At 41.0% G+C, this 144,179-nt stretch overlaps 4 protein-coding genes and 1 gene segment (V, D, J or C); 3 read left to right on the top strand and 2 right to left on the bottom strand.

The window, feature by feature from the left end:
• Nucleotides 1–8,647, top strand: part of LOC122488421 (probable inactive serine protease 58) — a 10,499-nt gene extending 1,852 nt beyond the window's left edge. Inside the window, exons 3-5 of the mRNA XM_043589751.1 lie at nt 5,255–5,505; nt 7,836–7,972; nt 8,364–8,647. Of these exons, the coding sequence (XP_043445686.1) occupies nt 5,255–5,505; nt 7,836–7,972; nt 8,364–8,513 (538 nt within the window). The 3' untranslated portion in view covers nt 8,514–8,647. The remainder of the gene's footprint in view (nt 1–5,254; nt 5,506–7,835; nt 7,973–8,363) is intronic.
• A 5,232-nt stretch (nt 8,648–13,879) lies between these two features.
• LOC122486494 (probable inactive serine protease 58) lies at nt 13,880–19,587 on the top strand. 2 transcript variants are annotated; one of them, XM_043585865.1, is made up of 6 exons: nt 13,880–14,169; nt 14,418–14,504; nt 16,125–16,263; nt 16,488–16,744; nt 19,089–19,228; nt 19,330–19,587. In XM_043585865.1, the coding sequence occupies exons 2-6, from the start codon at nt 14,465–14,467 to the stop codon at nt 19,477–19,479; spliced, it is 726 nt and encodes a 241-aa protein (XP_043441800.1). In that variant the 5' UTR covers nt 13,880–14,169; nt 14,418–14,464; the 3' UTR covers nt 19,480–19,587. The 2 variants fall into 2 exon arrangements, with proteins under 2 accessions (XP_043441800.1, XP_043441801.1); XM_043585866.1 differs by lacking the exon at nt 13,880–14,169 and having other exon boundaries at nt 14,179–14,504.
• An 8,415-nt stretch (nt 19,588–28,002) lies between these two features.
• Nucleotides 28,003–30,301, bottom strand: LOC122486493. The segment is given in 2 exon segments: nt 28,003–29,822; nt 30,098–30,301. Coding segments are annotated over 2 exon segments (462 nt in total).
• Nucleotides 30,302–34,478: 4,177 nt separating this feature from the next.
• Nucleotides 34,479–42,756, top strand: LOC122488346 (putative DBH-like monooxygenase protein 2). The gene is made up of 13 exons (XM_043589646.1): nt 34,479–34,766; nt 35,875–36,021; nt 36,538–36,699; nt 36,913–36,996; nt 37,772–37,939; nt 38,129–38,231; nt 38,420–38,586; nt 38,922–39,013; nt 39,243–39,339; nt 39,500–39,559; nt 41,091–41,221; nt 41,967–42,081; nt 42,396–42,756. The coding sequence occupies exons 1-13, from the start codon at nt 34,479–34,481 to the stop codon at nt 42,636–42,638; spliced, it is 1,857 nt and encodes a 618-aa protein (XP_043445581.1). The 3' UTR covers nt 42,639–42,756.
• Nucleotides 42,757–53,832: 11,076 nt separating this feature from the next.
• LOC122488345 (probable maltase-glucoamylase 2) lies at nt 53,833–135,776 on the bottom strand. The gene is made up of 49 exons (XM_043589645.1): nt 135,671–135,776; nt 131,197–131,276; nt 123,129–123,249; nt 122,908–123,017; nt 122,205–122,359; nt 121,182–121,353; nt 118,842–118,941; nt 117,969–118,081; nt 116,371–116,496; nt 114,156–114,287; nt 113,968–114,066; nt 111,472–111,585; nt 110,038–110,122; nt 107,042–107,159; nt 103,604–103,775; nt 102,724–102,840; nt 101,856–102,010; nt 101,644–101,728; nt 100,465–100,521; nt 99,524–99,648; nt 98,573–98,661; nt 97,737–97,774; nt 95,406–95,573; nt 94,071–94,226; nt 92,708–92,929; nt 90,487–90,641; nt 88,855–89,023; nt 88,224–88,320; nt 87,670–87,782; nt 87,142–87,267; nt 85,470–85,598; nt 83,686–83,793; nt 81,881–81,943; nt 80,935–81,069; nt 79,292–79,376; nt 78,105–78,243; nt 76,014–76,147; nt 75,700–75,734; nt 75,483–75,599; nt 74,773–74,921; nt 74,575–74,659; nt 73,847–73,903; nt 73,299–73,423; nt 71,131–71,219; nt 62,013–62,062; nt 58,547–58,720; nt 57,006–57,216; nt 56,423–56,906; nt 53,833–56,314 (listed from the first exon to the last, which is right to left on the bottom strand). The coding sequence occupies exons 1-49, from the start codon at nt 135,774–135,776 to the stop codon at nt 53,902–53,904; spliced, it is 8,457 nt and encodes a 2,818-aa protein (XP_043445580.1). The 3' UTR covers nt 53,833–53,901.
• Nucleotides 135,777–144,179: the final 8,403 nt, after the last annotated feature.

Raw genomic sequence — 144,179 nt, 5'->3', positions numbered from 1 at the left:
ACAATGGCTTTGAATGACACTGGGCTAGATGTACTTAACAGATATATTCAAAACATTTCATCCTAAAGCAGAAGAATACAGATTCTTCTCAAGTACAAATGGAACATTCTCCAGAATAGAACACATACTGGGTCACAAATCAACCTTCAACAGGTACAAAAAGACTGAGATCATACCATGTGTATTTTCAGATAACAATGCTGTAACACTTAAAATCAACCACAGAAAAAATTTGGAAAGCCCCCAAATACATGGAGGCTAAAGAACATCCTACTAAAGAATGAATGGGTTAATCAGGAAATCAATGAAAGAATTAAAAAGTACATGGGAGCAAAAGAAAATGAAAACATGACAGCCCAAAGCCTTTGGGATGCCACAAAGGCAGCCCTAAGAGGATTACAATTGCATTCAGTACATTGCAATTCAGACCTATCTCAAGAAGCAAGAAAGGTCCCAAATACACAACCTAACCTTACATCTAAAAGGTGCTAGAAAAGGAGCAGCAAATAAAACCTAAAGCCAGAAGAAGAAGGAAAAAAAATAAAGATTAGAACAGAAATAAATGATACAGAAACAAACAAACAAACAAACAAACAAAAAACCCCAGTAGAACAGATCAATGAAACTAAATGCTGGTTCTTTGAAAGAATAAAATTGATAAACCCCTAGCCAGATGTATCACAAAGAAAAGAGAGAGGACCCAAATAAAATAAATCATGATAAAATCATGAATGAAGGAGGAGAGATCACAACCAACACATCAAATACAAACAATTATAAGAGAATACTCTGAAAAATTATATGCCAACAAACTGGACAGTCTGGAAGAAATGGAAAAATTCCTGGAAACTCATGCACAACCAAAACTGAAACAGGAAGAAATATAAAACTTAAAAAAAAATTTTAATGTTTATTTATTTTTGAGAGTGAGAGACAGAGTGTGAGAGGGGGAGGGGCGGAGAGAGAGGGAGACAGAATCTGAAGCAGGCTCTAGGCTCTGAGCTGTCAGCACAGAGCCCGATGCGGGCTTTGAACTCACAGACCGTGAGATCATGACCTGAGCTGAAGATGGACGCTTAACTGACTGAGCTACCCAGGTGCCCCAGAAATATAAAATTTAAACAGACCCATAACCAGCAAAGAAATTGAATCAGTAATCAAAAATCTCCCAACAAACAAGAGTCCTGGGCCAGATGGCTTCCCAGGGGAATTCTACCAGACCTTTAAAGAAGAGTTAATACCTATTCTTCTTATTGTTCCAAAAAATAGAAATGGAAGGAAAGCTTCCAAACTCATTCTATGAAGCTATAATTACACTGATTCCAAAATCAAAGACCCCACTAAAAATGAGAATTACAGTCAATATCCCTGAGGAAGCTGGATGAAAAAATTCTCAACAAGATACTAGCAAATTGAATTCAACAGTATGTTAAAAGAATTATTCACCATGATCAAGTAGGATTTATTCCTGGGCAGCAGGGCTGGCTCAGTATTCACAAATCAATGTGATTCATCACCTTAATTAAAGAAAGGATAAGAACCATATGATCCTCTTAATAGATGCAGAAAAAGCATTTGACAAAATACAGCATCCTTTCTTGATAAAAACCCTCAAGAAAGTAGGGATAGAAGGAACATACCTCAACATCGTAAAGGGCATATACAAAGACCCACAGCTAATATCATCCTCAATACAGAAAAACTGAGAGCTTTTTCCCCAAGGTCAAGAACACGACAGAGATGTCCACTCCCAGCACTGTTCTTCAACATCTGGAAGTCCTAGCTTCAGTAATCAGACAATAAAAGGCATACAAATTGGCAAGGAAGAAGTCAAACTTTTACTCTTCGCAGATGACATGATACTCTTTGTGGAAAACTCAAAGGACTCGACCAAATAATTTCTAGAACTGATACATGAATTCAGCAAAGTCACAAGATATATAATCAACATACAGTGGGGTGCTTGGGTGGCTCAGTTCATTAAGCATCTGATTCCCAATTTTGGCGAAAGTCATGATCTCATGGTTCATAAGTTCAAGCCCCATCTGGGGCTCTGTGCTGAGTGAGGAGCCTGCTTGGGATTCTCTATCTCCCTCTTTCTCTCAAAATAAATAAATATGTTAAAAAAAATAAAATGAAATCAACATACAGAAATCAGTTGCATTTCCATACACCAATAATGCAGTAGCAGGAGAGGAAATCAAGGAATTGATCCCATTTACAACCGCACCAAAACCATAAGATACCCAGGAATAAACCTAAACAAAGAGGAAAGAGATCTGTATACTGAAAACTATAGAAATCTTATGAAAGAAATTGAAGAAGATACCAAGAAATGGAAAAACAGTCTATGCTCATAGATAGGAAAACAAATATTATTAAAATGTCTGTACTACCCAAAGCAATCTACACATTCAATACAATCCCTGTCAAAATAACACCAGCATTCTTTGCAGAGCTAGAACAAATAATTCTAAAATTTGTGTAGAAAAGATCCCAAATAAGCGAAGTAATGTTGAAAAAGAAAACCAAAGTTGGAGACACCACAATTCTGGACTTCAAGCTGTATTATTAAAGTTGTAATCATTAAGACAGTATGGTACTGGCACAAAAACAGACACACAGATCAATAGAACAGAATAGAGAACCCACAAATCTATGGCCAACTAATCTTCAACAAAACAGGAAAGAATGTCGAAGGAAAAAAGACAGTCTCTTCAGCAAATGGTGCTGGGAGAACTGGACAGCAACATGCAGAAGAATAAAACTGGACCACTTTCTTATACTATACACAAAAATAAATTCAAAATGGATTAAAGACCTAAATATGAGACAGGAAAGCATCAAAATTCTAAAGGAGAAAACAGGCAGCAACCTCTTTGATCCTGGCCGCAGCAACTTCTTACTAAACACTCTCCAAAGGCAAGGGAAACGAAAGCAAAAATGAACTATTGGGACCTCATCAAGATAAAACCTTCTGCACAGCAAAGGAAACAATCAGCAGAACGAAAAGGCAACCGACAGAATGGGAGAAGATATTTGTAAATGACATATCAGATAAAGGATTAGTATCCAAAATGTACAAAGAACTTATCAAACTCAACACCTAAAAAACAAATAATCCAGTGATGAAATGGGCAAAAGACATGAACACTTTTCCAAAGAAGACATCCAGATGGCTAATAGACACATGAAAAGATGCTCAATATCACTCATCATCAGAGAAATACAGATCAAAACCACAGTGAGGTACCAACTCACACCTGTCAGAACAGCTAAAATTAACAACTCAGGAAACAACAGATGTTGGCAAGGATGCAGGGAAAGGGGAACTCTTTTCCACTGTTGGTGGGAATGCAAACTGGTGCAGCCACTCAGAAAACACAGTATGGAGGTTACTCAAAAAATTAAAAACAGAGCTACCCTACGAACTAGCAATTTCACTACTAGGTATTTATCCAAAGGATACAAAAATGCTGATTTGAAGGCAAATGCACCCCAATATTTATAATGGCATTATCAACAATAACCAAATTATGGAAAGAGCTCAAATGTCCATGACTGATGAACGGATAAAGAAGATGTGATATATATAGATATATGGAATATATAGATATATGGAATATATAGATATATGGAATATATAGATATGGAATATATATAGATATGTAATATATATAGATATGGAACATATAGATATGGAATATATATAGACATGGAATATATAGATATGGAATATATATAGATATGGAATATAGATATATATGGAATATATATTTGGAATATAGATATATGGAATATATATAATGGAATATATATATATATGTATGGAATATATATATATATATAATGGAATGTTACTTGGCAATCAAAAAGAATGAAATTTTTCCATTTGCAACAACATGGATGGAACTAGAGTGTATTATGCTAAGTGAAATAAGTCGGTCAGAGAAAGATAAATATGTGATTTCACTCCTATGTGGAATTAAAGAAACAAAAGATGAACATAGGGGAAAGGAAGGAAAAATAAAATAAGATAAAAACAGGAAGACAAACCATATCTTAAATATAGAGAACAAATGGAGTTGCTGGAGGGGGGATGGGCTAAATGGGTGATGGGCATTATTGAGGGCACATGTTGGGATGAGCACTGGGTGTTGTATGTAAGCGATGAATCACTGAATTCTACTCCTGAAACCAAATACTATAGTATATGTTAACTACCTTGACTTTAAATTTTTTTTTCTTTTTTCAACGTTTATTTTTATTTTTGGGACAGAGAGAGACAGAGCATGAACGGGGGAGGGGCAGAGAGAGAGGGAGACACAGAATCGGAAACAGGTTCCAGGCTCTGAGCCATCAGCCCAGAGCCCGACGCGGGGCTCGAACTCCCGGACCGCGAGATCGTGACCTGGCTGAAGTCGGACGCTCAACCGACTGCGCCACCCAGGCGCCCCATGTTAACTACCTTGACTTTAAATAAAAAGATAAAGTTTTGAAAAAAAACACAAAACATAAAACAAACAAAAACCCCAAACACAGATGGGATCTCTGCTCTGCACATCATAAGAAATATGAAGTAAAGACAGTTCATCCCCTCCCAAGAACTGGAGTTGGAAAACTTGATGTTCTTCTCTCAGCCAGATCTAATGCATGAATGGTTTTTGTAGGAAATGGCTCTTGTATCCGTAGCATGATTGGACTCCTGGTGTAGAAGCGCGTATGTTGGAATGTGTCCAGGGAATATAATGGAAAATGATAAGTGGGCATCCTGATAGATTAAGAGCCTTGGGAATCAGTGATAAAAGTAGGCAGCACATCATAAATATAATGACATGGGGGCTATAGAGGGGCTGGGAGATACCTAAGAATATCCAGAAGTGAAGGGTTCAATACACTTGCTCAAGAGCTGCTTGGGACAATGGAGTGCGGGCACATCTCTATCACCTGCCTATGCATGTTTTCCAAATCTTAATAATAATAATAATAATAATAATAATAAACAATACTAGACTGTACCAAGTGCACTCGAGGTGGCAGATACACCCCAGGTTTTATATACACACTGACTCTAGACTCTACAACCCCATAAACTATTAGTAGTCTTTCACAAACCAAAGCAGGTCACTTCAGTTTTCAAGTCTGAGAGACAAAATTAAGATGATTGGGGGGGGGGGTCAGTTCTGGCATTTTTGTGGTTCTGACATTCTTTGACCCTGCTCTTCTCTATCTCCTTGACCTTTTTCTTCCAAAGTGTTAAAATCCGACTGGGAGTTTATCAACCCAGCGTCAAAAATAAGAAAGAGCAGATACGGAATTACTCACTGATTGTGCCCTCCCCTGAATTCAAAGCACAATCTCTGGAGAATGACCTGATGCTGATAAAATTGTCCAAGGCTGCTGCGCTCAACTCCCACGTGGGAACCATAGCCATATCTATGGAACACTTAGCATTTAACGATTCCTGCTTTATCCCAACCTGGACTTGGAATGGATACAAAAACCGTAAGTGTTCGACTCTGTTCTTCATCCTGAGGAGGTTTTGGAGTTGGGGAAAATGTGGAGGGATTTACATGAAGGGAATGGCAGCTATGAGGTAATGTTCCTGACCCTCGTGATTACTGCCAGGACTTTATCCTGCCGAGAGATAAAATCCGAAGAGGCTGATACAGGGCAGCCAATCTGATACCAATGAGTAGAGCCACAGGAACTGTGGTATCTCTAGAACATTCAAGACCAGAGTCTGGGGAACTGAATTCAAATAATGGTTGGGGGAACCAGGAGTCCTCACTCTAAAGACAGTATCAAAGCATCTTGTGGGAGGGTAGCTCACTGTCTTCTTGATGGCTGCTGACAGTCCAGCAAGCAATTCATCAAGCAGCAGTGGGAAAACAAAAACAGAGCATGTGGGGAGCTGGCAGAAGATACTCCCCATCCCCCGCCGCAGACAACCACACCTATATCGATACGATTCACTCAGGTGGACCCGGAGAGGTGGGGGTGGCTGAGGGAGCTGCTCCTATACACAGAAGGCAACTTTTATACCTGCTGCTTCATCCAACAGTCCCCCCTTAGAAGTGGACACCAGGGCATGCACAGGGGACTTGATTATGACATACTGTTGGTGTCTCTCTGGCCCGACCTACCAGTGGGAAAAACTGCCACAGCCTCTGCTTCAGGCACACATGTCTCCAGCCTCTCAGCTCTCATTGGCATGGGCAGAGGGGACCTGGTCTCTGCAGAAGCATGTCTCACCACGGGCACTTGAGGAAGAGAGTTGCTTTCTTACGCATCTGTTGACTGTTGGTGGCCTTTACTTCATGTGGCTGCTAGTAACCCATCGGGCTCTCTGTATTGTCAAAGGATGATGGGGGCACCACTCAATATCTGAAATGAAGTGATAAAGCTAAATTTATTGCTGATCACAGTGAGGAAGAACAATGCTGAGCAGACAAAGTCTCCCTGAGCAGAGCAGAGTACTGGGACTATATGCGGTTTGGGAGAAGTTTTTTGAACAGGGATTACAAGACTTTAAGAAGCTTAAGGGGGTTGATGTCTATAGAGGCATGGTTGTTGTGTGAGATTGTTGTTCACTGCTTGGCACTTTGAGGCATGTTTATTGCAGGTGGTCTGATTGGCTGACTTTAAAAAGTGACACTGATTGATCAGCTCGATGAAACTGTGTTCACTGAGGCAAATGTCATGATATTAATCAAGTTTAAACCCTGGGCTGATAGCCACAGAACACTCCTATCTTTCCTGTAAAACAAAACAAAAACAAAAACAAATAAACAAAAAAAACAAATAAAAAGTGAGAACTTTGATATTCTCAGTATTTGGCAATTTCATTTTTAATTCAGAAGCAACATTCCTGGGAATCTAAATGAATATTTTTTTTCTAAGCAAATTGAAGTTTACAGTTTTTATCCTTGACTTTACAAGCCTTATTCAAAGTAATCAAAAAATAATTTATTACATATCATTTGAAAACAAAATAAAATCAAATGAAGGTTTTATCACATAGGTTCTTCATGTCAGAATCACAGTGACAAAATAATTCTGTAAGCTCTTTGGTGCAAGGCTTCAAATATTTGTTAGGAATTCATTATTTCAAGTACTTGGTTACTTTCACCTAGCTTATTCTATTCATTTCAATTCAATTCCCATAAAAACTTAAAACTGAACATAACTCCCCTCTTTCTTGTCTGACCTGACACTTTGTGTTTTAGGACATTAGGTTGGATACACTATGAGAAAAATTCTGCTCCATAAGCGACACTAGGCTTAGTTTGAGCAATCTCTAATCAGTTTTGTTGTTTCCTTCCTCCTTGTCACTCTCCACCAGAGATTAGAATTCTTTAATACTGTGGTCAGAATCCTTGCATCCTAAGGTTAACAGCTGAGTAACAATCACTATGAGGAAGATGAGCACCATAACTTCATACACTTACAAATAATCCACTTTTAAACAATCTATTTCATTAAAAAACAGCTTCAGACACATTAAAAATAGTTTTTTTCCCTTTATGATTAAATGTAAAAAATTCGATGCCAAAAATAAAGGTTTCTTAGGGACAATGGCTTTGTGTCTGACTGCTTTTATGTCATTTATAATCTTTTCATGGGTTTTGAAAGGTTTCTAAATTAGGCAAGTAGAGAGGGAACTACAGATCTGATTTCTGATGTGAGGGGGACATCATGTTCTGAATCTACTGATTTGACACAGATATTGAATGAGAAACCCTAAGAAGGATTTCTCAAAATAGGAGCCGATTACAAGAGTATGTGTGATAAGCAGAGTGACTAGATGTTATTTGTCTTCCTTTTCCCCACAGTCAGCGACCCTGACATCCTGACTTGGATAAACCAATATTCTCTCCCCCTCAATGACTGCCAGAACATGGTGGGACAAATAATGGCAGCACGCATCATGTGTGTGGGACAACCTTTAAACATCTTATCTAGAACTAAGGTAACTTTCTTCAGACAGAAAGATAGCAAGGGGACTTTGAAGGTAGTTGAGGAAAATCACATGGCACTCATCCAAAAGGCCTGGAGTCCCTCTCCTCTCTCCCCCGAGATTTTGGGTTTGTCATTAGTTCCCCTTCCCTCATTTTACAATGGGAAAGACTCTGGGTGGAATCATTTGTCCCTTCTCCTCTTTCTTCCATTCAGTTTGGGCTTGAGCTTGAACCAAGAGAGGTGAGATCTAGGTGGACGTGAAGAGACGGTTGTTACCTTTCAAAAACAAATGAGTCCCGTCCTTTAGATGCCTCTGCAACTATAATATACCACCTCTTTGGATTTATTCTTGTCCCATGAGGACAAAGCAACATTGACCTCCTATTCCTTCTCTCTGGCAGGAAGTTTCAGCTGCCCCGGCCATCTGTGATGGGAGGTTGCATGGAATCTTGTCCTGGGCCAAAGGAAGTATCACCCTGGGAAGTGAAGGGTTCTTCACAGAAGTTTATCACCATGCAAGATGGATCTTGAAAGTCATAAATAACTACTGAGGCTCTTCCATTCCCCTGTCTTCAGTGCAACATCTTCATAATTTCTACACTGAATTCACAGCTCTTGATCTTTCTTGTTCTTGAACAGAGTTCAAACAGAAAACATTCAGTGAACAAAAAAAATGAACTAAGAACTCATGCTGTGATCACTGATCTCTTGATATATAAACTGTAAGCATGATGAGAAATGTAACAACACCCCACCATTTGTTCATTCAATCAAAAATTATTGCGTTATCAGCAATTTAGTAGGCACCGCATATGAAAGGGATAAAAGAGTGACTCTCATCTCCATCAAACAGCCGATTATTCTACCTGATGACTATTATTACAATGGAGATAAGACGTTTCATGAGAGCACAGAGAAAGCCATTCTGGGTGTCAGAGCCAGGGAAGGTTTCACCAAATAGACAACTTAGGGAAGACTTTTATAAAGCTGAGGGGATAGTTAAGTAGAAGTCAGAAAAGCACAAGAATGTGGCATGTTCTGGATAATATAGGTATATAAGTAATACTGGAGGGTAGAAAATAAATTGTAGAGGAGGAGACCAGGTGTGAAAAATGATTCTTATGTAGAGGTGAGCAAGGGTTAGATAGTGAAAGGCTTGACCTCTTTGGGGAAGGAATTTAGATTTTTATCTTGTTGGAATCAGAGGGGGTGTCACTAAAACCTCCATGGTAGAGAGAGCATCATCAAATTTCTGAATTTGGACTAAAGAAGCAGAGTCTCTACAGTTTACATGTATTGACTGTGAGTAGAAAGAGAAAGGGAAGTGTCTGGAATAATTTACAGGTTTCTGACTTGGGCAACTGGTTAGGTGGCGGTTCACAAAGATAACAGGAAGAGAATCAATGTTTTCATGTGTAAAGAATCAGGAGCATGGTCATGAGTAGGACCCTGAAGGACAAGTTATATTTGAGATCCCTGAAGGACATGGAGATGGTCATTTCTAGCAGACAGCTGGAGACAAAGATCTGGATCTCAGATGTCTAAGCAAAAACAACAGGGAGTTGTCTGTTTATGGGTGGTAGCCGCAGACTTCAGCAGAGCTCTGTGCCCCTGGGAAGAGCTCTGACAGATGCTCAGCCCTCTTCTCACCCTGGCATATAGTGGGGAGAGGTATAGCATCCTAGACCTCTTGACCAAGACACTTAAAAATAGAGAATTGAGAGGATTCCAAGTGACCCAAAAGTAGGGTCTAGAGTGAGAGGCCATGGCGTTACATAGAGGGGAGAGGCAGTGCGATATGAGGTCATCTGCTAAAAAAGGTAATAGGAAGAGGAACAGAGAGGGTCGGTGAGATGAGAGAGAGAATAATGCCACAAAAGGAAAAGGCTGCAGAGAGAGGAGTATGGTGTTCCATCCCACGAGAGAGGTGGCAAATCCATACATCTGTAGAGATGGCAAAGGAAGGTTGGTTCTATGCTTTTCATCCCTCACCAAGGTAAAAAAGTGGAAAAAAAGGCAATAAAAGCTGGGTCACAAGTAAGACCATAGATTATCCTGACACATAAACAAAAATCAAATTCTCAAATTTGGATACTGAGGCCATTTAATTAAACGATGCTTCTTTTCCTTGTAATCCTTGGTCATTCAAACTGCAAGCCCTTCTGTTTGCCTGTCTTCTCCAGTAGCCTCATTCCTAGTTTCTCACTGCTTCCCATCTCTGAGTCACTGCCCAACACCCCCTGTCCCTTTTATTGAATCACATTTATACTGTTCCAGAGTTTTTAATAAAACGCTCATCTGAGTATTTAAGTAACTCTTAAATTATGTCTTCAACACATACTGGCAATCCTGCATTTCCCATGTCACTGTCTGTACAATTCTCCATAATGGCCACCTCAAGCATTTGCCTCTCTGCTCCTGTCTTCAGTGCTTCATCTTCATTGGGTGACCTCTGGCATGGGAGTACAGGGAGGTTGAAGCCATCAGCGATAACTTCACTCAACCTCCCACCTTCTACCCTGCAAACATACTTAGTGCTTTTCTTCCTCGTTCTTTTCCATCCTTCCTGGAAGTGACACCCTATTATCTACAACTTCTATGTCCACCTGTGATATGGATCACATCTCCCCTGACTTCCTCATGGGTGTGCTGTATTGATTATCTCTACTTCTTTATATTTTTCCATTTCCCCTATCTATTGACTTCTTTCTGTCACCATGGAAGCAAGATAAAGCCTATTCCATCCAAAATATGGAGCCTAAGGATGGGCTCCCTTGATCTGCTCTCTGGTTGCCTCCTGGGTCTTCTTTGCAGGCAGTGCCTACTTGACAATTCTTGAAGGGCCCATTCTGTGGGATTCTTCTGGGTCTCTCTTCACACTCTTCTGTACATGCTCTTCTCTTTTGAGTCCTCGTCTATATCTCCAGAGACTTTTCCCCCATCTCTTCATTTGCTTAACTTCTACTCATCCTTTAAGCACCAAACATCTCTTCCTCAAGGAAGTCTTCTTCTAACCTTTACATTAGGGTCCCTGCTATGTGTTTTTCTACATCCCTTTCTTTCCCCCATTGGGACATCCATGGTGGCAAATCTTGTTATATCCGTCTCCCCTATGGGTCTTCATCATCTGTGAGGGCAAGATTCCCATTTCCCTTACCACTAAATCAATAATATCTAATAAAGTGCCAGCACACCGTATACTTTGTATTGGTTTTCCACTGCTGCATAAAAACATTGCCACAAACTGAACAGCTTAAGACAACATGTATTTTCTCACAGTTTCTGCAAATCAAAAGTCCAAGTATGACTTAGCTGGGTCCTCTCCTCACAGTCTAGTAAGGCTCTGAAGTAAGAATTTGATTTCTAAGCTTTCTCAAGTTGTTGGTAGAATTCATTTCCTTCTGGTTGTGCGACACAGGATCCTCACCTTTTGCGGGCTGTCGGCTGAAAGCTGCCCTCAGGTCCTTGAGGCAATCCTTTGCGCAGAGAGGGCATCCGTACATAGTTCTTTGACACTTAATCTTCCTCAGTGTAGCTGCTTACATCCCCAAGCCAGTGGGAAAAATCTCTCTTGTGCATGCTAGTCAGGTAGATGTGTGTGTACACACACACACACACACACACACACACACACACACACAATGTTAGTGTTATGTATTAACATAATTATCAGAATGACATCCCAGAATTTTTGCCATATTCTATTAGTTGGAAGCAATTCACACATCCCACATCTAAGAAGAGGATATTAGGGATTATGCAAGGCATGAACAGTGGGCTTAAAGTCTGTCCAAAATATTCAATAGAATTTCATCAAGTAATAAATTTATTGGATCCTTATCTCCCACACAATCAAGACTTACACAAGTCTTATATATGCAGAGCTTATACACTAAGGCTTTCCGTTATAGAATTCCTGCTTATCTCTCGACCTAGTTCTTAACACTTTCACTGTAATACATAGCTGCTGTTCCTCAAACACACCACATTGTTACATATATTCACGCTTTAACAGAAGGCTTTCCCTCTTTTTGAACTACTTTTTCTCTCCTTTTTATGTGAGACAAGTTCCTTCCCTCCTCTAAGACCCAGGTAGAGTGTGAATTTTTGGATACTCCTTCTTTATAACAATGGAGGCTGAAGAAGTAAGTATCTAACTTGTGTTCTAAGGCAATACCTCAACCTCCATTAAGAAACAAAACAAAAGAGCATAGGAAAAAAAGGAAAGAGAGCAAGGGAAACCAAGAAACAGACTCTTTAGAGAACAAACTGATGATTACCAGAGGGGAGGTGGGCAGGGGGATGGGTGAAATAGATGATTGGGATTAAGGAGGCCACTTGTGATGAGCGCCAGGTGTATGGAAGTGTTGGATCACTACATTGAACACCTGGAACTAATATTACACTGTATGTTAACTAAGTGGAATTTAAGTAAAAATTTAAAAATCTCCTACATGTTATTATGAAGATTGTTAAACATGCAACAAAGCTGAAAGAATTTCACAGTGTATACCTGTATACCCATTACCTGGATTCTACCATTGAGCAATCTATTAACATCTGGCATTGGTGTGGTATATTTGTTACAGCTGATGAACCAATATTGACACATCATTAGTAACTAAAGTCCATGGTTTATATTAGGGCTTGCTCTTATGTTATATAGTACTAGGGCTTTGGACAAACCCGTAATGGCATGTATCCACAATTAGAGTATCATATAGAATAATTTCACTGGCCCGAAAATGCCCTGTGCTCTACCTGTTCATCCTTGCCCCCTTCTCCTCAAATTATGACAACCACTCATCTTTTTAATGTCTATATAGATGGACTTTTTCAAAATATATAATAATTTTACACTGGCTTCTATCACTTAGTAATAAGCATTTAAGGATTCCCCATGTATTTTATCACTCGATAACTCATTTTTTTAAATCACCAAATAATATTCCAGGGAGGACGTACCACACTTTGCTTACCCATTTACTTATTTAAGGACATCGTGGTTGGTTCCAAGGTTTGGCAAGTGTGACTACAGCTGCTCTAATTATTCATGTGTAAGATTTTGTAGACATAAGTTTTCATTCAGGTAATCCTGAAGAGTGTGATGGCTGGATCATGTGGTAAGATTATGTTGAGCTTTGTACAAAACCACCAAACTGTCTCCCAAAGTGGCTGTACATTTTGTATTCCACCAGCAATAAATAAACATTCTTGTTGTTTCACATCCTTGCCAACATTTGGTGTTCTGTTTTAAACTGTAGCCATTCTCTGAGGTGTGTAGTTGTTGCTTTAGTTCGTAATTCCCTAATGTATGTTGAGAATCTTTCCATATGCTATTTGCCATCTGTGTATCTTCTTTGTTGATATGGACTGAACTGTGTCCTCCAAAATTCATCTATTGAAGCCCTAAACCCCAAAGTGACTGTATTTGGAGGTAGGTCCCATGAGAAGGTGGCTATCTACAAGCCAGGAATGAATTTTCTGGCACTTTGATCATGGACTTCCAGCCTCCAGAACTGTGGGAAAATACATGTCTGTTTATTAAGCCACCCAGTCTGTGGTGTTTTATCATGGCGGTCTGAGCAGACTAATGCATTTGGTAAGGTATCTGTTCAGATATTTGGCCCACTTTTTTATTGAGCGGTCTGTTTTCTTGTTGAGTTTAGAATTTCCTTACATACTTTGGATACAAATCATTTAACAGATCATGTGCTTTGCGAATATTTCCATGTAGATAGTGGTACAGGTAGTGCTTGAGCTCTGAATACTTTATTTTGTAATTGCCTATGTACCCATTACTCCCACCAGTGTATAAGCTCTTTGCAGGCAGAGCAGTGTTTTCACATTTAAGCAGCCTCTACAGTGAGCACAGAGCCTTGCACAAGTCAGACACCTAATATAAATTATTGACTGGCTGGGGGAGTAAATGAGTGGATGGACAGTGACATGAAAGAAAAGGCTGATATATCTCAAGGAGGAGTTCAGTGTCAGGCAGAGGGGTCAGGCCAGCACCAGAGGGCTGGGTTATGGCCACTGGAGACAAGTGTCTGTGTCACACAACCAGGAGTTAGCATCACACAGATGGGAGGAGTCACTGTCCTGAGTATAGTTTGGAGAGGGCCATGATTGCAGAGTCTCACAAACACCAGAGCACAGAGGAGGGGGCTGTGGAAACACTGTGAGCCCTGACATCTCTCAGATTAGGTATGTTTTCCCCTGAAAAGGAAAACAAAAATGCTACATTTCAGATCCATTCTCTACTGTGTCAGGGACCAAGACACCTGATCTCAGTTCTTATCTTTCTGATACCTGACACCATCCTGACTGGTGGCCACCTCTTCTGGAACTGAATCCTGCCACCGGAAGAATTCAGATGATACATTTGGATGATACACCCCTTCTTGCTGTATCTTCCTTAGCCCTTTTCTGTCCCTCTTCTCCATCCTTTCCAGAGACTCTGGGCTGAAACTCATCCTTTGAAAAGGCTTTTGACATCAATATGAAGTTTATCCTCTTCTGGGCTCTCTTGAACCTGACTGGTGAGTATATTCCACATTCTTCTCTTTATTTGCCAAAAAGAAATCCGGGAGGAATCACGAAAGATAGATAAAGACAGAAGGCGCTGCTCCAGGCTACAAGTGAAGAACGGATTCTCTCTCCCTCACCACCACTACCATCCCCACCAGCTTTCCAACTGTGCCACTGCCCATCTGCCTCATCTCAGCTGATTGCTTGTATGCTTTTGGGGGAGACGTGGACATTGACACCCCGATACCAGACCTGCTCCCAAGGAATACTGGCCCAACCCTGGGCCTGTCTAGAACAGGACCAATGTGCGCATGAGGGAATGAGAAGCAGAGTCAGGGGTTGAAAGCAGGACATAGCAGAGCATTAGAGGGTATTTGGTCTTGTCCTGGCAGGTTCCAGTTATTCAGGCAAAAACCTTGGAGGTATGCATAAAAGCTCTTTCTCTCACCCCACATCCAATCTATTTGGAATAATTTCGTTGGCTCTATCTTCTAAATATATCCTAAATCCAATCACATCTCATCACCTCCACTGTCCACGATGGCCAAGCCACCATCTCCTGCCTGGATTATCACATTATTCTCCAACAGACCTCTCTGCTTTCTACTCCTACACTTCACACTTTTCCATAAGCAAATGACTATCACTGCCTTACACAAAACCCGGATGTGGCCTAACATTCCTTCAGAAGAAAGTCCACATCCTAATGATATTCTATAAAACCCTACGTCACCATTGCAGTCTCTGTGCTTTCTTGCTCTTTTCCCCCTCACCTTCCATGCCAGCCACACCAGCCTCTGTGATGCTCCTTAAATGAGCCTTGGGACACTTGCTCCAGCTGTTTCCTCCACCTGGAACTCCAAAGATCCAGATATCTGATGATCTAACTCCCTCATCTTCATTCCATTGGTCATGACTCATGCTGTCCGCAGGTCTACCGACCCTGACCGCTATGTAGTATTGCAGAAGGCCCCACCACACGCATGCACATCCCAGTACTACCTTTCCCTCTTTCCCTGTTGTACTATTTTTTCCGCAGCACCAATCACCATCTAACACGCTGTATCATTCACTTATGTATTGTGTTTACTGTCATTGAATGTCTCCCCTCATCAGAACGTACGAGAGCAGGGATATTTATCTGCTTTGTTCCCCATGTTGCTCCCGCACCTAAAACAGAGCCTGGCGCCTACTAGATGCTCAGTACTTACTTGCTGAATGAATAAATTATCTCCCCCTCCTCAGATTCTCTTAGCAGTTGGTCCATTTTTTAAATGGCACTTGTAGTGTTTTGCCTTTCATTGTTGTAGGGAAAGGGATGAGATAGATAAAAGCATTCTCAAAAAAGGTAAAAACATAAAGTTCTCTATGAGTTGATTTAACATATGTTCACTGAATTGTAGAAAGTATTTAGAAAACTTGTATTTTAATTTGAAAAATATTTATTGACAACAAAAGGGGAAATACCCGTATCTTTTGAAAATTGATATGTTTGTATCCTTTTCTTCACGTTTTTAGATCAAAGTAAGCCAGTTTACAAATTCAGCTTACAGACAAATTAAGTAATTTTCCTTTGTTTTTCCCAGAGATCCCTGCAAAACTCTCAGAACTTCCTATGTTTCTCTCTCCAGTTGCCCTGGCTTTTGATCCAGATTACCTAACTGACATCACTCCTCCATACCTGGTCTACTTGAAATCTGATTACTTGCCCTGTGTTGGAGTTCTGGTTCACCCCTTATGGGTGATCACAGCTGCACACTGCAACTTACCGTAAGTAGTAAGCCCCCAACACCACTTTATGCTTTGGGGTTTCAGGTTGGGCACAGACCCAGAACCCTGCCTGGTGCCACTGCTCAATTAAGTGGAGTTAGGGAGGTCTTCTGGGGACGTCCAGTGGTAGAGAAAAAGGTCTGTGGGAAGGGGCCAATAAAGACCCAAAAGGATGGATAAATAATCTCTGTCGAGTCTTCTCTCAAACAATTACACTGTTCCAGAAAGCTTCAGGTTATACTGGGGATTACAAATCCATCAAACTATGATGAGAAAGATATACAAGTAGTTGGCTATGAGAAGATGATTCATCATCCACACTTCTCAGTCACTTCTATTGAATACGACCTGATGTTAATCAAGCTGAGAGAATACATTGAACTCAATGACTATGTGAAACTGGTCAGCCTGCCTGAGGAACCTGCCCCTGAAGAAGCCATGTGCATGGTCTCCACGTGGGCCTACAACCTATGTGATGCCTGTGAGTGACCTCAAGATAATACTGTTCTCTCAGAGTAGGAGACGCCTCTGTTCCCTCTCTATTCTTGGCTTCTGCAACTCTTCTCAGTGAGGCTTCCTTCTGACCTCTTAATTCATTTTTTCATCTCTTTTCCCTTTCCCTGTACCTTAGTGAGGGAGTCCTTTGAGCTTCCTCTCCCACTGTCTCCTGCTACCATCTATGCTTCCAGACATGATAGAAATGGTGTTAGTGGAAAGAAGACATTTGTATCCTAGTCTTAATTTGCTGTGTGACAGGTGGTCACTTTGCCTTTGGGGCATCAGTTTTGTGACCTCTAAAACGTGGCACAAACTGTAGCAGATGTTTTCAAACTATTTCAGGCAATACAGAAACTTAAAGCCTTGATATATCATGAAATAATATTAATGTATTCAACATAAGATAAATATGCAAACTGTGCCAACCCAGGCAGGGCTTCTGTATGCAAGACCGATGCAAGACTAGCTCATGAGTAAGTTTATTTATGTATTTAATATCCGTCATGTGATACACACACTATAGTATGGAAAGGAGATTGATGTTGGCCAAGCTTGTCAGCTTATACCCATCCATCTACCCCAATCCTCCTTTTACAGAAGTCAAGAGGCAGCTGTCCACGTATTCTAACAATGCTGCCATGGCTCCAACCTTTTTAAACTGCTCTTTGGTAAATACCTTCAGACCTTGAGGTACATTTACTTGAATATTCAAAAAAAAAAAAAAGTAAAAATTCTTTTTCCCCTAGCTTTATTGAGGTATAATTGAAAATTAAACATTGTATGATTTAAGGCGCATAGCGTCATATTTCGATATACATATACAATGTGAAATGATGGTCCCATCACCTCGCGTACTTACTTTACGTAAGTGTGTGGGGTGAGGATACTTAAGATCTACTCTCTCAGAAAGTTTTAAGTACACAGTACAGTGTTATTAACTATAGCTACCAGGCTGCACATTAAATCTCTAGCACTTCTTTGTGTAATAGCTAAAAGTTTGTACCCTTTGATCAACATACCCCTATATCTTCCACCCACCAGCCTCTGGCAACCGCCATTCTATTCTCTGTTTCTGTGAGCTTGGCTTCTTTTAGATTCCATGTAGAAGTGAGATTATACAGTACTTGTCTTTCTGTGTCTGGCTTATTTCACTTAGCATTATGTCCTCTACACAGGTAGAAATTCTTTGACCTCTGAGATTCATTCCATTTGAGTTTTGAAAATAGGCAAATGTCCCTCTGATGAGCAGTATGTTTGACTCATCCGGCTTATGCTACTTGGTCAAGAAGAGATATGACATAACCAAAAAAATGCAATACATTTTGATCTGGCTTATGAAATAATTTTTTTAGCAGATACTGACTTTTTCTGATCTGACAAATGAAAAACTAGGTGCTCTAAATTCCTTCAAACTCTAAAAAGAAGAGATGTTGTTTAAGGGTACATACTTGCAGCCAGTAGTTAAAGAAGTTCTGGAGACCCAAGACATAGCATATTGAATATAGACAGCAATATCATGATATGATCAAACTTGCTAAGAGACTAGATCTTAATTATTCCACCACAAAAAAGAAATGATTATGTGACATGATAGAGGTGCTAACTATGATGGCAATCTTATTACAATATATAGATGTATCAGGGCGCCTGAGTGGCTCAGCCAGTTAAGCTTTCGGCTCTTTGGCTCAGGTCGTGATCTCGCAGTTAGTGAGTTCAAGCCCCGCATCAGTCTCCACACTGACAGCGCAGAGCCTGCTTGGGATTCTCTCTCTCTTCTTCTCTCCCTGCCTCTCCCCTGCTCTCTCTTGCTCTCTCTCAAAATAAATAAACTTAAAAAAAAAACCCACAATACATAAATGTATCAAATCAACACATTATACACCTTAAATTTACACATTGTTACAAGTCAAATATATTTCAATAAAAAAAATTTAAAAAGGAGTCAGTGATGAATTTCAACTAAAAGACAAATAAACATAAAAGCTCAAAAAATAAATCAGAATTCCATATCAAAGGATATTCTTGAAACGTTTAAAGTTCTAGAAAATTTTAAAGTGATTTATTTCATTTCATTGCAGAAATGTCTCATATTTACATGTCACTTCCAAGAATTTAATCTCTTTTATAAAGAGATCGACACTTGTATCGTGAGAAATTGTTAATCTGATCATTTCCTGCTGTCCAAGTAGCCACATTTTGATTTCTCTCAGTGTTTGATCTCTTTTCCTTTCTGCCAGAAGGAATATGTTGAAAAAGAGGGCAAGGAAAAAAAGGAGGTTTGTTATCTACTGACTCTTACGGAAGCTCTGTGTCTTTCTGTCTTCTAGCCAAGGATCCTGACTCACTGCAGAATGTGAACATCTCCATAATCTCCAGGCGTGAGTGCCACAATGCCTATAAAACCTACAAGATCCAGGAAGGTATGCTGTGCTTAGGCATTGTGCCAGGAAGGAGGCTGTCCTGCAAGGTAGTATGTTCTTAATGTCTTAGTTTTCCCATTTTATTTCTTTTGTGTTTTTTGCCAGAAAGATAAGATAACCTAGTTTCCTTTTTTTTTTTTCCTGGCAGGAAGTCACAGCTGCCCCAGCAGTCTGCAATGGGGTCCTTCAAGGAATATTGGCTTTTGCAGATGGATGTGTTTTGAGAGCTGATGTTGGCATCTATACCAAAATCTTTAACTACATGTCCTGGATTAGAAACACAATCAAAAACAACTGAGCTCCCATGGCAGGAATTCTGGATCATGTGGCACAGCCTGTCCCTGTGTCCAGCCTCACAATTAAACCTTGAGTAGATGCCCTGGATTGCATCAGGCATGCCTGTCTCGCTTCTGCCCAACGGAGTGAGTGATTTGTACATCCCTAGACTATGACCTTACATGATAACCCTTTGTCTTCTCCATTTGATAAAGATGGCAAACTCATTACCCCTTAGGCAGTTGAAGTGTTATCAAGTGGGGATTGTGTTCTAACAAAGGGATCATTGACCTATTGAAAAAAAAAAGGCCAGCCCACCATTTTGGGTGATAAATCCCTACTACTTGCACTGAATTAATGTGCACTTTTGTTGAATTGCACATAACAAAACGAAGAAGGAAATATGACAAAGAGAGAGCTGATTAGACATACAGGTGAGGGAAAAGGCTCCTAAGAAGGAGACTATAGGAGGTATTGCACTCTGTTTCTCCTTGCCCACATGACTCTCTACACCAGGCATAGATCATGGTCATTCATTTTGCAGAATTCTGGATAGAGGCTGGAGTCATGGGAGGTTAATACAAAAGTGAAATGAGGCATATGACACAGCAGGTGTAACAGGGAATTGGGGCCAGATTTTGCCATATATGCTTGCCCCTTCTATTATGCCTGCTGCTGCAGGGACTCCATTCTCCATAACTGTTACTCTTGCATTTTTCTTCCTTACTCCCTGTGTTTTCATCTCACCCCTGCAGCGCCAGTTACCACCTGAGAGATTTAATGAATAGTTACTTAAGATCAAAAGCACAAAAACAAAAATGAATTTTAGAGAGTACTGCCTGTGGCCACCACAGGTAGGCTATGGGAAACTTACAGTCCAGCTAGGGGACAAGAGAACTCCTCTCAGGAAGCAAAGTGCCAGCAGGAAATCTTGTCCTCTCTAGGGTTCGAAAACCTCGAACTGAGTAAACCCCAGCTTGCAGTGTTGAAAAGCAACACTTTGTGTACAGGTTATTAAGGCAATTGTGAGAACTTTACCTTCAGATATGGTATTAACTGACATTTTAGCTATGGAAAAACAGATGGTTTTTGCAAGAGAGCACCTTACCCTCTGGAGATGTTTCCCACCTTAAAATGGTACTATGATTTCAGTAGTTTATTCTGTTATCTTATAAGGCTACTTGATTCTAGGTGATAATGCATACATCAAGGTCACTGCATTCCATGGGCATCAGCCTACTGTCTCACCATTGTCACTGTACACTGGCTTCCTTGGTTGGAAAATACATTCTGGGGCTCCTGGGTGACTCAGTTGGTTAAGCATCCAACTCCTGATTTTGGCTCAGGTCATGATCTCACATTTCATGAGATCAAGCCCCACAATGGGCTCTGCACTGACAGCATGGAGCCAGCTTGGGATTCTCTCTCTCTCCCTCTCTTTCTGCCCCTTCCCCATTCATTCTCTCTCCCTCCCTCCCTCCCTCCCTCCCTCCCTCCCTCTCTCTCTCTCTCAAAATAAATAAACCGTTTTAAAAAAGGAAAATGCATTCCTTTTTTTGTAGGATACGTAAGGCATTCAGTTAATTCAAGGATGATGGTGCTGGGAAGGTGGCAAGGAAAAGAAAGATCAAATACAGACTATGTCATTTTCAGTAAGGACAATAGCTACTCCCTCCACGATGAAAGGGGCTGCCAGGGGACCTGGGGTACAGCGCTACATCAGAACTACATCAGGGCTGAGATTGGTCACTGACGCTGGCACACTGAATCTGCAGCAGTGGTGGTAGGCAGGTGCATAAGCTCCATTTGGCCGCATCACTTTTTTATGGAGCCACTAAAAAGCACTCGGGAGAATGAAGAAGGACTTCAGAACAGACCCGCTTATCTACATGATTCTTAAATTCCTCAAAAGTGAGAGCATTTTGGTGAGAATTCTCATGGGATACAATATTCTCCTGCTCCAAACTGACCCTGAAAAATCCCACTACATTATTTTTCCCCAAACAGCTAATCCCCATTCCATCCATCTCCCTCCTTCTGAGTGTCTGTCAGGGCAGACCACTAGCCACTCTCAAGAAATTCACATATACCCTACCCCAGGTAAGAAAACTAGATGTGTTGATTGAACTTCTGTCTCCTGAGAAGAATCCCATTCTCCTCTTTCCCTCAGGGCATCCCTCTGAGGGGCTTTATTATCACATTAGTAGATGTGCAATCAGTATCAACCTGTCAACCAGTAAAGTCTTTCCATCCTCAGTGAACGGTTTATGAATAAATCTATTTGAGGTCATAATGTGGCTTAAGGAAAGATTTCCCAGGGCAATTGCTAGTGCAATTTATTTGGATTTTCAGGGCCTAATTTACCTCTGGCCCATTACACTAGAAGTTGGGGATGGAATGTTGTTGAGCATATATCCAAATCAATAACAGTTACCCACCTAGAGCAAGTTTCATGGCCAACTGGTGATCTGGAGTCAGGCATTGAGTCTCCACTAGACCCCAGTGGCAAACCAGAAGCTATTTCCCAAAAAAAGAAAAAGGAGCATGAATTTGCTACCATGTTTTGGGATCTCTATTTTGATTGTCTTATTAGGTTTTGACATGAGCTTCATTCAGTACACTAAAGATACTTCCAACACCATTGAATCAACAGAGTTTACAACTAACAAACAGCCAATTGTACTTCAACCTGTGCTGGCTGCAAAGTCTTCTCTGACTTACTCTCTTCCTAAACTAGCAACTTTATAGATCTCTCATTACATGGTTCAGAGCATGATATCCTAATGAGATGGATGTTGCTTATAAAAGTTAGAGATCTTCAGAGACCATTCTTCACAGTAGGGAGCACAAATATAAAACATGTTCAGTTCAGCAGAGGAATCCAACATATACCTGCCTGTAGTAGCAGGTGGCTGTATTTTACTGGTTGCATCACATGCCCACTATCACATATCTGCCTTTCCAAGACACCCAGGAAACTTGCTACTCCCTGTTATCTCATCCTACCAACATGGTATCATCAATACAATAGATCAGCCTGGTACCCTTTGAGATTGTCAAGTTCCTTAAAGACTATATTCAGTTTCAGGGGCAGAGCAATGGTGACTGCTTGAGCATGGAGGTAAAAAAATACTGTTGTCCCTGACAAATGAAAATGAATTGATTCTGAGCTTCTCAATTCAATGTACAAAAATACATTTTCCAGATGGATAGTTGCATACTGAGTGTGAAGGACTGAATTTATTTTCTCTAGTAAGGAGGCTACATATGGAACAGCAACTATAACTGGTGTTACCATGCGATAATCAAACACTATCATTCCCCACCACTCTTATGACATGGCCAACTGAAGAACTGAATGAGATTAAAATACAAATTATCACCCAGCATATTTCAAGTCTGTGTTGGTAGTACTGACCTCAACAATGTGCTGATGTTTTAGATTTACTAAGGGAAAGTCCCACCAACTTTCTCTTAGCCCCTTCTATGATAAAAGCCCTCACTTCACAGACCCAAGAGATATTGTAGAGATTCTACCAGTTGTAAAAAACAAATGCACCCCTTCCATTCTCACCAATGAACATAGGAAATATGGAAGTAAATTCTAGATGGTTTCAGAGCCCCATTGAATTACTCCAGGGATGACTTAGGTTAAAAAAAAATCCATTTATCCCTCAATTTTCAAAAGCCCCACACTGATCAGAGGACAGCACTGATTATAAGTCTTCCCTACCACCACACACACCACAAATTAGTATCAATTCAGAACCCAGAATCTCAAAAAATTTAGCTATGTTCTTGTCCCTAGAGCACAAGTTACCAACTAAATAGATCCAGGTCACCTTTGTATGGGCTAAAAGGGAGACTCTCAATGTTAGAACACGGTCCATTCTCTAGGGTACCAGGTGGGCACTGAACCAGTTTCTGTCACTAACAGGTTTGTGACCTAGGGAGGATCCCATCACATTTTAGGATGTTGACTCCCATTGGTCCACTATTACCAAATCTGTCAGGTGGTGTTTGTTTGTTTGTTTGTTTGTTTGTTTTGTGTGATATAAATCAAATAAGAACTTGAACTTCCTATCAGTTTCATTCCTGGGGATCCCATTTTTATGGAGAACCCTTGAAAGAATCCTCTTAAGGGCTCCAAAACATCACCACATAACATTGTTTGTTTCCATTTAAGAGTAAGAGAAGCAGATGAATTTAATAACTTAACACTTATCTGTTTTCCTGAAACACGTTAGACTAAAATCTAAGAGGCCCTTTAGTAGGAGACAAATGCCACTGAAAGGGGAGAACATCCGGCATCTATAAGTTTATTTGTTTATTTATTTGCACTTTATGTTTTTAGTAGAAAATATGGTAGAGTCCGCCACTGGTAGAAGATCCTGAATACATCTTTCTAATTTTAAGTTGCAGCCTTGGGAATCCCTTGTTGCCATGTGTATAAGCCATATTTTCCATCAGCTCTGTAAGTAACCTTGCCAGAAGTTTCCCTTCCCATCTGCCTTACCCCTTTGTCTCCCTCCATTTGTTAAGAAGTTATGTGGAGAAAATGGAGCAGGGGGAGGGTATTTATCAGTTTCCTCAAATCATAATAACATGTTAGGATTTTGGAGAGTATGCCGTTCCATTGAGTAAGGGGATATCCCCTGTAACCACTGTTCTCAAGGTTGAAAAGCTATGATCCCCAAAGCTAAATGTTAGTGAGTAGGCCAGGATCTCACAAAAACAAGGTGAAGATAAGGCTAGAGCCTATGCTTGTGCACAGAAATTAATGTTAGCTATTGTACTGATGAGACTTTCAAGACTTCTTACAATTTGCAAGTCTTCCTTTGTGTGTTTGTTTCAAGGACAGGAGGATTTCAGAAACCATAAAATGAGCTCTGTTCCACAGGGAATCAGGGTGGGAAAAAGCTTTGATTTGAAGTCATTGTCTATAACAATTGGAGTAGAATCAAGTTGCCCATTGGAAGCTAAAGATGGGGGTTGAGAAGCCAGTCCAGGGGCTGACACTGCCAAGGAACCCCAAGGTCATTGCTCCCAGGTCTGTTGAAAAGTCAGCAGTACTAGGTACCTTCATTATCTTACTTTGGGGTGTCTGGCAGCTACTTTGACTAAAATCAAACCAGTGCTCCTTGTTGCTCTATGATTTGTTGTTGTTGTTGTTGGTGGTGGTGGTGGTGGTGGTTTGTTTTTAAGAGATTATTAAATGTTAGTAAATCACAAGTGGGATTTGCTTCAACTATAAAATATGCATTCAAACTTGCTTTTGGCTGGCTCTCTATAGCCCATATCCCTACCTTGAGCCATTCAATTGGCATACCTATAATCTCTAGAACCCCATCTACAACAGCAGCCCAAGACATGGGGCCAATGCTATCCTTGGTTAAAAGAAGTTTAACTCATCACCAAGCCAAACTTGTCATTACCCTTTTCTACCGAATAGCCCAAATCTAGTAACTGGGACTCTGTTCTGTTCCTGCAGTGAAGCACCCCCACCCTACCTTTTAATCCCAGTTCCATTAATGCTGTCTTTGTCTTGACAACCTGTCTCATTCCCCAGCTCCTATAAGCCTGGGGCTCTGCCTTACTCTTCCTAGATGTTGCTGGAAGCCCATATGAGGCCAGCTTCTTGCTGTCACAACTTCCTGCTGCTGCCTACCTGCCATATAGTTGGTTCTCCTGGCTGCTGCCCCCTCGACTGGCCACCTGCCCGACTTCCCTTTGGCCTTCAATATGCTTTGCTGTCTGGATTCTGTCAGTTTAGCTGGCTCCCTGCTGTGACTGCTATCCCTCCACTCTTTGATTTCCAACATCTCCCCCTCCAATGTAAGTGTATCTCATTTCTAGATGCCCAAAAGTATGATCCCAGGCTTAGTGTGCCTGAAAGAGCATGGCTTTGGGATCCAATTTGGTATTTAATCCCAATTTCAACAGCTACTAACTCTGTGTCCTTAGGCAAGGAATTAAGTAATTTAACCTGTCTTGTTTGAATATATCTATAAAATGGGACCAGTAGTACATAAGATAACTTATGTAAGGCATGGAGCATAATATTCAGCACACAGTAGGCCCTCAATAAGTGATATCCCATTTTTAAGTCTTTGCCATTTTTAAGTCTTTGCCATTTTTAAGTCTTTGCCAAGGGATGACTGGTAATCTGTCATCATTCCTTTTTTCTTTTATAATTTTTAAGGTTTTTTTTTAAATTTATTTTGAGAGAGAGAGAGAGAGAGAGAGAGAGAGAGAGAGAGCATGGGAGGAGCAGAGAGCAAGGGAGAGAGAGAATCCCAAGCAGGCTCTGCATTGTCAGCGTGGAGTCCAATGAGGGACTCGGACTCATGAACTGTGAGATCATGACCTGAGCCAGCATCAAGCCAAATTTATTGAGGCTTAACTGGCTGAACCATTCAGGTCTCCTTGTCACCATTTCTTTACATCTGTGTTTGTCTTTCTTCAACTTGGATGGAAACTACTTTCATGTCCACACACACAGACAAAATAAATAAATAAGTAAATCAGGTTTTATCAGAGAGCCAGAGAACATTCTGATAGAATTTACCAATATATGTTCCCTTTCCTCAGGTGTCAGGCACCTGTCTTTCCCAGCCTGTATGGAAGAGGCTCTTAGGCATAAAATATAAAAAGGAAGTTTTACAACATTATTGTATTTATTTGGGTAGAGGTCAAAAACTATAACTGCAAGACAAGTACATTGTAATATCATTTAGATAGGCAACTGTCAGATAGAGTTGCTTTGTTTTTGAAGTGTTTCCCTGATTTCAGAAACCCTAAACACTCATTGTATATAACGAGGAGAACCCACAAAAGTAGAAAAATAAGTTTAAATTCACAACCCCAACTATTATACAATTTTGTAAAGTTTTCTAGTATTCTATACTTTCTCCTCAGCTTGGCTAACTGCTAATCTGTGTCAGGATTCATTGTCTACCAACCCAACTTTATTCCAGTTTATCCTTAATAAGCCCCACCAGGGTACTCATGGATGTGTGCCTACACTCAAGGGACTTGCATGGATCCTAAGCCCTAATAATTATTAGCCTGTTATCAACTCCCTCTTCCTAAGCCCACCTGTATCTAAGCCCCTGCCTTCACAGGAGACCCACGCTTGTTCTCCTGCTCAAAAGCCCTGAACTGATGGTGTAGGGACCATAAATATGGGCTATATTTCTGTTCAGGGCTCAGGAATCTGAATGATAACACAGAGGCCCCATCCTCCTTCCTCTGCCTCTCAGAGCTGCAAGTGCAACTTCGAGCTCATGTTTTCTGCTCTCCAAGGACCTTCCAAATGAAAGAATAAAGAAGAGAAGAGGAGTAAAATTTGGAGGAGGTAAAGAGGAAACATGCCTGATATTTCTTGAAAGTCACACCATATCTAGTAAAAGACTGAAAACGGAGTGGGTATTCTACGCACGTATTGATTAATTGAGAGGATGGCTGAGACAAAGGAGAACAAAGTCTTAAGTGACTGTATTTACCTGCCTGTCCTGGAATCCCATAAGTTTCAAACCAACCCAACCTATGGAGTTAACTACAGAGCAGAACCTAATTTACACCATCAAAATATATTACTTTCCCCTCAAAATAATTAGATTTAATATGTATAACTCTTTCTATTCCCATCTGGACCCACTGAATCCTAGGACAAGTCTGCAGGGTACTTAGGGTCTCTGCAGGACACTCACCTGACTTTCTGCCACATCGTGTGTGGTCTTCCCTGGGCTCTCTGACCATGTCTGCACCACAACAGGAGCCGCCTTTCTGGAAGGGGCAGAGATGCCTTCCAACTCACACCTGCCTTGTCCCGGTGGCAATGTATTCATTACGCAAAAAGGCAGCATCATGAGGTGTTGAGAGTCACAGATATGACTTAGAATTCCTCTACTTGAGTCCTAGCTGTATGCCGATTACCTGCGTGACATCACTGTTGAGGACCCATTTCCCTATTAAAATAAAAGCAAAAATAAAAAGCAACAAATGGTGGTACTTGCCTAAGAGGGCATTTGAAAGTATTGAATGAGAAAATGAAGCTAAATATACTTTGTAAAGACATGGACAAATCACTCTGACCAGCCTGTAGACAGGAGACGACATCACATAGATCAGTATTTCTTATCTGGATAACAACGGATAAATAAAATAATCTAATCAAAAAGCATCAATCAAATTTGATAATCTAATCAAAAAGTGTGAATCCCTACCATCTGCCAATCTAGGAGGGCTAGTTCAATCAGCTAGGAATCGAGGGGCTAGGAAGTGGTATTCAGGCGTAGTTCATGGTCCAAGTGAACAGATTTGCGTCTGGGAAGTCTCCAGGGAGCTCCCGCGAACTGGGGTTGAAGCGAACCCATCAACCAGAGCGACGGTGCCCTCTATCGCTCCAGCAGGAGGTGCTTGGCTGAGTTTCAAAAGCTGCCAGCAGAGGGCCTCAGCTTTCCTTAAGGGCAGGTGGCCCAGGCCTCTCTGCCCTGCCATTTCGGTATATAACAGCCTCTTGCTGGCCTCGGAGGAAGGATCTAAGCGGGGCGTTCTTAGAGGTACCCTTCTTGGAGGGATGAGAGGACAGATACCCAAATGTCCCCAGTGCCCTAGGCCAGGCTCTAGCCCTGCTCCCTATCACCGTTCTTGTCCTCTAGAGCCGCGCAGGTGTTCACCACACACTGGAGAGGGGGCCGAGAGAAGACTCACCTGTGACCCATGCCAGACTATGGGTCTGAGCCGATCATGGAGAACTACGGGCAGATGGCGCCCCCTAGTGGAAAAACTCCCTCTCCACAAGCACTGAGGAAAGGACACTTGCCAGCGGCCCAGCCTCGCAGCCACCCAGACCACCATCGGGACTGAGGTTCCTTTGAGATGTCTTCTCGTTCACTCCCACCTTGCACCCCAGTTACCTGCTGGTCTGGTCCACACCCTCTGGGATAGAGATGTTCTGAGCTCGCGGCAGAGTGGAGCAGCAGCCTCTCGGCCTACCGTCTCTGCAGGGCACCCAGGACCGGGGCCTCTCTCCAGGCCCTGCACCGGCCTGCTGGTTCTGGTCCATTTGCCTGGGACCCTAGGCTCCTTGTGTGGCCCTCACTCCTTGTATGACCTTGCTCAGTTTGCAAACCCAGTTCTGAGCCATGGTTTTTTAGTCAACGTTTGGCAAGCCCTCTGCTGTGGCTCCAGACCCTGGTCCTTCCCAGGTCAGGCCCTCTCTGGAGGATTTTACTTCAGAAGAGATCAACTTGAGATTGGGGTGTGAGATGTTTAGGTGGTGGTGAGTGCTGCATATGGGGATCTAATTGGAAAAGTGGGTGTTTATTCTAGGGGTGTGGATGAAGGGGCTACCTATTGAGATACGCATTCTTCCTCCTTTCTGAGCTCCCAGAATTTCTCCAGATTTCTTTCCAGCACTCCTCTGGTATTAAAATGCATTGGCTAGTTATGTAGGCATATTGTGAAGAATCGTGCCGTTTGATCCTCACAGCAAGCTCTGAGCTGGGCGGAGTTACTGTCTGTACTTTATAGGCACAGAAACCAAGTTTCTCCCAAAGCTCCCAAGTGGCAGAGTGGTCTGCAACGGAGCCCTTCGGAGCCTGTGGTCAAATCGCCGTGCTACTCAGGCGGAGTGTTCACCAAAAGGGCGGTGGGAAAGCAGCAGGAAGAGTCTATAGAGGGGCACAGTCGGTTGGCTGTGCGACTCCTGATTTCGGCCCAGGTCATGATCTCACGGTTTGCAAGATGGAGTCCCGGGTCCGGCTCTGCGTTGGCAGCTTGGAGCCTGCTTGGGATTCTCTCTCTGCCTCTCTCTCTTTCTCTTCCTCTCTCTACCCCTTTCCTGCTCCCCCTGGTGCACAGCCTTTTCTCACACATTCTCTCTCAAAAATAAATAAACTGGGGGAAAAAAAGAGCCCGTTTATAGAAAAGAGGCGACAAGGGAGGATCTGGGAGGAGAGGAAGCAGGCTTACGGGGGCTGTCGGGGCGGGGGAGGAGGTTGGGTCTGTGGTTGCCAATCCGGGATGGTTTTTATTCATTTGTCCAAGGAGGGTGTCTCACTGTGTCTTTGCTGCAGGTGCAGTACAGGGTTCTGCCCTGGGTCACGTTGGCCACGTGCAGCTCCAGCTCCGTGTTATCGACCCGTGTCACCTGGTAATCTGCTCCAGGATGGGATACGACCTCCTTATCCCCGGTATTCCGCAGGGTGGCCAGTAGCTGTAGTTGTCCCTGGAGATCCTGTTGGTACCAGCTCATCCAGGGGTACTGGGAATCCCTCAGGATGCACTGCAGGGTTTTAGCTTGTCCACGAGGTACCAGGACCCACCTGGGCCTTTGCTCCACCAAGCTTGCTGAGGCATCTGAAATACACAGTCAGGCCAGGCTAAAGGTACTGAGGGTAGCGATACCCGCCTCCCCTCCCCCAAATCAGCTGCCGCAAAATCTCAGAGGGGGGCCCATGAGCAATGGCAATTGGAGACAGAAGGGATGCTTCCTCGGGGGTTGGAGGTGGGAGGGTGCTATGGCTGGGAGAATCTTGGAAAGCCTGGGATGAGGGAACAAAACTTTCTGTGCCTACTGGTCCCTCTTTCCCTCCCTCAGCCCATGGAGTGGCTTTCTCAGCCTGGCATCTGACCTGTTGTCACGGTGGCCATGAGCACCCAGCCCCACAGAATGGGAAATGGTACCATTGCCTGGGCCCCACGGGCTTTCTCCAGCTCGGCAGCGGGACGGGCCCAGTCAGGCAGGAGAGCAGGGTCCCGGTCCATAAGGTGGCAATCAGTAACTGACACTCTGGGCCTGAAACTCAAAAGGGAGTGGCTTCTCCAGGAAACTCAATATTTTGTCTCATTTTCTCACTGCGGTTCAGACCCCACGGTTTCCTGTTTCCTGCATGCCAACAGCCCTCACATGGGCGTGCACACGCTCCCCACATTCACTGAGTGCCTTGGTGAGGGCGCTTAGTTTAGTCCTGCACCCTCTCAGAATCTCTGGGATTCTGGGACACAGACGACAGTGGTTCTGAATCTGTGCCTCAGATCTTCCCAAGGGATTAAAACATCTCAATGCAACCAAGCAGGCTGGTGGATTCAGCGAAGACCTCTCTCCCCCACGTGCAAGAGGCCACACTGGTCAGTACACAGTGGCCGCTCGTTTCTAATCACACGTGTTCTCCTCTGTAAGGGTAACTGCAAATTAAACATAAGAGGCTTCATTTTCCCTGTTGAAAATAAGGAAAGACACTTAACTCCTGTCCATTCCCTCAGAGCATTTACTTTAGAAAACTTGTAATTTTAAGTTCTTTCTCTGTTTCTTTGAAAAGTGTGTAAATCACCCAGAAATGTTTTTCGCAAGGTCCCGCCATCCTCTCTTTGAAATACAAGTATCAGGATGAGCCTAACTAAATTTAGAGTAGATGCCTCCCGTCAAGTTGCAAAACGATTTCCTGTCCTAAAGATATGGCAAGTTACTTTGCCTTTGGGTAAAGCAAATTAGCAAACCCAGATGGACACCCCCAGTCACCAAGTGACTGTAAGATGAATTGTGGGTTAACAAAAGTCCTGTCCCGGCCTCTTATTTGAGGTCTGGCTATAGTTTATCTCAAGAACATTTATGTAATGGGTTGTATCTGATTACCTATATAAAAGGCCGGGATTTCTGTCTGTCTTTGCAACCCCTTAACAAAATTCCTGGCATGTGTATCACATCGGTTTAATGCTTATTCAGTAATAAGACTGCTTTCTTTCTCTCCTACTTTTGGGGAGAGGTTTTTCTGAATTGGGAGGAGCTTTGATTTTCAGTTTCATCTCCCTGACAACTCACAGCACCGGCCCTACCTAGCAGGTGGCCTTGGGAGTGTTTCTCCCTCTGTAAGATGGAGATAATTATGAAGGTGACTTTATAGGAGTAAATAGATTAATACATGAAAAATTCTTGGAATAGAGTTTGGCACAGACTGAGCACTTAGAGTTGACTCCTGTCGCCGCCATGGTCAACTACCAATTCAATTCCAATTTCACAGAATTAATAGCAGCGTTTACGTCTCCTTCTCTCTCAGTCATCAGCTGAGATTAAGATCACAAGATCTTGTAACTTTTCAACAGTGGTAAGAGGCCTTGTTTTTTCAGAAAGTTTGGAAATCAGCGATCTGGGAAATCAGATGTAAAGGTCCATAGCTACCTTCTCTTCCCCCTCAGAATTTTATGGACAAAAGTAAGGGGACACATAGGAATCTAGCAACTGAACTTTACAATTTCAAGACCTGGGACTGCACCATATTCACGTCAGTGTTCCCAGTGAGGTGTCTGCGCTGTCACAGACACTTGATGAATGAAGAAGACAGCTGGAGCACAATAGGACCGCAGACCCACCACCCGGGAGACTGCACGTCGGGGAACAGCTGTGGCCTGGTGTCCTGGGGCTTTGCGCCTCCCACATTCACTAATTTTGCTAATCTGCTCAGGTGTAAATACTTACAACAATATGGTTCCCATGATTCTGGCAAAGGATAACGGTTACTGATGCCATGTGGTGACAGCATAATACAGTTTATAATTCAGTTGGCGCGATGACTTCAAAATTGTGTGGTTGTTCATTAAAAAAAAAACCCACATTTTCATTATGTACAATTTTGTGTATAAAACAAGTTCATTAATATTTTCTATATCTGACTATTTCAAATTTGCATCATCTAATCGTAAAGAAAATATCAATCGCCCTGCATTCTCAGTAACATGTGCTGGCCTCCTTTTGCCTTTCGCTGTCCTGCCTGTTCCCAACCTCATCTCTCCAGGGACGGAGAGGGATGAAGCTCTGGGAAGAACGCCCAAATCGCACATCTTGAATACCAGAAATATGTACGTGCCAGGACAGAGACGTCCTCACTTAGCAAGCCACGTGCACTGCATTCTGAGTTTATTCTGGGAGAGAGTTGCTCTGGGGATCAGAGGGTAGAAGGGAAGGGGGCTGGGAGAGGGAGAAAACCATAACTGGGGGAACAGGTGAACAGGGAGAGAAAAGGCCAGTGGGTGGCCAGAAGGAAACCAGGAACAGAAACCGTGAGCTGCAGGCACGGGCTCCCAGCTTTCTCCCTGAGGCAGGCTCTCTGGCCGGTAGACAGATTGCAGGATAAGGGATCCTGGCCCCATCTTGGTTTATAGGACGGGCTGCCTGTCTCCCTGCCACCCCCTCCCTTAGCCTTAATCCCCAAATGCGATTGGGATCAGAATGTCTCTGATACTCCTGTTATCTCCTCCCTGGATTCCTGCTCCTCAAGGTCATTGCGTCCCAAGGCTCCTCCTCTGGTCTTGGCCCTGCTCCCATCCTGGGCCAAGGTAAACCTCTTCCTTCCAGATGACTGCCAGCAATCTCCCCTCTCTCAGAAAAGGCATGGGAAATGGGTTTTCTTCTCCCACTGCACCCCAGTTCCAACTCAGGTGCTCACAGAGCCTGCCAACCACCCCAGCTGGGTCCATACCAGCTTTGATGAACTTAACTGATACTAAAAAGAATATGCATGTCCCAGAGGGAGGCGTAAATAGATGCCCCAGCTCCTACCCACTTCCGAGCTGACTTCCTGTGTGATGTGTGGTCTAACTTCTGTGCTGGCAGATGCCCCCTGGACGCATGTCCTTGTTAATTTTTCAGAGCCTCTCCATTGCCTGATGCAGGAAGGACACTGGGGGTCAGTGAGGTGATTTCTGGCTCAGGCCCAGCTGTGTCATAGCTTGGGCAGAAAGAACTCTGGAAATAGAGTGAGATGTGGGTCCCCTCCCTAAGAAGCAACCAGCAGATGATAACCCCTTCCACCAGGGCAGCCACGGTGGGGAAGGCATGGCAGGTGGCTGGGTGCCTTGTGGGTGTCTGTAACCTAAGCAAATAATGGAATGGGCACTGGCCTGGGGGCAGAGCCCCTGTGTTCTTGTGTTAGCTCTGCCTCTGACTGGATGGGGGGTCAGGCACTCCTCATGTTACCTCTTGGTATTTCCCTTTCCTCATTGAAAATTAAGTGGATTGCAATACTTGAAAAATTAAGTGGGTCTCAAGTTCCTTTTCACTAAAATTCCTTTTTCTAAAATTCATTGCCTGGCAGTAGTGTCTATTTCTCAGTAAATCTGGTGTCCTAATATTCTAACACTCCTTCTGTGTCTTTATTGCCTGAATACCAAAGCCCCCTAGTGGAGAGTCAACTAAATGTGACTTCTCTGGCAGGCAATTCATGGAAGGAAGGGTAAACACCAAACATCCCAAAGGCCAGTTTACATTTATCCCCCTATCTCTCCCTCTTCTTTCCTTCCTCTCCTCCTCCTCCCTGCTGCTCCCCAGGAATGTGCAGAAACTCAAGACTGCCTCAGACTCACCCATCTGGAAAGCTGATTATGGTTCCTTCACCTCTATGTGTCCTTCCAGGGATTAGTAGCAAAGACTCCTCCGGGAGATGGAAATCGTAGCCTTCCCCAAACACCCCCTCAAAAACTTCTCTCCTTCCTCTGCTGCATGTAATCAGTCCTGCCCCCACGCCCGGCTATGCACCAATTCCAGATATAGAAAAATGCCCATAAAAACTGGGTGGGGGACAGGCGCCAGAGGGCAGGGTACTCAGTAAGGACATCCAAGGATATAGGGATGGGGCAGAGGTGCAGAAAGGGAGAAAGAAAGGCGAGGGAGGAGAGACAGGGAGAAACCCAACCCCCTTGATTCTGTAGGGTCCCCACTGGCAGGACCCTCGCATGGGGTCGGGGTGGAAAAGTCTAAATGACCCACTCCTGAGAATTTCATGTCAGGTATCTGCTCCAGGGCAAGAGCAATGTGCTCTGTACCCTCTCTGACCACCTCACACCTCATAACCTCCAGGGTTATGTAAGTGGCACCACTTGGAATCCAGGGGATAATCAGATCAGAAGAGCCCCAGTCTGTCCCTCCCCTGTGGCACGGTGCCTAGCACAGGTAGAGGCACATATAAATCCATACTTCTTGAGTGTCCATCTGTAGGAGAGATGCTCCAGACCCCAGGAGCCATGACCTGTGCCCTTCTCTTCAGGCTTCTCCTACTTATGACTCTGGCAGCCCTCTTCCAAGGCAAACGCTTTGGCCCCACATCTCGCCTGCGTTATTCCAGGTTCCTAGATCCTTCCAATGTCATTTTCCTGCGCTGGGACTTTGACCTTGAGGCTGAGATCATCACGTTTGAGCTCCAGGTCCGGACAGCTGGCTGGGTGGGCTTGGGTGTCACAAATCGCTACACCAGAGTGGGGAGCGATCTGGTGGTTGGAGGAGTCCTGCCTGATGGCAATGTCTATTTCTCGGTAAGTCTGAGGGTGACTCCCTTCCAAGGATGAGGGTCTCTTGCTGGGTTGAGGATGACTCTGAGTCCAGGAAGGTTCCAGATTTTCCAAACTTATCCAGGCACACGCCCAGAACACCAGCTGACTTCTGACCTCTCCCTGTAGAAATGGTCCACTGGAGAGTTTCAAGCTAGGTCTTCCAGATTGCGTGTCCCTAAGGTGCTAAGGAGTGGAACCACTGTGCTGAGAGAGGGTCCTGCATGACTAAAAGCAGGACAATGAGGGAGAGTCAATGCTGTTTGAAGCAGTCTTCAGCCTTAGCTTCTATTAAGCTCAGTTGGGTGGACCACAACATAAAATAGTCTACTAAACACAGCAGCAGCTACCATAGTAATAGCTTAAAATTGTAATGTACTTTTGGGGCGCCTGGGTGGCTCAGTCGGTTGGACGTCCGACTTCGGCTCAGGTCATGATCTCACAGTCTGTGAGTTCAAGCCCCGCGTCGGGCTCTGTGCTGACAGCTCAGAGCCTGGAGCCTGTTTCAGATTCTGTGTCTCCCTCTCTCTCTGACCTTCCCCCGTTCATGCTCTATCTCAAAAATGAATAAATGTTAAAAAAATTTTAATGTACTTTTGATTAACCAGGCATTGTTCCACAATCTTTGCTTGTTAAACCTCACAGCCTCACTATGAGGTGGGTGATTATGACCCTATTTTACAGATGAAGAAGCAACTCACCCATCTCCCAACCTCACCCATCTGAACTGCATTTGTATGGGGAAGGGTCAATGTTATGAGCCACAAGAGAGGACAGATAGCATTGAGAGTCCAGAGGGTATGTGACTTTTCACGGGCTAGAGATGCAGGAACACTAGGATTTATGGACTTGCGATTTGGAACGGGAGAAGTAAATCAGGGTCAGCTGGCGAAATTCCATCAGAGTTTGTTCATCCCTCTGCCTGAGGATCCACTTTGATGCCATGCTCTGTCCCTGGAGCAAACTACAAAATGAAGAAGACCTGGGTTCTGCTAACTTAGTACCTTGGGGGAGCTAAAGGGTCACTAGCCGCTCCACAGTCATGACCACTGGAGTTTCCTGTTCTTACTCTTTGACCTTCACTGGACCCCAGGATCAGCACCTGGTGGATGAAGACACCCTGGAGGAGGACGGAAGCCAGGATGCTGAGCTGCAGGGGCTGACAGAAGACGCTGTCTACACCACCATGCGCTTCTCCAGGCCCTTCCGCTCCTGTGATGCCCATGACCAAGACATTACGGTAAAATAGGAAGGGGAGGGAAGCATTCGATTACAAGCAGCTTTTCCTTCTGGGTAGGCGGAGTCACTCCCCATCCGGAATGTGCCTGTATCTCAGGTGGCAGGCACAGTTCCCAGGGGTTCTGTCCCTCTGCGCCTTTTCAGGCACCTCCCCAGTCATGTCCCTCCCCAAATCCACAAGCCCTCTACAAGGGGATTGATTTCCCACTGATTCAGCATCCACCCCACCCTCCCCTGGCTTCCCCTATCCAAGAACCTTGCTTGATTTTACTGAACTTTAGTGTGTCACTTCTCAGATGTGGATACAAGCATTGAGAGGGAATGCGACTTGCTTTTATTTCCAGCAAGTTGGCCTCTGAGGTAGAACTAGAACCCGATGGTTTCGATCCCCCAGTCTGAAGCTCCTTCCATTCCACTGTGTAGATGTGAGCAAGTGGCTTGTGTCAGTCCTTGGGTGTGGGTATGTGCAAAGTGCTACTCACGGGCAGAAGCACCTCAATGCCAATCACACCCCCAGAGTGACACCATAAGGGTTCTGGCTGCCTATGGCCTGGATGACACTCTGAAGCTGGATTGGGACCGTACTTTTGTCAAGTCCATCTTCCTGCTACAAATAGTCCACCCTGACGACCTTGACGTCCCTGAGGACACCATCATCCATGACTTGGAACTCACTGATGTAAGAGCCCTCCACCCCACCCAGCCATCTCCCAGCCCCCTTCCCAGTCAATCATGACCCTCCTCTTGCACCCAATACTCAGTACATTCCTTGAATTGAGATTGTTATGACTTCCCCAGTCTGTTGAGGACTGCCAAGCTGGCCTGTCCCTTCCCCGGCTTCTCTGAGAGCCTCATTTCCCAACCAGCTCAGCCTCTGTGTGTCCTTCTCCAGTTCCTCATTCCAGAGGATGACACCACATATGCCTGCACCTTCCTCCCTCTCCCCATCGTCAGCAAGAAGCATCACATCTTCAAGGTAGGGCGAACCAGATGTTGCTAAGGCAGTTGAGCAGCGCCGTGAGCACAGCCAGATCTGGAAGGATGATGTTCAGAAAACTGTTGAGAGGAAGCTGGAGAGAAGTAGCTGGGAGCACAGGGAGGCCAGGCCAGATTTGGTGGAGGTGGTAGTTTCATGATTTCTTGAGTCCAACACTGTTCTATTTGAGTCCCACAATGCAGCAGAGATTTTGATGAAGGTAACAAATTAGTGTTTCCGAAGGGCAAAATACAAGCCCCACATTGGGCCTAGAATTGTGCTCATAGCCCAGGAGGAAGTTCAGGCTGGGGGTCATGGCCAAGGGCTGTCAGGTCCATGAAGTCTGGCTAGAGGGAACTTCAACTTGGTCACCTGATTTCATAGTTGAGTGACTTCAAGTTTTGATCTTACAATAACTAGAAAATGTGTGGGAGCCAATTTTTTTCTTTAAGAGGCGAATCCAATCAGGCATGTGTTCAGATATTGTAGACTAGTGAGATTACTAAGGGAAAGTCAGAAGTCATGAGGATATTCTCTGCTAGACTTGGCATGTTGTGCACTCAGGGAAGGACTTTAAAAGGGTGGAGGCTGAGAGAGAAATCAGACAGAGTCGGGGTAAGTGATGGGTTGGGGACAAAAAACCGGAGAGCAAAGAGAAAAGAAAGAGAAAGAGAAGTGGGAAATGGGTATAGTTTTCTTTGGGGCAAAGGGATGGGAGAAATAGGACTTGACATAGAAGATCTTGACTCTGATCTGCCTTCCTTCCCTCACCCAGTTTGAGCCCAAGCTGCTCAAGCACAACGAGACGATGGTGCATCACATCCTGGTTTATGCCTGTGGCAATGCCAGTGTTCTCCCCACAGGCATCAGTGACTGCTACGGGGCTGACCCTGCCTTCTCCCTCTGCTCGCAGGTCATCGTGGGCTGGGCTGTCGGGGGCACAGTGAGTCTTGTGATGAGGGAAATAGTTGGCTAAGTGTGTGCATGTTGTCAGGATACTGGGATTGCTGGACTGATGGAAGGCCAGGAGATGGGGGAGGTCTGGGATGAGGGCCATAAAACATGGGCAGGTGCTGGTCCCTGCACCTAGCACCAAGCCCTTCCCGCTGCCAAATCTTCCTCCATCCAACAGAGTTACCAGTTTCCAGATGATGTGGGTGTCTCTATTGGGACTCCCTTAGACCCCCAGTGGATCCGATTGGAGATTCATTACAGCAATTTTCACAACGTTCCGGGTGAGCATCTGGAACATTTATAGAAGAAGAACTGGTGTGCCTGGCTGATTCCTTGAGGTGTTGGGAAGGTGCTGCGGGATGCACGCTGGCTCCTTTTGGCCACAGCCCTGCCCTGTCTTTCCTGGGCCTCTTGCTCCCACATGGTGACCAGCTCTCTTACCTTCTGTGATCCTTCCATTCTGCACCAGGTGTGTACGACTCCTCAGGCATCCGATTATACTACACGGCAAAGCTGCGCAAATACGACATGGGAGTCCTCCAGCTGGGTTTCTTCACTTTCCCCATCCACTTCATACCCCCAGGCGCGGAGTCCTTCCTGTCCTATGGGCTGTGTAAGACGGAGAAGTTTGAGGAGGTGAAGCTGGGAGGCACATCCTCCCCAAGGCTCCTTGTTTCCCGTCACAGATCTGGGCTGGTCCATAAGCACACACAGCCTGAGCCCTGGACCGGGAGAATAGCTACCTATGTTCAGGAAAACCTATAATCTGGATCATGCAAGGGAAGGAAGGAGTCAGGGCTTTGGGGCTGGGGGGTGGGGCAGGAAGAGGGTCCAGGAGGGCCCAGTAAGAACTAAAGGGGCTCGTGTCAGTCATAGGAGGAAGATGTCAAATATTAACGGGGAAAAATCAAGGAACAGGGCAAGATGAGAGTTCTTAACAAATCAGATGTGTCTTCTCCTCCCTGCCACAGATGAATGGGGTCCCAGTGCCTGACATACAGGTATATGGCTACCTGCTCCACACCCACCTGGCTGGCCGTGCTCTGCAGGCCGTGCAATACAGGTAAGGGAAGACATGGACTTGAAGCTTTCCCATCTGCATGTGGGAACAAATGTGAGAATAGTTACTTATTCTGCAGCCTAAGGTTATGCTTGGTTGGGAGTAAGGAGGAGCTAGAACTACCCATAGAATAGAGGTGACCAGAATAAAGCTGTGGAAGGAAGAGATTTTTTGTTTTATGGTAAATCTTTGCCCACAGTATGAGCACATTACACTGCTTTGTTCCCTCTAGAAATGGAACACAACTCCGAATAATCTGCAAAGATGATTTCTACGACTTCAATCTGCAGGAGACTCGAGATTTACCTTATCGAATGGAGATTAAACAGGTGGGAGCCTGCAGGGAGGTGTGACTGGAGACAGGCTGGGGAGGCGGGATCAGAGCTCATCCCTGTCAGCCAAGGGGGTTCTCAGGCAGTAGCAGTCCTTCTGTGTCTTGAAAGACACAGAATGGGTCTGAAGGGGTCCTTCATGTTTCACTCTGAATAGGGAGATGAGTTGCTGGTGGAGTGTCATTACCAGACGCTGGACCGGGACTCCTTGACTTTTGTGAGTACCTCCCTCCCCACCATGGTCAAGGACAGTAGCCTCAGAATAGACCCCACCCCTGGCCTTGGCTGTTAAGTGACTGATCCAGCTGAAGCCCCTTTCTTCCTCCAATGATATTATTTACATGGGGCTTTTCATGCTCTCACATCACAGTGATTTTAAGATGGGTACAAGGATTCCCTATTATCTGGTGTCAATGACCCACTAAGACAATGGACATACAGCATGTTATAGCGACCAAGAGCTTGGTCTCTTTGCCTGGGTTTGAATGCCAACACAACTATTAGTAGTTTTCTAACCTTAGGCAAGTTATTCAATCTCTTTGTGCCTCAGTTTCTTAATTCATATAAGAACTAACAATACTATCTCATAATATTGTTGCGAGAGTTGATTAACATATGTAAAACAATGGGGCACCTGGGTGGCTCAGTCGGTTAAGTGTCCGACTTCGCCTTGGTCATGATTTCACAGTTCATGGGTTCGAGCCCCATGTCGGGCTTTGTGCTGACAGCTCAGAGCCTGGATCCTGCTTTGGATTCTGAGGCTCCCTCTCTCTCTGCTCCTCCCCACTCATACTCTGCCTCTCTCTGCCTCAAAATAAATAAAAATTAAAAAAATAAATAAAACATCTAGATCATTGCCTGACTTATAGTAGATGTTCAATTAGACTTAGCTATTATTCTTTTTTTCTTAAGGTTTTTAAAAATTTATTTATTGAGAGAAAGAGAGAGAGAGAAAGAGAGGAGGTGGAGGGGCACCGAGAGAGAGAAGGAGACAGAGAATCCCAAGCAGGCCCTGAGCTGTCAGCACAGAGCCCAACAGGGGTCTCGAACCCATGAACCGTGAGACCATGACCAGAGCCAAAATCAAGATCAGCTGCCTAACCAACTGAGCCACCCAGGCACCCTATGAGTTAGCTATTGTTCTTATGGTCACAAGGAAACCCAGCCATTTGTACATCAAAAGTAGTTTCAGTGTTTATAGGATTCCTAAGGGGTTGTGTGCTATTGAGGAAGAAACTATAGCCATATATACTATGATGCAAAGTAGAAAGTAATATATACTGTAAGAGACAGATGGGGAAAATGCACTAGGGGATTCACAGGGAAAAACCATAAGGTCCTACTACAGTGAACTGAACATGTGATATATTTGAATGGGTCTTGCTTTAGACACATAGAGATGGAGAGCTCAGAAGGGAGTGGCTTTTTTTGGGAAACTCAGTATCTTCTCTCATCTTCTCAACCAACTTTTCAAACCAGAGCAGTGGCTGTGGAAATGTAGTGGATAGGGTAGATATATGGCATATTTCTTTGAAAATAACATCAATGAATGCCCACCAATCATAAAAGGAAAGGGTAGCTAAGAAGTAGCAATTAACACTCAGTGAGCTCATTGCAGGCTAAGGGAAAAGGAAAACAGCATCATTGGTAGAATGACACATAACCTATTTTCAATGCCTGCCTTGTTCCCTTCTCTCTGCTTGCCTTTGTATCTTCTGTTCCATTTCTGGCTCTCTTTTCTTCTCCAGGGGGGTCCCAGCACCATTAATGAGATGTGCCTCATCTTCCTCTTCTACTATCCCCGAAACAACATCTCCAGCTGCATGGGGTACCCTGACATCATCCACGTGGCCCATGAGCTGGGGGAGGAGGTATCAGAGTGAGTCATCCTGGAAGATAAGACCTTCAATTGTGTGTGGGAGGGGTCTTGGGGAGGACGAGGAAGGAGGAAAAGGAAGACCACCTACTACCCCCTACACGAGTGAGTTAGGATTCCTCAGCAGGCTCCCTGGTTAGCCCCTGCCTTCTTAATGCCTGCTTCTGTCAGCGTCTGACTCTTGAAGCTCTGATGTAAGATAGGAGATTTTTCCATATTAGTGAGGTCATTCAGAAAAGCAGATAAGAACTGACCTCTAAAAGTTAGATCACTTATGTACAAATTCTTTGCCTTTTTCTCATGCACTACCTGACAGTCAAAGACTGTTTACTTTCAAGTAGTGACCCCTAATTATTTAGGGGTAAGGGTTGTCTCTGAGATTCTAATGAAAGTTCTGATCATCCTTTCCAAGGAAAATGCACATCTGTGCAGACACACACATTTCACATACTATTTCAGGGCATTTCTATGTTCCCTGAAGTCACTCCATCGACTTTCTTGAACTTCATGGCCTGCAGATTAAGAATCACTTTTTAAAGAGTCAAGAGTTTCTCTTTTTCACTTAAAAAATGCTCATCTCTGAGTTTTGATATTTGTCCTTCTGCCAAATTCGTCGTGGTCATATTAAATCGTGAGGCATTCTTTTTGGTTTATGCTGACCTAGAAATTATGCTAACAAAAGTGAGGCTATTTTGTCAAAGCTTTAAGTTGACCCAATCTTATTGTGTGTTCCCCTTGCCCATGGCAGTTCCATGGAGGGCATGATGGCCATGAACAATGTTGAATGGACCCCAGAGAACATTAAGAAGGCTGAGAAAGCCTGCAAGGAGGCCCAGCAGACAGTGATAATAAAGACCATTGATGTGAGTGTTCCAAGAGACACCACCCTCTCAGGGTTAGGGATGAAGGGGGGGGTGGAATGGTGTTGGAAAAAGCCAGGAAAAGAAAGAAGGAGGTAGGTGAATGGCAGTGGTAAGAACACTGGGTCAGGGAAGCAAGGGCTGGGGAGCAGAGAGATGGGCTGGTGCTGTTCTGGATTGTGGGGTTGTTGGAATATCCCAGTTGGTTTGTGAGGCTGCAAGGACGGGGGATCACTAAGTAAGTGCAGAAGAAAGGAAATGAGGGTGGGAGAAGCTTCTGCCCTTACCCATTTCCCCCCATTTTCCTTCTCCTACAGGAGGTAGTGGAAAACACAACAGGCTGGATTCCAGAAATTATCCGTGCTCCTCGGGGACCCTGCTTGGAGTCCTCTGGAGGCAAAGTGGAGCCCCAGGACAAAACCCCTGCAGGCTTCAGGGCTGCACCAATTGCCCTCTCGGGCTCCAGCACTGCTACCCTGAGGTGCCTCCCTCTGGCTGCCCTCTTGTTTGGGCAGGGTGCTCTTTCTTGGCTTCTTGCCACCCTGCAGGTTGGAGTCTGATACTATCTCCTTATGTCAAATACTCAGGTTCTTCTCTGCTCAGCCCTGCCCTTATTACCAAATACAGAAATTCTGCTCTGCTTGGGCTCTCCAAAGCCCCCCATCTGTTGCCCCTTCCCATGACCCAGGCCTGAGGACATCGTGGGCCTGGGGATTGCACTTATTCTATAAAGACTCTTCCATGCCTAGGGATACAATTCATCCTTTTGGGGACCAAAAAGGCCCATATTTGGGACCATATGTTTTCTGACAAAGTAAGGATTCAAGGCTGGGTGTGCACCACTCTCTGAGAAGTTTGATGCTCCAGCTTACCCAAGGGGATACCATTTGGGGAGGTGGGAGCTTGAATGCAGAGGGAGAGCCCTGTAAACCCTCCTCTACCCATGCTGACCCTAAAGGGGGCTCCTGTTTCTCTTTTCTTATGGCATTTTTTGCCTCACCTTCCCTATGAGTCAGAGGCAGGAAGCCACATGTATGATTGGTGGGAAAGGGAGAGGCTCTGTTTATAAGGGACAAAACTCAAGACATCAGATTAAATAGAACTGAACTTGCTTCCTGTTGCCATCTCCTTCCTTTGAGACTTTGGTCCAGGAGAGGCAGCTGGGAGGTCTCTTGAGTGGCTCAGTATAAAACACCTGGAGGACATTTAAGGACCTGGTTATCCCAAATGCAACATCTAATGCAGTCCTTGCTCTCCTCACTTGTGCCTCTATTATCAGTTGATCTTTATCCCACCAAATGTCACATTCTCAACACTCAGATTGCTAGGTGTCAAGAGCCTAACTAACCAGGAAGGCTGAATTGGGCTCTGAAAAGAGGTCAAGGCCAAGGAGGAGAGGAGTATTCCTTAGCTCTGAGCCCAGGGCATGTCAAAAAGGTTCACATGGACACAGAAGGGAGTAGGCACAAATGGTTTGTGGAGTCAGACTGCAATTTGGAACCACAGTTGACAAGAAAGGTTTATTGGTGGTGGCTGCTCTAAGCTTCTGGGGACATTTCTGTCTTCTAAGCTTAAGAATAATTTCTGTAGAACCGTGTCCTTTGAGATTTAAAGTCACCATGCTACAATAGGAATTGCCTTGTTCTTTGTTCATGTGCTCTGGAAGGGACCCCTACTCTGGCTATCCCAGTGTGTTTAGAGGGATCTTAATCCCTGAGAAACCAGGGATCTGGCCTGAGTAAATTGTTTACTACTGCTCGAGGAGCCAAGTCTTGATCTCACATCATAGCCCTGCTTCCTGGCACAGCAACCTCTGGGATTGGTGAAGTGTATGCACGATAACAAGCCCGTTACCTTTACTGTCACTTCTTCTGGAGAATTCTGGAGGCTCCATCCTAAGATTATGCAGAATATTCAGTGTTCACATTCTGTTCCTGCAATCTCAGTACTGGACATTTTCAATGCTTGGGGTCACTTCTGGGCCTCATGATGTGTGAGCAGAGGGAGTTGGTGTCCTTAAATCAAAAAGAATTGTCAAAGTTTATGATTATGGAAAAAACTAGGCTCACCAGAAGCAGAGGGCTGTGTGAGTTCACTGTTGAGTATCTCTGTGGTCCCACCATCCAAGGGAAATGAAGGATTTCCTTTTGATTCTAAAACATGGTTGATACCATTTGGTAGCTGTGTGAAGTACACAAATGACTTGCCACAGCATGAGGGAACACACAGATAAAGATGAGGTATAGATAAAAACACAGAACAACTAGGCCACTTTTCTCCTTGTTTTGTCAAATCTGACATTTGTATTCCAATCTGTATTACTCCAAGGCTCCCAAGCAAATTCTTTCAAACCCAATCTTCTAGGTTAAAATAAAAACCAAGCACCGCTTCTGGCTGGGTTTCTGAAGCCAACCCTCAGGTCTGCTTTGACAGGTTCAAGCCAGCTGGGCAACTACCCCAACGTTCTGAGCCAGAATCTCCCACACTGGCTCCCTTTGCCCAGCTCGTGGCCCAGTGCAGTTCCCAGGCACCTCTGCTTTCTTTTGTGCTTCTTTGAATTTCTTGTTCCTATTTAGCCTTCCTTCTTTTGTTTTACTTTTCTCCCCATCTCCTGACTTCAGCATTTTGTGATCATGCACATATTCCCTGAGCACCATCTGTGTGCTTGACATCAGGTTAGAACAGGAGCTACTGAAATGAATGGAAAATGGGAAAGACACCCTCTCTGCCCTTTTGGAGCTGTTCTTGAGTTTCTACAAGCATCTCAATGGCCATTTTCCCCGTGGGATCAACTATCCACCTCTGACCTTTCCCCAGTGCCACTGAGCATTCCTCCCCTGATGCCTGGAGACAGGAACTATATCTATATCAACCTACAGAGAATGATGTTTCTATAGTTAAAAGGGATGCATTCCATTATATATATTGTATATATTATAGTTAAATCTATAGTTATAGATTATATCTATAGTTATAGTTATAACTATATTATAACTATAGTTGTAATTATAACTATAGTTATATCTATAGTTAAAAGGGATGCATTTCATTATACATATTATATATAATATATATATTATATATTATATATTATATATTATATATATTATATATATTATATATATTATATATATATTCCATTATATATTAGAGCGCTCAGACCAATATTTCTGGAGAAATGTTTTTTTTTGTTTTTTGTTGTATTTTGTTTTTTGTTTTTTTTCCAATATATGAAATTTATTGTCAAATTGTTTCCATACAACACCCAGTGCTCATCCCAAAAGGTGCCCTCCTCAATACCCATCACACACCCTCCCCTCCCTCCCACCCCCCATCAACCCTCAGTTTGTTCTCAGTTTTTAAGAGTCTCTTATGCTTTGGCTCTCTCCCACTCTAACCTCTTTTTTTTTTTCTTCCTTCCCCTCCTCCATGGGTTTCTGTTAAGTTTCTCAGGATCCACATAAGAGTGAAACCATATGGTATCTGTCTTTCTCTGTATCGCTTATTTCACTTAGCATCACACTCTCCAGTTCCATCCACGTTGCTACAAAGGGCCATATTTCGTTCTTTCTCATTGCCATGTAGTATAGAGAAATGTTTTAAAACCTTCATACTTAGGGTGGGGGACTTGATTAGATACCTCAAGGCTTTTTTCCAATCCATGTGCTTTGTGACTGAAGTTTGTTGATGGTCTAATGGCACACTGTAGGAGGAAGATGCTCTGCACTGAGGTGGAAAGGGAAAGACCCCAACTTTCTCAACATTGCGTCACTTGGGCCTGTCATCCCTCATCCCTGAGGGGTCTCTAAGGTCAGGTCAGACCTCCTTTTCCACCTCACCTCCTCTACTCAAAACCCCATATTAAATGTGGAGGGTAAATAAGAATTTATTCCCTCATTATTTTTTTCTGTGGTTTTGTGAGGAGAGGAGGAACCATAGGTTAATGTTTACAGTGGCTCTGGTCTTTCTTGTTGAATATTTTGATACAATTTCTAATTAATACAAAAGTTGAAAGAATTCTCCTATATCTTTTACCTAGCATTATCCATTGCCTATATTTTGTCACATTCTTTTCTCCTTCCTTCTTCCCTTCTCTTCTCTCCTTTTCCCTCTTTCTCCTTCTTCCTCTTTCTCCTCCCTTCTTCTCTTTGTCCCTCTCTGTCTCTCTCTCTCCTTTGGGAAACTGATCACTGAGTTTCTTTTTCCTGTTGGCTAGAATTCTCATTCGTGTCCAAATTCCTGGTACTTCTGAGTCAGCTGAGACTGAACAGGAAAGCTCCCCCACCTCACTACTCCACTAACACAGTGGCTCCCAGTCTTGACTCCATATTAGAATTAACTGGGTGATGGGCATGGAGTCCAGGCATTAGTGAATTATGGAACTATCCAGGTGTTTCCAATATGGATCCAAGACAGAGGACCCCTGAACTAGTTAAACTGCCCTTGATTTGTCCATTTCTTGGACAGGCAGGAATCACGTTCCGGCTTTATACACTTAAGCCATTGCACAGGCACTCACTGATCAGGGTGGCCCCCGTAAAGAAGGGCACTGGAAGCCCCCTGATTTCTAGGAGTTAGAGTTTTCATTGCTGGATTGTTAGACTATGTGGGGATCTCAGAATAGGGGCACATTTAGCGGGGCTCTGGGAAGTGGCAATTTACCAAGAGTTACTCAAAAAATAAATAGTGAAGAAAGAAGAGCCTTTATAATACCAAGTGACAAATGTAGAAGGAACGTTAAAGAATATCACCATTTGAGGGGTGCCTGGGTGGCTCAGTCGGTTTAGAGTCCGACTCTTGATTTTGGCTCGGGTCACAATCTCACACTTTGTGGGATTGAGCCCCACATTGGGCTCTGAGCTGACAGCGCAGAGCCTGCTTGGGATTCTCTCTCTCTTTCTCTCTCTGCCCCTCCCCCACTCCCACTCTCTCTCTCAAAATAAACATTTATTTACTTTGTAATTTATTTTATTATCTCAAAATAAATAAACATTAAAAAAAAGGAACATCACCACTTGACAAACTCATAGTAGTAATTGATTCAGGCCAGACTCATCAACAGGTGGCCAAACATATAAAAGAGGAAGCAGATAGCCATATAGCCTCAAAGTATCTCCTTACAATATATTTATTATTTACTATGAGAAAAAAAAAGCAACTACTGTGGAGAAACCTGGCAGACACCACCTCAGCCAAAGTAACATTGCCAGTAATGGACAAATAGGCATCCCATACTTCCTGATGTGTGCACCAAGAGGGACACAGCATCACTTCTGTGTTATTTCTGCCTCAAATGTACAACATCATTGCAATCACACGAAATATTAGACAAACCTAAAATGAGGGATATTCTACAAAGAGCTGTTGTGTTATCTTTAAAATGTCAAAATCAAGAATGAAAAAGAGGGACTGAGGAATAGTTTCAGCATGGAGACACTTAAGCAGCAAACAAAAATCCAATGAAACAGGCCAATGCAACATGCAATATGCACTCCTGGGCCAAATTCTTTACTGTTGCTGTTGTCATCGTTGTTGTTTTGTGTTGTTCTTAAAAAGCATTATTGGGATGATTGGTGAAATTTTACTGGTGTCTGTGCATTAGGTGTTAGTATTACATGAACGTTAATTTCATGATTTGGCTGGTTGTATTGTGGTTATGTAAGGATATGTTCCTGTGTTTTAGGAAATACGCACTAAAGCATTTTGTTCCGATGAGACATGTTGTTTACAAACTCTCAAATTCTATACATGTGTGTGAGAAAGAGGGAAAGGAAGACAGAGAGAAAGTAGATATGGTAAATAATTCATAATCTAAGGATAATGTTTGGGAAATCTGGGTGAAGATTACACTGGAGTTATTCATATTGTTCTTGCATCTTTTCTCCAAATTCATTTCAAAATTAGGGAGTCAATTTAAAACAAGAAACCAGCCCAAGAACTATAGAGAGACAGCATGAAATATCAAGGAAATGTTACAAATGAACAAACAAACAAACAAACAGCACATAGACAGTAACCTGGAAAAAAAATCAATTTAGAAAAGTGTCAAGTTTTTTCTAAACAAGAGTTTTTGGCTACTCTGAGCAGAGAACTTCCAGCCTGCAAGCTATAGTATTTGTTTGGATTAATTACAGCTATTGTGCATAACACAACAAATAATAAGTGAGTAATAACACATGTTTCTTGGAGCTGCAAATCACTAGAATTTTATAGACAATTATTTAAATAGCCAGAAAAGGGTGGCATTTAAATAAAAATAAGCAGGACTTTTCATAAAACTACAGGTCATGAGAGTGATGTTTGAGAAATAAGGAGCTCTGATCTAGGTGATTAATAGGAAAATAGTAGCCACCATCAAAAAAAATGGAAGGTTATCGTAGACATGGTTTAGGATGTGAAATTAAAGCTCATGAAATCATCTCTGAGGAGCCAAAATTCATCTTTGTACCAGGAAAAATGTTTTAAAAATTAATACTGCCCAATAATTGAATGGGCAACCCTTCAAGAAAGTATTTAGTCAGATGCTCATGAAGACTGGAAAGATACGGTTTAGAGGAAATTTTAGGATGTAACAGTTTTAAACTACATAATCCCTAAAGTCTGTTCCAACTCAGGTGTGCTTTCATCTGGGCATATATTGGGAAATAAGCTTGTGTTACATCCATAACATAGCCTGTCATCTATATTATCAACTCTGTCTCTGACTAACCATCTATTTAAATAATCCAATAAAAGACTAAATTTTCCTCAAGCTGGAATTAGAAATATATATCTTCATAAAGGTCATAGGATATGTTATAATTATAAATTTTAATTTACCAGAAAGAAAAATATAATCTTGTCTAAATTGCAATAGCCAAAGTATGGAAAGAGCCCAAATGTCCACCGATGGATGAATGGATAAAGAAGATGTGGTGTATATATACAATGGAGTATCGCTCGGCAATCAAAAAGAATGAAATCTTGCCATTTGCAGCAACGTGGATGGAACTAGAGGGTATTGTGCTAAGTGAAATTAGTCAGTCAGAGAAAGACAAATATCATATGACTTCACTTATATCTGGAATTTAAAATACAAAGAAGATGAACATAGGGGAAGGGAAACAAAAATGATATAAAAACAGGGAGGGGGACAAAACATAAGAGACTCTCAAATACAGAGAACAAACTGAGGGTTGCTGGAGACACTGTGGGTGGAGGGATGGGCTAAATGGGCAAGGGGCATTAAGGAGGACACTTGTTTGGATGAGCACTGGGTGTTATACACAGGGGATGAATCACTGGAATCTACTCCTCATAATCATTATTTCACTATATGCTAACTAACTTGGATGCAAATTAAAAATAAATTTAAAAAATAAGAATACAGATGCTTTATAAAATGCAAAAAATAATCTTATCTAATTTGAAATTAGAATATTTTGTATTATTCTTGAAATTAACATATGATAACACTTCCAGCTGTGGGTAAAAGCAGTTTCCCAAAGATCTCTAAACATCTTGTGCCCAAATGAATCAGTGTCTGTCCGGTTTGAGATCACCTTCTCTGAGGTTTTTCCATCACCAGGTGCCATCAAAGTGCCTCCAGCTATGGAGAATTGTTTCTTCTCCTCCCAGCACGGTGCCAACCCCATCTCGCCTCACATCCCATTCACTGTGGTGTGACTGTAAAAATGTGTATGCTTTATTTCAATGAACAGCTCAACATTTATATCCTATTTAGACAAAACCTAAGTGAATAGAAGTATAAGCACATGCAGATAAGTTGAGAGACAACGATCACCCTGTCCACACCTCAGTGCAGAGACTAAACATAAGTCATTTTGGGGAAAACATCGTGCAACTCAATATCTCACTGCCAGAATAGGAGATAAACCAAAGCCTCTCCAAGCAATAGTGCTCACATTTATTCAGTGAATCACCATCAAATAACAGTGCTCTTTGAAGAGCATGAAGAAACACTGATATGTTAAAGTTCATTATACAAACCAGAGAAAATTTTACCAGCAGAAAATATGATGTTTGCTATGTAAGATAATGTGCATGAAAATACACGCACACGCACACACACACACACAAGATACACATACACACTGCACATGAACTCTACTGGCAATTTCAAAAGTTTTCTTGTCTGGTTTTTGTTCGTATATTTTGTTCTTTCTAGAGGGAAACATATGAATAGCAGCAAGTATAAAAAGTTTAAGAAAAATATAGAAAAATAACATAAAACTGGGAGAGTTGTATCTATTTATTTTATAAAGTGAGGAAAAGATGGACATTATTTAATTTAGCAGTGAAGCATTTGAAAACATTTGAAAAAAGAGACTCAGAATAGCCTTATTACAAAGTACCAGCTCAAAGGAAAAACTGCTATGTATCAGGAAGATACATAGGGGAAGAAGAACAGAAAAGTGTAAATAGACATAAGGACACTCAGTGGATTAACAATAAAATTTGTATGGCATTCTACGGACTGAAAATGCATTTCCATGTACATTGCAGTTCTGATGTTTCCTCCATCTTATAGATGAGGAAACTGAGGCAAGGGAAGACATGTCTACCTATAGCTATAGTCGCTGCAGCAACCTCATAGCAGGTGGTGTTCTTAGAGCTGGCCCAATGGGGTATATCATCCATGTTAGGGTCTGACAGAAGCACAGGGTCCAGCTAAGCTCAAGACCCAGAAGGAGGAAGCTGACACTTGCTTTTATCTCTTCTCTTTCCAGGTGTTCTCAACTTGGTTCCAGGATCATATCTTGTGCCTAGACTCTCAAGTTTCAGTTCTCAAGTTCCTTCAAACTTCTGAAGTCCAGGTTTCCTTTTTCCTGTTCTGTTTGTTGTTGTTGTTGTTGTTGTTGTTGTTCTTTTTTTCAGGAGTACTTAGCTTTACAAGATCCCAAATTTTCACTTATGGTTGATTTCTATACAAAGGGAATGAATTTTAGTAACTAAAGAAAAATGGTTGTTTCAACAAATTTATCCTCGGTTTTCCAAATCCCAAGTGTTTTAGGTGAAGCCTTTGGCCAACTAATCTGCTTCAGTGTGGTGGGTTGGCAGCAGGACTCCCATGTGTCTTAGGACACAGAGCACTTTGTCCCATATCAGGGTTTGTGGTGCCCACCAGATAAGTGCACTGAAGCTCCCTTGGTAAAGAAACAAGTGAGGGAGTCTATGACCAAGGCCATTAGTACAGTTTGGAATTATGAGTTTTGTTTTGTTTGGAGTTGAAAGGTCAAATTAAGAGGCATACATACCCTGGTAGAAGATCTATCAACTGTATTCAGAAGGCCACAGCTTGTGGGAAGACGTCAAAAGGCAAATGCAACTAACTGAGGAATCTGTGCCCCTCATGTGGAACTCTGTCAGGCCGGCCAGACAACAGTACAGGTGTGGTGCTAGGTCAGAAGGCTACACAGATATGTGTGAAGTAGGGGGTAGACATTCATGTGTGGTTAGAACCTCAAGTCGCAGATGCTGGAGTTTTTGAGTGCTGGGGAAGTTCAATGTATTTGACCTGGACCTGAGAGTGGATCCAGGCCATTGTGGCCCTATGGAAGTGATCCTCAAACTCTTTGGTCTCACATCCCCTTTATGTTCAAATTTAATGAAGACCTTATGCTTGGTTTAGGTGGCTTATATTTGCTAACATGTACTGCATTTGAAATTAAAATTGAGTCATTTGTAAAATACTTTGTGAAATATTTATTTTTTCATTCATCAAGAATACAATGTATCAATTACATGTTAACATAAATAATGCATTTTTATGAAAAACAGCTATATTTCAAAGCATAAAATAGTGAAAAGGATGATATTTTGTATTTTGTAAATCTGTTTAATGTCTATCTTAATCGAGACAGCTAGATTCTTGTGTCTGTTTCTATATTCATCTACTGTGACAGCACACAGCATAAAGTCTCTGGAAAATGCCACTGTATATTAACAGAGAATGAGAGTGAAAAAGGAAATTAATGGTGGAGTATTATGAAGATAGATTTGGCCTTGTGAACCCCAGAAAGAGTTCTGTGGCCTCCCATGGGCACCCAAACTACATTTTGAGAATACTGTCTAGGGTTAAGCCTTCAATAGCATTCAACTGGCCATATTCAGTTATGACTATGAGTCTCTTTATGGGGTCTGGCTAATCTAAGAAAGTAACAGACCAAGGGAAAAATAGTAAATTTGGATATGAAAGACCAAGAACATGCTGAAAGTCCCAACACAGAAGGAGAGTCTTCATGGTGGAATAATAATGGAAAAGCTGGTAGGTAAGAGAAAAAGTAAACAAGAACTCTGACCCCAGGGCAGAGACTATCTCTCCTATGCCATATCTTTAAGTATCCATCTCCATCTGCGTGATTTCTGGTCTACAGAAGAGTTAGAGACTTGTAAGTGAATCCAGCCATTCAGGGTAACATCAAGGGCCTAAAATGATCTCCTAAGAGGAACTGTAATTACCTGGAAGTACTTTTAATATCTGCACATAAAAGTACTTCTCAAATTTGTAGTAAGACTATCAGTAGCACTAACGGAAGTAGTGGTTGCAAAGTTTAGGAAGTTATGTTTTTAACATCTATAATCACAATTTTATTTCCTATAGTAGTAAAAGTAATCATATTTAAAAAATTTTTTTAACATTTATTTATTTTTGAGACAGAGAGAGACAGAGCATGAATGGGGGAGGGGCAGAGAGAGAGGGAGACAGAATCGGAAGCAGGCTCCAGGCTCTGAGCCATCAGCCCAGAGCCGGACGCAGGTCTTGAACTCACGGACCGTGAGATCGTGACCTGGGCTGAAGTCGGACGCTTAACCGACTGAGCCACCCAGGCGCCCCAAAAGTAATCATATTTTTAATGTAATTATTTTAGTTCCTGGAGATAAAGTATGTACAAGATCTATAATGATAGCACTTTCCATATCTATAGTTATAGCTAGGATGTAGGATTGCTTTAGAAACAATAATACTTTCAAGATGTGTAATAGTGAATTGCTATATTGGTAGCCATGGTATGTGGGAAAGTCCCTAAGAAAATAAAGCATTATTTTTTAACATTGCTAATTAAATAATCTACTATGATATTAATAACTGTTGCTTTATTGGCCATGTGAGTGCCCCATATCACCAGTGCTGTCAGTTATGGTATCATGTCTTGTAACCCAAGAATAAGTTAGGTTACTTCAATAACTACACCTAAAACAATAGTATTTACAGAGCCTAATATGGTATTATCTGAGCTACCAAAATTATCTATGAAATCTCTAGCAAAGATGTATAACATATCTACAGTTTAATTGCTGGGACTACAGGAGTTATAATTTTCAAAACAGGAGTATATATTCTGGCTGCAAAAGAAGTATCCATGCCTTCTTTAATTACACTTATAAAAGTAGTCATGGATACATCTTTAGACATATCTGCAAAGTTTACAGTGCTCAGAATAGCCATATATGTAAAAGCTAATGTTAACATTTGTGAAAACTTACATAGCATAAGATCATGTATCTGTTCATTCATTTTTTATATCTGTAATACTTGTTTTTTTCAAGTTTATGTATTTATTTGGAGAGAGTATGTGTGTGTGTGTGCACATGTAAGAGTTGGGGAGTGGCAGAGAGAAAGGGGGAGAGAGAGAGAATCCTAAGCAGGCTCCACACTGTCCGCGCAGAGCCCAGTGCAGGGCTTGATCTCATGAAATGTGAGATCATGACCTAAGCTGAAATCAAGAGTCAGACTCTTAGCCAGCTGAACCACCCAGGTGCCCCTGTAATAGTTTTTTTTTAAAGAGATGTCCATAGTAACTGTCCTGCTTCAAGTAGTAATCATGGAACTAGAGTAGCATTTATGGTGTTTGCAATGTAGGTAGATACAGGAGTAGAAGCATCCATTGTTGTTCTATCAAGAATGGTAGTGTTTAAAGCATATATGGTACTATTTGTACTATCTGTGGTAGCATTAGTTGCAACATTAGGTAAATAACTAACTGCAGAGTTCGCTGTTACCTGATTGTGAGCTGCTGTGTCTAGAAGAACAGTCATTAATGTGTCTGAGGCTATTGTAGCATTTGGAATAGAAACATGGGTAGTGTTATATGGAACACTGTTAGAGTTATCTGCATCAGTAATATTTACTGCATGCCCTGTACCGTTCACAGTGTTGGTGGTGGTATTAGCTATTACACTAGTGCTAGGAGAATAAATATCTGTAGAAGAAGGAGTAGATGTTGTAGGAATAGTAATGCTAGTGCTATTCCCACCGGATATCATAAGGGAAGGAGAACTGGTAATAGGAGTGTGGTTGCCAGCACTAGCAACATCAGTACTTGTAAAAGAAGTCGTTAGCATAGCAAGAGCAGTGTTTGTATCATAAGTACTTACAGAAAAAGGAGTCCTAATAGGAAAACTGTTGTTAGTAGTATTAGCACCCGCATTCATAGGAGAAGCAGTGGGTGTAATTAAAACACTATTATTAATGGTAGTGGTATCAGTACTTATTGGGGAAAGAGTAGCAGTAATAAGAACACTAGTATTGGTGCTAGCATCAGTAGTATTTGTTGGGAAGGGGGTGGTTGTGATAGGATGAATACTACTACTATTAGCAGTAGTACTGGTAGCAGATGGTATAGTAGTATCAGGAATAGTAGTACTAGTTGTAACTTCAATAGTACTTGTAGGGAAAAGAGCTGCTGCAATGGGAAGAGTAGTAGTAGCATTAGCCGTAGTTATAGGGGAAGGTGTAGTGGTATCAGGATGGGTAGTACTAGTGGTAACTTCAGTAGTACTTGTTGGGAAAGGAGTGGTTGTGACAGGAAGAGTACTAGTGTTAGCAGTAGAAATACTTGTAGAGGATGGTATAGTGACATGAGAATAGGTAGCATTAGCTGTAGCTTCAGTAATACTTGTTGGGAAAGGAGTGGGAGTGATAGGAAGAGGAGTAGTACTAGCAGTCATACTTGTAGGGGTGGGTGTCGTGGTATCAGGATATGTAGTACTGGTTGTAAATTCAATAGTACTTGCTGGGAAAGCAGTGGTTGTGATAAGAAGAGTACTAGTGCTAGCATTCATAGTTAGAGGGGCAGGTGTAGTGGTATCAGGTCCAGAAGTACTAGTTGTAGCTTCACTAGCACTTGTTGGGAAAGGAGTGGTTGTAATAGGAAGCGTAGTATTAGAAATAGTACTTGTAGGGGAAGGTGTAATGGTATTAGTAATAGTAGTACTAGTTGTAAGTTCAATAGTACTTGTTTGCAAAGGAGTGGTACTTTCAATAGTACTTGTTTGCAAAGGACTAGTACTAGTGCTAGCAGTAGGGGTACTTGTAGAGGATGGTGTAATGGCATCAGAACTGGTAGTACTTGTCACTTCAATAGTACTTGTTGCGAAAGGAGTGGTTGTGATAGGCAGAGTACTAGTACTAGTAGCAGGAGTACTTGTAGAGGATGGCGTAGTGGCATCAAAACTGGTAGTACTCGTTGTCACTTCAATAGTACTTGTTGAGAAAGGAGTGGTTGTGATCGGCAGAGTACTAGTAATACTACTAGTAGTAGTGCTTGTAGGGGCAGGTGTGGTGGTATCAGCACCAGCAGTACTAGTTGTCCCTTCAATAGTACTTGTTTCGAAAGGAGTGGTTGTGATCGGCAGAGCACCAGTACTACTACTGGTAGTAGTACGTGTATGGGCAGGTGTGGTGGTATCAGGACCAGCAGTACTAGTTGTCACTTCAATAGTACTTGTTGGGAAAGGAGTGGTTGTGACAGGAAGAGTACTAGTACTACTACTAGTAGTAGTACTTGTAACAGCAGGTGTAGTGGTATTAGGACCAGCAGTACTAGTTGTCATTTCAATAGTACTTGTTGGGAAAGGAGTGGTTGTGATCGGCAGAGTACTAGTACTACTAGTAGTAGTGCTTGTAGGGGCAGGTGTGGTGGTATCAGCACCAGCAGTACTAGTTGTCCCTTCAATAGTACTTGTTGCAAAAGGAGTGGTTGTGATCGGCAGAGTACTACTGCTAGCAGTAGGGGTACTTGTAGAGGATGGTGTAGTGCTATTAGTAATAGTAGTACTTGTTGTACCTTCCATAGTATTTGTTGGGAAAGGAGTGGTTGTGACATGAAGAGTACTAGGACTACTACTAGTAGTAGTACTTGTAGCAGCAGGTGTAGTGGTATCAGGACCAGCAGTACTAGTTGTCACTTCAATAGTACTTGTTGGGAAAGGAGTGGTTGTGATTGGCAGAGTACTAGTACTAGTAGTAGTGCTTGGAGGGGCAGGTGTGGTGGTATCAGCACCAGCAGTACTAGTTATCCCTTCAATAGTACTTGTTGCGAAAGGAGTGGTTGTGATAGGCAGAGTACTAGTACTAGCAGCAGGAGTACTTGTAGAGGATGGCGTAGTGGCATCAGAACTGGTAGTACTCGTTGTCACTTCAATAGTACTTGTTGAGAAAGGAGTGGTTGTGATCGGCAGAGTACTAGTAATACTACTAGTAGTAGTGCTTGGAGGGGCAGGTGTGGTGGTATCAGCACCAGCAGTACTAGTTGTCCCTTCAATAGTACTTGTTGCAAAAGGAGTGGTTGTGATCGGCAGAGTACTAGTGCTAGCAGTAGGGGTACTTGTAGAGGATGGTGTAGTGCTATTAGTAATAGTAGTGCTTGTTGTACCTTCCATAGTACTTGTTGGGAAAGGAGTGGTTGTGACAGGAAGAGTACTAGGACTACTACTAGTAGTAGTACTTGTAGCAGCAGGTGTAGTGGTATCAGGACCAGCGGTACTAGTTGTCACTTCAATAGTACTTGTTGGGAAAGGAGTGGTTGTGATAGGCAGAGTACTAGGACTAGCAGCAGAGGTACTTGTAGAGGATGGTGTAGTGGGATCAGAACTGGTAGCACTAGTTGTCATTTCAATAGTACTTGTTGAGAAAGGAGTGGTTGTGATAGGAAGAGTCGTAGTAGTACTCGCAGAACTAGTGATAACAGTTTCAAAAGTGGTAGCCTTAGTCGTAACTGTAGAAGGATGTAGAGACTCTGTCGGGAAGGTACTTGTCATAGGTGTAGTGGAAATTATAGGGCCACCGTATATCCAGGTAACCTCAGTTAGTTTTTCCAGGTTGATAATCTTGTCAGTCAATTGAATTGTTAGTATCTGCCAGAAAATAAGAGATAAAGTTGGTGTTTCAGAACTACTTAAACATTATATTTAAGGCATATTTCAAATTATAATTTAACAAAAACAGATGTATTCATTCTTTTTCCAGAGAGTAATAAAAGGATATAGATTCCTTTCCAGGTCACTGATTCCAGACAGATAAACAGAAGGATGTGTTGTGTACATGATCCCTGTGCTGGAAATCTGTGTCTTTCCACTTCATCAGGCCAAACCACATTGCTTTCAAGTATTCGAGGCTTTGATAAAAACCAACATGTATTAAAATCTCGTTGCTTTGCCACTAGATTTTAACTTTCCCAAAGGCAGGCTGGTTTCATGTTTCACCATCCCCAATGCTGAGTATAAGTGCCTGGCATATAATAGGCATCTGATATGCTACTAAGTTTCCTAAAAAGAAGGTGTTGAGAAATTTTCTGCATCAGTCTTAACCAGGGTGGTCTTGAACACAATAGTCCAGGAAAAATGTGTTGAAGTAGATAATTAGAAAGGACTAGAGAGAGAGAAGCTATCTGAGTGTTCAGAGGGGCGTTTTCCAAAATCCAGATATTAGGTCACTCTTTCACTGCTTGGAAAACAGGAATTATACTTACCTATTTTCCCTTCTGAATGATCCCACCTAAGAGTCACTAGTTCATACTTAGGACAGGTCTAGTGTTCTAACGTGGGATACCTTTCCCTCTGTGGTTACTCTTGGTACACCTCTGCTGGTAATTTGTCTTCCACATAGGCATCTCCTACAGCAGACCCTGCTAGAGGGTCTAGTAGCATCTGCTATTTATGTCACTCCGTTTTGTTAACCAAATAATTTTACCTCACATCACAGGTGGGACATATTCACTTTGATGATGACCACAGTTTACTGCCAATTTTCACCAACCTCAAGATCTATTAATCTGACCAGGGGTTAATTTCCCTGGGAGTAATTTCAGGAAGAAGGGAGAAAATCTCCAACAATTTTTATGCGATCACTCTTCTTTTGTTTTAGCCTCTGTCACAGAAGCAAATAAATTTTGTGATGCTAGCCCGAGAGGCTAACTTTACTTAACACATAGCACCATTTCTGGGAAACACATGGAAAGGATTTCATCAGACTACTAAACATTGATCCCTGGACTACATTGGGAAGACTGCCGATGTTGCACATTTCACAACAGGATTCGATACTCACAATTTTTCATGAACATACTATTGGACATATCTCTATAGCCTTTCAAATAGAAGCACATAAAAGAATGATAATAGTGGTGACAATTTGGCAGAATAATAAATTTAACTTATAATATGATAATATTCCTTTGAGACATACCTGATTGTAAGGGTCACTCTTGAAATTCTTCTCCATGAATTGCTTGTTGTCATAAGTAAAAGTGACTTGTGTCACATAAGTAGAGTTTACCCCCCAGATTTTAATATATCCAACTTTCAGTGGATTTGAGTCACTCAAATACTTATTGTGCATGGTTTGGATTTGCAATATGTTCTATAAAGAATATGTAAAAAGAAAAAAAATACTTAATACGTCTGCTGATAGACTATACTTCACTTTAAAATGTTAAGAAACCTCAAATTAGTATTGTTGTGCTGGTTTGCTGTTTTAATTCTTAAACACCTCATGAAGAAACACTTCCTGAGTACCTGCTACAACAAATTTGATAATGCCAACATTATGAAAGTTATTTTACCTATACTGTTACTAATTCTTATAAGGATCTTGAAAAGAAAGCATCATTATCTCAGTTTTACAGATGAGGAAACAGGCTCTGGGAGTGAAGTGAGCAGCTAAATTATATAGATACGTTTGGAATCATGATGGGGCTCTGAGCATTGTACTGTGTGAGTTAACACAGGGTGAACAAAGAATTATGGCAAACAGTCCCTAGACTAAGGACAGTTTGCAACAAATATAGGGACTTGACTAAATCATAACTTGATTAAGCATCAACACAAGGGTTAAACCAATGTGAGATAAGTGGCAATGTAGAGCATGATTAAGGCCTAAATGAAAAAAAAAAAAAAAGAAGGGAGAGGGAAACAAACCACAAGAGACCCTTAACAACAGAGAACAAACTGAGGGTTGATGGAGGGAAGTAGGTGAGGAGTGGGCTAGATGGTGATTGGGCATTCAGGAAGGCACTTGTTGGGATGAGCACTGGGTGTTATATGTTAAGTGATGAATCACTAAATTCTACTCCTGAAACCAATATTGCACTATATGTTAACAAGCTAAAGTTTAAATTAAAAAAAAAGAAAATCATAGTGAATATTTGTCATGGGTGTTGAGAGAAAGGAGAAATCACTGTGGAATAGGGTGGTCAAGAGAGGACTTAGGAAGGACATGGAACTTCAGGAAGCCTGGAAGGATGGATGGAGTTAGAAAGGTGAAATGAGAAAGGGAATGGGGGCAGGGACACGTTGAAGAAAGGCACATTCATTGAGTGCGAGAGCACGGTAGCTGGTGCTGAGCCAACAGGAATAAGACTGGTTACAATGTAAGATAGGATAATGAAGATTTTATACAATAAATCAAGGGGATAGTGGCAATAGAATGATGGTATAAACTCCTTAACTGGCAACAGTAGAAAGAAAAAAAAATATGTTCAATTGTCTTTATGGAGAATTTAATAAGACTTTGAGACTGATTGCACAAGCAGAATCAAGGGGAAATTAAGACAAATGGATAGAACTTGAAGTAAATGGGTGTGCTGAAGCCAGTTGGCACTTACTGATTCGAGAGACCCTACCGTTAAGTTGCCTAGAATTTTGCAGGCCAGTTGATAGCTTGAAATTGGCTAAAATGGTGGGAGTACTTACACCACAGGAATTAGCAAATGCTACAAATCAGCCCCACGCCCGCATAACCCCGTACCAGCCAGCACACCATTGGTAATTTTTTTTTAAGTTTATTTATTTATTTTTGAGAGCGAGCGAGCATGGGGGGGAGGGGCAGAGAGAAAGGGAGACAGAGAATCCCAAGCAGACTCCGTGCTGTCAGCACAGAGCCCAACGTGGGACTCGAACTCATGAACCGTGAGATCATGACCTGAGCTCAAATCAAGAGTCAGAGGCTTAACTGACTGAACAGGCACCCCTGAACACCACTGATAATTACCCACAGGGAAAGTTAGAAGCATTATTTCATTTCAAGCCACTGATCCTTAGAAAAAATTCCATCAAGTGTCACAGAGAAATACAAATTTATTTATCCCTTGTTTAGAATAACAGGAGAATGGAATATTAGAGTTAGAAACTATTTACAGGCGTTTTATCATCAAGAAACACATATTAAACAGGAGAAGTGCCTTCCCTAGGTTAAATAACTAGTTAGCAGTAGAAATAGAACTAAAATCCAGGGCTTCTAAATCAATGTGAGCCATATATGTAATTTTTAATGTTCTCATAGCCACATATTTTTAAAGTAAGAAGAAATAGGAGAAATTGATTTAAAAATACATTTTATTTAACCCAATATATCCCAAATGTTATTATTTTTAACATTTATTCAATATAAAAATATTAATGAGGTATTTTACAATCTTTCAAATATTTCAAGTTAAGATGGTCACATTTCTAGTGCTCAATGGTCACATGTGGCTAGTAGCTATCATATTGGCTAATGCAGCTCTAATAAGATATTCTCTCAGTCCTGGGTACCATGTTTTAACAGGAATCTAGACTAATTGTGGTCGAAACAGAATAATCAGATCTGGAAACCCATAGAAGCACAAAACAGGAGAAGTGTGAAGTTTGCCTGCAGATGTATAATTCCGAGAGAAGACAGAGAGTATACACAATGGACATCTTCAAATCCCTGAAGCAGTATTATGTATAAAAGACAATAGATTTGTGTTATACTATTCCTTAAATGCAAATAGGTAAAAATTATAGAGAAGCAAATTCCAGGTCTGACATAGAATGATCATTTAACATGCCTGGTAGATTGGTTGTATTAATTTCTCTAATTATTCACCCTTCCCTATTCATACCCTTTTCTATGTAATTTTGGCAATGCCCTCTCTCTGGATGGGGCGTTCTATTCCACCTTTGTCTTTGAGCTTGGCCATGTAACTCTCCCTCGCTAATAGGACAGTAGTCAACTTGCTGCAAATTGGAGATTTTAAAAAGTGCTCAAGCATTTCCACTACTGTTTTTGCCCTCTTCTGAGGTCATGAAAAGGTCATGCCCAGACCTGCCCATAAGGTCATCCTAGGCCATCGAAGAGCCAGCTGACAGGTATGAGTGAGCACAGCCAGGATCACCCTAGTAGCCTAACAGTTCCGCAACTGAGCGCAGATGCGTGTGAGCCAGACAAGATCAGGCAGGTCCAGCCCATAACATCTGACCAGAACTTCCGAACACTACAAACTCATGAGCTAAATAAGTATGTATTGTTACGTACTGCTGAAGTTTTGAGGTTGTTTGTTACACACCATTGTTATGCAATAGATAACTGATCTAGCATTTATCCTGCAAAATATTATTAGCCAAGAAATGCTGTTTCATCCCCAGAAAACATGTTGTACATTTAAGGACTCATTTTGTAACCAGCATTATATGAATTACAAGCATCTTTTTAGAGAATGATGGCATATTGGGTAATTGTCAAAACAAGGACTATCCTCATATTAGTTATCGACAGACCCAATTTATAAATATAAAGGCAGGAAGTTCCTCCTACTAAGAGGCAGAGTATTATTTCAATACAGTTAACTGATAACGCTTAACCTGCAGCTGACTGGGAATGGATTTATAAAATTCAATAAAAATAGTCTTACCTGAGCTGCTATAAAGTTTGCCAAGAAATACTTTCCATTTTCATAGGTATCTGCAAGTAAGAAAAAAAGAGTAAGTGACTAGTCGTTGCTTCAACTATAGCAGATAATGTTGCATTTAGTCAACGGGGTCACAGTCACTGATCAGGATAATCATGACCTCTCTGAGGAACACTAAGGATAGTAGCCAAGGGACTATTTCACCCCAGGGTAGCATGGGGATGTACAGATAAGAGGATGTTTCAAGTATGGGTCAAGTGGTTATAAAAAGTGGTTATAAAAGTAGAAAATCTTGGTTGAACTCAGGATAGATACCCCAGATGAGGAAACATGGAGGCTAGTGATCGCTTTTTTCTGTGCTGAAATAGCAAGCATGTAGCCATGAGAGTTGACACGGCTATGATGATAAAGGCTCAAAGCAGAGGACAGTGGTGAGGAATTCAGGCTTTCAAGTCAGATTGGCATGGATTCAAATCCCTGCTCTTATACTTAGTTGTTGTACAAGCTCAGGCAAGTAACTTAACATTCTGTCACCTGTAAAATGGAGATAATAATAGTACCTAGTTCATGGCATGCTGCATGAGCAGAATAAGTGCTCAAAATGTATTGTTCACTATCATTATCTGCATCTTCATTATTCTTCTCTCCCTACTCTTAGATCATCCCACCACAGTGCTCTAGGTCACAAGCCCTCCTGCCTCTACAAAACTTACTCCATCAGTTCTTCCCCAGACCCTCTCTGCTCCTCCAGGCTCCAATTAGGCTCCAAAGTACTCCATTCTGACAAACCCTTTTACTTGACTCTATATCAAGCAACCGCATCTCCACATCTCCTTTTTAGTGCCATCTTATCTCAAAAAAGGTAGCCTCTGTTTGTTATGTCTGTGTACTCAACTCATAATTCAGTCCAACATCTCCTACACTTCAGTTCCTATGTTTTTTTTTTACTGATTCTGATCTTTTCAGAGTCACCAGTGACACAGTATATTAAATCTAAATATCTCTTCACAATATTCAGGTTTTTACACCTTTCCCCACACATCCCCTCCTTGAAATCATCCTTAGTAGAGGTCTACTTTACTCATTCTTCTCATGTGGCTTCTGTAACTCCTATTTCTTAAAAGACAGTTTCATTTCATGTTTTGTTCTTGCCCTTATACATCTTTTAATTAACAGTCATGCCACCATAAGCAACAATTATCTAGCCCCAAATGTTAGTACTACCAAGGTTGAAGGAATCTGCTCAAAAAAAAAATGCACTTTCTTAAAAAAGAAGAAAGTTGGAGAACTCTTGCTTCCTGATTTCAAAATTTACTCAAAGCAACTGTAATCAAGACTGTAGTACTGGCATGAGAATAAATATAGTATATGTATATATAAATATATGTAACTGTGTATATGTATATGTAAATATATATAATAATATAAATATATAGTAATAAATATAGTATGTGTATATAAGTATATGTAACTATGTGTATATGTATATGTAAATACATACAGTAATATGATGAAGATTTATTTCTGTGTCCATAATTCTATTTATATTTAATATGTATAATATAAATATATGCATATATATATAAAATATGCATACACCTTCATATTTAAAATCAGTTGATTTTCATTAAGGGTGCCAAAACAATTCATGATGAAGAATAGTCTTTTCACATATTATGCTGGGACAACTGGATAGCCACATGCAAGGTAATGAACTTGGATTCTACCTCACACCATATACACAGATCAACACAAAATGGATCAAAGATCTAAATGTGAGAGCTTAAACTCTTAAAATTCTTTTTTTTAATGTTTATTTTTGAGAGTGGGGGAGGGGCAGAGAGCTAGAGGGAGACAGAAGATCCCAAGCGGGCTCTGGCTGAGAGCAGAAAGTCTCATGCAGGGCTTGAATCCTGAACTGTGACATCATGACCTGAGCCAAAGTCTGATGCTTAACCAACTGAGTCATCCAGGTGTCCCCTAAACTATTTAACTCTTAGAAGAAAACAAGGGTAAATCTTTTTGATCTTGGATTTGGCAATAGTTTCTTAGTATACCACAAAGAGCACAAGCAACAAAAAAATAAATTTGACTTCATCAAAATGAAAACCTTTTGTGCTTCAAAAGGACACTACAAAGTGAAAAGACAATCCACTGGATGAGAGAAAATATTTGCAAATCATATGTCTAATAAGGGACTTGTATCTAGAATGTTGTTTATAAAGACATTTACAATTCAGTAATAAAAAGACAATCTATTGTAAAAATTGACACAGGATATTAATAGACATTTCTCCAAAGAAGATATGTGAATGGCTAGTAAGTACATGAAAAGATGTTCAATGGCATTAGTGATTAGGGAAATGCAAATCAACCAAAACCACAATGACATATTACTTCACACCCACGAAGACGACTAGACTCAAAAAGACAATAAGTGTTGACAAGGATGTGGAGAAACTGGACCCTAATGCACTGCTGAAGGAAAGTAAAATGGTGCAGCCTCTTTGGAAAAGAATCTGGGAGTTTCCAAAAAAGTAAACATAGACTTACTGTATAGCCTAGAAATTCCACTACTAGGTATGTACCCAAGAGAATTGAAAAAAAAGTAGGTCTATACAAAAACTTGCACACAGATGTTCATAGCAGCATTTTTCCTAATAGTGAAAAAGTAGAAACAACACAAACGTCTACCAACTGATAAATGGATGTGTAAAATGTGGTATTTTCATCCAAAGTTTTATTATTCAGCCATATAAAAGAAATGAAGTATAGATACATGCTATGACATGGTGGAACCTTAAAAACATTCTGCTAAGTGAAAGAAACCAGTAACAAAAGGCCACATTTATTCAATTTATATGATTCCATGATTCCATTTATAGGGAATATCTAGCATACACAGATGTATAGCGACAGATCAGTAAATGCCTAGGACTGCATTTCCTGGGGCTGGAAAGAATGGGGGCAGGGTAAGGAAGGATTGAAGGGTGGTATTTAAAAGGTGGAGGGCTTATTTGGCGGGTAAGTAAATTGTTCTAAAATTGCTTGTGTAATTGTTATACAACTTAGTGAATATACTAAAACCACTGAATTGTACACTTTAAATGGGTAAATTACACACTGTGTGAATTATATCTCAATAAAGCCGTTACCAAAAAAAGTTGAAGGCCCAAGAACAACAAAAAAAGGGTATTACTTTTTTTTACAAAAATATATATATTATTTAAAATTTATGTTAATGTTTATTTTTGAGAGAAAGAGAGAGAGTGCACGTGAGCTGGGGAGGGGCAGAGAGAGAGAGAGGCACAGAATCTGAAGCAGATGTCAGGTTCTGAGCTGTCAGCACAGAGTCTGACATGGGGCTCGAACACACAAACTGTGAGATCATGACCTGAGCCAAAGTCAGATGCTTAACTGACCGAGCCACCCAGGTGCCCCTAAAAATATATATTAAAAAAAAAAATCTGGGGCGCCTGGGTGGCGCAGTCGGTTAAGCGTCCGACTTCAGCCAGGTCACGATCTCGCGGTCCGTGAGTTCGAGCCCCGCGTCAGGCTCTGGGCTGATGGCTCAGAGCCTGGAGCCTGTTTCTGATTCTGTGTCTCCCTCTCTCTCTGCCCCTCCCCCGTTCATGCTCTGTCTCTCTCTGTCCTAAAAATAAATAAACATTGAAAAAAAAATTAAAAAAAAAAATCTTCTACCAGATGAATCCAATCCAGTGTATCATTTCTATTTGTCATAACACTCCCAGGCCTATCACTCTGTGGGTCCCTCAGTCTTTCTGGCATCACACCCATATTTCCAAATCCCTGCTCCACCAGGAGGCTCCACAGGCATCTCAAAATCCAAGTGTGCAAAGTTAATCTCATTATCTCTCATCATTCTCTAAACTGACTTTATTTCCCATGTTCCATACCGTGATAATGGAATTGCTCCCTGCCCAATCACCCAAGCATACAGCTGGCATGCAAATAGTTGGCAGTGACCTTGGCAAGAGGGCACTGATACAGTGTTGAATACCTCGTCACAGCAACTAACTCCTTTTGCTGAAATTTGTCACTCACCAAACAAATCCTTGATTAAAATTTCATCCTTCACATAGGTTTAAGATTGGGAATATTCTAGGTCATTAATAAATACAGTTCTTAAATTTAAAAATGCATTGTAGCATATTATTCTCTTACAAGGTTCAAGTCTGCAACTCTCTCTCTTTTCTTTTTTTTAACAGAGAAAGAGCTCGTGCAAGCAGTGGGGAGGGGCAGAGGGAGAAAGAATCTTAAGCAGACTCCACACTCGGGGTCTGACATGGGGCTCGAACCCATGACCCTGGGATCGTGACCTGAGCCAAAATCAAGAGAGGGGTGCTCAATGGAATGAGCCACCCAGGTGCCTTAAGCCTGTAACTCTCTTAAAATCTAGTAGGTACTTGGTTAATCTCCTTTCTCTGACTTATGGACTTTCTGTGGTCACATTAACCACACTGATTTGAATGTAATGCATCTTAAAGGCTTATCCTGGAATTTTATTTACCTTGTATATTAATGATATGTTTTATTCAGTATCCATGTGCCAGGAATTCTCTCTACACATTAAATCATTTTGTCTGAATAAAAAAATCTATATGATAAGCAGAGGTTTCTAGATGTTAAAGATGAGAAAATGCTGGCAAAGAAATGTTAGGCATCTTTCCAAAAGACATACAACCAATTGGGGCGCCTGGGTGGCTCAGTCTGTTAAGTGTCCGACTTAGGCTCAGGTCATGATCTCATGGTTTGTGAGTCAGGCCCTATGCTGACAGCTCAGAGGCTGGAAACTGCTTCGGATTCTCTGTCTTCCTCTCTCTCTGCCCCTCCCCAACTCACACTCTGTCTCTCTCTGTCTCTCTCTCTCAAAAATAAACATTAAAAAAAAAAAAAAGACACACAACCTGTAAATGATTGAAATGGTATCTGAATCCAGATCTATGGAATGCCACATTCCACGTTCCTCTCCATGGAGTTTACTTATCACATTGAACTTTACAGAACTAATCAAAGACTAAATTGAACTTTGGAAAAGAGTAATCTAATTCTTTCATATTCCTCTCTTTAGCCAGGTTCCACCTCTAAATGAGCAACTGAGTCATTTGAAAAACAGCTCTTTATATACTATATTAAATGAGTATGAGGCTATAAGAAGTATCCATTTACTGAGAAGACATTTAAAGTGCCATCTGCAATATTATCAAAACCTTGGAAATACTTGCGATATATTTAACGAAATATGTGTAAGACCCATGCACTGAAAACTACAAAACAGTGAGATAAACAGGCCAACGTAATTAAAAGTGATAGGTAGACATCCCCAATTGATTTATAGAATCAGTGTAATTGCAGGCAAAAATTCTAGCAAGTTTTTGTTAATTATTACTTGTTAACACAATTTTGAACCCACATTAGTTAACGCAGCGTGACATTGGCATAAGTATAAACGTACAGATCCGTGAAACAGAATAATCCAAAGATAGACTTTCAGCCATACATGACCTATTCACAGCTGATAAAAGTGTCAAGATAATATAACAGGGGAAAGGCTCTGGATCAAATAGAAACACTCGCGGGGGGTGGGGGAGAGAATGAGCCTTCACCATTATGTACAGACAGAATGTAATACAAAATAGCTGAAAGTCCTACATGTAAAAGCTAAAACTGTAAATCTTCAAAAATATAGGAGGGAGAAAAATCTCTGTAACCCTGAGTTAGACCAAGTGATGTTGCGGCGTATAATTTGTATTTGGTCTTCTTCTGGCACAGAACTCTTAAAACCCTTGGATTTTTTCCTAACTGATGAAAACAAAGTATCTTTTGTCATGTTAAGGAGGTGACTTTTGGAATGCACCTCAGGGTCTTGGCTGGTTGCCAGGAGAACCAACCCTGTTATTTGAGGGCTGGAACTTCCAGCCCCACCATGAGACCCTTGCAAGGGCAGAGGAGCCAGAAATGGTATCAGTCGCCAATGGCCAATAATGTAGCCAATGATGCCAAGATAACGAAGCCTCCTTAAAACCCCAGAAGGATGGGGCTTGGAGAGCTTCCGTACTGGTGAGCATGTAGAGATCTGGGAAAAATGCTGCCTCTGGAGAGGGCATGGAAGCTCTGAGCCCCTTCCCACATACTTTGCCCTATGCATTTCTTCCACTTGCTGTTCCTGGCTTATATTCTTTGATAATAGTCTAGTAATCTAGTAAGTAAAATGTTTCCCTAAATTCTGGGAGCTGCTCTAGCAAGTTAACTGAAACTGAGAAGGAGGTTGTGGGAACTTCTGATTTACAGCCAGTTGGTCTGAAGGATAGGTAACAGTGGACTTGAAAGTGGTGTCTGAATCCCAAGCAGGAGTTGTTGGAACTTCCAATCTGGAGTGGGAGGAATGTGAAGTGGGAGAGGGAGGAGGAGGCAGTTTTATGGGACTGAGCACTTAACCTATGGGATCAGATGCTATTTCCAGGTAGATAGTGTAGGATTTGTGTTGAGTTGAAGGACACTAGTTAATGTCCCAGAATTACTAGTTGGCATGGGGGAAACACTCCTCCCACATGTTAGAATTGGTACCAGAATACATTTTAGGCCAAGACGCAAGAAGTACAGATCTTTTCGTCAAGAAAAGCATGAACAAAATGGACTTTTATAAAAATTAAAGTTTGTTTTTTGCAAGATGCTATAGAAGAATTGTATAGGTGAGTTATAGACAGGGCAATGCAAATTGTATCTGATAGAAGGCTGGTATACATAACTCTTATAATAAATATAATAAATAGCTTAATAATAAAAAGATAACCCAATAAAAAATAGGCAAAGGACTTGAAATGATACCTCAATAAGAAGATATACAAAGAGCCAATAAACATAAGATGTTCAATGTCAAGGAAATGCAAATTAAGTCCAGGCAGAGATGCACTATGTACCACTAAAATAGTTAAAATTAAAAAATTTTGTAATGTTTATTTATTTTTGAGAGAGAGAGAGAGAGAGAGAGAGAGAGCGAGCATGAGCAGGGGAGGGGCAGAGAGAGAGGGGGACACAGAATCTGAAACAGCTCCAGGCTCTGAGCTGTCAGCACAGAGCCCAATGTGGGACTTGAACCCACAACCATGAGAGCATGACCGAAGTTGGAAGCTTAACCAACTGAGCTACCCAGGTGCCCCCAAAAGAGTTAAGATTTTAAAAACTGACAATACCAAGTGTTAGTGAAGATGTGGGAAATTGGAACCCTGAAATATTGCCGTTAGTAAGGGGGAGTAGTATAGCCATTTTAGAAAATAATAGGGCTGTTTCTTCAAAAGTTAAATATATGCTTATCACACGGCCCAGCCAGGCAATTTCACTTCCAGGTTTTTACCCAAAGAAAATGCAAACATAGGATTACAAAATGACTTATACTCAAATAATCATGGCAGTTTTACGCATAACGGTAAAAAACATAAAACAACTTAAATATTCACCAATTAGTAAATGGATAAACAAATTCTGGTATACCCATACAATGGAATGTTATTCAGGAATCAAAAAGGTAATAAGCTACTTTTACATGCCACAATATGGCAAAACATTTTGTGACCACACATCATTTTGCTAAGTGAAGGAAACTAAGCACAAAAAGAATAAGCCCTGTATAATTCTATTTACGTAAAACCTAGAGAAGACAGATCTAATCTATAGTGACAGAAGGCATATCAGTGATTGCAGGGCCTGGAACTGGAGGTTGGGAGTGGGCGGGGGTGAGGGGGAAGTTCACTGGAAAGATGCAAATGGGTCTTGAAATTACAAGTTATGAAAATGTTCTGTATCTTGACTTTGGTAGTGGCAATACAACTGTATATATTTGTCAAAACTCATTTAACTGTATACGTGGGATGGATACATTTTGTGTAAATACACCTCAGTCAAGTTGATTAAAAAATTTCACTTCTAGGAATCTACCCTATGGAAATAATATGACATACAAAGGTTAATCCTCGATGTTGTTGGTTAACAATGAAAACAGAAAACATCCTGTATCCTATATAGAGAGCAATTATAGAAAGTGAGATAAATTGTAGCATATCCTTTTATTGGAATATGGCAATCATAATGGTGTTTGTGAAAAGTATATGATAACATCTAGACATATTTCTGTCATTATTTTAAGTGCAAAGAAACAGGATTCAGAAATTAAATATGCAGTATGTTTTCAGCGATATAAAAATTATACATTTTCTTACGTCACATGAAAGCATATAGAAGACTATAGCAAAATATATATATAAAAGAATATATATAAAAGAAATATATAAAATAATACAGCAAAAATATTACTTTTTTCTAGTTTTCTGTCTTTAAAATATTTTCTTTAATGACAATATATTACCCTCATAATGAAGAAAAAAAAGGAGGATATTATTACTGAAAAACAAACCATAATTTCATAAACTGTGACCCGCTGCAAGATTAGAATGTTCTAGTCTACAGTAATAAGGAATGGAAAATGGGCATCAGTTGGTAACAGCGTGTCAGTATGTCTACAGAAACGTCTAAGGAAGAGGATGCTCTGATTATATTGACAAACCCTAATTATCTAAGGTAGCACTGTCATATCCCTCGATTGGAGAAAGAAGGCATGCAAAGTAATATTTCATTGATATAAGCATTTTTTTGACAGTACTTAATACCCTACTTCTGAAACACCAAGAAATTTTCTGAGCTCTAATTTGTCTCCTCAGTGAACCCACTTAGGAGGAAAAGGGTGTCTGGTTACAGATGGCTGGTCCAAATAACAAAGCCAAGTCTGTGACCCACTGAGAATGGATGATATTTGCATCCACACTTTTATCAGAGCAAGGCAGTTAGTTATACAGAGATAGATCACTCCTGGCTGACTCCATAACATCACGTTGTTGAACCTCAAAGCTGGGGACCATACACTGTTCTACAGTAATTACAATGTAATATAAAGAGCAGGAAAAATTGCAAGCATTCTCCCAACACATTCGCTTTACTAACAGTGGCAGAAACAGGTTTAGAGAAACATTTCCAGTTCATGCCAATTCTATCCTGAGCTATGATTTTTCTGCATGCTGTAGGGGGAGCCTGGAAAGCTCATACTTACCAATGCTTTGTCCATCATCCCAGAATATCTGACCTTCAGCTTTCCCATTGTCATCCAAAGCAACAATCAATCCCATAAATTTTTGTCGACTGTGGAAAAAAAGGAGTTTTTTTTTCTCTAGATTATAGGTTGTAAGAATGAAGGAGAGATGCTGTTGAAAATATTACTCAACCAAATCAAAAAACTTAATACATTAAAATTGCACATAAAGTTCTAAAAATAGGTAAAATGAGGTAAAATACAAGATACTTAAAAGCTAATAGAAAAAAACAAATTTAATGAAACATGGTATAACTTCAACTTTCAAAAATCAAAAATAGTTCATAATTAAAAATGTATCTTCTTTACAAAAGAGCTTATTGCATGTTGCTTACATATTAAAGTTTCCTAGATAGTTTAAAAAAGAATTTTGTGGGGCACCTGGGTAGCTCAGTCGGTTAAGCATCCAACTTCAGCTCAGGTCGTGATCTCACAGTTTGTGGGTTCGAGCCCCATGTTGGGCTCTGTGCTGACAGCATGGAGCCTAGAGCCTGCTTCAGATTCTCTGTCTCCCTCTCTCTGTGCCCTTACCCCACTCATTCTCTCTCTCTCTCCTTCTCTCTCTCTCTCTCTCTCTCAAAAATAAACATTAAGAAAAAAATTTTGTTTTTGAAAATTTTACACATAAATGTATATTATATAACATATGAAAACATAAATACCATTAAAATGAGATGTACTTAGATATATATCTATGTAAATATATTTTGCAAATAGAAATGGATTACATCTCAAAGGATGTATATACAAACTAATTTTCATTAAGTGCAGTCATATTTAAATTATTTTAATAAAAGAAAATATTTGTTTGAAATTTTGAGGTGGTTTTCTTATAGTAGAGACTTATAAATAATTATGGTAAATAAACACCAAATATGTATAATCAATGTCTTTTAATTTGAATACATCTCAAAATATTTAATTTCTTAAAGATTTAATTTTTTTTAAGTTTATTTATTTATTTGGAGGGAGAGAAAGAGGGTGCATGCGTGCGCACACACAAGCAGAGGAGAGACAGGGAGACAGAGGGAGAGAGAAGATCCCAAGCAGGCTGCGTTGTAGGTGCAGAGCCCAATCCAACAAACCACGAGACCAGGACCTGAGCCAAAATCAAGAGTCAGATGCTCAGCCGACTGAGTCACCCACACACCCCTTAAAGATTTCATTTGTAGTAATGAATATGAACTTGTTACTCATGATCTTTGTGTGAATTAAAAATAGACACTTAAAAATGAAATATTCATACTCCACTTTCACACATATTATAAGTAATAGGATAAGATGTGAATTCCTTAGGAAGAAAACCACCCAACAACCCTTCAGTAGCTTCCAGATTGCTATAGAATAAAATGCAAAGTACTTGTCCTGGCATTTACAGCCCTCCAGGATCTGGTCCTAACCTGCTTGAACTTTATTTCTTTCATCTCTCTCCCTTATCTTTGCTCCAATTAAACTGAATGGTTTACTCTTCCCCAAACCAAACTCACTTTTCACCTTTGGTTCTTTAATACTCCCAGAATATGTCTTTTCCTGTCTTCATGTTTTCAAATCCTACTTTTTATTCAACGCTCAGCCCAAAGCTGTCTTTCATGTTAAACCATGATTTACACCACAAGGTGGAGCTAACTTCTTCCCTTTTGAATGGTTCTTGGTCTTTTTATCTCTGCCTCTCTTAACATAACGTGTTCTCCTTAATTTAACACACACACACACACACACAAATAAAAACATAACTACATAAATATAAGTATACAATCTCTCCTGAGTTGACCAAAGTAGACCTTGGAAGGAGTACTGAATCATCCTTGGGTTGCCATCAAATCAAAGAGCTCATTAATATTCCCAACTTTTGTAGTAGTGTGGAAAGAGGCACACACTACTGCCTTCAAGGAAATTTTTGCCCCAGGCCTTGGACACAGAGCTACAGTAAAAGTTCTCCCCAGGACTGATGGTATGAATGAATGCACCCTCCCCCAGATTCCACTCAGAAGGCATTTACAGAATTGAATCAATGAAATGTCTGTTATTTGGTTTATTTATCCACAGAGCCCTGGTTAAAGTGGTCAGCCCCCTGTGAGGCTACCTCATTATGACAAAGTGAGGCCAGCAACACCTTTGCTCCTCCTTACCTGGCCTGAGTGTTCATTGCAGGCTCTTGCCAAGGCAGGATGTAGCCTCCTCTGATATGAAGGTTGATGTGGTCAAGGGGAGCCTCCAGGGTTTTCCAGTAACCTGTTGACGCATTGCCAGATTCCTAGAAGAGAGAAGATAGGCAAGTAAGGATGACAGATAAATCGATGAAATGAACAGATGCATGCTTTCGTACAAGTTTTTCCTTTCTAAGGCAGCATGTTGGAAAGTCAGCAAGAAACTACAAGTCTAAGCAGGAAAATCTCTGATTTTCAGCATTGTTAAAAACTCTGGAAAGCTATTCTTTTCTCTGTATTCTCCAGAAAAGGTGGGGATGGAGTTAAGAGAGAAGGCAGTGTGATATGGGATGTCAGATTTTACCTATTTATGCTTTTGTGGATGCTTTTATTTTAGCAAACCTTTTTGGTTGAAAGGTTGAAAATGATTGCCTTAGAAATTATGTGCCTCAAAGCCAGGACAAAGTGCTGGCTGCCCTTCTGGCCAGCATGGACCAATCTGGTTCTTCACAAAATAGGTTTGTTCTTACCGTGCTGTAGTCGTACCAACGGGCTCTGGGAAAATAAGCTTGGATCTCAAAAGTGTTCTGAAACATAAAATTGACACGTTGTTGTTATGTATACTCTAATAACTTAATCTTGATTTTAAAAATTCTTTCTGTAGAACTTAGGCTAAAAAAATGGTAATTTTATTAATGGTTTTAAGAGTTTGGGAAGTGTAGTCAAAAAAAGATCTGGGAAAATTCTTCAGACACATTGAAAAATACATTTTTTAAAAAGGTAAACTTCATAAGATGCAGGGTAACAAGACACTAGAGTGAAAAATCAGCTGGTGTTGTGAAGTTATCATTAATGGAGATTTTGAAAGAAAGTGATTTCCTGGGGCTCAGTTGGTTAGGCCTCTGACTTTGGCTCAGGACATGGCCTCACAGTTCATAGGGTTGAGACCCGCTTCAGGCTCTGTGCTGACAGCTGGGAGCCTGGAGCCTGCTTCAGATTCTGTGTCTCCCTCTCTCTCCCTCTCTCTCTCTCTCTCTCTCTCTCTCTCTGCCCTTCTTCCACTTATGCACTCTCTTAAATAAACAAACAAACAAACAAACAAATAAATAACATTTAAAAAAGAAAAAGATCTCCTTTATTTGTTCTAGAAAGGTATTTGCCACAAAAATAGTGAGTGGGACAAAATGATCTTTAAAATGCCCTTCCTGTACTTTAGATTATGTGACTGAGGGTTTCTGATCTCTGATGGAAAACTCACACTTTCCAGCACGGGGCTGATTAAGATAGCAGGGCCCAACATAAACTGACGGTCTATATCCCATGTTACTCTGTCATTTGTAAACCTTAAAAAAAAAACAAAAACAAAGCATGAAAAATCCAGGAAACTGTTAGGACTCTTGCAGAAGACCATTCACAAGACAGGCCAAACCTCCTTGGGGATCCAGGCTGTACTCACTCATGGAGAAGGGGTCGGACGACAGTGCTGCCCTCAACGTGAGCTTTATGCATCAAAGTGTAGAGGTAAGGCAGCAGGGCGTATCTGGTCTGAAGGACTTTTCTTGAGTACATCTCGAAGGTTGAATTCCAGGACACAGGATCTTGTCTCTAAAGAGATAAAGGCACACGGGGCAGATACTCTTTATGCCATCGTAATGGTATCAGAAAAGGGTCAGCAGGCACATATCCCACGTGTCTGTGACATAAATCTCACCCTTCATTGCTATCCTGCCCTTTCTCTTGCCCCTACTGTCCTACTAAACTAGTGCTTCTTGCTTCCCACTCTTAAGTGGACCCTTAAGTCCTCTGCACAGGTGTGGCCTTGGCCCTGCACAGGTCTAGAGAGATGGGTCTCTGTGCCCACCAACGTAGCTTGAATGGACTTGAGTAAAATAAAAACTCTCTAAAGAAGATGAGTTTCTTTTCTTTTAGCCCCATGGGGAGCTATAAACCCTTCTTTCCTCATAGGCATGAATCCCCCCAAGAGATGAGCAAAAGTGTATTCTCGAAAATTGCTTAGAACTCTGGGATTGTGAACTCTGTGGATTTTCTAAGAACCGGAGGTGCTGATTTATGACTTTTCCTTAACAAATAAGTATGATATTTTGGAGAGTTAAAGAGAAGTTGTGATTTGAGGACACAAAACTGTGGCATCCACTTCTGCCTTACCCTTGTCCCGATGGTGTTGTGGTTTCTGGAAAATGGGTAAAAGGCCCCCAGTTGCATCCAGCGAAGACACATCTCATATTCGGCATTTCCAAAGAACCCACAAATATCTGCTCCTGTCTGAGACGATGCAAAACCAGAGCATGAGGTGGGACTTTTGCAGGCTGCAGACATGTTGGCATCTGACTGAACGATTAAAAATGGCCCCACTATAACTTACATAAGATATTCCAAAGAGACTGAACTCCATCATGCCTGCAATGAGAAGATACAGCCGTGTTGGGTGAAGTAGCTCTTTCAGAGGGTAGGTTTGACCTGTCTCTTCCATACCCTATTTGGAAGCCCCAGGCCGCTCATGATGAAAATACCAAAAGATGGGTATGGATTAACACTCTCACCCGCATAGAGGGAACTCCGCTCCTGCTGCTTCCCCTGCCCACATGGATCATGACTAGACATAACCAGTGCGGCTACAGAGCACATGATCCAGTGCCCTCCCCGCCAGCAGAGGCCCCCGGGAGGAGGCCCACTCACCAATGATAGACTTCCTCAGCTGGTCCCACGCGGCCGTGTTGTCTCCCAGCCAGTGACCTCCCCAGCGGCCAGAAGAAGGGAACGTGGAGCGGGTGATGACGACCCCTCGCTGTCCTGTCACCGCCTGCACGGCTCTGGATGGAGGTGAACAAGGAGGTGAACTGAGGGTGAATTTGAGAATGAACAGTCATGGAACTTTACATTACGTTACATTACATTTACATTACAGAGAGTAGCTTCAGCCTGGAGTGTGAGGCAGCAATGGTGTTCCATTTGGAGCCAGAAAGCTTCTTCCCTGAAAGCATCTGCTATTTCAAGGTGATGCTAAGAGTCATGGCAAGACAACGGGAGATCTATCATCATCTAAATGTGGATTCCCTTTCTTAAAAAAACTGAATTAACTAGTTGTCTACATAGAGGTGGGAGGATGGAGTGGGGTGAGGGGTGACACAGGTGTTTATGGAACAATTACTCTAACCCAGGTATTTTCCTGATCACCCCCATGTACACGGTCTCACAACCTCATGAAGAAGGTTTCCTTGGCCTCCTTTTACTGTTAGAAAATTGAGGCTCAGAGTTAGACAATTTGTCAAAAGACATTTAAGGAGCAAGGAGGAAGATCTAGGACCCAAATAAAAATATATATGACTATAGCTCTTTGGTAATATTCTCTCTACTACACTAGTCCTCACTAGGTCAGATAAAGTTTGCACACAAGGACAGATATGCACAAAAGATGTTCAAATATCTCTCTAAGGAAGGCGGATCTTCAGCCAGTAGCCTCAGTGAGAAAATAAAAACAATTGTGTAAGACTGAAAAATCAATGTAACAAAAGGGGAAGTCTATTAACAGATCCTCGCACATAATGCAATCCACATATTTGCTGAAGAATGCATTGCAAATCAATAGACACCGATGAATTATTCAATAAACGATGTCAGGAAGAGAGGCTAGCTACTGTGGTGGAGATTCATCCATTTAGGTTGCTTCCAATATTTCACACCAAAACAACCACGCACATGGATGGACACACACACATGCACTTACACGTGTACACACACACACACACACACACACACACACACATATCCAACAGATAATGTGAAGGTCTGAAACAAGGCAGGGTTACAGAGGAAGGGTAGATGTGTCTGAGGCAAAAAGCTCGATTGTCACCATTTCAGAACTCTGGAAATTAACCAGCCATAGAAAGAAATGAAAATCATCTATCCAAGAAAAACAATAAAGTCTTGGCAAGACAGTGAAGTCTGTGGCATTTGAACTTGGGGCTCTTCCCAGCTGACCCCATCCCTAGTTCAGTGGCTCCAAAACCCAGCAGCCTCAGCAGCCTCCGAGGTCTGACCTCTTTTGGGGCTCTGTTAAAAGCGCTATCCCCAGAGCACAATTAATACTGTTTTCTAGCTTCCAGCCCCCTGGCAAATCTCTATTCCCAGGGTGTTGTGGCCATTTGATTGGACTCAGAGCTCAACTCAGCAGGGAGAAAAAATTCCCAATCGAGGGATTTACCAAAACAATAACAATTTTCTGGCACCATCATAGGTACTCAGGCTGTGGTTCAAGTCAAGACAAACACAGCTTGGCTGGTTTTAGAGTAAATCCTGGAGAAGTAGAACCATGGAGAACTTTGTGAAACTCCTACATATTCCTGGGGATCGAAAAGACTGTACATGCCCAAAGCTCTGTGCACGTCCAGGAGAGAGCCATGGAAGGAGGAAGTTTCAGTGACTCACTCCTGGCTTAACTTGAAGTCCTCAGTAAGCAGGAAGTGAAAGGTAATGCTGTCTTAAGAAACCTCCCCAAGTTTGAAGGTGTGGCTTCTCAGATTTATTCCCTTGGCAAAGGGTTAAAGACATAGAGTCAAGGCATCTAAGGTGACCAAGAAGGCCTTAACGTTGTTTTCAGTTGGCGAAACTTGAGGTAGGCTTTTCTTTTCTTTTCTTTTCTTTTCTTTCTTTCTTTTTTTTTTTTGAGTTTGTTTAAGTCATCTCTATACCCAGTGTGGGGTCTTAATTTATGATCCCAAGAGTCTCATGCTCTTCCTACTGAGCCAGCTGCTCTAGGAACACACTCACTCGTAGGTGGGTCTGGTCTGGGCCCATCCGTACAGGCTGTGCACGTCATAGTGTCGCACCCGTGAGCCGTCTGGCAGGATCTGCTGACTCTCCATGCACAGGGTCTTGCTGCTAAGGCCCATGTCCCTGGACTCCAGATCTGAACAGAAATGCCAAGTTATTGCCCAAACATCTTGCTTTGTACGTTCACTAGAAATGCCCATTGTCTCGGTATTTCTCCATTTCAATCAACGACTTTGTTACCAGGGACAGTTCCAATTTCAAGAATTATTTTGTCTATAAAAACAACATCCTGTAACATTTCAATTAATGAAGGGTAAGGACAGGGTATAGACTTAGGAAAGCCACGCTTCATTTTCCTCTGATACTTATAGAGTGTTGTCAATCACACACTTATCAGCACAATCAACTCTTCTGTTGTTATGATTGTTTCTTCCACTAGATGGTAACATTCTCAAGGGAATGGATCTTTTCAAGCAACCATCTTAAGATCTCTACATTTTCTGATTTGTTAGTACTTGTCTGATAGGCAAATAGTAAGGGAGGAAGGAGAAAAAGGAAGGAGGGAAGAAAGAAAGGAAGGGAAGGAGGGAGGGAGGAGAGAAAGGGAGGCAGGAGTTGGTGAGTGACCAGTGACCCAGACCTCAAGAAACTTAGATTACAAATTTTGTCTCACAAACTACTGGTAAGAGGGTGAGTCGCTTCCTTCCCCTGGGTTTCCGAAAGGTGAGAGGGTTCAGTGTTCTGAGATACCTTGGGGGTCAGGTCCTATGATGTTCTGTTTCTGTTTGTACCACAGGACTACTAGGGTATGTCCTTCATGAAGTATCTGTGGACATGGGCAGAAAGAGTGCAGAGCCTAGATTTTCACTCTCTAATGAAAAGACTGTGGTGTGTGTGTGTGCGTGCATGCGTGTGTGTGTGTGCAGTGGGTTCAAGTTTGAACAATCAGCTCATAGTTATCAATGTAATCACGTATTGCTTGGTTTCTTTTATAATACATCATGTCATTATTTCTATGCTTGATTAGTAATTTACACTTGTTCAAGGTTATTCTACTTGGGGTTTTATGTCATGTGTACAAGTGTTATCTTTCTCTAAAATTAAGCTTCACTTTGACAATAAGAGGAAAACTTTCAGAGTTTTTGAGTTGGGAAGTAATTCGATGAAGTAATCAGTTTACATACGTGGCATGTAGGGTGGCTTGTTAAGACTTTTATCGCTGCAGCCCCTGACAGATCCATCCACAAAGTTTGATGGCTCATTCATGTCCTGCAATGAGTTAACAAGAAAGATTGTGTGATGTCAGAGGCAGTGTGGTCTTTACTCTGGAGGACACCGACCTAATGGAGATGAACACATCTTATTTAAGCCCTCAGCTAGTCACTTCATGGACTCTATTTACTCTAAGACATTGACCCAAAAGGACTCTAAGAATCCACATTGGTGTCAATAGACTGCCAAACTCCTAGTTTACCTGGCATTTTTAAACTTGTGAGGATTATTTCATAGTGGCAAAAATATGGAGAATATGCTGGATCCATGACCTAAGATAGATTTCTTGATCCATTTCCCCACACAAAAAGCCCAAGTTTGTTTTCCTGTGTGTGAATCACTCACTTCTTATCTGTGGCCAATAGTTGCCATTATCTTCCCCTCCTCTTGCTTAGTCCACTAGCTTGGACTAATTCTGACACCAGCAGAGACCAAGCGCAAGGAGGACTGTCTCGCTTTCTGCAGTAGATGCAATCCTGAGGAGTTGTGGGTAACTCAGAAACAAAGCTGGAAATCAAATCATACTTGGGACGATTTATCACTTAATTGCAAGAAGCAGTGATTCCCAAAGTGAATGTTCACTGCCTACTTTGTTAGCAGAAAGGTTAAAGTTTTGTAAAGTGAACTACCTTAAACAGGCCATACTAAGGGCAAAGGCAAGTATTTGGGGACCTATTCACTATTTTGAGTTTTCCAGCCATGTCTTCCCTCCAGCAAAACAAATACCCCAAGTAATCAGTCTCCCTGTTCCTCAGAGCTACCCACATCTCTATACTATTTGGTTTGCCTGTTTGGGCTAATCTTTCATGTGTCTGCTCTGTGTCTGTCTATCCCGAGGGTAGTGGCCAGAGAAACCTCAGGGCTGCCAGTGGGCTTATATGTTTGTCTCTGGATGAATAACGAGCTACTTTCAGCCTAGCCGAGACCTGTGAAGCTCTTGACAGCTGGCCTAGAATATGCTCAGGATTTCAGGCCATTGGACAGTGGTAAAGGAAACTGAAACACGGATATGCCTCCCACCCCTAGAAAAACACAAATAGCCATATGTCCCAGAGACATTTCAGGAAGCCCTACTCTTAAGCCCAACTGACATGTGTAACAAACATGTCAGCAGGCCTTTAAAGATGATCCTGCACCAGCACTATGGCGAGCATCTATTTTCTCTTGGATTCATGCCTTGTTGGCCCCATTTCTGCCCTGTATCACACACTCGGGCTCCCCTAGCATTAGCTTCTGGGTAGTTTGGCCAATGGGAGGCAATGGCCAGCAACTGGAGGGTGGGAGATAAGAGAATCTGGGGTATTTATCCCTCTCCCTCTTTCTCTGGCAGCATCTCCAGTAGTGGGACATTTCTTCCATGGGCTCCAGCTTCTGCAGCGTGTTTCTGGGAAGACCCACAATCATCTCTTTGCCTCTGGGGGTCCAGCACCTCAATTCTGCAACAGTGTTCCTCTCATTCTTCCACCCTTAGCTCCCTGCTTTGCTAGTCTTGAAATTGCCTCTCCATGGTTTGACTGATAGCATTTCCAAAGAAAAACCACTAAGGGGTACTTACAATCCACAATCCATCAAACTTCAAGCTCTTCTTTGGCTCTTGAGGGTTCACATAGAGCTCCTGTATTTCCTTCTTCCACCATGCAGCTGTGCTATCACGTAAGAAGTCAGGAAAAGCAACGTAGGCTCTGTACAGCTGTAAGAGTAACACATGGTTGGGTGTTCACCTGTCTGGGAAGGGGAGTCTGGGGACAAGGAAGGGGGGATGAGCAGGTGCTTGTGCAAGACAATGCCCCACTCAGGGTCTGACCTAACCTCAGCTCTGCTGTTACTGCTACAGAGTTTACTGTGAGCACAAAAAGATCAGAGAAGGCTGATTGCATTCTTCATTCTTCTAGAAGGAGGTTACATAGTCTTAAATCCCCTTTAAATGTGAGATTTGCTTTTATGACTGGGCCTTTAATCATATGAGTTGGAAAATTAAATGACTGTGTATAAATGATCGGACTTTGGAAACACAAATGTTTTTCCTACACTGGCCAAATAAAGGAGACCAGTCATCCAGGGAAAAGTGAGCTGCAGAGTGAAGGGGATGCTAGATGCCCAGGCTGATATGGCAGCAACTACTGAGATCAAAACCACTACTCCTTCAAACTGACAGGCACATTTTTTTTTCAGATGTAGACAATTCATTAAAAAGCCAGTGCACTCATAACCTCCCCAGTGAAAATATTCTGGACTTTCGTTCATTGTTTTTCAGACAACATTGGATTTAAACAAAATGCAACCCGTTACAGGCACACACATGAAGATATTTCATTTGATTTCCTTCTACATATTTCCAGATAAGTTGTTTATTGTGTTTTCTGTTTGAGGATCTCCTTCTACCAATAAATTATCAGCTGACAACCATGCTCAAGGAGCTGCCTTAACCAAGCACTGGAATAAAACTCAGAAGGATCCAGATGTTTAGGGCAATGTGAACAAAAATCTGCACATAACTATACCTTAACCTGAGTTTCATGGTCAAGGGTGGCATCCACCTTCACATTGGGCAAATCTGGCCAAACCTAGAAAAAAAGAAAAAAAAATTAAAACCTGCACAAGACATTGCATATGGACCATGAGATGATTCATGTGTTAGACTCCACTGACATGCTTCTCCATATAATTCTTGGAGATCTTTGTCATTAATTAAATTGTAGGATCTGAATATATGGAATTCTGTTGGGGAGAAATAGGCTGTGGTCCCTTGACTCATTCCATAAGTCTTCAAACTCATTAAGTTCAAAAATAAAATAAACTAAATCTGTTTTAAATGGAATACTACTTGGCAATGAGAAAGAATGAAATCATGCCATTTGCAGCAACATGGATGAAACTAGAAGGTATTATGCTGAAATAAGTCAGTCAGAGGAGGACAGATATCATATGTTTTCACTCACATGTGGATCTTGAGAAACTTAACAGAAGGCCATGGGGGAAGGGAAGGGGAAAAAAATAGTTACAAACAGAGAGGGAGGGGGCAAACCACAAGAGACTCTTAAATACAGAGAACAAACTGAGGATGGATGGGGGTGGGGGTAGGGGAAAATGGGTGATGGGCATTGAGGAGGGCACTTGTTGGGATGAGCACTGGGTGTTGCATGTAAGCCAATCTGACAATAAAGTATATTCATAAAACATATATCTGTTGAACAATCACCTTTCAAATGATTGCTTTGCTGTCTGTCATAGACATATAACAAAATTATCTTTATAAATAAGAAATTTAAAGCATGAATCTAAAGAAATAGGGTTGATTTCCATTCACAACCCATAAACTTAGCCTCAGGAATCTTAAGCAGCATCGTAACTTATTGGGGACCTCTAATACACGTAGCATTAAAAAATCCATAGTTTTAACCACTTGCATCTTTAACTAGAAGGACATTAACTATATAAGTGATTCATTCATTCATTCATCAGACACTTAATGAGCACTTACTATGTGACAGGCACTCTACTACAATCTGTATCTACTGAGACTTAAGTAAGAAATAGTCCTTGTTTTCTAAGAGTCCACAGATAAAACAGGCATGCTGTGTTAAATGCTATACTCTCTGAGAAAAACAATATAGAAAAGGGAGGAAATAGGGAGAGCGAAACTGGTCACTGAATGCTTCATAGGAGGGCAATTTGACTTGGTCTTGAAGTGCAGATATAATCTAGGTAAGCTGAGAAGGCAACATCCAAAGATGCAGTAAACATGGCCTGGACCTAACACAACAGGAAGTAGCACAGTACAGTTACAGAGCAGAGTCTGAATCCCGGCTGAGAGCCACTGTCAGCCAGGGTCAGGAAGTTCATCTAAAATCCTGTTGCTATAAATCAAACAGATGAGGACTGAGTCACAAAAAGGAACTAAGGAAGACAAGAGGAAGAGGAAAATCCATAGGACTTAATGGTTTATTTAGATATGGAGGATGTTAAGGAGCATAGGTTAAAGACGAATGCAAGTTTTGAGTGTGGGTTACTACCAGACACAGATTTCAGAGCCATTCTCAGAGGAATTCTTTAGGTTTGTTACATGACCAGCTGGAATATATAAGGAGTGGAGCACCAGAATATTTCCAGACAATAAAACAAAGCTCACTGATATTTTAGACAATTAGACCTGTAACCTTGGTCTTATTAATCAGCATCAGGCAAACGTCTATGCATTCATAATTTATCAATTACCCAATATATATTTCCAAGACTTATTGACAGCCTCTTTCAATCAAGACATTCTGGTGCCGATTAATTATGGGCATCTTCTCCCAAGGCTTACCTTTCCCCAGACGATTTCATTGTTATCAGGCCATTTGATGAATACGTCGTTTTCCTGCCCTCTCTTGAATGTGGGATAATGGGTCTCGTTGCCAGAAATGGCTGGGTCCTGCAGTGAAAGGGTTTAAAACAGCAAGCATGAGGAACACATCTCCAAGACAACAAACAAAACCAAGATACCCATAGATAATTTGCCTTATGTCTACAAAATTACTGAGGAATAAAGTATGCTATCTGAAAACATTCCTGGAGACAAACCAGGTTAATAAGACATTACCCTCATGTGAAGAAAGCCAATTCATTGTGCTTCTACAGTATAATATCAATATTCCTTCAGACTACGAAGCTCCTTTCTTATGTCATGTCATGTCATGTCATGTCATGTCATGTCATTTCATGTCTCCATGGCCCACCCTGTGTATCAAAAGTGGCTTCCCTGTTCACCTCATCCCATACCTGCCTCACTTACTCTATAGTACCCTATTTCACAATTGTCATATAAATTATCACTTTTTGAAATTATTTTTCTTTATTGTTTATTTATTGGCCATCTCTGTTCAATAGAATAAAAGCCCTGTAAGAAAAAGGATATCATCATTAATTTAGATTATACACACACATACACACACACACATGCTTTGTAGAAGTGATTTTCAAAGACAAGTATTTAATTCATACTTGAATGAACGAGAGAATGAATAAAAGTCAGCAAATAATCCTCTATTTTTTGGATGCCAGAAGGGAGGATCATTTGCAGATAACTACTTCTGTGTTTATCAAGATACAGCTTCCAACGCAAAATAATAAATTTATGTTCTGGATCTTAGCTCAGTTATTTGTGAGGTTCGTTAAGAAGAAATAAGTCCCCTGAGCCTCACCACTGCTGGGTAATGATACAACTGGAGGGGTTTTTGAACCTCCTAAGGTAAGGATAAGACTAGGATATAGCTGTTCCCTCTGAGGCACAGCCTGAAACAGTGAGGATTTCGGGGTATTGTTGCTATATTCATTGTATCGATCCATGGTTCTAACTCTACCAAGAGAATCATCATAATAAATTACATCCCAGTGGCACTCAGTTATGAAAAATAAATATTGTAAAGCATCACCTTTTGAAAGCCATTCTTCATTTGTTCTGTCCTTTGTTTATCTGCTTTTTAAAACTTAATTTTAGGGGCGCCTGGGTGGCGCAGTCGGTTAAGCGTCCGACTTCAGCCAGGTCACGATCTCGCGGTCCGTGAGTTCGAGCCCCGCGTCGGGCTCTGGGCTGATGGCTCAGAGCCTGGAGCCTGTTTCCGATTCTGTGTCTCCCTCTCTCTCTGCCCCTCCCCCGTTCATGCTCTGTCTCTCTCTGTCCCAAAAATAAATAAAAAACATTGAAAAAAAAATTAAAAAAAAAATAAAACTTAATTTTATTTTAAGTTTATTTATTTATTTTGAGAGAGAAAGAGAGGGAGGTGGGGAGGGGCAGAGAGAGAGAGGGAGAGAGAGAGAAGCCCCAGCAGGCTCCTCACTGTCAGCGCAGAGCCTGATGCAGGGCTCCAACACATGAAGCGTGAGATCATGACCTGAGCTGAAACCCAGAATCGGACACTTAACCGGCTGAGCCACCCAGGTGCCCTTGCTTTCTAAAACTTTAAAAAATATAAAGAGAGTTTCAAAGAAAGTTGCAAAAAATGTGCAGGGAGGTCTTGCGTTACTCTTTATCTAGTTTCCCTCAATGTTTCTATTTTAAACTCATGAGCACAGAAACAGAAAATGGGCTCTAGTCTTCTAAATACCTACCAGAATGAGAACAAATCTCATGCCATTTTTCTTCATTTGGTCAATCAAGAGACCGAGGTTTTGGAAGCTGGGGCTGAGAGTGAAGTCCAGCTTCCGGTCCATGTAATCGATGTCTACATGCTGGACATCCTACAGGAAGGAGCAAGCAAGACACTGGGGCTCCTGTGGCGGTATGCCTCAGGGCACACAAACCATCCTGCCAACCCCAGCTTGGGCCCCTCCTACTTTATCCCATACTCCCCTACACTGACTTTTCAATTCTGCTGATTGAGATTGCTTTCTGATTCCTACCTACAGATCACCTGTCCCCATCTTTCTCCTGTTCCCCCAGCTGGAATTTCCTCTCCTTTCCTTCCTTCCATTCATGTTTTTACCACTTTTCAAACTTCAAACTCAGTGAGCCTATCAAACCAAGTGCTAGTTGAGTGTTCAAGGGTAGAAAGCAGGGCTTCTCTGAGAAACAGAAAAAACTGTATCTATTTCTCACCCTCTGGTAAACCTGATTGAATTTATTCACATTTAGAATTACATTATTGTATAGCTTCCTCGAATGTGTATATTTCTGCCATCCTATTTGACTGGATGGTCCTTGAGATGAGAACCTTATCTTCCTTTTTCTCTATACACTACGAAACCTGGCTTCTGTACATGAAAGTTAATCAATCCAGGATTGTGGGATGATTGCTAAAGCGGTTAATACCTAGTTGAAAAAAAGAGATGTTTCTTTTTGTATGAAGATGAAAAATCACCCTTACGACTCTAAGTAAAACTTGTTTGAGGGAGCAGAGACTTGTGCATAAGCCAAAGCTTGGAAAACAATGAATTGACATATATATTATTAACACTGATCACCTTGGTGAGGTAGATCTCTGGACTTTTTTCATCTTTTAATTTTCCTCCCCTTTCTGATTTACATTTAATAAATTTATGGAAGAGTAGTATATAAAAAGAAAACACTTAAGGCTGGATGAATGTTTCAAATTATCTTTGATGAGAACATCATAACACTTGATTTTATTCTCATCCTCCAGTCATTAATTGTCCTCTAAACTCTCAAGAGGTGGACTGAAAGCAGAAAAAGAGCATGAGTGATGAGAAACTGATGATTATGGAGGAGAAAGGGCATGCTGTCTTTGGAATTCTGCATGCTGACAGCAATGGACTGCCCTTTTTGGGGCTTATGAAGGAGACTAGGTTGTCTTTATACGATATGCATATACGTGCTTTAGAGAAGACGAAGACTTGTTTTAACTGCGTTCTTTCATATTGGCATTTTATATCCATCCTCTCCAAGAACAATCATAGTATAATCTAGAAATGTCTTACTACTCTTGACATGATACTCACTTAGAAGTCCCCAAAGTTCTGGTTTAAGACCAGCCATGCCTACTGGAGGATATTCCTGGCAAAATACAGTGAGTAACTATACCCTCCAATCACAGTGCTAACTTGCTGAAGGATTAATGCATCTCTCAATTCTGAATGTTTGATTTAAAAGGGTGGCATGAAATACATTTAAAAAGCAATGTATTTCACATAAGACTAGCTCCACAGCTACAGTTTCCTTACACTGAAAGTGTCAACAGTAATTTCTCTGAAGATGTTTTCAATCCATAATTAGGCACAATTCCCCATAACTAATTAGACCACAGGCTGAGTGGGTGATCCATACATAGGGAATCTGGGCCGCCATCATTGCCTCATACAATTGGGAGATCTCCTTATCATTTTCGTATCCATAGCGACTTAGCTGGAATCCCAAGGCCCAGTATGGAGTCATTGCTGGCCGACCAATCAACTAGAATAAAGAAGAAAAATGGGTCCAGAAGACTTTTTGGGAAAGAGAAGAAAAGCCTTATACTTGATACAACTTGAGCACTTCTACTGAGCACTGTCCCATCTAAGAGGCCTCCCTCAAGAAAAATAAGAAAGTCAAATAAATATGGAATGACCATTGGCATGTGGAATTATTACTGCTTAGAGATTCTTAGAGTACTCAGCAAATAATTAAGAGACACGTGGGGTATCTGAATGCCTATATACCCCCAACACTAAAACCTGACTTTGGGGGAAGATAGCAGTAGTGTAATAGGAATACCCAAGGACCATAATAGCAAAACTCAGCCTATCTCAGTGCTAAGAATATGGTAATACCCAGTAGACAATTGATGAGTTATTAATGGATAGAATGACTTCCAACCTCAGTGTACTGTTGAGTTACAAGCTCGGGGGTTGGCCCCAAAACCATATAAAAGTCCAAAATCCCTCCTGTGGTACGGTATGTCAGGGCAGGAGTGGGCTGGAATGATACATCTGTTAAAAACAAAACAAAGAAGACGGGGAGTCCTTGGAGGTGTACGTCACCCAGACAGGGAATCTGCCCTAAAATGTGCTCTTTTCACTCTCCCTCTTGCTTTAAGTCCCTCCTCCTCTGGAAAGCCTTCTCTCACGAAGTGGAATTAGAGATGGGTTTGCAGATACCCCAAACATAACCTTAATCTCAACATCTTGTATCACTCTGTGAAAGGAAGTTAAACTGTCACAGTAAAATAAGGTCAGGCAATTTGATCAAAATGTGACCCCTAATACCTGGCCCAGAGCTCTTCATAAGTCATGAATGAATGAATGAATGGTCAGTTTATCTGTCCCATTTCCCTTGCCCTTGAATTCCCCTATTTCTACTGGTATTCCAGATCCCAGGAAAATGGCCACTGCTGTTTATGGTGGTACATGGGAAAGGTGCCTCTGTCTTACCCATGGCGTTGCTGTTTAGCAGGAGCACCCCATGGGCACTGCCATCCTGCTCCAGTGCCATGTAGTAGGGGTGGACGCCATAGGAATTCTTCTTGTACTGGGAGAGTCATGGCGGAGAGTAGGCAGCAATCAAAGAGAGAAAAATCCAAAGGATTGTTTCTACATCATAATCCAAACAGCAAACCTCTACTCAATATTGAAGACTGAGCACCATGTCATGTCCTTTATAAGGCTTTCCTTAACCCTCCTTTCCACCCCAAGTAAAAAAACTAGGTGCCTTCCTCCTCCATTCCCTCCTTGTTTATTATTACATAATTCTGTTATAAGCACTGATTACACTGGGTTACCATTATTTCTGCATCTGTCTCTCTAGGCTATAAGCCTCTGGGGAACAGAGAGTGTCTCTATGTACCTGACACATAGAACGCACTAAATAAAAGTTTATGAAGTAAAATCCATAGTCTGTGGGAAAAGAATATGGGTGTCTTTTAGGGACAGAAGAGCATAACATGTGGCCTAGTTCACCTGAGAACAGAGTTGATCAGTATAAGGTGAGGCTGATTCATAGGGCGCTATTGGATTAAAATGTACCAAGAGAAATGGATTGATCATCTTATTCTTCCGTGCTTACCGCGGGTGGCTCATCACGAGCGAACATTCCCCACATGTTCCAGCTCATATTTCTCCTGAAAGCTGTGTGCTCAGTCTCCCCAAAACCGTAGAGGTACTGAGAGGGGAGGCGAGTCGAAATGGAGAGGAACGTGTCATTGAAAGTAAAGCCGGGGAGCTGAGAGTCCCAACTGCAACAGAAAGGCATACCTTAACACCACACTGATGACAGCCCAGAGCAAACACAGGACATGTTCGGAAATTCTAGCTGATTCAGAAGCCTCCCGAATGAAGGCATGTGTGGATCCTGGTCCAAGTACTCACTACCAAGGTTCCATGTTTGCATTTTTTATCTGTGATTTGCAAGGCTGAGAACTCCTTTTCTGGATCATGAGCTCCTTTAAGGCAAGGACTATGTCTCGTTCATCTCTTTAGTTGTCATTGTTCAGAGTGTTAGTTTGAATACATGTATGAATAAACGAACAAGGTCTAAGCAAATTTACCAACAGAAAAGCGTGAAGCTCTTAGAAAAACTTTTCTGGGGGCACCTGGATGGCTCAGTCGGTTAAGTGTCCGACTTCGGTTCGGGTCATGATATCAGTTTGTGGGTTCAAGCCCTGCGTCGGCCTCTGTGCTGACAGTTCAGAGCCTGGAGCCTGCTTTGGATTCTGTGTCTCCCTCTCTCTCTGTTCCTCTCCTGCTCACACCCTGTTTCTCTCTCTCGCTCTCTCTCTCTCTCTCTCTCAAAAATAAATATTTTAAAAAAGAAGAAAAATAAAAGAAAGAGAAAAACTTTTCTGGATTGGTCAAAGGACTTCTTAGCAAAGAAGCCAACTGACAAAAGTTAGGCACACAGTCAAAGAGCAAAGGCTGTCCACATGTGCATACACAGGTGATGATATTTACTAGGATGGGGAACTTTGGTCCCAGGCAAAATCCAGACCTTCATTCCATTCCATTAAGCAAGACAAGGGATGACAGATGAGAACTCTTTTCATGTTTAACATTGTGAAAATGCTTTAAGTCTACAGCACTGGTAGAAGAGAAAATTGTAAGAAGTGGTGTGTCTTTCCTTAGTAAACTTTTCCCTCTCTCATTGAGTCTTCTGTTATTTTGAAATGAGTGTGTATAGAGTTGACTTCTGTCCTAGGTTATCTGTCATGCATTTTTTTCTTTTTTAGAGAGAGAGAGTGGGTGAGCAGGGGAGAAGAATAGAGGGAGACAGAGAGAGAAAGAGAGAGAGAGAAAGAGAGAATCCACGCCGAGCGTGGAGCCCGACATGGGGCTTGATCCCATGACCCTGAGATCATGACCTGAGTCAGATGCTCAACTGACTGAGTCACCCAAATGCCCCTGTTGTGCTTATTAAATACAGCTTTCTTTTCTCCTTAACACAAACAATGAGTAGAACATGCATTTTTCTTTTTCTGAAATCAGGCAACACCTATTTTAAACCTCTGGTTCATTTTTCTTTTTGAGTTAGTGCCTAATAGAAAATGGAGTAATAGATCAATTCCCTGTTTAACACACACACACACAAACACACACACACACACTTACATTATCTCTAAGATTAATATTTCACCTGCATTAATTAGAACCACCATAATTAGATCTAGAACCACTTTAATGAAACTAAATAAATTGTGCTTACATCACAGTGTTGGAGCTTTTTCGTCGAATCTGGATCCCAAAAGGATTGTTCTGAATCCTGACATCATACAGACGGTTTTCAGGGGAGCCAACAGGAGAGGGAGGCGTGTTCAGAGGCACTGGGACCTCGTACCTTTTGTTAGTGGCATCAAAGATCTGACAAGAGAGAAAGAAACTTTCTGATGGAATAATCTTAGACCTAAAATCCCTCATGCCAGCTCATATAATTCATTTCCCATGTTTTCTGGCCAGTTTGAATCACATGGGGAGGCATCAAATATCCCAAAGCAAATAGATGTGAAGCCTCCCCACCTACAGTGCCTGATATGGATCCTGAACTCAAAATGCTCCTAGAAATACCTATTCAAAGGCAGGGAGGGCACTTTCTCTAAATAGTTTGTGAATTATGGGTATAGAATTTCATGGATAGAATGTGTGTGTGTGTGTGTGTGTGTGTGTGTGTGTGTATGAGAATGTGAATATGAACGTGCATGTAAAGGTGTGAGATGACGTTTGGGCATGTGAGTATATTTTAGAAATAGAGAACTGAGTTTTCTCTAACGTGGACTCAGATCTTAATGGTTGAACTTCAGACACTTAAGACAAGTTTTGTCTATAGCCTTGTTTCTCAAAATTGTGTTTCTCAGACCCAAAGCAGCAGTATAACCTGCAGTCTTGTTAGGAATGCAGAATCTCAGGCCTCCCTCCCATTCCCCCTTTGAATCTGAATCTTCATTTCTACAAGATCTCAGGGTGATTCATGCAATATTACAGTGTGAAAAACAATTTCTAGAGAAGAGCTGTCTAAGGCGGTATTGTCACCAGCGAGACCCTGTGACTCCCTGAATTCAGGATTGACTCACTGAACTCAGGAAACCCCTAGAAGCTTCTGCCTAACTGTCAATTTCATCTTTTAGAAATTAACTAATGGATTGCTGGAACAGGAAAAGGGACATTTGAGGAAAGGTCTGTGCAGATGAATCAGAAAGTGGAGGGTGGGTGATGGGTATTGAGGAGGGCACCTGTTGGGATGAGCACTGGGTGTTGTATGGAAATAAATTTCATATTAAAATAAATAAATAAATAAATAATAAAATAATGTCTGTAAATGCACTTAATAAATCAATGCAACAAAAATGTAAAAAAAAAAAAAACAACACCTGCATTAAAAAAAAAAAGACAGTGGGGACAGTTACCTTAGCTTCATTATAATGTTAAAACCCCCCTCTGAATATTCATCCCAAGCCCTAACTGAAAGGAGCCTACTTACCCCTGTTTGGGAGTCCCTGGCTTTGGAAATCCTTCCCTGGGGTCTCCCTATTTGTACACATAAAGATGACCCTAGTGAGGCAACTCCACCTGACATAGTCTCTGTCTATAACCCACCAAGCAGCAAACCCACTTTGGTTCATTAACCCACCACGCAGCAGATCCACAAGATACTTGTGGCCATTACGTACTTGAAATATGCTAGTCTGAACTGAGACTCACTATAAGTACAAAATACACACCAAAATTTAAAGAGTTAGTATGATGAAAAGATCCTAAAATATCTCAAGAATTGTATTTGGATTACACAGTGAGATAACATTTCAGCATATCGGTTCAACAAAATGCTATTAAAATGAATTTCATTTGATATTTTTTCAAACATATTTTAGGAATGTGGCTATCAGGAAATCTATGTGGTTCACACTGTACTTCCATCAGACCAGAGCTGTGGGCCTCAAAAGTGTGGCCCCTTAACCCGCAGCATCAGCATCACCCGGAAACGTGTTAGAGAGGCAGCCTCTCGGGCTGGAAACTCCGGGGGGCAGGGCCCAGCAATCTGAGCTTTAACAAGACCTGTAGGTCATTCTGGTGCTCTCTGAAGTTTAAGAACCACTGCTAGAAAAATAACTCTAAAGGTAGAAGTGGGTTAATGCCACTATGTGAGTTTCCCACGGAGCAGACACGTTTTTCACAGGGCTGAGTAATGGTCCTTTGAGGATGCTTATGCCCAAGCACTCAGCGGTGCAGGAAATTCACAACCCTGGTGGATCCAAGGTTATGTCCTGGGTCCACCATCCTCCTAGCTCTCTGACATTTACTTTCCTGGGCTGCCGTGCCTTTGTCCGTAAAATGAGGGATTTGGACACGAAGATGTTTCAGTGACTTTCATCCATATGGAGCTGTAAGAATTCCATGTTGAGGATCAGAACCTGCAACGCCTTGAAAATTACCTTGAACTGCAGCATGTTTTCTGTGTGGTAGATGACACTCAGGCGGAGGAAGCTGATCGTTGCAGGAAGAGAACCAGCAGCAGTGGCTGCTCGAGTTGATTCAGGGGTCATCAGGTGGGTGAGGTCTGTGGTGATGCCCGTGGGCAGGTACTGAATGTTACTGGCAGCATAATTAGGGATGGTGTCATAGTAACAGGTAGGCACACCAGGAACAGTTGTGTCCTGAATAAGAGGAGAAATTCTCCATCAGCCTCTAACACCCACATTTCAAGGACCTAATTACCAAGGAAGTTGGTTCACACGGCCTGAGTCTCTTACACCATGCCCATTATTATGGGTTGAGTTATGCCCCCCCACCCACCCCACCCAAGATATGAAGTCCTACCCTGGTATCTGTTAGAGTGACCTTATTTGGAAATAGGGTCTTTGCAGATGATCAGGTTAAATGAGATCATTAGAATAGGCCTAATTCAAGATGACTGCCGTCCTTATTAAAAGGGGACATTTGGACACAGACCTGCCCCCAGTGAGAATGCCATGTAAGGATGAAGGCAGAGATCGAGGGCGATGTTTTTTTATAAACCAAGGAAGACCAGAGAGTGCCAGACAACCACCAGAAGCTGGGAGAGAGGCATAGGACAGAGTCTCCCTCCCTTCTCTCAGAGGGACCCATATTTACTGACATCTTGATCTCAGATTTCTAGCTCCCTGGAGTCTGAGATAACAAATTTATGTTGTTCTAAGTCACCCAGTGTGTAGTACTTTGTTATGACAGCACCAACAAATGAATACACCCATTTAAAAATACATGCCCATTGGCTTCCTCCCCTGGGTGAACAGGGAAGTGTCAGCAGAAAGCCTGATCTGGAGACTGGAATCTCAGGCAGGGTTCCACCCCCCACTGCCTTCACGGCCCCCATTGTGATCTTGGGGTAATCACTTATTTTCTCTGACTTTCATTCTCTCTGTTTTTCAAGTGATGAGAAACAGTCTTACCTTCCTGCATGGACCCGCTCATAGATGGGAAAGAATCGCTTAAAAGACTCCATACACAATGCATACCCAATGTATCATGGATGTATTAAAAATAAAAGTGGGGTTTTTAATGCTGTGGTTGGAGGAAAGAGACAGCCATAGTGGCAATAAGTATATTTGGATTCAGGATATCTGAGGAAAACACTGGTCACCTATCACACAGAATTGGCAAAATAATTCATCGGTTGACAGAGTGTCAGTTTCCTTCTGAAGGGTGATTACGGTTCAACCCATCATCATTCGGAAAGTGTTTTCTAGGTGTCTAATTACTCGTGGGGCAGTTTTTACAACTTCCCGCTCACTGTGGTGATGTGTTCCAGATCATTACCTCCCAGAGGCAGCCCCGCTTCCTGCAATGCTCCAGAGTGAGGGGGTGCTCATCAGGGTAGCAGTTGAATTTCTCCAGGTCACTGACTGGAAGTTTCCATTTAATGGAGAATTCTTGTCCAAGTACCAGTCCCTTGAGATCAGTAATCTTCACCACCTGAGGGAGAGGAAGGAGGCTGTGGTGACAAACGAGGTGAGGTTGAGCTACCTGGATAATGTCCTTCCCTGATGATCTTCATTCAATACCAGTTCATCCAACACCACTTTGTCATGGGATATTTGGAACATTAGCTTTTACCCTCTGGGGCTTTTGACCTCCCCGTCAGGAAAATGGACTTGGCTTATTCCTGACATTTCTCACTTCGTGGAGTCGCTGTGGGATACTGAATGGGAAGGGCTGCACAGATCACAGGCAGGGCTGTCTTTTTCAGACTTTGCCCCCTGGGTGTGGTGTGCATACATTTTAATAATGATGGCAGTAATCACACAAACTAAAACTACACTGAGCATTTATATGGGCCAAGCACCGTGACGACCACTTTGTATGCATTATTTCTATCAATCCTAGAAGGTGATGCTATGCTGCAAATACTACGGCTACCTCCATCTTACAAGATCAAAAATGAGGTGTAGAGGGGCTTAATGCTTTCTTTGCCCAAGATCTCACAGCTAGGGGACAGTGGAGCTAAGACTGGAACCCCATCCTGCCTCATTCGAGAAACCAGGCTCGTACTGTTAGCTATATGCATTGTCAAAATGGAAGGGGGCTGCCCTAAGAAATAGTGCATTTCCTGGTGCTTGAAATACTCAACTAACAATTGGAATCTTTTGTCAGAGATTATCATGTAAGGGACTCCTTCAATAAGAGCAGAACTGGATTACCCCTCGTATTTTATTCAACTCTCATTTTCTGTGATGGTATAAAATTAGCGTGTCTTTTATACCTTTATACCTTTTATACCTTTTACACCTATATCTTTGTGTCTGAAGCAAAGAGAGTCTTTAACTCAAATGGGAGGACAAATGTGTGAATACTCTCCAGGGCTAGGCCAAAGTATTGAATCATATTTTGACCACATCACATCTGGGATCAGCAGGTCTAGTTTTAAATCCGCCCAGAGAAGAACTGCCTTCTCTGCCTTCTGCAGTATTGTAATGCAAAGAAAGCTCAGGAGTCCATATTGAGCATGCATATGATTCTCCTTCAGCAACTTCCCTGTGATGGCATAGTGAGCCAGTAACTGCTGAAGGTCAAAAGAGCAAGGGAGAGCAGTCTGTAAGAACCTTAGGCCGGGGCTTTCGATAAGGGCCCTGAAAGGAGGGAACAATCTCATACCTTTGATGAAACATTGTAGGTAACATTTAAAATGGACCTGTAAGAATTCTTCAATGAAACAGTGAAATTCATAGGTTGCTTGTCCATTCCCAAGATTATGATATCTGTAAACGTGAGGTTGTTGGGGTCCGTATAGTTATTATTTATAACCTTTGCCTGTAGATGGTTCTGGAAAAAAAAAAAAAGAAACAACACACATCTACTTAGAAACCCGGTACATCACCAAATACCACTCAACAATTTTCTTTCTGACATCTAAGCTATGTCCTTTATCTCTGAAGTTCTTTTTTTTTTAAGTTTATTTACTTATTTTTGAAAGAGAAAGAACACACAGGAGGAGCAGAGAGAGAGGGAAAGAGAGGGAGAGAGACAGAGAATCCCAATCAGGCTCTGCACGGTCAGCGCAGAGCCCCAAGCAGGGCTCGAACTCAAGAACCGTGAGATCATGACCTGAGCCGAAACCAAGAGTTGGACGCTTATCCTACTGAGCCACCCAGGCTCCCCTATCTCTGGAGTTCTAATTGGTGCCTGGTGATCATCCCCTGGGAATTTGTTAACCCAGACTCTTAACAGTCTTCAATCTTTCAGTAACATTTCATGTTTGTTTGGGTTCACTGATTATTTATCGATTCTATCACTCAGGAAATACATTCTGGACATCACAGAATTTCCAAGTGACACTATGGGTACTCATAAAACAGACAAAAAGACATGATTATGCATAGAGACTTGTGGGCACACAAAGGTGAAGACATACACATACACACAAAGAGGGCCTAGATGACTCTTTCTTTTTATTTTAATGATAATAAGAGCTGAAATTTCTGAACCCTTACTGTGTGCCAGGCACGGTACTAAGCATCTCATTGAATTCTGACAGGAAGCTATGAGGCTAAAGCCACCGTGAGCCCCATTCTTCAGATGAGAAGACTGAGGCCAAGGGAGGCAGACCACCTACCCGGAGAGCCACAGTTCAAAGTGATGTCGTTGACCTCTAACCAAGGTGGGACTAAAGACTGAAGAAAAAAAACGGGGACACTTTGATGTTTAAAAAGACTAGGCAACCCACAAATGATTTTTTTGCAAAGGTGTAAAAACAATGCAATGGAGAAAAGGGAGCCTTTTCAACAAATGGTGCTGGAGCAGTGGGCCATCCAGAGGCCCCAAGGAGAACCTGTACCTAAACCTCACATCTTGATAATAATCAACTCAAAGCAGGGGCACCTGGGTCGCTCAGTCTGTTGAACATCCGACTTTGGCTCAGGTCACGATCTCACAGTTTGTGAGTTCAAGCCCCGCGTCAGGCTCTGTGCTGACAGCTCAGAACCTGGAGCCTCCTTTGGATTCTGTGTCTCCCTCTCTCTCTCTGCCCCTCCCCCACTTGCGTTCTGTCTGTGTGTCTCTATCTCTCAAAAATAAATAAACATTAAAAAAATTAACTCAAGGCAGTTCACAGACTTAAAGGTAAAACTCAAATTTTTAGGGAAAAAATACAGGAGAAAATATTCAAGATCTAGGGATACAAAGAGTCCTTAGAGTGGACACCAAAAAGCATGATCCATAGGGGGATCTGGGTGGCTCAGTCAGTTAAGCGTCCAACTTCAGCCCAGGTCATGATCTCATGGGTCATGGGTTCAAGCCCTGGGTCAGGCTCTCTGCTGATAGCTCAGAGCCTGGAGCCTGCTTTGGATTCTGTGTCTTCCTCTCTTTCTGCCCCTCTCCTGCTCATGATCTGTCTCTCAAAAATAAATAACCATTACAAAGAAAAGAAAAGAAAAAAGAAATCCCTACCCATGCACAGACTTCTAAGAGAATCCAACTAGAATTCTCATATGACCTGCTACCATCACTGCCTTTCTTCCTCTTGGTCCCCTCGGGAGAGAAATGAGGCAAGTAATGTTCTGTATCTTTCTGTATCTTCCAACCTCTCAAAACCACCTCTTAATACCTGTGCCCAAGTTTTAGGGGCTGGAAAAGAGGACCATTATGGAAGAACCTTCAACAGGCCCCGTGCCCCTACCTACATCCCACACATGCTTGCACCCCACCAAGTACACATCCCCGAAGCTAGGACTCATCCTATCAGACTCAGAGGTAAGAATTTTTTTTCCAGAAAAATCCAAGTTCTTCACTGAAGTCATACTGATATTTGATAAACTTATTTATATATCTAACATAGATTAAAAACTATCATTTTAACTCTAATTTTTTCTGGGATTGTCACAAGCCCTGTCTCTGTTCCACATCGCCAAGCATCACAGCAAACCAAAAACTCAAGAAGCAATCACAAAAAAGGATGCACACTGTGTGCTCCTCAGTAACAGTACTTACAGAGGTGACAGAAAAATCATACAGAATATACTTTTCATCTAAAAGAGAAAGACAGAAGGGTACCTGTTATTATAGGAAGCAGAGGAGCTGTGCGGTCATGCTTTCCTCTTCATGTGGAATACCTCTGATTCCCCAAATTCTTCCCATTTTTCTCAAGCCTCCAAGTTTCTTGGACCGCTGCTACCAGCACTAATTGCATCCCCCTCTGAACTCCCATGGTACTTTGTCATGCCATTTTGCTGGCATTTCAAACATGGTGACCTCCACTTATAGTCATCCGCATGCACACTGTATCTATCCTGCTGGACCAGGAGTTCCTCGGGGGCAATGTCTACAGCTCATCCATCTTTATATCCTCTATATACAGTGCAATAATAAATAGCCAATGAATATTAAGAAATGCTAATCGTACGCAGGGCACGGCTTTTATATAATCACAGGCCACACATAAGCTTTTGTCGGTTACCTCTATGGAAATCTTACAGTGGAAAATCACACTACACAAATTAGATACTCCACCTTGATAGTAATCAAAGCAATATTTTACAAATCTATTTACAAAACATATTATTTGGTATTGGTAATGATACCCAGAGAAGAGAGTAATTAAACTAAACCAAAGAATGTGTGTCACTTTGGTAGAGTCAATAACATACAAGTTGCTCATCTGAAGTCTATTTTAATGCATTGTGCTTGGCTAACTGAACTTTCAGAATAAATTGGTTCCAAGCTACAGAAGCAAGCACTGATGATAACAGGGTTAGTGCCATTCTGGACAGCCTACAATGACTACTTTCCACTGAGAACCCTAGGGAGGGCACCAGAGGGAAGCCTACCTTTGAATTCACCATTATCCCAGTACAGCTCTCCCTTCGCTTCTCTCTTATAGTCCAAGGCAACAATGAGTCCCAGGGGATTCTTCCGACTGTGAAAGAGCAACCCTCAATTTTCAGAGAATGAAGAAGACATAGAACTATGTTCAACCAATCTCTTTTATGCCTTAGGGACAGATGAACTCAGAGTCTATCCCAGAAATGGAGTAGATATTGACACTGTATGGAAACACAGAAGTTGGGTGTGGGTAGACAACAGAGGCTGGTTGTGAATGAGCATAACAATGGTAGAAGGAGGCCATTCCTGCCAAAGACTGGGCTTGCAATACTACTAATAATCAGCACTTACTGGGTGCTTGCCATGTGCCAAGCATTCTTCTAAGTGCCCTATGGACAATAAACCATGTCTACTATATTTTCATTTAACCTGCATGATAACACTAAAAACTCAAACCATTGTCATCCCCAGTTGACTAGTGATAGGCAGCAACACAGAAAGTAGGTTGTCCATGGCAATACATCTAATGTGTAATAGAGCTGGAGCCTGAACCTGAACTTTCTGACTCTTGACCCTGGAAGCTATGTTGACTTCCATGTTATAACTCTTACCGCCTATTTACCTTGCATTCTCTCATGCCTAAGGGAATCTACTTGAAGACAGTTGCTGGCCATAGGGAAATCCTCACGAATGACTGTTTTGACTGTTCTTAAAATCTGATTCAGTCCCCAAGTGAAAGGCTCTAGAAACATGGAGGAGCTGAGGCTACCTTACCCACTAAATGAACATGAAGGTGCCACTTCAGGGCTGACCTTGAAAGGAGGGGAGATGGATTACTGACTGGAGATGTTTTCCCATGATCTGTCCACATTTAGTGTCCATTTGCCTGCCCCATAACACACTCCCCTTGGAGCGTCAGAGCAGTCACACCGTAGAAGAATGAGGGAGGAGCTTACCTGGCCTCTGTGGTTGTGCTGGGCTGCTGGGTGGGAAATATGAAGCCCCCACGGAGGTGAAGTCCAATCCTATCGGGTGGTAGCTGCATCTCTACCAGTTGTTTCCTCCACTGGATAGCTACTCCCTAACCAACAGAATGAGGACAGAGCACGTAATGGACTGTTGGACTAGGAGGTACTGTGGAGATCATTTAGTTCAGTCACCTCATTTGCATTGAATCAGTCAGAGAAAGACAAATACTATACCATTTCACTCATATGTGGAATTTAAGAAACGAAACAAATGAACATATGGGGGGTGAGAAGAGACAGGCAAACCATAAAACAGACTCTTAACCACAGAGGACAAACTGAGGGTTGCTGGAGGGGTGTTGGATGGCGGGATGGGCTGACTGGGTGAGGGGCATTCGGTAGGGCACTCGTTGGGATGAGCACTGGGTGTTATACGTAAGTGATGAATCACTAAATTCTACTCCCCAAACAATATTACACTATATATTAACTAATTGGAATTTAAATAAAAACTTGAAACAAAAAAAAAAAAGGGAAGCAGAGACCCCCAAAAGCGAAGGATTGCCCAAGGCATAATTAAAGTAGATAGCAGATCTGAGACTCAAATCTGCCCTATTTCTTTATATTGTACCATGTGGTGATTCCACAATTGGGCTTTCATTCACTAGGGTATCACAGCCTCCAGCCAATTACTAGTTCTCACAGCTGCAGAGTAACCAGGTTCATAAAATGAAAATTCCTATAAACCTACCCCAGTTATGCACATTTCATAGTATGTCTAGAAAGACCTTCTTCACAGAGAAGTACTCTCTATCAACTAAAGTTAAAGCATTGCACCGTTATCCTCCCCCAAGCTCCCAGGACCGTTGCCTTAGAAATGCCCTCTGCTAGAGGCTGGTCTCTGACCCAAGTGGGGCTGCCTTACTTACTGTCTCATAGTCGTACCACACGGCATCCGGTATGTATGCCTTCACTTGGTCCACACCCTAGGGAAACCCCAACAATGAGCAACATCAGCACACCCCTTACAGTTTACACAATGCCTCATATGTTTGTCTGTACCATCTTGAGAGATGGTTGGGATCATTCCATTCTACAAGTGCAAATACAGATACTTAGAAAGTTGGGCAGTTTACTGAGAGCAGAGTTGTGCCCAGAAATTAAAATGTGGATTCTGAGAAACTGAACAGAAGACCATGGGGGAGGGAAAGGAAAAAAAAAGTTAGAGAGGGAGGAGGTAAACCATAAGAGACCCTTAAAAACTGAGAATAAACTGAGGGTTGACGGGGGGTGGGAGGGAGGGGAATGTGGGTGATGGGCATTGAGGAGGGCACCTGTTGGGATGAGCACTGGATGTTGTATGGAAACCAATTTGACAATAAATTTCATATTAAAAATGAACAAATAAGTTTTGCTTCAAGGCTCTGGAACTTCCCAAGAGAAGCATAGAAAGTTCTTTCACTGAGCTACTTGTGTAGTCTGATGGGTGGGAGGAGACTGAAACAGCCAAACCTCTAGGAGAACCTTCCAGTAGGACTGCCCGCTGCCCAGCATCTGCCCAGAGACGGGTCTTTGACATGAATACAGTGGTGATCTTTCATGTTTATAAAATGGCCAGCATAATCCTGATTCCTCCCCCACACTTCCCCACTCATACTTAGGAAGGGTATGTGTGGTCCTTCATATATATGGTCTCCAGGGTAACACCCTCCCCTTGTCCAGACCTCTCTCCCTCCCTGTTTCTCTCTCTCGCCTCTTCTCTTTTCCCGATCCAACCCCAAGAGCACACATCCTTTGGTCAAAGGGAAGTACAGACAGATGGCCAGCTGAAACTCCCATGGCATTTAAAGCCCCTGTCAATGCATGGCCATAGGCTTAAGAAAACAAGTTTTAATGTAATTTTACAAAATGGAAATTGTTTTGCTTGGTGACGCAGTGGACCAAGAATTACTGTTTTTCTAATTTCCAAACTTTCATAATCTTTGTCTCATTCATATTTGTATTGATATTTAAACACAGCTATAGACACTCAGGACTGAGCTTATCCAGCCAGAGAGCCATGAGGACAAATGTGATATTCCACACTATTGTTCAGATTATGAAGATACCTCATATAAAACAGGTGTGATGAGAAGTCCAGGCCCCCATAAGAACTGCTCATGCACCTCCCATGTAGCTGGGTCCTGGTAGAACCTAGAAAACAGAGAAGGCAGATGAAACCTCCAATACAGAACAACAGCACACTAGATGGCAACAAGATCCTGACTAACCAGGTGAGATCAGGATCTGAGAGGGACTCTTGGTGGGTCAGGAAACTCACTCATGGACAAGGGGCCTTGCCACGGTGTCTCCCCGGGTGTGAGCTCGGTAGAAAAGGGTGTAGAGATAGGGGAGTAGAGTGTAGCGGATGTTCAGATAATGTTTGGAGGAATTCACCAGCAGAGAGTGGCTGCCAAAGGCAACGGGATCCTGATCCTAGGAGAGAAGGAAGCAAATATTAGATACTTCCATTGTGTTTTGAAAGTTTGTTCCCTTATGATAAGAAGCTTTCTCAGATAAAAGTAGCTATGGTCTCCACCTTGGAAGATAGCAAAGGGTTCCCCAAACTACAAGGATCTTGGTCCTGCTTCTTCATCATAGATGAAAAAACAGTATCAAAGATTAATGGTTTTACCAATGTAAACTGCAAACATGTGGCAGAGTTCAAATTTGACAGGTGTCTTATGATCCCAGTCTATGGCAGCCACAAGGTTGATAAAGAAGCCCATGGAGGTAACCATGAAGATAAAAGGGTTATAGAGGGTCCTGCTCCCTTCAGAGCTGATCTAATTTATTTTATACCTTGAGGTTCCTCATAGTACTTCATAGTACCAGTGGACTCCAATGGTCCCATCTTATAAAAGGTAGTGACAGACATAATAGCACCACAGAAACTCTAACACCTCTTCTCACCTTTGTTGGTGGGTAAAAGAAAAATCAATATAAATCACAATAAAATCACTCAATATGTATATATTCCTTCCCATATACCCTTATCCCAATATTCTGCTCTTTGGGCCTATGACCCCAAATTTATCTATTCTCCTTCTGCACTTAGGGCCAACCTGTAGGATTTTCTGCAATCCTCTTTGAGAACAACTAGATTAGACAATCCAAGAGGTTTTCATCCCTTCACTTGGAGACCTTACCACAAACTCAGGCCCATTATGATTCCTTGATAGTGGATAAAAGGCTCCAAGCTGCATCCACCTTCTGCAGAGCTCCTCTGTGACATTTTTTGTATAACCACAGATGTTGGCACCTACCTGGAGATTTAGCACACATACAAGTACAGTGGTCAGTGAGAGAGGAGACAGCAGTGATTGTATACCTATGTAGTAAGGGGACAAAATCTTTTTTATTTCCACCATTCCATGTTTAAAGGGGTTCTCCAGGCTTTCAGGGCCAGCCCCCAGCCAAATGGAAGAAAGCAGCAAATGTGCATCATGAATCAGCTGACAAGAGGAAGACTGATTGGTGGTATATCAAGGGCTCATCCTCAATATTCAGCTCCCAATTTCGTCCTTTGCTATTCACTGATGCTTTGCTGATGGACATTTTCTGTGATGTTAATATATTTTACTCATGGTGTCTCTATCCTAACTTCAGAGATTCCATGGATGACTACCCACTGATAAAGTTTTACCATTCATCTTCAAAAGACAGTTCATGCCACATATAAAAATGAATTTTCTTTTTTTTAACGTATGAAATTTATTGTCAACTTGGTTTCCATACAACACCCAGTGCTCATCCCAAAAGATGCCCTCTTCAATACCCATCACCTACCCTCCCCTTCCTCCCACCCCCCCATCAACCCTCAGTTTGTTCTCAGTTTTTAAGAGTCTCTTATGCTTTGTCTCTCTCCCACTCTAACCTCTTTTTTTTTCCTTCCTAAAAATGAATTTTCTAATACATACCACACAGAGACATATATGCTTCTTGGTTTTCAGACACCTCAAAGACTAGTAATGGAAAGAATGCCAAAGGAGAAAAAGTTAAGTTTCCTTGGTTAAGAGGAAAACTCACCATGGGGATACCAAATAGGTTGAACTCAAGGATACTAGGGATGGACCATCGGAGATCATCCCATGTGGCTGCATTGTCTCCCAACCAATGAGCAGCAAACTTGCCAGACCCAGCAAAAGTAGAACGGGATAAGATGAAGCTACTTTTGTTCAAGGGGATACCCTCCATGGCCCTGAAAAGGAACACAATCAATTGAATGTGAAGTGAGCTGTGAATGTCTAGGACTCACCTATATCCAAGGGCAGCAATGGACTTTCCAACCAAACAGAAAAAGCATCAGGGCATCACAAGCTAGGTGAGCAAACTAGTTTAGCATTGTTAAGAGCTTCTTTCCCACTTCTGAATAAGGTTTTAGACTTCATGTAAGACAGCACAAACCTCTATAGTCCAGCCCCCATCCCCCGCCCTAAGAAATGTCTCTAGACTCCTGTCCTCTTGATTATGCTTTCTTCATCTTGTTGGATCTGGTTGTGCCTCTGACCCTTCTGGTCGACAAGACACTGGAACCGTGCCTTGGGTCCTTGGCTCTGTCTTCTCCCTCCAGACAGAGATTTTCCAATGGCCCTTGTTTCCATGCTTTGCTGCCCATACATATATCATCCTGTTTAGTATAACACCAGTTCATGTCGAAATTCAGTAGCCCGTGCTGGCCTAGGAGGATAGTTTGTACACCACCTGGGCTCCAGGCACCTGGGTTCCTCAAAAGCTTCAGAACTTATAATTAGCAGTTCTCAATGTTGGGAAATCTTAATTAATATGAGATCAGTGAGTCTCAAAAGATGACATATGATACTCTTTATAAAGTTAAATGCAATCCAAATACAAATACCTATACTAGATATACAAATACTATACCTATACTATGATGACATAGTGTCATCATACCTATGACTATGATGACATATGATACTCTTTATAAAGTTAAATGCAATACAAATACAAATACCTATACTAGATATACAAATATCTATACTAGATAGAAGAGAAAGCAAAGGAATTGAAAAGATGGAGTGCAGAAAGATAAAGACTTCAGGATGGAGGGGAGCATGGGGTGGGAAGAACACGTAGTTAGATGACGGCTCTTTTCCTAGCTTTTATTCTGAATACTCTTTTGCATAGGCACTTCCTTGAAATGCCTCTCCCTCCTTTCTCCTTCCCTGATAAACAGCTCACACCTTCCTTTAGGGATCTCATATTAAACAAAATTACAACTATGGGGTAGTGACACCCCGGCCACAACTGCTGTGAGCCCTTTCCTTTGGTACATGGTCTGAGACAAGTGTGCCAGCAGGCACCGGGAAGTTCCTCACAGACCCTGTCACAGCCACCAATTCTTCCCCACTTCATATACTGAGGACCGCCTTATGAGGAGTCTATCAATGCCAAATGACTTACAAGGGCAGAGGGGAGAAAATTCTGAAAAAGAAGATGGGTTTAGAAGAGTGAGCCCTCCATTTATACAATTTAACAAGTGATAAAGGTAACATAAAGGAGAAAACTCACTCTTCCACCCTTACCCTCATGTCTACTTGGCTCTCGATGAGCAGGTACTTTGCCTTTATTACCACTGACTAGGGGGTTTATTGTATGCTACAGTCATGGATCATAAAAGAAACACCTTCAGGTTGTACAGAGTAAAACTGAAACAGGGATAAGGTTATCTGAGGTTACAGGTTTATCTACAGGCCAACCTTCATGGTACCACAGATTAAATAAGTCTGTTTTCAAGCCCAGAGGGACAATCTTATTCAGAGATCCTCAAGTCTCTCCTTTCTATCCCTCAGGTCTGGTCTGCTTATCATCCAGTCCTGATCTCTGAGGGGATCTGATCTTTCTACTTTCAGCTTAGAGGGAGGAGAAGTTCATTCTTGGGGTAGACCAGTAATCACTGCCCCCAAACAATACTTCTAGGAAGGCTGAGCCAAATAGCCATCAGATCTAGGACTTAAATTTTCCTGATGCTCAGATTCCACTGAAAAAACATCTTATTTGTTTTTCTACCACTCTGCCTCCTATCCAAAGGCCAAGTTTCACTTATTTCCAGGGACTTAGGTCACTCTGTCTGACCCAGAGAACTTAGAAAGGCACTTACTACCTTCTCCATCACAGTTACCTTTTAACTATTAATCATAGCTATTAGAATCTATGAACCAAGCCCATCATGATCTTACAGAACTTTTATTACATGGAGACACCAGCCATAAAGCAATCTGCAACTCTCTTTCCCTCTTTCTGCCCATTCTTTCTTACCCTGGTCACTTAGCCACTCTCCCACCCACTTTCCATTCTTAGAAGCGTCTACGGGTTGAAATAGATCAGAACTAAAAGAAACTCTGGCCAACATCAGTCCCAGCCTCCCGTTCCCAAGATGAGGAACCTGAGCCTTATTCATCTAATTTATTTCCCAAGAAAGGTAGAGTGAGGGAGACAGAGGTCAGAAAGAGAAGATAACAAAATTAGAAATGTGTCCTTTTTCCTGAAGCTTTTCTTTTATTGAGATCAAAACTTTGGCATTTATTGGACAAGGACTCTCTCTCACCTGGACAATCCAGCATAATTCAAAGTCTGGAGGGCACAATGGAGCAGGAAAACAAGTGGTGTAGTCTAACTCACCTCTCTCACCAGGCCCCCTGTGGAGCCCTTCCTGACTTCTCTCCCTCCGACCAGCAGCTATTCAACACACATCTTTAGTATACACTGTTCCTCAGGCTAAGGATATAGGCATGGCTTTTCCCTCAAGAAACTTACAGTCCAGCAAGAAAGAAAAAGTGGGTTATCTAAAGGTTATAAGATTTTTGCACATTAAGCTTACTGCAATACAAACAAAGGTAGCACAAAAAAAGGGAGACAGTCTTTCTAGAACCGACAGGCAGGTTTCCAGAATGACCATCTGAAGAGAGGCTTTAAAGATAAGCATATGTTTGCAGACAGGAGAATGGAGAGGGAGACTGGGGCAGGCAGTGGGGAGAGTAGCTAGAAGTATTGCACGCAGCGTTGCCAGATAAACACGGGACACTCAGGTCAACTTGAATTTCATTTAAACGATGGATAATTTTTAGTGTAAGTATGTCCAGTACAATTTTAACTTGGTCCTATATTTTTATTTGCCAATTCAGGAAACCTTAGTGTATTAACCACAGCAACATTGGGTAATAGGACCTCAGCAAGGGATGGCTTCCAAATGAATGCTCTAAATACCTTACACCTTACTGCCTACTAGTATGTGATGAAGTCCCTTAGTCACAAGCCAATCAAAACTAATCTCCCACAGAAACCAAGGGGCTATAGGAAAAGAGCTCTTTAGTAGCCTATAAGATCTGAGTTTCTGTGCCCTTATCAGCACAAAAATATTTGAAAAACATACTTCTGGAAGATTCTGAAAGCCCTCTGCCTCCTAACTCCCCCAAGCTGGAATTAGGGGGAAAACCAAGTACTTACAAGTGTGTAGCTTTTGCCATGGAGTAGCCATACAAGCTGTGGACATCATAGTGAAGGCCCTGATGAAATTCTGCATCCATGCAGAGGGTTCTTGCAGAAAGGAAGCCATCCAGAACTCCTGTGGGGAAATATCCATTAGCGAGGCACTTCCTTGTCAATGGGCTCTAACAAAATAACCACCCAATTGTTTGCTTCCTCCTTGTTCTATCTTCCTACCCAGTCTCCGCCTAATGAAATCCTTTCCAGATTTTAAATTCTACCCTAAATGCTGCTTCCTACACAGATCTACACTAAGCCCCTGAGATAGATCATTAAAATTAATGTGCACGCCCACTGAGGTCACAAAAAAATGGTGCTGGATGGAGTAACTGAGGAACAAGCTCATTGCCACAGGAAGTTGGTCTGAGATTAAACACAAATAAGACACACACATTTCTCTACATATATTTGATCAAGAGGAACTGAATGTGTTAGGAACAGACATGAGGGACAGTGGAAAGGAAAATGCTTTCACTCTTCCATTATAGGCACTCATATGCTGGGTAGGCTTTTTTTTTTTTAATTTTTTTTTTAACATTTATTCATTTTTGAGAGACAGAGAGAGACAGAGCATGAGTGGGGAAGGGGCAGAGAGAGGGAGACACAGAATTGGAAGCAGGCTCCAGGCTCCAAGCCGTCAGCCCAGAGCCCGACGCGGGGCTTGAACTCACGGACTGTGAGATCAGGACCTGAGCTGAAGTCGGCCGCTTAACTGACTGAGCCACCCAGGCACCCCTGGGTAGGCTTTTTAAAGAAATGAGAGATGACGTTTGGGTGGTTTCACAAATGAGAACTCAGATCCTGCCTCTAGAATCACCATTGCGACTGTATTTTCCCTAAAATGCTCAAAAGTTTCTGCTTTGTAGCCTAGGATCTCGTTCTTCCCTTATTTTTTCTCTGGTAGACCAGTAACTGAGACATAGCAGCCCTCCTTCGTGAAGCCCTGTTGTGGACATAGGGCTGCAGTATGAAGTACAATTCCAGAAAGCAGTGGGACCAGGAAACCGTGAGGTTGAGTTTTCCCCACAAGCCCAACAGAATCCCACCAGGTCAACTTAACCAGAAATTAAGTTGAATTCCAAAATATAATGAAATGTGTATTTTTGGCACAGCTCAGCCTGTGGAATGAGACTCACAACCACTTCCATGATAAGAAAAGACACTCCAGGGGCGCCCAGGTGGTTCAGTCGCTTGAGGGGCTGACTTTGGCTGAGAGCATGATCTCACGGTTCATGAGGTTGAGCCCCAGTGTGGAGCCTGTTTTGGATCCTCTAGCCCCCTGTCCCTCTGCAGCTCCTGTGCTCCTGCTCGTTCTCTCTCTCTCTCTCTCTCTCTCTCTCAAAAATAAATAAATATTAGAAACAAAAAAAAAGAAAAGACGCCACAACTGTCTAAAGGTCAAAGGTAAATATTTAAGTCTTTATCATGCTAGTTTGTGCTCTCCAAACCTGAAAAGGTGAGAAGCAGAGCAGCTCTGGGGCAGAGGCTAGTCACAGGTAGGAAGACACAATGCTGTGAGGTAGGGAGTGAGGTGTTTGCCAGAAGCAGGCAGAACAGGATGACATTGCAGTTTTTTTCATAGAACAAAACAAAACAAAACTACAACAACACAACAACTTAGTTCTGGCTAAGAAGAATATTAAGAGATTAAAAGGGAAACATAATAAACTGACCCACAGTGGGGAAAAAAATGGGAACAAAGACCGAGCAGAGATGAATAAAGAGTAAACAGGGCAAGCAAATAGATTTTGCAAGAAGTTAAGTGATCTGAAGACAAGATTTCTCCCAAAAAAGTTCTCCACTCTTTCAGTGACCAGAAAGGGCTCAAGAAACAGGTAAACCTTAGTCCAGGGTGCAGGGAAAGTGGACAAACCAGAATAAACTGGCAGAGACTGGCCAGATGTTCACCAAGACTGTGTTCTCTTCCTGGGAGAGGAAGGTTGTATTTCACACTTTTGCTCCAGGGTAAACTGAGAATATGTGATTGGCTTTCTGAGCAAAGAAATGTGAGCCAATTGAACACACCTCACTTCAAGGCCAATAAAACTCCCTCTACCTCCACCGTCTCTCTCCTTCACCCAGGAAGCCAGAAACAAGGGACTCTGAGGTGGGAGCACCACTCAATGGAAGTAACTAGATCCCTGAGTCACTGCTTGAGTGACAGCCACACATCTCATGCTGGAGTATTATATGAGCAAAAAAATAAATGTTTATTGTGTTAATTCACTTAGATGCTGGGGCTTACTTGTTTCCACAATCTATTTGATGCTGTTACACACACACACACACACACACACACACACACACACACACACAATTTCAAAATCAAGAATGGAAAATTTGACTAGAAATGAGACTTAAAAATAAGAGAGACTTGGGTGGTTCAGTTGGTTACACGTCCGACTTCGGCTCAGGTCGTGATCTCATGGTTCCGTGGGTTTGAGCCCTGCCTCGGGCTCTGTGCTGATGGCTCAGAGCCTGGAGCCTGCTTCAGATTCTGTGTGTCTGTGTCTCTCTCTGTCCCTCCTTCAGTCTCTCTTTCTTTCTCTCTCAAAAATAAATAAACATTAAAAAATTTTTTTTAATTAAAAAAAATTAAGAGAGACCTAATTGGGACCATTGATGCTTTCGATTATGGCTAATGAGTGGAAAAAAAATTAACAAAATTGCAGCTTTACTTCAATGGAAGGTAGTTTGGACTTGAGGTTTTCTGAAGAACCCCAAAGGGGCTGGGAGAACACAGAACCCCGTGGGGGAGGCATGTCTCCATCACACACTCGCCCTGGGGTTCGGTTCCTGCAGCGAGAAAAGGTGGCCAGACACCAATGTGGTGGCAGGGCCTCCAGCAGAGGAGCAGCCCACCTGGCTGCAGGCCGAGTGCTCCAGGACAGTGGGACTGAGCTCTGCCACAACCAGTGCTGCTGAGGCTGCTTTCAACAAGCCTTGTGACAACTTACTGGGAGTGAAAGGAGGAACGTTCAAGTGGTTTGACTCACACCCACGATTGGACCCGTGGTGAAAGCTGGATACTTCATCCATTTCCTGCAAAGACACAAAAGCCACACAAGGGAAAGGGTTACCTACAGTTGGGTTGGTTGTCTGAGAATGACACCTGAACTAGGAGCCTGTCTGGGGTCTCTTACCAACTGACTTAGGGGTCTTGAGTAATCTTCCTAAATTTTCTTGACCTCTGTTTCATCCTTTGGATTAGATTGTGCCTAAACTGCCCTCCAACTCTCAGTGGTATCAGGCACGTTTTACTTTTTATACCTTGAGTTCAATTAGTTAATTAGGAAATACCATCCCAAAGGCTGATTTTTACCCATAAATGTTATTGTTGCTGTTATTATTTCAGTGATGTGTTAAAAAAAAAATAACGCTTGGGGCACCTGGGTGGCTCAGTCAGTTAAGTGTTAGACTTCAGATCAGGTAACAATCTCGGAGTTCGTGAGTTCGAGGCCCGCATCGGGCTCTGTGCTGACAGCTCAGAGCCTGGAGCCTGCTTTGGATTCTGTGTTTCCCTCTGTCTCTACCCCACCCCCTGTCATGCTTTGTCTCTCTCTCTCTCAAAAATAAATGAACATTAAAAAAATTGTTTTTAAAAAAAGCCTAAGATAGAGGAATGTTTCTATTTTACAATTTCCCCTTTTTATTCCACTCAGTGAGGGACATGAAGATATAATTGAGATCAAATCTATTTCTTCAAAATGGATTAAAAAATTAAAAAATAGGTGATACCTAATCCTGTTAACAGAGATAACTTCCCAAGTTTCAAAGAAATATCTCCACCTGCTATCCCCACTTAAAAATAAAGTGGATTCATTAAATCATTCTCTAATTAACTTTAAATTTTAATGAAGCAGTGCAACAAATAATAGCAATTATAGCCTCTAATAAACCAGTATTTTTAGATTGAAAGACAGTTAATGGAGGAAAAAGCTGAGACCACGAGAAAGCAAAAGACTTTCTCACAAAAGACATAATCAGTCGGTGGCAGATCCAGAATTAAAATCCAGGGTTTTGAGGGGTCTATTTCACTGCATAGAAGCTCAGCATTAAGTAAAAGGATTTTTTTTTTTTTTACATTCACTTATTTATAGAAACAGAGACAGAGCACAAACTGGGGAGGGGCAGAGAGAGAGGGAAACACAGAATCTAAAATAGGCTCCAGGCTCTGAACTGTCAGCACAGAGCCTGATGTGGGACTCGAACTCACAAACCATGAGATGGTGACCTGAGCCGAAGTCCCACGCGTAACCAACTAAGCCACCCAGACGCCCCTAAGCACTAAGGCAAGAAGACTATTTTATTACAGATCAGGGTCAAAACTCATTCTCAAATCTTGGAACATCCATTTCCAAAAGAAGTTTGATCCGGGAATAACAACTTACAATCCACACTCCATCAAACTCGAGAGTTTTATGAAATTCACTGATCTGCTCTCTCCACCACTCAATACAAACTGGATTGCTAAAATCAGGAAAGACCGTCAATCCGGGATATCCCTAGAGAACAAAGAAGGCACCACAGTTGGTGTGGCTGGTGGGTGACTCACACATTGATGGCAGGCTATTGCTTCTTCCGTTAGGAGCCCCATGCATCTTATCATTTCAGAATCACAATGTCCCCCAAAACTAAATAGTAAAATAGATGCAAGGAACCCAAAAGAAGTAAAAAGAGAAGAAACAATTGCTGATCACAGAACTAAGACGTTATCAGATGTCTTTTTTTCTATGAAAACACAAAAGTAACATTTCATCATGTCAGACCAGATGGAAGAACTATTTAAAATTCTCACACGTCTAACTAGATACTATTTCAGGAGCGAATGATTGGATTCATTTAATGTGTTAATTAAAGAGCATTTAAACCCGTGTGGAATAACAAAGTTTATAAAGAATATGTTGATTTTGGTATATAAACAATCGTTTTAAATGGCGAAACGAATTTAAAGAGGGCACTTGTGATGAGCATTGAGTGCTGTATGTAAGTGATGAATCACTGAATTCTGCTGAAACCAATATTGCATTCTATGTTAACAACTTTAAATTAAAAAAAAAACTTACTGAAAAATAAATAAATAAATAAAATGGTGAAATGAATTTTGTGCTTCTTATTCAGTTCCAATATCTCTTATCCTCTCTTCTCTTCCTATCTATTCCTATTAATGTAGCTTTCAACATTTTCCAGAAATAGCACAAAGATAGAACTTATAGCCAAATTATTGAAAATCCTGAACTGATAGGATACAAAATTTTGTGCTTACATTCTTATTACTTTTCTCAACGAATTTATAGGTTATGATTTAGGATGATGTTCAGGCAATATAATGAATATATATTCATATATGTAATGAAAACATATTATATATATGAATATATAATATATATTATATATTAATATATAATGAAGATATATCATATATGAATATATAATGAATAAACATTATATATTATATGTATATATTTATATTATAAATATTATAAAAATATAAATATATAATGTAAAAGACACATACATAAAATTCTGAGACTTCTTAAACTTCAAGATGAGAGCTTAAAATTCTCAATTTAAATGGATTGAACTATTTGATAGGGCACCAAAGAGTGAATAGGTGATAGGGCACAAACAATAACCAGAGGTAATTTTGGACCTCAGGAAATAGGCAGTGTGGTAAAGAAGTCACTTACAGCAACACTCTATCTAGAGCAGACCCAGCAAGCTTCATTCTAACCAAATGCCTTTATAATAAACCTCCACCCACTAATTACATGCAACTTACTAATTGTATACCACTCAAATATGAGTCCTACTGAAATGACTCACAGGTCTGGATAACCTACTTTTTAGATGAAAAAAATCATGTTTATGTGACCATGGCCTCTGATTTTGTACTTACAGATGATTATTGGTCTACCTGATATTTTAGAAATTTTCTTCAAACAAAACCAAGCAAAGCATTGGTTTGGGGAAGGAAGGGAACTTCTCTACTATTTCCTGGAAGGTTGACCCAAGGAAAAAGAAAACACATAGAATTAAGTATTGTAAACAAAGTAGATAGGAATTCAGTGAGCAGTTATGTAAGGGGCATTGATAACCCCGAAAAGGAGTTTTGAAAAGTAAACTGCCCAGGAGCAACACAATTTGCAGTCACATAAACTTTCAGATTAAGTACGTTTTAGGAAACCTCACATAATCCAATTATCTAGGGCTGAGCCTGTAAGTAACTGGAATAAAAAGTTGCCTACATGATTTGATTTCAAGTACTCTGAAAAGAGGCTTCTAATCAGCCTACTCCAATGCCTAAAACTGCTACGTTGGAATGAAGACTAGGCTCCACCTACAAGTCTCATGGAAAAGAAAAGGACGTTAGGTTGCACATTAGCCTATGAGCATATTGCTGCATTATTATAGCTGAATGTCTTGGGAAAGACAAGGAAATTGGGGTGCAGGAGGACTTTAAGAATAAATGAATTTTCTTCTAATAATACATTGCTTCTCAAATATCTATAGTCTAGGAATTCAGGGGCTAGCTTTTTAGAGACTAGATATTAGTTTTCCCACCACAAAAGAAGAAATGATAATTATGTGAAGTGGTAGAAATGGTATTTTCACAATGACAATCATACTGCAATATAGAAACGTATCAGATCAACACGTCGTACGCCTTAAATTTACACAATGTCATATGTGAAATATATTTCAATTTTTTTAAATCCCCCAGAATTTTAATTATTTTACTGTGACATCTATTGGTCTAAAAATAATTTTAAAGGAAGCCTCTAAAGCCATGAAAATAGTAATGATACTGCCTTCTACTCACTCTCATAACAAAAGTACCGACTTCCCCAGATGACTGTAAGTTAGTGATTTTCTTGCAAAATTACCTGTCCAATGGCAAATTCATTGTCCTGCCAGATCCATACTCTCTTCTTACTTCCGGTTTCATAGGGCTGGTAGTTAGAGTTATTTAATATTCCAGGATGCTAATAAATAAATATGATAACAATTATTTTTGTAAATTTCTTTTACACTTTGAAAGGAAAAATGAGGCAACAGATTTGTTTGAACATACCATCATGATTACATATTTCATTCCTTGGCCATGCAAGTCTTTGGCAAAATCTTCGAGACGAGGGAAAGCCTCTTTATCAATCGTGAAATCCTTTCCCCCTTCCATGTAGTCTATGTCGGAGTACTGGACGTCCTGAAAGATCCAACCCGCCGGTTAGAAAATATCACTGTGCTCACGGAAGGTATCATAGCTCTGGTACTTGCTCATTAAAACTGAAGCTGTGTTTCTCAGTGATCCTCAAACTCCCGGGACTTGGCTACCTCCTAGAAGTATATAAGCCCCTTCTGAAAGATGCAGGTGCTCTTATGTTGTAGTTTTGTCTCTCTCTCTCTCTCTCCTCACAGGTGCATGTTATAAGGGAGGAACTTGGGAGGGAACTTGACGGTAGGGACTGTGTCTTGTTCATCTCTGTAACTCGAGAGCTTGGATGCTTGACGTAAAACAGGTGTGCTTTAAATGTCTGTTTGGGTAAGTATATTCATAATGTTATAACACTGCAAACGTGGAGCCTAAACATTAAGCTAGAATATATCAGAAGAGGAGAAAACAGTCATCTTGTTCTATAAAACTGCTAGAGTAATAACTCACAAAGATCGATGACAGAGGGCAGAGCTTTAATTGACCAAACTCTCAGACACACATTATTTTAGGGTTTGCCTATCAATCTGAGATGGGCAGGTGTGGTTCTCAGGGAGGAGACTGAAATGCAAAGGGGTTGAGTGACATTTCCCCAGGTCGTATTCATGGGTGGGTGGGGTCGACTGGGGCTTTTGTGATAGGTGATAGGAGTCAAAGGTGACCCCAGCTGCTCTTTTTTTCCAATCTGCCACAACTTCAAAGACATCCGAAGGTCTTTTAAGTAAGTGTTTCTCATGTGTATTAGAAGGCTCTGGCTTGCAGGCCTGAAGGAAATGTGGCTTGTGGCCTATTGCCAATGTGGCACATCTGTTCTAACACAGGGCAGTCAGCTAGTACCCAGGTGTCCTTGGGAACCACGTGGTGTGAAAGATCCAATCCATGGAAGAGAAGCTCATTTGTTTCTGAATCAGCAACACCTCAGAAAAGCCTTTCCCATCAGAGGTACAGGGATAGATTGAAACCAACACCCCTTGTAGTCAAAAGCACTATTTTTGAATCCTGGTCCTGCCATTTAGCTAGCTGGAGTGGCCTTGGAAAAGTTATGAACTGTGCAGTGAGTGTCCATTACCTTATGTACCAAATACCAATAAATGAGGGTTAACCATGATTGTGAAAGCACCTTATAAAATCATAATGACGTGTTGAGACCTGGCCTGATTCCTCCTGGAATTGAATGCTTGCAGACAGCATATTTGGGAGCATTAAATTGAAACATATAATCAGTTACTCCAAAACAACACAGTGGTCATGTTTTCTCACAGGAAAAATTCATCTCTCTGCCTGCTCCCCTTTCTGCCCTGAGAGGGGATTGAAAAGTCCTGAGATCAGGCCAAAGTCAAATATATCCTAGCCAAATTGGATCCTAGTCAAACCTATGCTTGCAACACAGTTCCAAAGATCTAGCCCAACACAAATTGTTTTGATAACCTCACTAATAACGTTATGTATCTCCTGGATGAATTTGTCAAATATTATACACTTAATAATTATCTATTTACTGGTGGACATTGAACATCATAAACAGAACTTTGGAACAACAGAGCTTTTGATATCAGAGTCTGCTAGATCTTAAAGGAGTATGCAAGGTCATTATGAGATACTTATTCTAAGTCATTTTTATAGCCATCAGCTCTTATTAGCCATGTCACCCCAGATGTTGCTTTCTTTTATAAAATAACAGCTAACTTTGTCAACAGTTCATCCTCTGTGCTGCCTGTCTTCCATAAAGTGTAAGGCAATCCTCACTATCAGTCCACCGAAGTCAGCCTTACATTCTCATTTTATAAAGGGGGAAACCAGGACTCAGAGGGGGAAGCCAGCCCAACACTGACAGAACTAGGAAGAAGTAAAGTAAAATTCAAAACCATACCCATCTGACTCCATAAACCAAGCTCTTTTGATGATGATATAGGTAATTTAGTATGCAAATTTCTGACAGTAGATGTCCCTATCTATGTATCTATCTATCCAACTTTCCATCTATCTCTTTGTATATGTTCCTAATAAATTGAATTAGATGCAAACACTAAAAGATAGGAAATGCTGTCTTACACTGATAAGAGAAGTTTCAACTTACATATGGGATCCCAGCTCCACGATTTCGGTCCACAACCTTCCTCAATCCATTGATACCGCCATAGTTCCTGCGACTAAGCTGGAACCCAAGACTCCAGTAGGGAGGCAAGAATGGTCGTCCAATGAGCTGAAAAAATAGATACAGGCCCAGCTAAGCATTTAAAAAATTACTGTTTTGAGGACCATGTCTGACACAGAAAACACTGTTTCCATTTCACCTTCTATAAAGCCCCCAGATCTGAAAATGTCAGAGTCAAGAGTAATCTCCTAGGGTAATTTGCAAAATTCTACAACTCACATCTTTCTTTCCTAAGTACCTAAACATATTATCAGCAACTGCAACATCACAAAATAATGGGATTAGCAAAAATGATTGAATAATGGGGTCATACTGGAAGGAAAAAAATAATAATCATTCACTCAGTAAATGTTTTCTGAGTGTTTATGATGTGCTGAGCATTGATGTAGGCACTTGGGATATAGCAGCATAAAGCAAACATAGTTCCTGCTCTCACAGACATTAAAGGAAATACATAAATGCCTAATATAATTTCAGATAGTGGTATGTGCTAAGGAAAAAGGAATCAGGATTGATAGGATTATGAGTGATTACGTGAAAAAACACTGGACTATGTTTAAAATCCAGGTTTACAGGGGTGCCTGGGTGGCTCAGTTGGTTACGCATCTGGCTCTTGACTTTGGTTCAGGTCATGATCTCCTGGTCTATGAGTTTGAGCTCCCTATCAGGCTCTGAGCTGACATTGTAGAGTTGGCTTGGGACTCTCTCTCTCTTTCTTTCTCTCTCTCTCTGCGCCCCCCACTGCTTGCTCTCTATCTCTCTAAATAAATAAAAATAAACTAAAATTAAAAAGTCCAGGTCTTCAAGTTGCTCAAGCCAACACTCCGAGAAAATCTCAGCCACAGCCCTATTTCACATTGTTCCCTAGAAGCCGCTGCCCTCCCATGTGACAGTGCCTCTGAATTCCCACACAGTTTCTTTGCACCTCATTAATGGCACTTATTGTAAGCTGTCTCCTACTATAATTTTTTCAGACAGTGTCAGACTTCCCCTATTTGATTACAAATTAGCTTGTATCTGGGACCATATTTCACATGACTTTGTGTCACTTCATCTTTCTATACCTAGGTTTTTCATCTGTATAACAGGAAGTTCAGGCTAAATGGTATCTGAAGTTCTTTCCTGTTGGAAAAATTGAATAAAAACTAAATAGCACAGTTCCTTTGACATAGTTTCTTTTCACTAAATTTTTCTTTATTGAATGAATGAATAAATTCTGCTGATTTGTGGCTGTTGATGTTTGGAATGACGGATCCCATATGGATGGACTACGATATCCTTGGAAACAGGATGGTATCTGACTTATTTTTGCATTTAGTAAGGCTTGCACAATGCCTCTTTAGCACTCAGCAGGCACCCAACAAATGTGCATCAAAATAAACACACGACCAATGAAAGACTCACAGTCCCAGCATTCATAACGCATAGCTTAGATAAATTTAATTTTTCTCTTCTTAATTTATAATGAGTGTATGAGATAAGAGCAATAAATTATAACTCTCTACAAGCAAAGCCCATACCTCCAGATATTCCTGAACCACTTGTTCTGGAGTATTTCCCAGGAATACATAAAAGTCAAGGATGCCCCCAATCGTGCGGTAAGTGATTGCAGGAGCAGGCTGAAGGATGACCTCTGAAAAGATTAAAATGAGAGTTAATAGAACTTCATGGTTGCAAATATACTTTTCTCTAGAATGTGAATACCTGAGCTATTCAAAACAATCGCAGTGTCATTTCGAAAGAGATGAAAATCACATGTTTCTTTCTTTTAGGTGATTGCTGAAGTTTATCATAATATTAAGTGAGTAAAACACTAATGAAGAACTGATTTTTTTTAAGAGAAAGAAGAACCAATTCTATTTTAATCTGGCTATGGAACAATACAAATATTTGGAATTTGCGAGTGATATAACTTATTTAAAAACCTTATTAGATGAGTTTAATTACAACTTACAGATAAAAATAAAAATAAGTTCTTATTAAGGGTTCTGTTAGTCCAGAAGCTAGAGGGGGAAGATTCTGGAGTGGGGTAGGGATGAGCTATGAGAGACAGCCTGCAGAACACAGCCTTGCTGCCTATAGATAGACAGCCTGGATTACGTGTTGAAATCCACAGGTATCTTTGGGACCTACCTGTCAATGGATCTTATTATCCACAGAATCTTATGGATAACATTGCATCAAAAGAGAACCCTGAAGCAGTTTTCAATGTAAATAGCTTTTAGCATGAACTACATTTGTAACAGGTTATCCTACTTTGGGGTTCCTGTTTCTATAGAAGCATTGTAGGTTAAATATACCTTTGGTTAAACAGTGATCTGACCATGAAAATCATTCTTATAAAAGCCACATCGCAAAACATATCCCTGCCAAGATAAAAAGATGCCTCGTACCCATGGCATTACTGTTCAACAGAAAAACCCCAAAAGAGGAGCCGCTGGTGTCTTCGAGGCACAGGAAGAATGTATGAGCTCCATACAGATTAATCATGCCCTGTCAAGAAAAATGATAGGAAATAATAGTAGTGTATGTTAAAAATGTTTTTATTTATCCTAAAACAAACAAAATCAAAATCTGTGTACAACCTGTACTTCGTCAATACTTGATGTAGTTTAGTATTGTATCAAAAGGGTATTGATGGGGCACCTGCATGGCTCAGTTGGTTGAGCATCTGACTCTTGATTTTGGCTCAGGTCACGATCCCAGGGTCGTGGGATCAAGCCCATATCGGGCTCTGCACTGAACATGAGCCTATTTGAGATTCTCTCTGTCTCTCTCTCTCTCTCTCTCTCTCTCTCTCTCTCTCCCTCTCCCTCTTTCCCTCTCCCCCACTTGTGTTTTCTCTCTCTCTCTCAAAAAAAAAAGGTATTGAAATGGTAACATCAATTGAAAAATGGATAAATAAAATGTGGTATATCCATACAATGGAATACTATTAGTAATAATAAGAAATGAAAAACTGATCCATGCTACAACATGAATAAACCTCATAAATGTTGTGCTAAGTGAAAAACCATATATTGCATAATTCCATTTATATGAAGCATCCAGAGAGGTCAAATCTATACAGACAGAAAGTAGATTAGTGATTGCCCAGGGCTGACATGGGCACTGAGGTGGGAAAGGGGATTAGGTCTAAAAAAGGTATAAGGGACCCTAGTGGTATGAGTAAAACATATTCCAAAACTGGATTACGATGACAGCTGCACAACTCGATAATGCGCTTAAAAAATTACTGAGTTGTACATTTAAAACAGGCGAATTATAAAGTATATAAATGGTATCTCAGTCAAGTTATTTTTTTTTAATTTGGAAAATATTGTGCTTCGGATTCTGTGTCTCCCTCTCTCTCTCTGCCCCCCACCCCCCGCTCACATTCTGTCTCTCTGTCTCAAAAATAAATAATAAACATTAAAAATTTTTTTAATTTGGAAAATATTGGCAAAGACACACAACAACATGTTAGCAGAAGATGATGTTAGTATGAGAAAGTTTTAATTTCTTCTTTATGCCAGCTGTGTTTTCTATTTTCTCTGTAATTACTATATAACACTTAGGTAGTAAATAGGTTTAAAAGAAAAAGAAAAAGATACTGAACCCATCACAGGGCTGTGATGAACACTGATCTAAAAAAAGATAGTGTGTATAACAGTAAAAATGTGAGAGGGAGAGAGAGAGAGAAAGAGAGAGAGAAGGAAAAAAAAGGAAGGAAGAGAGGGAGGAAGGAAGTTACACAAAGACTTTAATCTGTGATTACATAACTCAAGAATTTTTTAGCTATAGAAGGCCAAGCTTAGTATGATGCTTAGCATTCCTTATTTGTCAGGGTCCTTGAGCAAGCATTTTAGTGAATGTGCTGGCCATTGCTTTTTTCTCTCTGTTTCATTCAGTAAGTAAGCTCCCTTCCTTGCATCAGATAGTGGTAGGTGGGCCAGTTAATGGGCTACTTAACCTGCACCTCTTGCACAGATTTGGGAAACATTACAAGCACAATGGAGGCCTCAGGACATGCTCTACAAAGCAATGCTGCTCAAAGCTTGTTCACGAACTGGTACCTCCCCACACGCTTTACTGTAAGTCAGCAACAAGGAAAGTACAAAAATCAAGAGAAAGAGTTCAGGAACTCGTACAGCAATTTAAACGAGTGATTTTATATCTGTTCAATTTAAACATATATTTTTTATGTCTTTGAGTAATCCTATTTCATTTTCCTAGGATTAAAGAGAGAGAGAGAGAAAGGAACTGATCCTTCACTACAAATAAGTTGAGAGACACTGCCCCGGAACAGCTTTAATATGCATGTGGGTCCCAGTGGGCCTTGTAAAAATGCAGATTATGGTTCAGTAGGTCTGAATAATTTTAAAGCTGCTAAAAGAAGTATTTTTTAGTCCACAAAGTTCTACGGAGGATACCTCCTGCCGAAGCTCTCCCCTAGATACAACTCAATTATGAAAGACGGAGTTATTTTGCAGAAGGATTTTCTAATATATATTAGGCTATCGTACAGTCATTAATTATATCTTCCCTTAAAAGGGAGATTTTCAAAAATGGATTTATTACTAATCATGAGTTTATAAGCCTCAAGAACAAGTATTCTCCCACACAAACAGATCTAGCCTGGGCAAAATAATATATGGATGTAACTCTGTGGGTTGCTTGACTCTAGGTCACATTCTGGAAAGGAGAGAAAGATTCCTTCCTGTGAGCAACAGGCAGGAGGAAGGGGAGCTCACCTTGGTGGGGGTGGCATCCCGAGTGAAGATGGGCCAGGTCTTCCAGGTCAGGTTGTGGAGGTACTGCTGATGCACATGTTCTCCCAGCCCATACACGGAGGTGCTGGGCAGTCGGAAAGACAGCTGCAGGTACTGATGGGCGAACTGCAGGGGCCCGATGCTCGTGTCCAACCTGGGCCATGGGGCAAGGACGAGAGTCACCAACCAGCTATCTCTGCTGGGAAACTGTCTGCTACTCTCCCTATCGACTTCAAGAACAGTTGTTTTGTGCATGTTCTCATTCACTTTCATACTACCTTTGAAGGTCCTTCTAGGGGGTCTCTGATTCTTTATTTCTAGAGGAGCGTAGCACCGGAGACGTGACACCAGAAGCTCAAGTTGATGACTGGAGGAAGAGAGCAGATACAACCTTATGCTTGCATCTGCTTCTTGCCAGGCACTACTCTGGATGCCTCCAGAATGTATCTCGGTACACAGAGCAACAGTGGACATTATGATTCCCTTTCTATGGACGTGGAAACTGAGGCTGACGTGAGATACTTTGTCTAACCTCACAAAGCTGACTGGTGGCTTGTTGATGCCAGAACTTGAATACAAATTTTACTGACACGAATCCTTGTATTTTCTCCAGTACAGTTTATGATTTATGCTCAGGTCACTGTTAGGCTCTTCATGGCAAGTTTCTCAGGACATAAAAATTTAGAATGCTAGACAGTGAAGTTGAGTTGCAAAGTGAATGGTAATCCAAAACAATGACGTTTCCTACTTCAGAATATATATTAACTGCAAGTGTTTTTATCTAACTTAGCACACCAGCACATTTATTTTTTAGTATGCTGTGCTCTGCAGTCATGACAGATGAACAGTGTTAATGATCTACAGTAAAAGCTTTGACATTTTGTTGAGGTCCAAATATTTTCCCAAATCATACTTATCTCATTACCCACCCCTAGTAAGTCAGAGTGAATGATACTGAGACTATATAGTCATTCAAAGATACACAAAGAGTGTTGAAAAGCTCACAAGATTCTTTTGTTGCTGGTCCGTATGATCTTGAAGCTGAAGGGCTCATTAATGACCTCTACGTGATAGTTCAAATTAGAGGTCTTAGGAGTCCTATCAAGCAAGTCAATATTTTCAAGGGTGACTTCATAGCGTTTGCTATCCATATCAGTGATCTGTCAGAATAAAAAGAGAAAAAACAACTCCAGATAAGACCACTTCTGGGGCACCTGGGTGGCTCAATCGGTTGAGTGACTGACTGTTGATTTCTGCTCATGTCACGATCTCTCAGTTCATGAGTTCAAGCCTCATGTCGGGCTCCGCACTGTCAGCACTGCTGGGATTCTCTCTCTCTCTTCTCTCTTTGTCCCCCCTCCCACCCATTCTCCCCTCTCCCCCAAATAAATAAATAAATAAATAAATAAATAAATAAATAAGCTATAAAAAGAGATAATTTCCTTGTAGAGCTATGAAGGACTTCCACTGTCAGTGAGAATAGCTTCTAATTCTTAACCCTGTGTTTCCTGATTTATGAGAAAAAAAAAGATCACCCAATCATATGTCCCCCACAAAATACAATAGAGCCTACCCATCCCATTGGGAGATTCCTGCAGAGGGAAACAGAGGCACATTCTGCCTCCATACCTCAAGGAAAATGAGCTGAAACCAGAGTAGGGGCGTGGCATTCTTCAGAGATGTATTCAAAGGTAACCACAGAACCAACCTTAAAATGAAAACGATTGGATGTCTGATAGTCAGCCGCGAAGAGGGCGTCAGGGACGTCATATCCAAACAGAGATGGGGTAGGTAGCCTTTTCAACTTGGCGGTAAACCCTGGGGGGGGGGTGGTGGGGGCGAGGAGGCAGCTTTTAGCCTTTATTTTGCAGTTAGCTTATCTGAGTCATCAAGAGTTGTTCTCTGGGACCTCATTAGGGCAGTACTCACCTGTTGTATCATTCTGTCTCTTGCCAACTTTATAGCCCCAGTTCCTAGGGAAGAAGCACCTCGGGGCACCTGTTTGTGTCACAGGCTTCCAGCAGCATTTATATACCCATCTGCAGACATTCTGTAACAATGGCACAGTGTTAGCATTGTATGAAATAAAGCAAAGAAAGTACTGTCTAAGAGTAATAATCAATTTTATTCCAAGAAGAATTTAACAATTTAAGACAAGAATTTACATTCAGTCATACGTTCATTCTTCTTTTATTCACACATTTACCCAGCCATCCAATATGGATTTATTACCTACCAGACAAGGAGATGATAATACATATAAATAAGACATAGTTCTTGCCCTCAGCAAACTGACATCATAGTCTAGTAGTAATGCAGACAATTCCAGTACGAGAGGAGTACTCGACAGAATGTGCCCAGGGGCTGAGGGAACATACACATCAGCCATTGAACACAGCCTAGAAGGCTCAAGTGGGGTGGGGAGGGCTTCCAGGTAGGTGAAAGATGAGTCCAGTCCTAATGCACCAAGAGGGGTTAGATAAGTGAACAGTGGAGCAGTATTCCAAGCAGAGAAAGCAGCAATGTATGACAGATTCATAAAAACCACAAGTTCATTGTACCAAGAACACTAACTAAGAGAAACAAGGCTGGAGGCACACAATACTCATACCACAAGTGAGCTGGATGTCAGACCAACCAGCTTAGACTTTCTCATGAGGAAGAGTCATGGAAGTGACTAACAATATGGCATAAAGAAATGCATTTCTAAGATGTAAGAAAAGGAAAGCAAAGGAAAATAGAGATTAAGATAGAACTAGGACAGAGGGTGATGAAAATATTCACAATGTCCACAAGGTAAAAATAAACCACGTATGGCTTCTCAGAGTGGTTTGATTATGGATTTTTGAAACGATTATCCTTTGGTGAGATGTTTTTTCTATAGGTCCCACAACTTTAAGATTAACTTCCATAAAAATGGTTTTGTTATAATAAAGAAATAAAATAGATGGTAAATTGTTGAAATAAACATAGGCATCCACCTCTTCACCCAACTAAATTTACATGAAGTGACAGAAGTATCATTAAGAAAAGAATGCAGGGGCACCTGGGTGGCTCAGCTGGTTAAGTATCCGTCTTCAGCTCAGGTGATCTCAGGCTTCGTGAGTTTGAGCCCGCATCAGGCTCTGTGCTGACAGCTCAGAACCTGGAGCCCGCTTCAGATTCAGTGTCTCCCTCTCTCTGCCCCTCTCCCCTCATGTTCTGTCTCTCTTTCTCTCCCAAAAATAAATAAACATTTCAAAAAAAAAGAAAAGAATGCAAAACCACTACAAAACAGTCAGCTATAATGAAATATGGCTGACCAGAGACACAGGAAGTAGATTTCATCAACTCTAGGGAAAAACGTATTCATAGCTTAAAACACAAGAGGAGAAAAAAACTGGCTAATCTAAGCCAAGTCAATGTGGAGAAGTAGAAGAGAACTGGGGGCATAGTTTTGGATGATTAATTGGGAAGCTCCAGTATGAACACTTAGCTGCCCAATTTGACATTCCTTACAGCTATTGGTAAGCTCTGGCTAATTGGTAGGCATCCTGAAGTATTTGTTCATAGGTTAAGGGAGTTAGGAAAGATGCTAGGAGCTGGAAGCCATGGCAATACACCAGTGAATAAGCCAGCCCCCCTTATCGTGAGACAAGTACCCACATTCTCTCTGGCAGTCCTTTCCTTCCCTCCCAAATACTCAGTGTGAGCCAAGGTAAATAGGGCAGGTGGTCATAGATAATTAAATACAAAATGACAGTCGAGAACCACCAAACATGAGAGAAACCAACACCAGGGTAGGTACCAAACTTAGAGAGAAAATTAGAAAAGAATATATATATATATATATATATATATATATATATATATATATAGTATTATTTGTGTTAAAACAAAACAAAGATATTAATATATGAGCATAATATATAAAAATATATTCATAAAGAAAGTACTGCTTATGTATTGATAATCAATTTTATATGCAAATATAATCATAAATATATGCAAAAGCATAGAAAGATCAAGAGAAGGATACACACCACGTTATTGACTTGATTCTGGGAAGTGTCTCTGGAGGTAGAGAGAACATTATGAATAAGGAATGACTTTCCCTCTTTACTCTGTACGTAACTATAATGTCTCCATCTTTCTTATTAAAGAAATGTATCCCAGTATAAATTTTGTGATAAAGAAAAACAAAATAATGTCACAACACTATTTGTTTGGAAAAGGTATCTCAGATGCTAACGTCTGATGTAATTGCTATGAAAAACCATGCCATGAATACAGCTTAAATCAATGTTTCATGTCTATTATAAACAAAGCAATCACATCATAACCATAAAATATTCTTAAATGTGCCTACTAATTCTCCATATATACAGTCGATATTCCTGCCCCATCCTCTCCAGATAGCAACATCAACATAAGCTGGAGGGGGATCAGTGGAGAGTTTGTGAGTTCTGGATAACCTCCAGATAACTGATACTCCTAAGTCCGAGGCAGACATTCAGTGCCTCTGCTACTTCTGAAACTGAGGTTGGTAAAGTCCAAAAGGTCAGTTTCACTGCCATAAACTGTTCCAGAATCTATAGACCTGTATAAAAAGCAATAAGATAAGAAATCCAATACCTTCAGGTAAATACAGTATTTTTTAATGCCGTCTGCCATAACATCTCTACTTCAATTTTAAGCCATTCCCAGTATTGCAGGTACCAAAGGTCAAATCTTTGACATAGATACATCTCCTTCTTTTCCATTTCCACTGCCACCACGAACAGTAATACAGACCTTCATAAACTCTTCCCTGGTCTACAGTGGTTGACTCATGACAAGCTTCCCTTTCTCTTTTCTTCTCCTAACACCAAACTTTCCCAAAGAGTATTCACCAGTTATCTTCCAAATAGACTTTTATGCTATTTTCCACTCAAATTATTGACTAATAACACTTGAGAATCAACTTGGAAATTATGTAATCCAACTTCCATTTAATATAAGGATTCTTTCAGCAGTGCCTCTGAAAGATGCTTAAGTTCCGTGAGTGATGTGTTGCTAACTTCTTCCAAAATCAGAAATTTCACCTTCATGGTTAATATTTTATCACAAAGTTATTTCTTATGTTTAGTTAAAATCACTCCCCAGAAATTTCCATTCTCTGAAACTTATTGTAGTTGCATATTGCCTTTTAGATAAAATATTTCAAACTATATTGAAAAGTAAGAAGGAAAAAGGATCCTTAGTGTTACTAGACAAGGAGAATAAGAAATGCATTTTGGGGAAAAAGTGTTAATGGTTATTAGTTGCAGGTATCATTATTATCTAAGAAAAATTAAAAAGTGTTTATAAACACACTAGGATAATAAATAAATTTAAGAAGATTTCTGGTTACAAGATTAGTATTCAAAAAATCAATTTTAAGTCAATGTGCCAACAACAGCTAAATGGAAAATTAAAGTTTAAAAATATTTAAATAATATCAAACATCATATAGTTAGAAAATACTTGGAAAAAATTTTTGGACGTCTACACCAAAAACTTCAAAATTAAAAATCTCAAAAAATGAAAAAATATATCATGATCATAGATTAGAATATTCACTCTTATAAAGTATGACAATTCTTCCAGAATTAATCTGTACATTTTATGTGAACAGAATAAAATTTCTGGCAGATTTTGTAAGAAAACCAATGGACTGAACTGATTCTAAAATGTATTTAGAAATCTAAAGGGTGAAGAATAAGCTAGGCAATCTTGAAGAAAAATAAAGGCAATTTGGAAGACCGATACAATCACATATCAAGACCTGTTAAAAGCTATACTAATAAAGGGAGTGTGGTATTGGCAAAAGAACAAACTAACAATGGAACAAAATAGATATTCCAGAAATAGATCCTCACTTGTAAAGACACATAATTTACAGTGTGGGGGCCACTACAATGCAGAGGGGTAAAGATGGTTATTTCAATAAGTGGTGATGGATCTATTAAAGATTCAAGAAAAAAAAATGTTCTGGACTCCTACCTGATAGCATACACAAGAACCAATTCTAGATTGATTAAAAATCCAAATTTGATAAATGAAACAATGCTTTTAGAGGAATACATAGGAATATATTTTCCTAACCTTGAAGTAGGCAATAATTTTTAAATAGACTACAAAATGCATATTAAAACTTGGTAACATGGATTTTATTAAAGCTAAGAACTACTTTTCACCAAAAGTCACCATTCAGTTAAAAGTCAAACAACAGAGTAAGAAAAGATACTTACAATGTATATATCTGATAAAAGATTTACACTCAGAATATATAAATGATTACAAAGCAACAAGAAAAATATGAACAGTCCAACAGAAAAAACTGGTTGAAAAAGTTGAAAAGACACATCACAAATATGATTGTCCATGTAGCCAGTAAGTATATGAAAAGGTGTATAACTTCATTAGTCATGAGGGAGATACAAAGCAGAGGGAACAGAGTCAACAGTATTGTAATAACATGGTATAGTAACAGATGGTGCCTATACTCATCATTGTGTAATGTGTAGAAATGTAGAATCACATACATATCATAGTGCCAACTATATTTCAATATTAAAATTTTTAAGTTAAAATTACATTAAGAAAAACAAAGAAAAAGGAGAGAACACCAAGAGTACGTTAGGATACAGAGTAACTGCTATTACCTACTGCTAGAGGGACTGTAAATTGGTACAAATTCTTCGTAAAACTATTTTGCAATATCACTGAAAGATAAACATGTACATATTTGATGAACTAGGATACAAATATATACTTAATAACTCAAGAAGAAGAACTACAGAAACCATCTAGAAATAGGAAATTTCAGTTGGCCAATTATTTAATTAATATATTCTGATATAATAAAACATAAACACGTAAATATAAAATAAAATAAATGTAATAAGTGTAAAATAATCTTAGTAATAAAAGAAGCTCTAGGTAGAAAATTTAATGGATTGCATATATAATAGAAACTAAGCATATGAAAGGTTTAGGGGAAAATCCTCATAATGCATATGTAATAAAATGCATATATTTTTAAAAACATTTATTTATTTTGAGAGAGAGAGAGAGAGAGAGAGAGAGAGAGAATGAGTGGGAGAGGGGCAGAGAGAGAGGGAGAGAGAGAATCCCAAGCAGACTCTTTACTGAGAGCACAGCCTCCATGCAGGGTTCCATCTCACAAACCGTGAGATCATGACCTGAGCCAAAATCAAGAGTCAGATGCTCAACCTACTGAGCTACCTAGGTATCCCTGTAACAAAATGCATATTAAGGGAAACATAAAACCCAACTAAGAAATATACATATATAAAAAAGAGTTGAAATGGAGAGATTTCCTATGTTTTCAGAATGGGAAGATTAAAAATTATTGAGATATCAGTATTGCCTAAATACATTTTAAAAAAGGGATAGGCGTCACTGGGTGGCTCAGTCAGTTGAGTGTCTGACTTCGGGTCAGGCCATGATCTTGCAGTTGGTGAGCTGGAGCCCTGCATCAGGCTCTGTGCTGACAGCTCAGAGCCTGGAGCCTGCTTTGGATTCTGTGTCTCCCTCTCTGTCTCTGCCCCTTCCCCACTTGCACTATGTCTCATTCTCTCTCAAAAATAAATAAACATTAAAAAAATGCCTAAATATAACTCAAAACTCAATGCAGTCCTAATTAATATCCCAATAGGATATTACGGGATATAGAATGTAGAATATGAGGGAAAGGAATAAAATCTACATATATACAACCTTTATGATAAAGTCATAAGTCACAACCAAGCAGTGTTCAAATAGCTGATATTCTTGTGTTAGCTACTCATAAACATAAAAAAAATCTATGTTTTTAGCACCTGTTCATTTGGGCGATTTGTTGCCAATACATGATTTTAGAGGGCTTTTGTTATAACAAGTCACTTGAGTTCTACAAGTGAATCAATCATCCGTATGTGCTTGATGGCCTCTATTCGCAAGGAACACATAGTCTAGCCCACAAACATTTACTCTTCCCATGGCTATCCTTGGAGTCACACTTATGACACATTTAGCAACACTGGGAACTCCCCCTCTATTCTGGAGTTTAGACCCCATGAACCAACACTCTCTTAGTTCCTCCTCCTCTTCGCTTTACCCTATCCTCCTTTCCCCACTTCCACAGTATTGCTGTTTATCCAAATAAGGCAAGAAAGAAATAACTCCAAATAAATCATAGGCCCACAATCCACTTTACCATCATCCTCTTCCCACTTGACATACTTATTTCTTTTAAATAAAACCAATGAGAACAAGATAGTCTCTTCAACAAGTGGTGTTGGAAAACTGGATGGTGACATGCAGAAGAATAAAACTGGACCACTTTCTTACACCACACACAAAAATAAATTCAAAATGGATAAAAGACCTAAATGTGAGATAGGAAACTATCAAAATCCTAGAGGAGAACAGAGGCAGCAACTTCTTGGACCTCGGCCGTAGCAACTTCTTACTAGACACGTCACCGAAGGCAAGGAAAACAAAAAGCAAACATGAACTATTGGGACATCATCAAAATAAGAAGCTTCTGCATAATGAAGGAAACAATCAGCAAAATTAAAAGGTGTCCTACGGAATGGGAGAAGACATTTGCAAATGACATATTGGATAAAGGGTTATTATCCAAAATGTATCAAGAACTTATCAAACTAAACACCCAAAAAACAAATAATCCAGTGAAGAAATGGGCAAAAGACATGAATAGACACTTTTCATTCTAGTAGACACATGAAAAGATGGCTAGTAGACACATGAAAAGATGCTCTCCATCACTCATCAACAGGGAAACACAAACCAAAACCACAATGAGATACCACCTCACACCTGTCAGAATGGCTAAAATTAACAACACAAACAGCAGGTGTTGGCAACAATGCAGAGACAGGGGAACCCTCTTGCACTGTTGGTGGAAATGCAAACTGGTACAGCCAGTCTGGAGAACAGTATGGCTGTACCTCAAAAGGTTAAAAATAAAACTACCCTCCAATCCAGCAATTGCACTACTAGGTATTTACCCAAAGGATACAAAAATACAGATTCGAAGGAATAGATGCACCTCGATGTTTATAGCATCATTATCAACAAGAGCCAAGCTAAGGAGAGAGCCCAAATGTCCACAGACTGATGAATGGATAAAGAAGATGTGGTGGATATACACAATGGAATATTACTCAACCATCAAAAAGAATGAAAACTTGCCATTTGCAATGTGGATGGAGCTAGTGAGTATTATGCTAAGTGAAATAAGTCAGTCAGAGAAAGACAAACACCACATGATTTCACTCATATGGAATGTAAGAAACAAAACAAATGAACATATCAGGGGAGAGAGAGTGGGAAAAAAACCATGAGAGACCTAACTTAAAGAGAGAGAACAAACTGAGGGTTGATGGAGAGAGGTGGGTGGGTGATTGGCTAGATGAGTGATGGGTATTAAGGAGGACACTTGTTATGATGAGCACTGGGTGTTGTATGTAAGTGATGAATCACTGAATACCACTCCAGAAACCAATATTGCACTGTGTGTTAATTAACTAGAATTTAAGTATAAATTTGAAAAAAAAATAACACATAGGGGAAATTATGAAAATGGGAATAGAAATAATATAATATAATGCAAAACTTAGAGATGAGGAAATACAATAGAATGATAGGAGTTCAGAAGGAAAACATAATGTGTTCAAAGATCACTGTCTGTCCTTTTAGTGTCCACAGATTTATATACATTTATAAAGGGCTTTTTCTGATCACCTCAAACAGGCAAGAACACTTAACAAGCTAATCAACATGTGAATAGTAATGCTTTAGCAAAAATAACCATGCCAGCCAGCTATTGACAGAACAAACTGTTCTACTATCAATGAAATTCCTATAGAAATAAAGTCATTTTAACTGATAGATAGATAGATAGATAGATAGATAGATAGATAGATAGATTCCAGTAGAACAATAGCAGAGAGCATATTTCTCTGACCTCTGTCACCACATGCCCAGGAACACAGTCTATCCTCTCTGATTCGGGGATATCTGGGCACTCTGGAACAAATGAACGACCTGCATAGGAATTAAAGGAAAAAGTTGAAAGTTTGTAGTGTAATCACAATTTCAGAAAGGCTGCAGGCAAAGTTACAGACTTGTCAGCCAAATTCTCTAGTCAATGATCACTAGTAGTTGGTATCTATCTGTGCCTACAAGTGTTAAACACATTTGCTTTTTGTTTGGTTGCTTGTTATTGGATATAATTCACATGCCATAAAATTCACCCTTTTAAACTGTACAATTCAACTGCTTTCAGTTTTTTACCAAGTTGTGTTGCCAATCACCACTATTTAATTCCAGAACATTTTCATCCAAAAAGAAATCACATACCCATTCATGGTCACTTCCCATCCTCTCTTCTCCCAGTCTCTGGCAAACACTAATCTGTTTTCTGTCTCCATGGATTTGCCTATTCTGAACATTTCATATAAATGGAACCATAAAGTATGTGGTCATTAGTGTCTGTTTTTTTCACTTTGCATAATGTTCTCAAGGCTTATCTATGTTGCAACACATAACAATAATTCAGTCTTCTTTTTTTTATGGCTGAATCATAACCATTGTACGGATATAACACTTTAAAAAATCTGTTCCAAAGTTGATGTACATTTGTGCTGTTTTTTACTTTTTGACTATGACATAGAATTCTGCAATGAACATTTGCATACAGGTTTTTGTGTGAACATATGTTTTGAATTATAGATAGATAGATAGATAGATAGATATAGTATAGATCTGGAAATGGAATTACTAAGTAATATGGTTGAGCTCTTTCTTTTTAACTTTTTGAGGAACTGCCTAACTTGTTTCCAAAGGGACTAAAATTCCAAAATTTTACCTTCCCACGAGCAGTGTGTGAGGGTTCCACTTTCTCCACATCCTCAACACTTGTTATTATAGACATTTTCCTGGGAGTGAAGAGTATGTGATTTTGACTTACATTTTCCCAAAACTGATAACAAGTATCTGTTCATGACATATTGGCCATTTGTTGATCTTTTATGAAGAATGTCTGTCCAAATTCTACACTCATTTTAAAAACTGGATTATTTTTCTTTTAAGTTTTGAATTGTAAGATTTCTTTATACATCTGGATACAAGAATCAGATATGTTATTTGCAAATATGTTTCCCATCCAGTGGGCTGTCTTTTCACTTCCTTGATGGTGTCTTTTGAAGCACAAATTGTTTTTTTTTTTTTAAGTAAAATTTACCCATCTTTTCTTTGGTTGTTATGTCTTAGGTGTCATATCTAAGACACTGCTGTCTAACTCAACATCAAAATATTCATAACTGTTTTCTTCTTAGAATTTTATATGCTTGGCTCTTACGTTTCAAATTTTGATCCATTTTAAGTTAATTTTCATATGTGATGTCAGGTAGGGATTCAGGAGTATTTTTTTACATGTGGCTATCTGTTGTCTCACACATTTGTTTTTGTTTGTTTGTTTGTTTTTGCTTTTTTTCCCACTTACTTTTAGCCATCTATGAGGTAAACCAGGAAGATATTATAATCTCCATTTGAACAAAGATCCTCACTCAACGTTGGTTATTCTTCCTTTAGCCTTTATCACATTTGTGAGCCCCTCTCCCCCACCCATCAATGTAACATCAGAAGTAGGACCTGGTTCAGTAGGCTCCATGAGCCAGTCAAAGCCCAGAATTGCATTTGAGTCTTGAGTTAACAGTGGACATAATAGGTACCCTTTAGTGCCTTTGTTTCTATTCAAAAAAGACCTCAAAACAACTCTCCTACCTTTATGGCTGTACAGTTGTATATATATATATTTAAATAAAAATTTATTTTAAAATTGGATTGAAGACTTAAAAGTAAGACCCTTGAAACTGTAAAACTCCTAAAAGAAAACATATGAGAAACACTTCATGAGATTGGTCTTGGCAATGATTTTATGGATATGATCTCAAAAGCATAGGCAACAAAAGCCAAAATGGACAAGAGGGACTACATGAAACTAAAAAGCTTCTGGATACCAAAGGAACCTATCAACAGAATGAAAAGTTAACATAAGAAATGGGAGAAAATATTGGCAAACCTTCTATCTGAAAATGGGCAAAATTCTAAAATGCATAAGGAACTCCTACAACACAACAGTAAAACCAAAATGAAAAACAATAACTTGATTAAAAAATGGGCTAATGACTAGAATAAGCATTTCTCTAAAGACACACAAATGGCAAACAGAAAAGATGCTCAGTGTCACTAATCATCAGGGCAGTTTAAATCAAAACCACAATTACATATCACTTCACATCTTAGGATGGCTATTATAAAGAAAACAAGAGATATCTTGCTGGCTCAGTCAGTAGAGCATGTGACTCTTGATCTCAGAGTTGTAAATTTGAGCCCCATTTGGGATGTAGAGATTACTTAACAATAAAATCTAAAAAACAAAATAAAAGGTAGAAGTGTTGATGAGAATGGGAGCAATAGGAAACGCCTGTATGCTGATGGTGGGAATGCAAACTGGTGCAGCCACTGTAGGAAAACAGTATGGAGGGTCCTCAAAAAATTAAAAATAGAACCACCATATGATCCAGCAATCCAACTTCTGCTATCAGCATGATTGAATAATTCAAAAGAATGGAAATAAAAATATCAAAGAGATATTAGCATTCTCATGTTTATTGCAGTGCTATCCACAATAACCAAGATGTGAAAACAATCCAAGAGTCCATCAACCAATGAATGGATAAATAAAATGTGGGGTGTGTGTGTGTGTGTGTGTGTGTGTGTATCAGAATATTATTCAGACATAAAATAAAGAAGGAAATCTGGTTATTTTCAACAACATGGATGAATCTGGAGGACATTGTGCTAAGTGAAATAAGCCAGTTACAGAAGGACAGACGCTGTATGATTCCATTTATAGGAGGTATATAAAATCGTCAAATTCACAGAAGCAAAGAATAGAATGATGGGTGCCAGGGCCTGGGGGGAGGAGGAAATGGGGTGTTCTTAATCAACATGTATAAAGTTTCAGTTAGGCAAGATGAATAAGTTCTACAGATCTGATGTACAACATTATGCAATAACAATACTGTATAGTACACTTAAGAATCTATTAAGAGAGTAGACCTCATGGTAAGTGTTCTTACCACAACAAAAAAAAAATTAAATTAAAAACCCTCCTTTTCAATTCATGTAAACATATCTTCAAAAAGCCTCTCGAGAGAAGCCCAGCATATACAACAGTTAAAAGTGAAACTATTCTGCATGAATTAGAGTGTGATTTAGGGTAAAAATGCAGGTGTGCAGATGTAGTTTTATTTTAACTAAGAGAAACTACTTATTCATGTATATTGGATAGTAATATCATGGGACTTGATACTCAAAAAAAGTTTTCTAGGGAAAAGGTAGTAATAGGCTAAAAACAGTTTATATCCATGGTTTTCAAATCTTCTTTCAAAGACATAACTGTTCCTAGAAAGTGCCCTAATGTTTACTGTGGACAGTGGTGAAAAGAGATTGAGTAGGTAGGCTCTGCTCGCAGCACAATTTCTTTTCAATGCACGCCTAACCTACATTTAGAAAGTGAACTTCAGGGGCGCCTGGGTGGCGCAGTCGGTTAAGCGTCCGACTTCAGCCAGGTCGTGATCTCGCGGTCCGTGAGTTCGAGCCCTGCGTCAGGCTCTGGGCTGATGGCTCAGAGCCTGGAGCCTGTTTCTGATTCTGTGTCTCCCTCTCTCTCTGCCCCTCCCCCGTTCATGCTCTGTCTCTCTCTGTCCCAAAAATAAATAAACGTTGAATTAAAAAAAAAAAAGTGAACTTCATCAAGCAAAATAAACCTCAAATTCTGTTTTAATTAGGGCTAGGGTTTTGTATTACACACTATTATTTTATTATTTAGAGTATCATGTGTTCATGAAGGAGAGGGCATTCTGTTTGAGGCTTCTGTGTGAGAAAGAACAGTTTCAAAGGTATTGATGAAGAAATAATAGTTATTTCAATCAGAATATGGGCTGGAAGCTAATTATAATAGATCTATTTAGGCCAAGTTAATCAGCCCTCAAGTTGCCTGTAACTTAATTTCCTTTTCCGTGATTTAATGGGATTGGGCACTGTTACCTCAACTGTTCTTTCTCTTTGAAGGCTTCATGACTGGATTGAAGGACAGAAATCCAATGAGCCTAATTTTGCATCTTGTTAAATTTTCATCAAATGAGACTTTCATCAGAAGATCCTGAACATCACTATCATTAAAGCATTTGCTATAGAAAAAGAACACTTCTCTTTTGAAAATTGAGTTAAATTAGTTGTGGATGTGGATTTTGAATAATGCAATGTGGTGCCATGCTGAAGAGTGAAGAAATATAATGATGGCTTTGGCAACGAGAGAGGACTTTCTTTACCAATCCTTCCAACCCCAAAGCAACAAGCATCTTCCTTACCTGAAGGATTTCCCAACACCAAAAGCATCAAGAAGATATCTAAGGCGAGTATAGTTAGGAAGAAGATGATCAGAAGGACTTCCAACACACTCAGATTCCTTGCCATCTAGACGGACACAGATAATAGCATTTAAGCAAACCACAAACCCCATCAATCCAAAAGATAGGCATCATGATTAGAATGTGAACTCATTTGCAAGATGACTTGATTATAAGCATTCCTCTTTATATAATCAAGAGAATATTGGTTTCCATCCATTACAGTGTTTACAATGAACTCTAGTCTGTGCGTCTAACACCTCTAAGCCTCCTGTCTTTTTTGTCTGCAGAGGGATTGAGTATTGTCCAAGGAAAGAATATATCAGACGTAAAGAACTGGAGGAAGGGAGGAGTGGAATAAAGTAGAGGAGAGAGATGAGGGTTTAAGGTGGCTCACAAAGCCCTTCTAGATGCCACTTTGATCCTCACACCCATCCTGGGCAGTAGAGAAGAGGGTACACTCAGGGAGGGAAAAAGTAAGAAAACCTGAATTCTAGTCTTCTTATTCCACTTCCTATACCATGATGGTAAGGAGTTTAATTGTTCAGAAGTGACTAAACCTGTTAAGACTCTTGCAACAAAAATGAACCTAATTCTGATGTCCAGCACAATGCTTGTTTGCATGATCACAGCACACAAACCCATATAAATTTGGTGGCTCACAGTAACCCTGTTGATCATGCATAGACCCATGTTTTAAAATATTTGGTGTATTAGAGTGTGTAATGAACTGGGAACCAAAGAAGTTCAATTCTTGTCCTGGCTTGCATACCAACAGATGGGTATTTTAGCTATTTGGATGTGCATTTCTCCATCTGCAAAATGAAGTCAGATTCTGGAGTTACTCTCATTCTTCTGCTCTAATTATAGTAAACCTCACATTATATCTATGCCTCACAATTCCATGACAGCCTTCACCATGTCATTCCTTGGCTGACTCTTTACCATCACTACGCTTCTTACTACCCCTGCATATTGGCTATTCCCTGGAACTTATCACCCCTCAGAATTGGTCCCCTTCTGAACTCTTAGCCTGTACTTCCTATTTCCTGGGCAGAAGCTCATGCCCTTTTACCTTCTCATTACACTGTTTCCTTATTCTGTGATCACATTGAGGCTTCTGTTGTGTTCCCTTCCCTCTTAATTTCTTAGTCCCACCTGGCTACCATCTTTCCCCGATGGAGGCCTCAATAGCTATTATTTCCCACATCTTCCTTGCTCCCTTATCTGCTAACTGACTCTATACAATGAAGCCATTGATCCAAACTTCTCCTTCTGGGTTTATGCACTCAGCCCAATGTAGGTGCCACTGGCTTCATAATCTGACAAATATGCTGAACCTTCATGCTGACTGACAATCTTGCCACTTTCTCTCATTTCTCTTAGGGGAAATTTCAAATATTGATCCTTGTTTTCAAGCTCCAACATTTGTCACCTATGCTGTTTGCTACTCTCAGTCCAATCATCTCCAACATCACAAACAAAACAACTAGTTTACAGAAACTATTTCATCTCCCTGCTTCTCAACCCAAGCTTTTCTATAAAAATTATCTACATCTAGATAAATTCTTATCCTTTCCCCTCTTCTCAGTGGAAGAGTTTTCCATCCTCTTGTCTAAGCATAACCCTTGTATCTATCCTATAGATCTCACACACTATGAATTTCTCAAAAATCTTATTCCACCAATTATCCTTCCTCTTTCTTGAATTATCAACCTTTCCCTCTGAATGTGTTCTTTCCCCCTCAAAAGTATATCCCAAGTTGCCCTAAACTCTGGTGATGATTCTGTGTTCTTCTCTAGGTACCATCATAACTTTCTTTTTCCTTCCACAAATAAGTTTCCAAAAAGATAATTCCACCCTGCCTGTATTAGTTTCCTCGTATAATACTGGCATGTCTTCTGTTTCCTGTATTCCAAGGAAACTCCTCCTGTCAAGGTCACCAGGGATTTAGCTGCTGAATACAATGGGCACTCTCTTAAACATCCAGCACTATCAACCACTTCCTCCTCTTTGAATTTCTCCATGGTTGGATTTTTTGATTATCATTCAATCTTGGTTTTCACCCATGTTTCTGGTTCCTCTTCAATTTCCTTTTAGTCCCTTGCTTCATTAACTATTGATATGTCCCACATTTTCAACATAGGTCCACTATCCTTTCTCCTTTAGCAGGCTCCACGACTCATGACTTCATATAACAGAGGACAATGTAATCTGTATTTCTAGATCAGAGATTCAGATTGATGTGTGCAACCACCTATTAGATGTTTCACCTGGATGCCCCACACACTTCACCAAATTCAGCATGCTTAAACCTGCACTCACTCATCTCTCCCCACACCCCAGTCCCAGCCTATGCCAATTCTGCCCAGTTGGCCTCTCCTAACATGATTAATATCTTGAAGAACAGAATCACAATTTTGTCAAAAACCTAAGTAAATTTCTTGACTCCTCTTTTTTTTTTTAGTCCTTCCAGCCAGTCACCAGTTCAGTCAGACTCCTTTCCCAATATCTTTCAAATCTATTTCTTCCTCTCCATCCCTACTGGAAATGCTTTAATCAGGCCATCATTTCTGGCCTGAAATGTGACCACAGCTTCCTCCCGGCTCTCTGCTTCCTCTCTGCAGATGGATTGCTCTTTCTTCTGCACAAATGGGGTCATTTAGTTTTCCTCTATTCAAGTCCTCAGTGGTTTCCCAAATAAAATATAAATGCTTTAGCTTTGTATTCACAGGTCTTCATGACATCTCCTATGCCCGCTGCCCTGCCTCTTCTCTCCCCTATGTTCCAGCTATACCAAACAAACAACTGTGTAGTAATAATCTATAAATCCAGGTGAACAGACTTTCTTACTTTTTTTCAACTTCACCTCTCTTTCAACTTTGCATTTCCCTGTACCCCTGTTCTTCTCAGCCCTGGCCCAATGCCATGACCATTTCTGTAAGTATTTTCATACCTGTATAGCTTCATTTTTTTAGTTGAGACAGGCTTTGGTTAATGTGTAAAAAGACAAGCAAAAAAACACCTTAATTTTGAAATGGAGGTAAGGAGCAAGGATCTACAAATAATTTGCCACGGGTTGCAGGGAGTTAGGATTGAGGCTTGGGATTGAAGGTGGAGTTTATTAACTATCTTTTCATATTAGCCTAAACCTATCAGGTATCTCTCCTCTAAAATCTTCAAAGGTTTACTCTAATTCCTGTAAGATATATATCATGTTATTATATTCCCATGATACCCCTACATTGAAGTTGACCAGGCAGGCAACATGATGCCCATTTTATGTCAATGTTAAGGAATTGTGCCTAACCATGGTTAGTGGTGTAACTGAGGCAAACACTGAGGCTCTGCTTCTTAAACCAGTCCTTGAGTGTTCTCACTCTCTCCACAATGTCTCCTGGACTGTAGAGCTTACAGATCTAGAGGCTGGATCTCCAATGGTGAAATTTCAGGCAGTGAAAGAAGTCTGAGAGACCCACCCCATGTGCTCACAGTACATGACTTTGTTTCTTATACACAGAGCCCATGACTCACTACCACAGCAAACACTCTGTCACTCAGCTTCCCTTCTCCAAGCACTGTGTCTCTCCATGAGGAAACTTTGTTTCCCAGCCTCTACAAACCCAAGGCACATGCCTCTTCCACAGCTTCTGAATCCTCCCAGGGGAGCAGGCTCAACACCTCCCAGGGGAACAGGCTCTGGAAGTTCAGGATCCTCAGAGGACAACCCTAGGCATTTTCCTGCCTCAGGGACTACTGCCATCCTGCCAGCAAGTGGGTAGGTGGGGATTCCAAAAGGTAGAAAGTCTTTCCTACTCAGAAACCCTCCCTACCCAGAGCCACTTTTCATCAAACAGAATTTTAGAATAATTAAAATCCAGATTATGATTAAAAACATTAATGATTGTATACAATTTCCCTCCCTGCCCAAAGAGATGCATTCATTGTACTTCTAATCCATGGCACTTTTAGCCAACTTCCAGAAGGAAGCTCCCAGTGAGAGTTTTCTCCCAGTGAGAGAGGAACATCTTGGATTCAACCCTCCCTGTCTGTTACACACACACACACACACACACACACACACACACAATCTCTCCAGTCAGCCTGTGACTTCATGCACTATCTCATTCCCACTCCTCATGGTCTCTAGAAAAGGAAGAAAATATCAGGTCCAAAAGAAAAGTGTGAGTTGTTCAGATCATTTTGCAGAGGAGACAGGGACATTTAAAATAAAAAAGGAACACTACTTACTCAAAACACCACATGCATGGAGAAAAGTACTCACCTCATAGCCGTATCCCTTTATTTGCTATGTCTATCCCTTGGTGGTTCTTGAGGAGCACTGAGCAAAGGTCACTAGGTTGATGTAGCCAGCTTCTGCTAGGATTGATTTATTGCCCTGTAAATTTGACGGTGATTGGAGGAGAGGAGGGTTTTCCAATTGACCATAAAATGGCCCTTGCTTTCCCTGGGACTTAGAGTGAGCTCCGTTTGTTAATAAAAGAGGAAGGTGGGGTTTTATTCTAATAGTTATGCCTCTTCTGTGTTCCTGTTAATATCCAATTACTTTGCTTGTCACATTATACTTGCTTGACTGTCCATGTCGCCTAAAGAGATCAGGAGCTGGATCTTCACTTTTGTATCGGTGTCTCCTGTGCTTAGCCTAACATTCATAGATAGTTTTAAATATATGGCTATTCGTTGAATATGTAAGTGAAAAAATGAATAGCTTTTGCTTCACTACATTGTTCCTTTCTCCATTTTGCCACCCAAATTTCTCTTGCATAACTCAGCTTTCCACTTTTTTTCAAGTTGATTTATTTGAGAGAGAGGGAATGAGAGAGCATGCACATGTATAAGCGTAGCAGAGAGAGAGAGAGAGGAGAGAGAGAATCCCAAGCACTGATGGTGCAGAGTCTCATGTGGGGCTCAGTCTCACAAGCCATGAGATCATGACCTGAGCTGAGATAAAGAGTTGGGTGTTTAACTGACTGAGCCACCCAGGTGCCCATCCATTAATTTGAATAAGTGTTCCCACCAATTATTCTAAATAAAAGAAGCACCATTAAAGTAGAAATTATATAATATTGAAGTGAGAAGACACCTTCACTGGAAATTTATCATGCTCTTTGACTGATGGGTATTTAAAAAAAAAACTTCTAATATTTAAGAAACTTTGCATCTTGGGAATTCTACCTTCCCAAGGAAAAGGCTAGAAATTCTCTTTCATAATCTCCCTTTCAGCCAAGGTAGAGGCAACTGGCCTGTGCTGGGCCAATGAGGCGTGCCTGTGACCCAGAAGACGGTGGAGAGAAGGAGGTATCATGTGGCATCCAGGATGGTGAAGAGACATTGTTTCGGAGGCAGTAGGGACAGGCCACCTAGTGGCATCCTATGCCCAGTATTGAAAGTACAGGCTGCTGGACATAGGCTAAGGGCAATGGAACCCCCCACTTGGTAATAAGACTAATGTTCCTAGCCACATAGCCTACAAACCTGACACTCTTAGCCCTCTTAGACTTTCAATGAGTCACTAATATCTTCAAAAAAAAAAATTTTTTTTCTTCTTAAGCTAGCCAATGTGGGTTTTTATTGAAATATAATTCACATACCATGACATTTGCCCTCTCAAAGTATACAACTCAGTGGTTTTTTGTATATTCACAGAGTTTTGCAACCATCACCACTATCTTCTTCCAGAACATTTTCATCATCCCAAAAGGAAGATATCACTCATCTGTGGTCATTCCCCATTCTCCTCTTCTCCATCCCTGCAACCACTGATCTACTTTCTATCTCTATGGATTTGCCTATTCCAAACATTTCATATAAATAGAATCATACAATGTATGACCATTGGTGTCTGGCTTCTGTCACTTGGCATAATGTTTTCACAATTCCACCATGTTGTTGTAGGTATTAGACACCCTCAGGTATCAGTACCTTATTTCTTTCTAAGGCTGGATCATATCATGATATCAATACATTTTGTTTATATACTCATCAGTTGATGTACATTTGGGTTGTTTATACTTTTCGGCTATATGAGCAATGCTGCTCTGAACATGCATGTACAAGTTTTTGTGTGGATATATATTTTCAATTCTTTCGGGATATACCTTGGAGTGAAATTTCAGGATCATATGGGAGCTCCATTCTTAACTTTATGAAGAATTGCAGAACTGTTTTCCAAAATGTAAAATTCCAGGCAACATTTTACATCCCCACCAGCAATATATGAGGGTATATAGTATGTGTAGGAGACTGCATATCCTATATATAACAAAATATGAGGGCATGCCATCTTTTAATGGCATCTAAGATCCATAAGTAATATAGTAGACAGAGCAGTCCATGTTTCCTTCAAATGCTCAATGTATGGCAAGTACACACACACACACACACACACACACACACAGAAACTTGGTTTCTACCCTGATTAACTTCAGAAATGAGATATCTACCTTATCTTTCATTCCAGTAGAACAGGGCCTTTGTTTAAAAATGTACTAGGATCTCACTTCAAGTTGGGACGATATCTTGGCAAGAGATTAGGAAAGGAGATCTATTGCTACACAAGGTCATTCTATTCTTTGTGTGATACTTTACTCTTGGCTCCTCATATCCCATGCTCATTTATGACATCATTTACATTACAGTGTTGACCAACAACCACAGCTAGCCTCCGTTTCCTGAAGTGCAGAAATTAGCTCACTTTGCCATCCCTTCTTGCTTACTAGCACCTGGAAGGTACTGGGTCACATGCTTGTGTCGACCAATGAAAAAGAGACATTTTGAAGGGAAAAAACAAGCATGTGACCAGTATCTTCCAGTTGTTTCTTAGCAAGAAAGCATGGTGAAGTTAGCTCCTTGCAGAACTTATAAAGTGATCAAAGCAAGCAGATGATTGAATGGCCAAGTCAGAAACCAACAATATGTATCACCCTTAACTTTCAAAGCACCATCCTCCAAGACAAGATGCAAAAATCTCAGTGATACTGCTGCATTGACAAGAAGGGAATGTTGCAGACACATATCTGCCGAGGCCCACACAGCCTTGTCTTTGTAGGTATTTATGGTAAGTAATGTTATAATAAGGATGCTTTTATTTTTTTTATTTTTTTAACGTTTATTTATTTTTAAGACAGAGAGAGACAGAGCATGAACGGGGGAGGGGCAGAGAGAGAGGGAGACACAGAACCGGAAGCAGGCTCCAGGCTCTGAGCCATCAGCCCAGAGCCCGACGTGGGGCTCGAACTCACGACACAGGGCTCGAACTCACAGACCGCGAGATCGTGACCTGAGCTGAAGTCGGACGTTTAACCGACTGAGCCACCCAGGCACCCCATAAGGATGCTTTCAATAAGAAATGGAATGAATTTCTTCCTCTTTTAGTGAAAGGGTTTCAGATGGCTGTTTCTTTATTTTGACATACCTACAAAGACATAAAGTGAAATTATGTGATCTCTGGGGAAGAGAATATCTCAAAAAGACTCCAACCTTTCTGCTAATAGCTTGCCGGGAGTTACAAGTGTAGGTCCATGTTGCTGGGTCTGCCTCAAGGTAGCCGCAAGTGTATATGGCTCCAGGTGTAGTCATTCTTACTTCTTTCCCAAGTTTTTATGTAAATTCCAGTTAGTTACAATACAGTGTAATATTAGTTTCAGGTGTAAAATGTAGTCATTCACTTCCACACAATACGAGGTGTTCATCATGACAAGGGTCCTCCTTAATCCCCATCACCTATTTCATCCATTTCCCTACCCACATTTTGTTTGTTCTTCACAGGTAAGAGTCTGTTTCTTGGTTTTCTTCTTTCTTTTCCCCCTGTGTTCATTTGTTTGGTTTCTTAAAATCCACACATGAGTGAAATCATATGGTATTCGTTTTTTCTCTGATTGACTTATTTCGCTTACATTGTACTCTCTAGCTCCATCCATGTCTTTGCAAATGGCAAGATTTTATTCTTTTGTATGGCTGAGTAATTTTCCATTGTGTATATATATACCACTTCTTCTTTATCCATTCACCAGTCAGTGGACATCTGGGCTCTTTACATAATTTGGCTATTGTTGATAGTGCTGCTATAAACATGTGGGTACATGTATCCCTTCGAATTTAGTATTTTTTGTATCCTTTGGGTAAATACCTAGTAGCACAATTGCTGGGTCCTAGGGTAGTTCTATTTGTAACTTTTTGAGGAACCTCTGAAGTGGTTCTTAAAGTATGCTCTGGAGACCAACCTCTGGGAGGTCTTTGAGACCTCTTCAGGGTGTGTGTGAGGTAAAACTATTTTCATAAAAAACACTAAGAAGATATTTGCCTTTCTCACTTTCTTTCCTAAGTGTACAGTGAAGTTTTCAAGAGACTATATAACATGTGATATCACAAAAGGTTGAATGTAGAAGCACATTTGAGGTTTTGGGATCTTTTTCTATTAAACCAGATTTTAAAGAGATTTCCAAAAATG

This window comes from Prionailurus bengalensis, chromosome A2 (genome assembly GCF_016509475.1).
Source record: "Prionailurus bengalensis isolate Pbe53 chromosome A2, Fcat_Pben_1.1_paternal_pri, whole genome shotgun sequence".
NCBI lineage: Eukaryota > Metazoa > Chordata > Mammalia > Carnivora > Felidae > Prionailurus > Prionailurus bengalensis.
This window is presented reverse-complemented; position numbering and strand designations above follow the sequence as displayed.

Excerpts from the sequence above, each read along its gene's own strand:
- LOC122488345 (XM_043589645.1), bottom strand. The coding sequence starts at position 135,776 with ATGGCAAGGAATCTGAGTGTGTTGGAAGTCCTTCTGATCATCTTCTTC. Across the intron at positions 123,250-131,196 it reads CTGGGCATGTGGTGACAGAG|AATGTCTGCAGATGGGTATA; the intron begins GTCAGAGAAATA and ends CCATTGTTACAG. Across the intron at positions 114,288-116,370 it reads GTGGAGCTGGGATCCCATAT|GACGTCCAGTACTCCGACAT; the intron begins GTAAGTTGAAAC and ends TGGATCTTTCAG.
- LOC122486494 (XM_043585865.1), top strand. The coding sequence starts at position 14,465 with ATGAAGTTTATCCTCTTCTGGGCTCTCTTGAACCTGACTG. Across the intron at positions 14,505-16,124 it reads GGCTCTCTTGAACCTGACTG|TTGCCCTGGCTTTTGATCCA; the intron begins GTGAGTATATTC and ends TTCTCTCTCCAG. Across the intron at positions 16,264-16,487 it reads GCTGCACACTGCAACTTACC|AAAGCTTCAGGTTATACTGG; the intron begins GTAAGTAGTAAG and ends ACACTGTTCCAG.
- LOC122488346 (XM_043589646.1), top strand. The coding sequence starts at position 34,479 with ATGACCTGTGCCCTTCTCTTCAGGCTTCTCCTACTTATGACTCTGGCA. Across the intron at positions 38,587-38,921 it reads AGACGGAGAAGTTTGAGGAG|ATGAATGGGGTCCCAGTGCC; the intron begins GTGAAGCTGGGA and ends TCCCTGCCACAG. Across the intron at positions 39,560-41,090 it reads ACCGGGACTCCTTGACTTTT|GGGGGTCCCAGCACCATTAA; the intron begins GTGAGTACCTCC and ends TTTCTTCTCCAG.